The sequence below is a fragment of the Cricetulus griseus genome (assembly GCF_003668045.3).
Source record: "Cricetulus griseus strain 17A/GY chromosome 1 unlocalized genomic scaffold, alternate assembly CriGri-PICRH-1.0 chr1_0, whole genome shotgun sequence".
In the NCBI taxonomy this organism is placed as follows: domain Eukaryota; kingdom Metazoa; phylum Chordata; class Mammalia; order Rodentia; family Cricetidae; genus Cricetulus; species Cricetulus griseus.
Window position 1 is genome coordinate 145844296 of NW_023276806.1, and position 144179 is coordinate 145988474.

At 37.5% G+C, this 144179-nt stretch overlaps 2 pseudogenes; one reads left to right on the forward strand and one right to left on the reverse strand.

Annotated features, from left to right (window-relative positions):
- Positions 1-15815: 15815 nt before the first annotated feature.
- On the reverse strand, positions 15816-100588 carry LOC107979263 (annotated as a pseudogene).
- Positions 100589-112553: 11965 nt separating this feature from the next.
- On the forward strand, positions 112554-113212 carry LOC100771807 (annotated as a pseudogene).
- The last annotated feature ends 30967 nt before the right edge of the window (positions 113213-144179 follow it).

Below are 144179 nucleotides of genomic sequence, written 5' to 3' on the forward strand. Positions count from 1 at the left end.
TACCCACAGAGCCTGTTTGGCAAAGAAATATCCACTATCATTTATAATTACTATTTTTCTTTGTGTGTGTGTGTGTGTGTGTGTGTGTGTGTGTGTGTGTGTGTGTGTGTGTGTGTGTGTGTTTGCATTCATGTATATGTGTATGTACATGTGTGGGTGTATACTTCTGTGTGTGTACCAAAAGACAACCTTGGGTGTCATTCTTTAATTGCCTTCTGCCTTTTATTTGAAGCAGGATCTCTCACTGGCCTGGAGCTCACTGAGAATGTTTGGCTGCCTAACCAGCAAGGTCTAGGGATCCAGCTGTTTCTCCCTCCCAGGGTATCACCCCATCTGACAGTTTTCAATTTAAATATATGGATGTGTGTCCTCCTGAGCTCATTTGCTATTACTCATATGTCCACATCTTTAGGGCTGGCTACCTGGGATTGACTACTTTCAGTGGACATCTTTGGAAAAGACTGATTGTCACCCTCTCAGAAGTCATGGGTTGCATACAGCTCTTCATCTAGGGTTAGGAGCTTTGTGAAATTTCCCCTATCTGCACTGGCTTGTCAATTGGTGGTGTCAATGTGTAGGTCTTGTTTAGACAGCACTACTCGTGAAATATCATGGTTGCAACATCCCTGTTGTGTCTAGAAGATACTATGGAGAAGCAGGCATCTGGATCCTCTATCTCTTAGGGTCTTTCTACCCCTTTTTTGTGATGTTCTTTGAGCTTTATGTTCAAGGGTTACACTGTAGATATACCTTCTGGAGCTGGGCATCCCATGGTTACTTATTCTCTGCACGCTGACCGGTTATAGATCTCTGTAATAGTCCCTGTCTGCTGCACAGAGAGGCTCCTTTGACTAGGTTTGAGAGCTACTATCTATAGGCATAAGGATATATATTTAGAATCAGGAAGAAGTTAAATTGGTTAAGTAAAATGGCAGTGGACAATTCTCTTCTGGGGTCTATGACCTTTCCAGTGCAAAAATGGAGCAAAAATGTATTAGAGATAGCAAACAATGAACTAGAGCTGAATACATCCCTTGCCTTCGATGAAAACAATCAATTCCAAGAATACTGAGCAAGTTTATTGATTGATTATAAAGCACATTGCAAGGGAAATGATATTAGGAGAGATTAATTGTTGTCATACATGCTTCTAGAAATTGATGTCCTTGTCCCAGTGACTTGCTCCTTGTTTTCTTGGATTGTCTTTTCCTGTTTTCTGTGAAGACTGTATTTCCAACAATCGGATGAGATTTCAGGAAACAGCAAGGAAAAGACATAAAATACAACAAAGCAGAATGACCAGCCCTCATGGTAATAAAACATTTTGTGGGATGTGTTTATGATAAAACAATGGTTTTTGGAAATAGACTGTGCTCTTGATAAACTATGACTTCACCAGTGTTAATCAAGCCTCCTGCCTGTAAATGCGAGGCTGCACTGGGGTATTTTTAGAAACGTTTTCTCATACTTTTCATGCCTTTTTAGCATGTAGGTGCTAATTTTCCTAATAAGGTCACCGTTCAGTAAATGGCATGTGTTTTCAAATTCATATGGAGTACTTGCCTAGAAATAAAGACAATTTGTGTGCACTCAGATCCTCATTTTAACCTGCCTGTCTTGCTCATTACAGTATAGTAATGCAGAAGATATGATTCTGGCAGCACCACTTGTATTGATCTGTGTCTCTTTCTGTGCAGTTCAATGAAAGAATTAGGAGATGTTGGAATTAACATCTTCCCTGAGTTTCTCCTATACAGTGATCCTGGGAAGCAAGAGTTTACTGTGGCCTGTTTTTTTTTTTTTTTTTTTTTTTTTTTTTTTTTTTTTTTTTGTGTGTGTGTGTGTGCTGATATACAGCTTAGTTGCAAGATTTCTATAGGAAAGAGGTTCAATAAACCCTATTGACTAGAGCCTGGAGCCACACAATCGAATTGGGAAAAATTAAGAGCTGTGAGTACTGTAAGTGCTCTATCGCATCAGAGTGAGAAGGCAGTCCTTGTCACCCTGCTGTTTGTTGCACATAGTTCCAAAGGGAAGTCCTCTGCTTTGGATATCTGGCCACATAGGTTTCCTGCATTTTAACCTCAGCTGTGCCCTGATATAAGGACTTGTTTAGTTTGCTAATCCATGAGAGGAACTTGGTGATCACTTATTCAGAGTGTCTTGTCTAAGCAGGTTCTTCACTTGTAATTTTCCCACCACCCAGTGAGTCCTTTAATAAATATACTATGCCTTCTAGTGAAAAACAAACAAAGGCCAACCACAGAAAAAAGCGTCATTTCCAAATGAAGGGTACTAAGGCTTCAAAGAGAATTTCTAGGGAAGATAGTGAGTATTCTAGAGTGTTAATTGAAACAGCAAGAAGGGATAGTCCCAAGGAGTCCAAAATCCTAAGATGATGGCACAAATAAACAAAATAATGAACTTAAAGTTCCTTAAGTATGAAACCAAAGACAGAAAATTTAAGAAAGATAATCCTTGTCTACTACAAGAATTTGATAAATACCATTTATAAATTAATACAGCATTTATTTATCACAGATGAAAGAGCTGCCATCTGCTTTTAGTGCTTCATTTGTTTAAAATCTGACAAAAGCTTAAATACCCTTATTTTGGTATACAAGATTTCTTTGATATGAAATATTAATTTACTGAGTTATTCTCATTTAGTGCCCATTTTTAATAAGTATGATGAATGAATAGAAAATATACTTATTGTTAATTCATGAAATAAATATTTGTTGAGCATCTATTATAAATTTTATAGGGGTTGGGGTTTCAAGCATGAATGAGGCAAAAACTTGATTGTACAGAATTAACAGAAGATAAAAGATGCACATTTCCTCCACATCCATGGGAGTGGGTGGGTTCTAATACTCCCAGTAAATGTCTGGAACTGTGAGTAGTTCTCAAACATTTGTGGGTTGTCCATATATACCCTGCAGGATGATGGGGGTTGTCCTTCTGTATATATCATTCTCTTATTGTTTGATGAATAAAACACTGTTTGGCCAATAGAGGCAAGAAGATAGGTGGGACTAGGAGATGAGGAGAATTCTGGGAAAAGTAGATAAGAAGAGACACCATGTAGCTGAAGAAGGAGTAAGAGATACAGACCTTTCTCTGGTAAGACAAGACCACGAGGAAATACATAGATTAATAAAAATGGTTTAATAGTTAAGACAGAGCTAGCCAATAAGAAGTCCTAGCCATCAGCCAACAGATTTATAATTAATATAGTGTCTCTGTGTGTGTTCCTTTGGGGCTGAAGTGGTGGGATCTGGTGGGACAGGAAACTCAGTAATAGCAGGGTTCTTACATAGTACCAGATTTAGCATGTTTCTCTACATTTCGTGTCATGGAACTGCTTTTGCATCACTACTTTTGTGCTCTGCTACTACTACCAAGCAATGAGAGGGTTGTTTGAACACAATATTTGCTATACTGACACAGTTGATATGATGGCTAGTAAGTGACCAATCAGGGAAGATAGCATATAAACTATGAATGTTCTGGACAAAGCAGTGATTCTTATGGCAGATGAGATGGAACAGGACAGCATGTGATTTCGCCACATTGCTCAAAAAACAACAATTTATAATGTAATGAGTGTATTTGTTCCTGGAATGTTCCATTAATATCATGAGACATTAATCAACCATGGGCCAAGAAAATTACAGAAAGTAAACTTTCAAATAAGGGGAAGGCTACTTTGCATACAAATAAATGCAACATGTCAATGCACAGTACTATTTAGTTCCGTGGTTGTGGGACTCAAATTGATGAAAATGTTTGTCTCTATTCTCTTGACATGTATGCAAAGTGTACTATATATAATTGGCTAGATAATATTGAGACACATACCATTTCCTCATTCTAAAGACTAATTATACAACAGTAAATAAAGACACACAAATTGAAATTAATCAGTTGTGACCTAATGACAGCAAATGTTCAGTAGTAACGTGATGATCAACTAGATTCTGATAAATTATTGAGGTATTTCTGTATTATAGTCATGGTCATGCTAAAATAGCAAATAACACATTTGAACAGGTAACAAACCTTTGCAGCTGAGTAATTTTAGAGTCTTGAGCTGAAATCTCATCACGAGAGTTATTAGTAACTTCAGCTTATTTTTAATAAATGCTAGTATACCATTAAAATTGCTATACATAATATCATTACCTTAACCTAAGCTTTAAAGAAAATAATACTCCTTTTCCTAAGGCAAACTAGCATGAATGAAATTAAACCCAAATTAAATCAGGACACAGAGGTGACATTATAATAGGTCAGAATTTGAAGTGAGAGGATCTGGCTTCAAATCTCAGCTATGGAATGAGACAAGCCAAATTTGAAAGACTGAAAGCTGAAAACTTGCTTTCCATGATTATTACCATGAAATAAAAATGTCAGCTCCAGTCAGAAACCTGAATATTTAGGGAGGCAGAATTGTTACAAGTTCAAGACCAGCAAGGGATATATAGGTTGCATAGCAATACCCTATCAAAACAAAACAAACAAAATATATTGTAAACATTAATCATTTGAGATTCATTTTGATCTATTGCTATGATTGTGTGTGTGTGTGTGTGTGTGTGTGATACATGTGAAGAACAGAGATTAAAGTTAAAACAACATCTTCAATCTGCTCTCTACCTAATTTTTTGAGGCAGGGTTTCTCATTAAATATAAGTTATCTGATTGAACTATACTGGTTACCAGTTAGCTCCAGAAATAGGTCTGTCTTTCCCCACCCCAGAACTTGGCTGCAGACTCCTCCGAGCCTAGCTTTTCTGTGGGTTCTGACCTCAGGTTCTCGTCCTTGAGTAGCAACACTTTATTCACTGAACAATCTCCCCAATTCCCAGTGAAAAAGTGATGTTCTTGATAATGGTCATTTCTATAAAATACCCTCTGTCAGTTTGATGGTTAGGCTTATTGATGCTAGGAGAGACAAGTTGTAGATTACATCAATTGCATTAATTCTCTGTGGCTACGCTTAAGAATTTAGCACACACTGGTGTTTACACCTGAACAGTTATTTTCTGGAAATTTTGGAGGCAAGAAGTTGAGGTGATCAATGAGGAGGGCTGTTTCTTTCTCAAGGCTGTGGATGACTGAGTCGTCCAGGTTTCCTTCTAGCAGGCTGGTAAGTGAAGGCCTTCCCTCTGTCCTCACATATCTTAGTTTTGCCTCTATCTCTCTCAGAGTTTAAATTTATTCTTGTAAGAATACCATTCACAGTGGCTTAGGGCAGGCCAAAATTGCCTCACTTTAATTGCCAAGGCTGGAGAGATGGCTAAGTGGTCAAATGTCACTGAGGATCCAGGGAATTCATTACCCTTTTCTAGTCTCCACAGATACCTACATACTGGGTTGTATACACATCCATATAAACAAAAATAAATAAATCTTTAAGTAGTATTTTATAAACTCTTCAAAGAAACTATCTCCACATAGAGTGATACTCTTGAATACAGGGGATTGGGGCTTCAAGACAAGAATTTGATAGACAGAGTGGTAAGGACATAATGAAGCTTGTGACAGATCCTATGGAAGAGTCATCTAGTTGTCAGCAAATGGTCTTAGATAAGAGCTAGAAACTGTTTATGTTTTCAGTGAGCTAAGAGAAGAGCATACATTCAATGAAAAAATACAAACCAACAGGCAATGGCTGCCAGAGTGGGCTTGCTGGAGATGCTGAGTGTTAGTAGCAGTATCTTTCCTTCCTGCCATTGTGCAGGGGAGTTAACATGGAATCCTCGGACCTCTTGCAGGATGTTTGTTGAGGTAGAATCCCATCACAGACAGCTCAATTGCTGCATCATCTGGAAAAGAAAGCTTATATATTTGACAATGCATTGAAATTTCAGAATCACTTTCCAGAGAACCAGCCATCATTCCTTCCTGAACTTCAGAATTGGACAGTGAGGCACACAAGCCCTTTTAAGAGCTATGTGGTTCATCTTATATAAATGTGACTTTTAAAAACACCTAACATTTGCTTTTGTGAAACCATTATATCAATACCTAATGTTAAAGTTTCTCCCTTTTCAGTTCCTTTTTTTCCCCAACATTTTTTATTTGAATTAGAAACAGGATTGTTTTACATGACAATCCCAGTTCCCTTCTCCCACCTGTCCTCCCCTACCGCCCCCCCCTAACTAAAACCTTATCTGTCACATATCCTTTCTGCTCCCCCTGGATGGTGAGGCCTTCTATACGGTGTCATCAGAGTCTGTTGTATCCTTTAGGATAGGGCCTAGGCCCACCCCTGTGTGTCTTGGCTCACGGAGTATTCCTCTATATGGAATGGGCTCCCAAAGTCCACACCTATGCTAGGGATAAATACTGGACTTCTACAGGAGGTCCCATAGGTTTCTGAGGTTTCTTCACAGAAACCCATGTTCCTGGGGTCTGGATCAGTCCCATGCTGGTATTCCAGCTATGAGACTGGGGAGCAAAATATCCGTAGCCCTACTATACACCAATGACACATTGGTGGAGAAAGAAATCAGAGAAACATCACCCTTTACAATTGCCACAAACAACATAAAATACCTTGGGGTAACGCTAATCAAAAATGTGAAAGACCTGTACCATAAGAATTTTGTATCTCTTAAGAAAGAAATTAAAGAAGATACCAGGAAATGGAAAGATCTCCCATGCTCTTGGATAGGTAGAATAAATATAGTAAAAATGGCAATCTTGCTGAAAGCAATCTACAGATTCAATGCAATCCCCATCAAAATCCCAACACAATTCTTCCCAACCTTGAAAGAACAATTCTCAACTTTATATGGAAAAACAAAAGACACAGGATAGCCAAAACATCCCCGTACAATAAAGGAACTTCTGGAGGCATCACCATCCCTGACTTCAAGCTCTATTACAGAGCTATAGTCCTGAAAAGAGCTTGGTATTGGCACAAAAATAGACAGGTAGACCAATGGAATAGAATTGAAAAACTGATATTAACCCACACACCTATGAACACCTAATTTTTGACAAGCAATCCAAATTTATATGATGGAACAAAGAGAACATCTTCAACAAATGGTGTTGGCATAGCTGGTTGCAGACATGTAGAAGACTTTAGTTAGACCCAAGCCTTGCACAAAACTTAAGTCAAAATGGAACAAAGATCTCAACATAAATCCAGCCACACTGAAGTTATTAGAAGACAAAGTGGGAAATACCCTTGAATTAATTGGTACAGGAGACCGATTCCTGAACATTACACCAGTAGCACAGACACTGAGATCAACAATTGATAAATGGGATCTCCTGAAACTTAGGAGCTTCTGTAAGGCAAATGAGACAGTCAGCAAGACAAAATGGCAGCCCACAGACTGGGAAAAGATATTCACCAACCCCACATCTGACAGAGAGCTGATTTCCAAAATATACAAAGAACTCAAGAAGCTAGTCTCTAAAACACCAAACAACCCAATTAAAAAGTGGGGTACAGAACTAAATAGACAATTCTCAATTGAGTAATCTAAAATGGCTGAAAGCCACATAAGAAAGTGTTCAACATCCTTCACCATCAGGGAAATGCAAATCAAAACAACTCTGAGATACCATCTTACTCCTGTCAAAAGGGCCAAAATCAAAAATACCAATGACAGCTCATGTTGAGAGGATGTGGAGAAAGGGGAACACTTCTCCACTGCTGGTGGGAGTGCCAACTTGTACAGCCACTTTGGAAATCAGTATGGTGACTCCTCAAAAAAAATGGGAATCAGTCTACCACAAGATCCAGCAATTCCACTCTTAGGCACATACCCCCCAAAAGCACATTCATACAACAAGGACATCTGTTCAACGATGTTCATAGCAGCACTATTTGTAATAGGCAGAAACTGGAAGCAGCCTAGATGCCCCTCAACCGAAGAATGGATAGAGAAAATGTGATACATTTACACAATGGAGTACTATTCTGCTGAAAAAAACAATGGAATCTTGAAATTTGCAGGAAAATGGATGGATCTAGAAGAAACCATTCTGATCGAGGTAACCCAATCGCAAAAAGACAAATATGGTATGCTCACTCATATGTGGATTTTGGACATAGAGTAAGGATTACCAGCCTACAATCCACACTGCCAAAGAAGCTAATAAACCAGGAGGTCCCTAAGAGAAACATACATGGTCCCTTGGAGAAGGAGAGAGGTTCAATATCTGCTGAGCAAATTGGGAGCATGGGAAGAAGGGGCAGGGAGCTAGGAGAATGAGAAGGGGAGAAGAAGAGGGATGCCAAGGACATGAGGGATCAGTTCATTTTTGTTTTGTTTATTTTAAATTATGAAGGTTTGTAGGCTATAAATACTGAAAGAATCTCATAGTATTTTGTAAAGAAGTAGAATGCCTATGGTATTAGATGCTTGTAAGCCCCTTTGGAATTAATTGCCTAATATTTTCTAGAATAAATAAATTCTAGTGCCTTTCTAATTATAGAATTTAAGTGTATAAATATTATTGGGAAATTTGGTGTCCTTAGTACATTAATAAAAGAATTCAGAAAGAGACTCAAAAGAAAGTTTGAGATCATATTGGGGGGCAGCAGAATTTGAGAGAAATATAACAGTGCAGACAGGGTGCAATCTTGGCAGCTGCTAGGAGGAAGAAGGTGGAGAAGAAGAAAGAGCCACGCCTTTTGAATTAAGGTACAAGAAAGGTGGTGTGTGTGGTCAGGGAAGTCAGAAAAACAGGTGGATGAAAGAAAAACAGGAGGTTGGGGCTTCAAAGGACAAGAAATCTGAGATATCCAGGACTGCATACTGAGATAAGGAAAGATAATCAGACAGGGAGAGATGCTTAGATAGTGACAACATTCCTATGCTTTGGAGAAAAGACACAAGTCATAAACAAGCTGGTCAATGAATTCTCAGAACAAGTGATACAATTGGCCTCCATAGACTCTTGCATTATCTCTTACAGGCACTGAGCTCCAAGGATACTAACTCTCCTGGCTTCTAACCATTTGCATTAATTTTGATGACCTTTGTACTTGGTTTAAATGGAACCACATAGTGTGTGTGGCTATATTACATACTTTAATGTTATATTTGTGGCTTCCATGCTGTTTAATGAAGATTACTCATTTATATTGTTACATATACTCAACTAGATGAATAGATGACAGTCTCTTTTTTCACTGGACTGTAGAAAGCTATTTGCATTGTGTCTGGTTTGTGGCTATTATTATGAATTATTATTATTATGAATTATTTGATATTATCATTCTAGTTCACATCTTTGTTTGTTTGTTTTTGTTTTTGTTTTTTTTGTTTTGTTTTGTTTTTTCGAGACAGGGTTTCTCTGTGTAGCTTTGGAGCCTATCCTGGCACTCACTCTGTAGACCAGGCTGGCCTCAAACTCATAGAGATCTGCCTGCCTCTGCCTCCCAAGTGCTGGGATTAAAGGCGTGCACCACCAACGCCTGGCTAGTTCACATCTTTTAAGGAAAAAATGAGATAACTATACAGGAACAGAAATATGGAGACGTGTGTGTGTGTGTGTGTGTGTGTGTGTGTGTGTGTGTGTGTGTGTGTGATGTATGTATTCTGCTTTAGATAAACTCTGAAAAGTAGATTTCATCATGGTTGTCACAGTTTGGATATAAAGTATTTGTACAAATATTCATGTGTCAAAGACTCCATGATCATGAGATGGTACTGTTGAAAGGTGGTTGGGTGGGTAATGGGAGTGCTGATTTAACCAACATGTTAGACTATTAATGAATGTGCAGCTGAATGGGCTATTGGGAGGTGAGACTGGGGCAAATAGGAAAGAGGGAGTGTAAGGTAGAGGCAATGGCTACATCTTCCTCTACTCATAAAGCTGACAGGATTCAGTCTTGGGAACCAAACTCTAAACTACATAGCCACTTTCTTAGTTACTCTACTATTACTTAGGGGGATTAAACTTTTGCCCAAGTCTGAGAGTTAAACTACATTCATGCCATAGCACTCATCAAACTCATTGTGTCAGGCATTAGTCTGAATTCCTAGGATATACTGAAGGACCTCAGCCTAAGATGTTTTCTTTGCAGATACATGAGAATCTGAACTTATGACCCTAACAGGCAAGAAAATGAAGGACCCCAGCCCAGCCTAAGATGTTTTCTTTGCAGATACATGAGAACCTGAATTTATGACCTTAACAGGAAAGGGCCATTAGGGTTGAGGAATTCCACCCTGACAAATGGTTCCCTGAGATAGAGATGTAACTGCCCTGAATGCCCCATGAACCCAGAGATTGCTGTTGGCCACCTGGAATGAGGCAATCAGAACTGTTTCCCTCACCCACCCCAGCCCGAATCTGTTTGTAGTTTTTGCCTTTAAGAAGCTCCTGGACCCCAGCTCAGGGTCCAGCTCCTCTGCTCCTGCTTGAGTAACAAGTTGGGCCCCAGCACGCTGGTTGCTGAATAAAGCCTCTTGCGGTTTGCATCAAGTTCTTACCTCCACCTGGTGACTGGGGTTGCTGCATTCCTGAGTGGTCACCCTGGGGTCTCACCCATGGGGGTCTTTCAATATCAGTGAATAGAACCTTAAGGTTTTGTAATTCAGTAAAACAAGATTTATAACAAACAACAAACAAACAGATATTAAATTCCATAGTTCTTTTAGCATATGCAAATAAGAAGAGGCAAAACAAGTTAAGGAAGAGAATTCGTGCTGGTAATAAGATGGGGAATTTTAAACAAAAGAACAGGTAGGCTCCAAAGCCTGTTTTGGACTGTGATTATTCTTTTTTTAATAAAAGAAATACTGTCTGGAATTGATCATTTTCTTACTTTTTTTCATAGAAATAAAATCATCTTTAAAGATCAGGTCAAATTTTATGAAAATGTACACAGCCTTTAGTTAATAAGGTGTCTTTGCCAATCTTTCTTAATGGATAGTTTTCCCTGTCCCCAAGTAAACAACTTGGAGCTAGCTGGCTATTTAGTTTCCCATCTCTTTCTCCTAATTTGAAATCTGTACTCTTGTGTTGCATTTCCACATTTTAAGACAAGAGACTGTCACTGATATGCAGTCACAGGATAGGCACTCATTTTCTTCAGGCCAACTCTCTGCAGCCTTTGTTTGTTTTTGTCTAGGCATCATGGGTCATGAAAGGAAGGGAAGGCGTTAACCTGAAAACAGAAATTACCAATGGTAATGTGATAATAATTTTTTTTCCAGGTTAATTTGCTGTTAGCAGCATCTGAGCCACCAATTCAAGCCTTTGTGGCTGGGTCTTATAAGTATGCCCCTAAGCCCATGGAATGTTAGCAAAAGTGCAGAATTGTACTCCTAACAAGAAAGGAAAAGCGAGATAAGGCCTCACAAGAAAAAGAGGGCATCTTGAAAAGGCACAATGCTCTATGAAGCTGGCAAAACATTAGAAACCATCTAATTTCAGGCGTCAAAGGGACTGCCATTGATTTCTGGGCTCATTGTACGCACTCTCAAGGTCGTCTAAATGGAGTCGTATTTATTTGGCTCTTATATAAGCTATCTTTCTCAGAGGGACGATAATAGTATTTTCTAGTAAGAAAATGGGAGCCGGGTATAGATTGAAATAGTTAAGAGCTGCTTTGCTCCTCTTTAGATTCAAGAAAATGGAAAGGCATATAAACTTTTCACATTAAAAAAGAGGGAAAAGCAGAAGCCTAGGACCCCCAAATCACTGCACTGAACTCTCTGATCTTCACCCTACTGCTTGCTATATGCTATCTTAGTTGCTCTCTGATCTGTCTATTTTCAGCCTCCTCATCACTGATTCCACAAAACTGTTTCTGAGAAGGAAGAGACTATCATAACTGAGGTAAAAATAACTCTTTTGAAAGAGGTTTTGAAAACTGCCCAAAAATTAAACCCAGTTTCACATCAGAAGATTGTGTTTAGAAAATAAAATCTATCTTTAAACATGACTCAGTTCTGTTGTAGATGAAATTTCTTTCCTGAAATACCTTGGTGAAACCTCCTTAAAACAAGCCATTTTTTTTTGTTATAACTTCATAGCTAGTGAATAAGAAATGTAATAGCTTTCTGTTGCCACTGTGTGTTTTTTGTCATTTTATATTGTCTTTATTGGAGATGGAAGGATTTTACCAGTAGGGTTTCTATGATGGATTGCTTCAAATTTTTATTTTTAGAAAGATTTATTATTTTATGTATTTATTTATTTGTGTGCATATGTCTGTCTGTCTGTCTGTCTGTCATGGGTGTGTGCAGATGCCCAGTACAGTCAGAAGATGTTGGCTACTCTAGATCCAGAGTTATAGGTAGTTATGAACCCCGCAACTAGGGTGCTGGGATCTGAATGTAGGTCCTCTGTGGGAGCAGTAAGTTCTCTTCCTCCCTGAGCCTTCTCTCTAACCCCTCAACTTCTATACTAATGTAACAATATAATTCCATATGCAAGACTCTAAGATGTCAATACTACACCAACTAAACATGAAGTGGGTCTGAAGATAAGACAATAGATCTCATAGTAATTTGATGGTTTATTAGCTACATCAAGAAGACAATTAATTTTGTGATTATGAACAAATTGTGGGTAGTTTATTCAGAGCTGAAGGATATCTGGGTCATGTGCAATTTGGGGTTATTGAATATAAAGTGAATACAAATATGTAGGGTATATTCTAGTGACTGGATGGTTTTTATTTCTCTAGGATACATGTCTCCAATGTAACCATTAGGTGAGTATTAGGCAAACCTCAATTTCTGATTGACTGAAATAAGCAAAAATATAGGAAATATCATTCTGTTTACTGAATCAAAATGTCAATTCTAAGAGTTCTGAGATTGTGTGTGTGTGTGTGCGTGTGTGTGTGTGTGTGTGTGTGTGTGTGTGTGAATATGTGTGTATATGTGTATGTGTGTGTTCACATATTTCTCTGTGTATGCCTGTGAGGGGCTTGTTGGGGTTAAGTGGGTGGTTATATTTTTCTGGAATGACACAATTCTGGAATTTGCATTCCATCTTTGAAATATCTGAGCTCTTTTTCACACATTCTATAATTCCCCTGGATGGATGCCAAACAAATGTCATCAGGGTGAGACTGGTTAGATGTTACAGAAATGCATCTAAAAACAAACTCTTTCCATTCCCCAGGAATTTACAAGGCTCATAATTTGGGGTAGGCATTCCAGATACACATGTATGCTAGAACTCCTTCTAGAATATCAAGAGAAATACCTTAGTGGTAGCATCTTAGCTCTGGAAACTCAATAATTCCTGAGATACAAGAATATCTTGTGGAGTGACTGAAATACCTGTACAGAATTAGGAATGGTCAAAGTCCAATAATGACCAACTGAAAGACAAGCCACCTTACTTCTGAATGAGGAGATGTATACAACTCTTCCTGAATAGTATATCAATGGCAAAAAAGTATACACACACACACAAAAATAAAATAAAATCAGCAGCATCTAGATTCTGAATCAGTTAAAGATGTCTTGCTTCTTCCTCAAAGTTAAAACTCCATATGAAACTCCTTCATGGCAAGGGTGATTAAATGTGTGTTTTGCAGAGAAAACTTATGAAGAAAGAACAAGATCAAATGTACCTATAGCAGGTGCCTCTTTATTTTCCAGTTTCTGCCTTAACTAACTATGTATTAAAATCCATTTTTTCTAACTAATAAAGGGAGAAACAGGATATCAAGTCCTGTGTTTTCTTTGACAGGCCTAAGCAGTAGTGCAGCTGGACCATGAATGCAAGCATAAAACATACATAGTGCTCCAGTATTGAGGTACTTCCTGTAGAACTTGATTTGCACACCACTAGGTCTTATAGAAAGTTGTGGCAGAGATGTCATTGTCTTATTGTTTGTCATCTTTTACAACTAATATAATAATTTCAAAAAGGGTTAGAATGTAGCTTCCAAGGCTTACTGATCACTGCACACCATTTACTAACTTAAGGGACTCATGCCAAGCTCTTTCATATTATTAATCTGGACTGAAGCCTTCGGACTTTTAGTTTTCTAAAGTCTTTTTGAGTGGTTCTAATGTGTTATAAACATTCAGAAATAATAATTAGTAGACAATTTTAATGGTTGGGAAAGCAGAGATTTTAATTAGAAATGAATCATGGATCTAACTCTAAAACTTAAAGCTCAGAGAACATCTTTAGGGTTGAACACATCATTCTTAGGCTGAATAACAAGAGAATTCATTCTATAAAATTTAGAAGTGGTAGTTTAGTTTATATCAAAATTAAAAATTATCATTCTGGAAAACAGCTTGATAAGATACTAGCTTTGGTCTGGAAGAAAAGATTGGCACACCACCTATCTAACAAAAGGAATAGCATATATAATATATAAAGAATTATCAAAATCATTAAAATGAAAATAGATTAGTAATAGAATAGGAGATTAAGAGTAGACTGTGTGACAATGGAGACATATTTCATTGATGTGATATATAGAGTAAGCTCATGACAGGATGTTTGATAGCATTAGACTTTAGAGAAATAAAGTCACAGGAAGATCACTCCGTATGAAACTCTGTGTGTGTGAGAGAGAGGGGGGATAAAGAAGAAAGAAAGAAAGAAAGAAAGAAAGAAAGAAAGAAAGAAAGGAAGGAAGGAAGGGAGGGAGGAAGACGGGGAGGGAAGAAGGGAGGAGGGGAATGTCAGTTTCTGTAGGGGATGCAGAGAAACCGAACCACTTCTTTACCAATTGTTTTTGAGAATTTTACACATTATCCACTCTGAGAATGGGGAACACTAACACTCACATAATGATTACATTGCAGACATGTATCCTAAAGAACTATAACCATCCACTTACTAGAATATAGCCTACATATTTATGATTAATGGTCTCCTCCTATGTAATATCTCCAAAATGGAAACCACTCAGTTATACTTCAGATCTGAATAAACTCTCCATGATATCGTGAAATAATATGCAATGAGAAGACAAGAGCAATAAAAAAACACGCATGACTGAGAAATTTTTCCAACATGATGGTTGGAAAAATCCATTAGAAAAAGTTGCATTGTACATGGTTTCATTTTTATAGTGTTCTTGAAATGATATCTTTCAATTTTTGTTTGTTTTTTCCTCCATTTCTTTAAGAGAGTTTTTCATTTCCTCCTTAAGGACCTCAATCATCCTCATCAAGTTATTTTTTTATTAGAATGAAAATTAGTTTACATGTCAATCCCAGGTACCTCTCCCTCTCCTCCTCCCCTGCCCCCCCCCACCAACTAATACCCTACCTATCCCATACCCTTTCTACTCCCCAGGGAGGGTGAGGCTTTCCATAGGGGGTCTTCAAAGTCTGTCATAGTTTTTTCGATAGGGCCTAGGCCAACCCCTTTGTGTCTAGGCTAAGGGAGTATCCCTCCATATGGGATGGGCTCCTAAAGCCCATTCCTATGGTAACAATAAGTACTGATCCACTACAAGGGGTCCCCATAGATTTCCAAGGTAGTCTCACTGACACCCACATTCAGGGGGTCTGGATCAGTCCCATGCTGTCAGTCTCGGGGGGGGGGGGGGCGGGGGGAGGGTGTTCCCTTGGTCAGGTTAGCTGTTTCTGTGGGTTTCACCATCCTGACATGGACCCTTTGCTCATCAGTCGTCCTTCTCTACATCTGGATTTCAGTTCAGTTCAAGGTTTAGCTGTTATTTTTTTAAGATATTTTCTTCTATTTCATTTTTGTTGGGATGTTCAGGTCTTACTGTTGTAGCACCACTAGTGTCTAGTGGTGCCTTGTTGCTCTTTATATTGTTGAGTGTGTTCTTACCTTGTTGTCTATGCATCTTGTCCTCTAATTGGTGTAGGTGGAGCTTATGCTTCAGGGGTTCTCTCTCTCCAGTTGGTTAGTTGGGGGTGTGGCTCCCTTGACCACTCCTTCAGGCACAAGTAGAACAGGTCTTCCGGTGAACGCTCCTCCTCCAATGCTGCTCCCGGATTTGGCGATTTGCTGCTGGGACCTCCCTCTGACCCTGCTTCTGGTTCTGAGACTTGTGGCTCCCTTGATGCTGCTCTGGACTTGAAGCTCAGGCCTTCAGACGCTGCTTCCAGGCTGTGGTTCAGGCCTCTTACTCTTGAAATGATGAAGTGACAAAAATGATTAACTGTCAAGGGCGAAGTGGAGAATGGATTAGAGAAGGTAAGTAGGCAAGTTATGAAGAGGGAATATGTGGGTATTCACTCCCATTCATCATCTCACAAATAAAGCCACCAGGTGGTTGGTTATCCCCAAAATAACTGTACCACTATTGTACTAGTAGGCGTTTCTTGCTTGGTATGTTGGCTTTGTAGACACATTGGCTATATAGCTGGGTGAGACCATTGATGAGTTTTCTCCCCCTGAAGACTGTCTAGCACTTCTCTGTTCTATAAATGCTCTAACTAGCAGGAGGGTGATTTCTACCTCGGTTTTGTCTTGATTTCTCTCTGGCCTGTATTTATCTTCTCATGGTTCTGTGTCTTTTTCATGGATTAGAAACTCAGCCATAGCTTAGGTAGATCTTGTAAGAAGCTGCCATCAAATTGTCAGCCAGGGACCAGCAATGGTATGATGGTATGATATCCCAGCACTTGGAAAAGCTGATGCCAGCCTGAGCTATATAGCAAGGTCCTGTCTCAAAGCCTGTGGGAAGCAGTCCTGGGTTTTATCTTGACACAAATCTGCTTGCAGACTCTCGAAGTCACATCAACACAAGCTTGTTATGGATGGACAGACTCTGCTCTTCAATTTCTTTCTGTCAGCCCCAGTACCTTGCTTTATGGGCTTTTCCAACATGATCAGGTGCTTAACTAACACTAGCATGCACAAGGGGGTTCCCCACTGGACATATGTCATACTCTTTTCAAGTATAATTCTGGAGGTGGCTAGCCATCACCATTGCTGGATTCTAGTAATCACATCATTTCAGACTTGGAGAGGGATTGCACGGAGACTTGAATATCCCACGTCAGGGATGAGTGGGGTTCTTGGAGTGCTTGCACGTGTGCTTATGCTCTCACATATGTTTGTACACATCCCTTTCAGAGATGCTTTATTGAATTGACACTTAATTGGGCTTTGAAATGCTTAGGTTTTATTTAGTTGTGAATGTGTTTACTACTATTTAGATACTTGGCAGGGGTACAACATGATTTAAAGGATGATAAGATAAATTCTACATCTATAATAGATCTTAGAACTAAAGGTTACAGGAACATCTGTATCACAGGAAATAAGATGTATTCAAGGAGACTGAAAGACACTGGATCATGACTGCATCATCTGTTTTTGGGCAATATGCAAAATGTTTTAGTTTCTTAAGGACCTGGTTATATTGCTATGGTTATAAATTAGTTACATAAAGAAATTCATGTAATAGCCTAAAATACTGTACTTTGGAAGACACTTTTTCTAACAGAAGCTTATTTATATTAACAATTATCTTTTCAGAACACTTCTAAATTGCCCTGAAAATGGTAGAAATGTTCTCAAATAGGAATACTCCCTGAGCCAAGACACATGGGGGTGGGCCTAGGTCCTACCCCAAAGGAAATGAAAGACTCTGGTGACACCTTATGGAAGGCCTCACCATCCAGGGGGAGCAGAAAAGATATGTGACAGATAAGGTTTTAGTGGGGGGGGCAGGTAGGGGAGGACAGGTGGGAGAAGGGAAATGGGATTCTCATGTAAAACAATCCTGTTCCTAATTCAAATTTAAAAAGTTGGAAAAAAAAAAAAAGAAAAAGCATTTCACGTGTCATTTTTTCTGTTAATCTGTTCAAGTTCTGGGTAACCTACCGAGTATATTCAAATTAATCAGTAAAATGAATCCTAAATTTTTGTGAATATTTGTATAATTCATTCATTTTAAACTTTTAACATGAAATATTCACTTGTTGAAAAACTAAGCCCAAGTATTTTCACTTTTCTAATATATATGTGCTCCTAGACGGGCTAACCATTGTTTCTTATGGTGTCTCTTACTGAGACATGATATAAGGCTGTTAATTACATTCATCTTGCTGTGCCACAGAATGTCAGAGTTTATTTCTTCTACCAGACATAACATGGGCAGTGATACAAATTTGCATGACACCCTTGGACAGGGTCCATGTTAATCATTGTATTGTTCTGGGTTTTAGTGTTTGCTGTGCTAAAGTCAGCACTTATCTATTTCCCTTCCTTACTCCTCCCAGCTCTCCCTTTTTTCCTTCAATATTAATTGGGATTTCCTTAGTGGCATACATTATATTTTTCCAGATAATATTCCATGCATCGATGAGACTATTTTTATGCAATTGTTGAGTGAAGTGTTCTCTGGGTATCTGCTTGACCTAGGATCCAGTTTAACTTTGTCTGTGGTGGGAGGTGGCACCTACTAAGAATTTAACCTAGGGTTTCACATGCTCTACCACTGAGGCACTCTTGTTTTTTTGTTTGTTTATTAATGTTTGTTCTTTTATATTTTTGGAATACAGTCTTAGAAAGTTTACCAATGTGGCCTTGAACTTGCTCTGCAGACCAGGTAGGCTTCCCCCATCCTCTCTCCAAGGAGCCTAGATAATGGGTTTGTGTCACAAAGTCTGACTTTGCCTTCTGTTGAGCTTGATTTCCATGCCTAAATAATCTGCCTATTACTAAAAGTGGATGCTAAGGTACCCAACTACTAATGGATTGCAGTGTATATCTAACCTTTAGTGTACTATTTTGAGGCCAGGTGGTGAGTTCAAGACCAGCCTGGTCTACAAGAGCTAGTTCCAGTACAGCCTCCAAAGCCACAGAGAAACCCTGTCTCAAAAAAACAAAAACAAAACCAAGTATACTATTTTGAAATGGCATCAATTTAGCTCTGTAAATATAACAAAGCAGAAACTGAAAAAAAAATGAGAAAGAATAATACTACTAAAATAAGAACCCAAGGAAACCACATCAAGAAACCCCTAAGGTTGCCATCTGTTCTTTCTTTATGTTTGGTTATTAATGTCCCATTTTATGTCTTTATATTTTCTCTCTCTTGATACAATGATATGACCATTGTCTTATCCTTTCAGCTCTCATGTTAAATAGATAAAAACATTGCTGTATCAATGGTGAGCATAGTGAAATTGTTTACATGGTTATTCTTCTCAGTGAGTTTTCTACGTTCCCATGCCTTTACCTCACTCATCAACATGGGGTATTTTTTGTTTTGTTTTTCAGAGTTTTCTTTGGTATTTCTTTGAGGGTGGGTCTCTGTTTGGGGCTTTTGGAATGGCTTCAACTTTCATTTCCCAAGAATAGAGTTTTTGACTGATTTGATTGAATTGCATTTGATTGGTAGCCTTCCTGAAGCTGGATACTACTCCTCAAGGGCAGGTGAAATTTTCTGCTATTATCATTTGTATTATGCTTTTAGCCCTTTGGCTTTCTCAAGCACTTTCATACTGATAACATTCACTCTTTTGATGTTTCTCTTAAAAATATCAGTTTTTCCTACTCTGGAAAAAATTATTGTTTTTTAAATCTATGTGCATGCATGTGAGCCTGTGTGAATGCTGGTGCCTGAAGAGGCCAGAAGAGTATATAAAACACCCTGGAATTAGACTACAAGCAGTTTTAGACCACCATGTTGTGATCTTCTTCTTTTTTAAAAAAAATTTTCAAGATAGGTTTTTTGTTTTTTGTTTTTTTTTTTCATGTAGCCCTTACTGTCCTGGAACTCACTCTGTAGACCAGTCTGGCCTCAAACTCACAGAGATCCACCTGTCTCTGCCACCTGAGTTCTGGTATTAAAGGCATATACTGCCACCACCTAGCTGAAGATTATTTATTTATTTATGTTGGTTTTTTGAGATAGGTTTTCTCAGTGTATTCATAGCTATTCTAGAACTCGGAGATCCCCCTGCCTCTGCAACCAAAGTCCTGGGATTAAAGGCAAGTGCCCTGACCTTTAACCCCACCTTTAAAGGTTGTGGGGTTAAAGTTATCACCTCTGAGCCCTTCTTAACTCTGATTTCTCTTCTTCTGAAGTATTATTTTCAGACTCTCACCTTTAAGCTTGCGGATTCTTTTGTCTGGTCTGCTCTGTCTTTGGTGTTTTCCTATTGTGCTTCTAATGTCACTTAATATATTTTAAGGGCAAAAGATTGATAGAATCTGAAGAGAAATCAGACTCTTTGAACATATGAAGTGCTAAGATTTCTGTTTCATATATTTTAATCACATCAGCCTCTCTAGAAAGCTCCCATGATAACCATCTGAGTATTTTGTCTGGTTTACTTTTTCTTGAAGTTCATTGTTAGTCCCTTTCATAGCCACTTTCAATCCTTGGTCCATGAATTTATACTTGCCATTTTTTTGTGATCAGTTTCTACCACCTTCTGTTGCCTATTGGGGAGTATTTTTATATCTAACATATGAAATTGAAGAGTTAGGTACTTGTTACCTCCTCTCTAATTGTTTTGGCTTTGCCTTTTCTTGTAGATATTCAAGACCTACTTATGTTCTCTTTGCTGGTGGCAACTGTTGCTATCTTACTATGAGAGGGCACATGACAAAGACAGTTCATCCCCACAACCTTCCTCCACCTGGAGGAAGAGAAGCTTCAGAATCCCAGTCCGTGGTCACTGATCTGTGGACAAACAGTAGGATTCTTTCAAACACTGGGCCTCAGCATGGAAGGACTGGCTTTAGTCTCCAAGTATTGTCTTGAGTTCTTCTCCTCCTCTTGGAAAACAGTGACACTCTAATTTGTGCTTCCTGTTAGGAGCAATGGATATATTATATATATATAATATATATATATATGTATATATATATATATATATATCTGTGATCATAAATGCTGAGGCAACTGGAGCATGCAGTTTGGGCTGAGGTAGAGGTCTAAGGTTGGCCTGTTGTGATTTTATCCAAGTTATCCAACCTCATTGCACACAGCTACAGATATTGCTGGCAGAATAGTCCACCCTGTTGCTGGCTGACACCAAATGGTTTCAGAAGCCCTTTCTGCTAGTCTTATCCCAGGAATGGAGTCATAATGATCTTCTCAGTGATCTTGGCCTAATCATCCTGGAACAGTGTCCAACGCCATGTTGTAGGTTTACTTTCTAGTTAATGTCTCAGCAGAGAATTGGCTTTTCAGTACTATGTACTCAAGGTTGTGATAGAGATAGAAGGCAATTCTTTGGTTTTCAGGTCAAGGTCCAGAATCTCTATGCATTGGCATGGACCAGGTAGTCTAGACTATGGGGCATTTCCTGGTACTGAGTTTTATTAGCAACTAATTACAATTCTGTGGCTTAAACTTATTCCTCACTCACCAAGAATTAATCTTTTTACATAGCCTTGCTTGAACTTGAGGAGAGGATGCTACCCAAATTCTTCCTCCTGCCTTCCACTATATATCGTATCTTTTATTATTATGCTAAAAACCAGTTGTTATAATCTTTCAGTTGGCTATGTTAGTTCTGGTGAAAGCAGTTATTTGCATGACTGACTAACTATTCAATGTGTAGTTTCTGGGCAGAGTTGACCACTGCTGGGACTCACTCCCCATTATCTACTTTTGCCTTCCAAGGATCTCTCAGGGCCCTGGTAATATAGATCATCTCATAAGGGATAATAATAACAGTGGCACAATCAACTATTTGAATAGCTCTAATTTCTGTAACATCATTTTTATGAGGTCAGGAATCAACAGCTTCTGCTAACTTCACCCTCCTCCACAAAACTACGTTCTCCTTCCTGTGGGCTATTTGGAGACCTTTTCTCATGCCTCTGCTGACTCACTTCCCATATGGCCCTGCATCTGTTTGCTGCCTGATAGCTAACCAGGCAGCTGTCCAGGCTGCTATGCTCTGCATAGCTCCTTTCATCACACCCCATGATACCACTAGAACAAGACTACCTATGTGATCTACCATCTACTAAAAACAGATGTTTTAAATATTCAGGGTTAAAGTTTTTAGGATTTAACTTTTGTGAAAGGGATGCTTTAATGCAGTACTAAAAAATAAGGAACAAAATTTCTTAACCATCTTTGAGTTGGAAGGTTAATGATCCATTGATTAGCAGTATTCTGTTCTGCATTTTGTAGAGATCTCTGTGCCTTCTCCATTCCTGTGGTCTTCTCTGACCCCAGAAAACCAGCCAGCCACAACACCTGCCTCCTACACTAGTCTGGGGGATGCTCACATGGGTTTTTCTGTATTGTTCATAGCTTTCTGGTCTTCCCGGATTAAGAGGAGTTTGTGAATACAGTGGACTATAGGGAGAAACTTGATTAAGAAAATGGATTGAATTAAACTTGCTAATCAACTATTATTATTCTAAAAGAAGAAAAAAAAGAGAGTCAAGGATAGAGTAATTCTATGTGAGAAAGAGTTTACTGGCCATTACTAGAAAGTGAGCACTGGTCAGGGAATATAAAATTTCCCGGAAGAGGTAGAAAATGTGAGCAAATGTAATCTCAGGATGGAAGGCAGCTATGCTGATGTATTAAGCTACAACCAGAGGAGACACTATACTTTTGACTTCTGACCTCTCAAGCTATAAGCTAATATTTGCATTACTTGCAACATTAAATCTGTGGTCATTTGTTACAGAAGGAGTTGAAACCAGCACTACTATTCTCATTTCTATTCTCTTGTTTCACTGCTTCCCATATGAAGATTATTATGTTCAACTGAGAAGGACAGAAAAGGATAGAACAATGTTGGCATGTGGGACTAGTGCAGTCCTTCCTACCTCTTGTCTTTCTTACATCTTAGCAGCAAATTTTTCAGTTTTATTTCATCTCAACTCTGGAATATTTTACTGCTTGTTATTATTTATTTTAGCTCTTGTTTTTGTCATTTAGGTTTCTAAAGCTTAGTGGTTCACATGATTCCCCAGAGTGCCCTGGTGTTGTGCCTTCTCTTCTCTTTTTTCTTCAATAAAGTATAGACACTCAAATGACAAAGAAAATAGGACTTAAAAAAATAAAATGAAGCCGGGTGGTGGTGGCACACGCCTTTAATACCAGCACTCGGGAGGCAGAGGCAGGCGGATCTCTGTGAGTTCGAGACCAGCCTGATCTATAAGAGCTAGTTCCAGGACAGCCTCCAAAGCCACAGGGAAACCCTGTCTCGAAAAACCAAAAAATAAAATAAAATAAAATAAAATAAAAATAAAATGAGAATTGAAATCTGAAGGAGGTGAAGCCAAAACAGTGTGGGTATTTTGTAGTTGGAAATTATCCTGATAAACAGAGGGGTTATGAGGACAGGATAACACTGAAGGACCAGCACATAAGGTGCTCAAAGTGAAAGTTACTGGAACAGGCCATGTCAGTAAAGCAATGAAGGGAAATGAGATTGGATGTATCTGATAATTGCATCATAAAGAGGTATGGTTGTCCTGGTAGAGAATTTGGGTTGTTATTGTTAAGACTTTTGAATGAATATGTCTCGGAAGGATATTTAAGTGGAGAGGAACAATCATGAGGCTGGGAAGTAAACAGGTGACCAACATGGTAAATAGACTTATGTAGCAAGCCTATGTATGGTTGAAGAAATGAGTTGAGAGGCTAGTTTGCTAGAGGAGGGATAATAGGAGCAATGTATAATGCTGGTCCTTGGATAAGGAAGAATGAGACAAATTTGAAAGGTATCAAGAAAATAGAATAATAATATCATTAAGTATGAAATATTAAGAAAAAAAGACCTTTGCAATCTGGGACAGCAAGATTCCTGACTCAGTAATTGGAAGAGTGCAATGCATTAGAAACAGCAGTGGTTGTCTTCGGTTTGGGTTTTTTTAATGATTGCATAATTCAGTCAGAAATGGAAGGCATTGTTGTTTCCTCTTGTGTTCCTGTCGGACATCTGCCACTGGTTTTCAGGACCTGCTTCTTGAAGCTGATAAATGATCTCAGCCTTCTCTTGGCTTCTGTTATCCCAGCCTCCGCCAAGCAATCTGTGGTCATATGTAGACCTCTTCCATTAATTTCAGTCCACTTAAAGGGTTTGCTAGGAAATGAAGAGAATGAACATGAAAACCTCAAGGACTGTGGGAAATTATGTGGAGATGCTGTTTGATTGAGTATCAGCATGAGTGAAAGTTTAGGAAATGGCAGCAAAGCTCATGTAATAGAGAATGACACCAAGTAGCCCAAGAGAGGTCAATGTGACATTTAGGACAATTGGCGAAAAGGTTTCATTGACTGCTTCAATATTACAGCCTGACCACAACAGAGATGTGAGAAAGAAGCATGACATTGGATCAATGGAGATAGCACCTTTTGATCTCAATCTGCTGTTCATGCCCTGACCCAAGTGGTGCTATTGTTTCCACATAAAAGCTTTAGATCTGTAATTGGGTTTCTGTGTTGTTAAAGGTTTATCATTAGTGTTTATTGAGGATTTCTAGTGTTGTGCTAAGCATAGTGACAAAATTAAGAACACCACATGGGGGTTTCTGTCCTCACAGTGGATATATCTATTATGAAAGTAACATTCACCTGCACAAGAAACAATTAAAGCTACAGAGTCTAAATAAGAGCCATTGTCTATGTGAACAACAGTTATCTTGAACATAGGAATTCGGTCAATGCTAGTTAAATGCTATTTGGTTTCAAGATGACAATTTGAGAAAATGAGTATTCTTTTCTTCATAGAACTGCTACATAGTTCATAAAAATAATAGTCTGCATACAGAAATATCCCTTGGCGTTTCCTAAAAGTGAAGACAGTCTGCTGTTTGGCTAACCAGTCAAGCATCAGAAAAGGCCCAGCTACCAATTAATGATCATTATATCAATAGTAAGCAATTTTTGTATCCTTTAAGAATACTCAGCAATAAATAGGAGCATGTACTTAAATGTGATTTGGGGACCACTGAAAACCTACCTGTGTAAACAGCCCCTGGAATAATGACTTCCTAAAAGGGGAAATGGAAGATATTTTTACAGTCCAGGAAAGCCTATCTGGCATGTTAGTCTCTGCTCCACAGAGCAAATCCCTCGAATGCCTTAGAAAAGATTGATTTTTGATGTAAAGGTGCATTTAATCATAGCTTTGGAAGTTTGAAAAGTGTCTGTGAAGGTTTACCTCTCAGTGGATTGGAAATCTATTAGTGAATAGCCAAGAGGTCACTGGATAGCAGGCATAAGACTTTTCAAGGGTTCTGATGCAAGATTTGATGGGACATACCAGGGAACTACATTTCAAAAAGCATAGTACCAAAGCTTTTCCAACAGAAATGAGACCAACAGATACAACCTGGTTAGCTCATTGCTGCTACCCCAGTTCTCCACATTGTTGAATAATGGTAGGCAGTGTTGTTACTCTTTCAAGTGCTTCAGAAAAAGATAAAAGTTATATTGATAGTGATATTCAGTAATTCTGTATTCTTCTAAAACAGCAGCTCTCAACGTGTGGGTTGTAAGCCCTTTGGGCACTCAAAGAACCCTTTTACAGGAGTCTCCCGTGACCATCAGAAAACAGGTATGTACATTACAATTTATAACAGCAGTGCTGTTGTGATTTTCCATCTTTGGCTCTTTGAGCTCTTTTGGGGGCCCACCACCCAGCTCCCAAATAGATCACACATGGAGATTTATTATTACTTATAAACATCCAGCCATAGCTTGGCTTCTTTCTAACTTAAATTATCCCATCTACCTTTGCCTCTGGGATTTTTCCTTTTCTTACTTCCATGTATCTTACTTTCATTCTTACTCCTTGGCTACGTGGGTGGCTATGTGGGTGGCTGGGGCCCGATGTCCTGCTCTCCTTGTTCTGTCTTGCTCCTCCTCCTCTCCTCCAAGATTTTGCCTTCTATTTTATTTATTCTCTCTGCCTGCCAGCCCCACCTATTCTTTCTCCTGCCTCATGATTGGCTGTTGCACTCCCTGTTAGACCACCAGGTGTTTTAGACAGGCAAAGCAGCACAGATTCACAGAGTTAAACATAAAAATTGAAGCACATCTTTGCATTGCTAACAAAAGCTGTAGGAAAAAATGTAACACACTTTAAAATACTATTCCCCAACATATTAGCAAAATTACAGTTATGAGATAACAATGGCAATAATTTCATGGTTGGGGTCAGCACAGCAGGAGAAACTATATTAAAGGGTCACAGCATTAGGAAGATTGGGAGCCACTGCTCTAAAATCCATTTTTTGAAGTTCCTTACCTATGTGTCAGGAAATGTTTCAGTTTTTCTTTCCACACTATTTTCACCTGTTTCTATTCTCTCACTTGCTATAACCTGTAGTCTGGCTTTCTGTCTGAGGTTGTCTACCACCCAATCATTCATACTTATTGTTTGTAATCTTCTTTAGGAGAACAAGATCACTAGTCAGAAAGTATGTATTTTCACTGTCCTTGCAACTGTTGCTTTCTTTTGTTTTCCTCGCGTGTCGTGTGACTAAGTTCCAGCCTGTTCCATGTCCAGCTTGGTGGTTAGCTTTAAGGTTCCCCTTTGCTTTTCTTGTAGACTAGTCCTTGATGTGGTAATGGGAGGGGCATTTGAATTATTTGCATGGGGAAGGATGTCAGGCGGTGACAGAGTTCAGAAATGGGAAAGACTGGGGTTCTGGGCTACTTTGTGGAACACAAGTGCTACTGGCAGCTGCCCAGCTGTGGACTGTAAGATTAGGGAGTGATGTGTCTGTGTAAGTGCCTATAGTTGCAAATGCAGACTTGCCAACCTAATTAACACTGTTTAGATCTCCAAGCACATATCCCTGTACCCAAAGACTATCACTTGTTTCCCTTATGTTCTCTCCTCTCATTCTTTTCTTTTCTTTCTGTACACTATGTTTCTATGATCTCTATACTACAGAAAATCACATTCTGAACTCCCCTCTCTACTTATGATCTCTGCATATGAACCATTACACATCCAATTCTCCTCCAAGAGCAATACTTACAGACTAAGCTCCCTTTCCAAATTACCCTCTGCCAGGAAACTCACCAATACCAAATGCCAAGGAATAGTCAAATTAAATGAAATGAACCTTTCAGAGGAAGATAGCAGGCTGAAAAATACCCAATGTTGTGGTGAATAATCCCTGGTGTTGGATATCCTAACTTCTACCCTGTTTGAGATAGAAACACTGTTGTCTTTCTGCTGCCTAGGCCAGGTTAGCAGGCCTGAGAGCTTCCAGTATTCTCCTGTTACCGCCTCTAATCACCCTGTACCACAGCATCCCATCACTGTGAACCAATTCCCCCCATCACCCTGTATCACTGCCTTCCATCACCCTGTACCACAGCATCCCATCACCCTGTACCACTGTCTCCTATCACCCTGTATCACTGCCTCCCATTACCCTGTACCACTGCCTCCATCACCCTGTACCACTGTCTCCCATCACCCTGTACCACTGCCTCCTATCACCCTGTACTACTGCCTCCCATCACCCTGTACCACTGTCTCCTATCACCCTGTATCACTGCTTCCCATTACCCTGTACTACTGTCTCCCATCACCCTGTACCACTGCCTCCTATAACCCTGTACCACTGCCTCCCATCACCCTGTACCACTGCCTGCTGTCACCCTTATGTGAAGCTTTGATTATAGATGCTCATTTTACATATCTGGCCCTTACATGGGTCCCAGGAGGGTTAAAACAGGTCTTATGTTTATGTAGCAAGCTCTTTTACTTGCTGATCCATCTGTCCAGCTCTTATCACTACAACTCTATAACTGCATTCCTCTTTCCTGGGTTTTTCTACAGCCTTTATTTCCTACTTACGACATGGTCTGTTGTTTTACTGTAAAAATTGAAAAAGCATAATGAGATTGGCCATTTTCTAGTTCCCCTTCTTCACCTATACTTTTTTGTCTGCATGTCCTTCATTTCCTTTCCATTAGAGAGACATGTCCAATTTCAGTGCTGAAATCCACATGTGCCATCATAGTTTGTCCTGGTCCACACCTTTGAATAGTTATCCCTCTTTCATCTGAAGGCAAGTTGTCAATAATAATAAATCCATATCTTCCTGTTCTAAAAACATTGGTTGTTTCTCCCTTGACTGCTTTCTCACTACACCCTGAAGCCACCTTCTTTTAATTAGTGAACTTTGAGAGCCTCCATTTGCTGCTGCTTCCCTGTTTACTCTTTCTAAGGGAAAATGGTTTGTTTATTTAGTAATTTTCTTGTTTGTGTACTTTTTCATATGAGCATGAACCCAAGGTACTTGAACAGGTAGGCAAATACACCATACCACAGAACAATAGTCCTGGCCCTAGTTGTGATATTTAAAATTCTATTTTAAATTATATATAATTTCACCCCCAACTGTACATATGTCCCTGTGGTACCCTCTCAAATTTATAGTCTCTTTTTCTTTTTTGTTGTTTTCACACACACACACACACACACACACACACACACACACACACACACACACACGTATGAGTACACATGAGTATGTAAGTGCAGCCTACTGAGGTTATTTAGTGGGAATGTTTTAAGGACAGACCAGTTGGTATTAGAAAACCAGTAATGGGGATTGTAGCATGAATAATATAAACCCAGAGACAAATATTGGCGTTCAAGCTGAAGATCAGAGAAGAAAAGCAGCCAGCCAGTAGCTCTTACCTCTACAAGGCTGAAATGGAGATCCTGTTTTCCCTGTGACTAGAAACTGAATTTCATATGAAACCCTTTGCTTTTTCCTTATATACCTCACTAGTGCTGGGATTAAAGACATGAGCTCTGTTACTCTTTTAGACTGATTCATTCTCATGTAGCGCTGGGTAGTCTTGAACTCACAGAGATCCATCTGCCTCTGTCTCCTGAGTCCTGGGATAGACATGTGCACTACCACTGCCTAGTGTCTATGGCTATCTAGTGTGGCTAGCTTTGCATTCTGTTCCCCAGGCAAGCTTTAGTAAATCCTAAGCAATGTATCACACAGGCGCTCATCCCTGGGGAAGACTGTCACTCTCTCAGTAGTCATTACTTTCCTGTATCTCCCTATCTAGATATGAGACCCTGTGAGATTTCACCCATTCATCTTTGCCATATCATCTTATGATCCAGTTTTTCAGCTCTTGCTTAAGTAGCTGTGTCGTTGACATTTCTCAGGTATAGAGTCCCTGGCACAGCTAGAAGATACAATCTCACAGCAGACTTTGTCATCTTCTGGCTCTTACAGTTGCTTCTTACCCCTTTCCTGTGCTCTTCCCTGAGCCTTAGGTGTAGGGGTTGTGCGGTAGATGTACCATCTGGTGCTGGACACCTCATGCTCAGTTTTTCTGCATTTAGACTGGTTATAGCTTTCTGTAATGGTCTCTGCCTACTGCAAAGAGAAACTTTTTTGATGAAGGTGAGGACTACACTCACCTGTGGGGACAAGGATAAGTAAGTGTTTAGATTACAGTTGGGAGTTACATTGGTTTAGTAAAGGGGTGGTAGTAGGTTCTTACTCTTGAATAAAGCCACATAATGGGTTACCTGTCTGAACAGTGTCTCTGAAAATCACAAATGGTTTCTTAGTTACTGTTCTATTCCTGTGAAGAGATGACATCACTAAGGCAGCTTGTAGAAAAAAAAGCATTTAATTGAGGGACTTGCTCACAGTTTCAGAGGGTACATGATCATTGTGGTAGAAGCATAACGGCAGGTCAGTAGACATGGGGCTGGGGCTGTAGCTGAGAGCTTATGTCTTATCCACAAGCAAAGGGCAGAAAGAGAGTGAAACTGAGTGAGAAATAGTTCAGAAATCTCAAAGCCCACCCAAAGTGACACACCTCTTATGGGAGGGTCACACCTCCTAATCTTTCCTAAATAGTCTCCCAGCTAGGAATCAGGCATTAAAATATATGAGCTTATGGGGCCATCTTATCCAAGCCACCACAATGTCTTATTCATCAAATATTATGGTTCCTATAACCTGCATCTGACTTAGACATTCTATAGTTTTCTTCTGTGAGATATTTTTGGTACCATTTTCAAATTTTAATTATAATTTCTCAATTGATAGGCATGATACTTATTGCTGATAAAATTCTGAAATGTGGTGAAAGCTATATGTAAGTGAAATGAAAGGTTGACAGATAATCTAGATAGGATTGAGATAATTTATTTCACCTTCTCATGTAACCCTTTCTTAAATTCGCTTTCACAATGATTATCATTTTATATTAAAAATATGTTATTCTAGAAAGTATGCAGTAAATCAATTGATAATTTCACTTTAAAGTAGGTGATAGTGAATATTAAGTTTAACAATGCTATTATATAGTTATCAATTGCCCTTGTATATAAATACCAATATTGTATTTATCCACTCTGATATTTATTTTTATTTATATAAATATCTATATTTATATTGTATAATATTTTTCTTGATACGTTCCAATTATTATGTTTTTCTTCCACTATTTATTGCTTTGATATTTAATGGATCTTTTGTTAAATTACAAATTGTTATTATTGCTGCTATTTCTGATGCTTTTTTTAAGATTTTATTTATTTATTATGTATACAATCTTCTGCCTGCATGCAGGCAGAGGGCACCAGATCTCATTCAAGGCAGTTGTGAGCCACCATGTGGTTGCTGGGAATTGAACTCAGGACCCCTGGAAGAACAGTCAGTGCTCTTAACCGCTGAGCCATCTCTCCAGCCCCAATTTCTGATGTTTTAAAAATCATATTTACCTGTAGATATTTGTCACATTTTAATTGTAGCTTTTCTAGTTAATTTTAAAATTATATTCTTTCATTTATTTCTTTATTCATAACCTGAAACAATACTTAGTCTTATGTCTTGAGCTAAGAGTAGACTGGTATTTAAGGCCCAATATATACCTGTACAGAACTTGTGGTTTAGTGGGTAAGATAAAAAAGAAGACTACATCTGGATGAACTACAACCCAGAAATGGAGGGCTCCCCTATGATCTATGTCTTGAGGCTGGAAGACACAGACTTTTCATCCAGATCTTGATACAGGAAGATGTATCTTTAATCTGGGGTACCCCTATATAATGACAATGGAAGAAGGAAAGTTTCCATCTTCTTTGCCTGTTTGCCCTCGCACTGTCAGAACATGCATATGTATTCTTTCACTGGCATTGGAGCCTATCTCTTTGGGGTGCCAGCATGTACAGAAGACCAGCTCAGACACCCAGACTCATGAGACTGAGCAACTACTAGATTCTTGGACTTCCCATTCACAGCTAGCAATTGTTGGATGAGTTGTACTGAAGCCTGTAAGTCATTCCAATAACACACACACACACACACACACACACACACACACACACTTCATTCCATAAGTTCTATGACTCTGGAGAACCCTGACTAATACAGATGGATGTACCAAATTTTCCAGTAAAGCAGTAGGAAATCATGTGTGCTGTGAAAGAACACCATGCATCTCTGAACTACAATGCCAAGTGGAGAAAAGAATAGGAACCCTGATAAGAAATCGTTGCAGCAGACAATAAAGAGAGGAGTGAACACTAGATGTTTCTTACCATGCTTTCAACAGGGTTAAGCAAGATAGGCTTCTTCCCAGGGGCAGGAAGAAAGCATAAAGTTATTAACAAAATAATTGAGTGATGAAAATATCATTCTAGAAAATATTCTCACCCTAATATGGACAATTAGATGAGATACAAGTCAGGAGAAAAGAAGACTGTTTGGGTAGCCAGCTTAGTGCTATCAGTGGGAACGGAGAGTTGGGAGTGAGCCAGGAGGAAGAATTCCATCCAAATGAAGATTCTGACAGAGGTGAAATAGGAGTCTGGAGCTCAGGAGGTAGTCTGGCTAGAGATTAAGCTGTTGTCATATGCAGGTATAATATAAAGTAACTGGACCACGGGGATGGATGACACTTGGGGAGACTGTGGGTCTTTGGGAATAATTCCAGGAAGTAGCAATATTCAAAGGCTTAAGACAGTGACTCAATGAATGTGTAGCAATGGGGATAGTGGGATAGGTGGAGGTTCTTATAGTAAGAGATTGCCCAGAAAGTGAGGGAGAATGGAAAGTTGAAACACAAATTGTCTCCCAGCATTTTGACTAAGACAAAATATAAAAACAAACAAAAATCCTTAGTATTCCTTTACTTTGGATCTTTCTTATCCATATTTCATTTCGTTTTAAATTTCAAATAACATTTTCCTTAAAAATAAGAATGAGTGAAAATGATATGCTATAACTAGAGGAGGTAGATTGGTATTTAATCACTAAACATCAGAGGAATCTTGGCCAGAGGTATCTGGAGTGCACAGAAAGTCATCTTATCCAAGCTACCACAATGCCTTATTCACCATGTACGATATCTATTAATTTCAGAATCTAACTTAGCCAGTCTATGCTTCTCTTCGGTGAGGATTTTTTGGTCCATTTTTCAAAATTTAATTATAATTTCTCTGGGATGAGAAGCTGTGATCAGAATATATGGTATGAAAAAATATTTCAATAAATAATATTCTCCATGTTATGCTTTTATTTTATGCATTTTATATTTTTATTTTACTTGTTTTCATTTCCCTTATACATTTTATTTATTGTATGTTGACCACTTAGTTTTTTATAATTCAAATATTCTGGAACTTATAACTACTTCAAATAAAAATATAACCCTGATTCTATTAAGCAATCTGTCTACCTGTCTACCATATCTTAATTCTCCATGTTGAGTGAATGAAGATGGTAGTGAATACATCAAATTCATAGTGTGTAGGGCGCTGGAGAGATGGCTCAGATGTTAAGAGCACTGGCTGCTCTTCCAGAGGTCCTGAGTTCAATTCCCAGCAACCACATGGTACCTCACAGCCATCTATAATGAGATCTGATGTCCTCTTCTTGCATGCAGGCATACATGGAGGCACAATGTTGTATGCATAATAAATTAATTAATTAAAAAAGAGAAAGGAAAGAAAGGCTGAACAAGTCAGTAAGTAGAACCCCTCCATGGCCTCTGCTTCAGCTCCTACCTCCAGGATCCTGCCCTATTTGCATTCTTGCCTTGACCTCCCTCAGTGATGGACTGTTACCTGGAAGAATAAGCTGAAACAAACCTTTTCCTCCCCATGTTGTCCTGGTCATGGTGTTTCACAGCAATAGTAACCCTAACTAAGATGCCATATTTTAGATATTCTTGTTTTTTTTTTCTCTTGAACTCCCCAGTATTCTTTCATAGTACTTTCCTTCCTGATTTATTGTCCCTCATCTCATTTTGTCCACCTGTCACCTTGGATTCATTTTTGAAAAGTATTCTCAGGAAAGTGGACTCTTTTATGAGACTGTACCCAGATTTTTGCTTTTCATTTGACCAGCAAAGTGGCTGAATATGGAAATTGGTTGTGATCTTTCTTTTCTACCTCCAGGGATGTGGTTCCCTTGTGTTCTGGCATTTGGTATTTGAAAGGAGTGTCATGCCCTCTTGCATTTCTATATTTGTGTTTGATGCATTTGTTTTGCTTAAAACTCAGTGTTATCTGCCAGTAATATACTGGGGTATGCCTTTAGTTCATTTGTCTGCAAAATAAGTATTCTAGTTTTTTAACCAGATAATTGTCTAGAATTTTTCATGTGGTTCTTATTTAAATTTCCTTTGTGCTGATTTCTCTGGTAGAGTCTCTCTCACATGAACTGGATATTAGGTTTGCCGTTTTACTTGTTTTCACTGTCAGTGACTGTTTGACCTTTCCTTGTGGAGTTTCTGTTGTCTTCTCCGATTTGTCGTGTAAATTGCTAATTAAATTTTCTGCAATGTCAAGTCTGCTAATTGTTGATTTGGACTAAAGTATTTGTTTTGAAATCCAGTAACTGCTGCTGATCAAAAGTTTTGTTCTCTCTTTGTTTTCAGTTCCTGGTTCATAGAAGCTGTGTCTTTTTTCTTTATTCCTTTTTGTTTCTTAAGGAGAATTGCATACAGGTTTTCTTTTCTTATCTCGGAATAAATATAATGCTGTTATGCTTCTTGTCACTCTTTGAATTAGTGACTCTTTAAAATATGCAGCATATTCTTCATTGAGTCTTATTATCATAAATGGGTAGGGGCTTTGTCCCAAATGATTGCAATTCTCAGCTCACATCCTTTCTAGTGGATCCTATCAACAACTTTCCTGTACTTGGTCTGTCTCCTGTAGAACTTAATAGATCATCTCACTTGCCCATAAAATTACCATGTCCAAACTAGAATAAGAATCATCTTCATCCCCTTCTGAACTCCCACAGCAATTGTATTATCATTCTGCCAATCATCTTCCCTCATTCAGAGCATCTTTTGCTTCGCCTCTTTTTGATCCTTTGATGAAGGCATTCCCAGCTCCGCTGTGATTCCTGTGGCATTTGTGCAGTTCCTTCTCTTGTTGTACATTTACTGTTCTAATAATGACTCTCTGGGAATTGTTTTGTTTCAAAGCATACTGCATAATACTGTCAGAATATTTTCTTTAAAATTCTACTCGGTTAATGTATTTCTTTAGAGTTATGGTTATATTTCTTCTGCTTCTTCAATTAAGCACATACTCATCTCCATGTCATTTATACTGTCTCATTTTTACTTAATATGGAAACTATCTCTGTGTGTTTGTATGTACATGTTCATGTGTATGTGCATGTATTTATGGAAACATGAAGTTGATAGGTGTCTTCCATAGTACTTTCTGTTATTTTTTTTAACAAGATCTTTTTGGATAAGGATGTCACCAAATTGTCTGGCTTCTGAGCTCCACCCCCAGCCCTCAGCACAAGTCATAGCTTCCGTATGGGTGTTAGGGATAAGAACTCAAGTCCTTACATTATCGAACTTCAGGTTCACAACTTGTGCTCAAGTCTGGTGTGGCCACCTGCCCTCAATAAGCCAGTAAAAGGGCCAAATTGAAAGTTGAAAGAGAAAAAGAGTGACCTCTGCTTCAGCTCCTACCTCCAGGTAGGAATTATAGATTTTCAAACCCCTCAAGTTTTACCTTACAGGTCCTGAAGGGAGATCCAAGATTAAATAGAAGGCCAAGGATTTTCACATCTAAGCAGTCCTAGCCAAGTTGTGATCCTATTCACCATTGACCCAGCATTATCTGGGGTTTTATTCTCATCCTGTAGAATTCTGTGAAATCTCTTCCAGAGAGACAAATTTACTTTTTGGCTGGAGCCCATCTCCCAGTATGAGATTCCTGGGGAAGTTCCCATTTCTTTGGGGTCCATTGCTTCCATAGTCTGATAGAGGTTAAAAGAAACAGTGTCTCTTTAGAATATCTTCATTTCTGCCACCTGGTTAAACTTAATTTTGAGCAGCAAGCACTGACTGGCCTGTTCCTCAAGCTCTGCCCCCCACCTGTTTTTATAGTCTTCCATTCTTCAATGCATGTTATTGGTATCTAGAAATGATTAGTCCACAAGCATTAGGACTACCTGCTTATATCCCTCTAAAAGATTCTCTCTTTAGACTTATTTCTAATAATTCAAACATCTATATATAGATATAGTCAAAAACACTATTTTTTTTCTACTGAGACAAAATAATCATTACAAATTAAAGTGAACATAGTGCATCTCTCTGGTGCATAGGCAGCTCTAATATGCACAGCTCACACCACAACATATTAGTGTCTTAGCCAAAAGCAACAGTGTGACAGCAACATAGAATAAAAAGGAGTGAATTGTGTCCATGGAATTCAGGAGAGGCTTAATGGAGATGGGAATTTTAGGGCATGACACGAGTAAGACGTACATTTGAGTTCTTGTCCAGAGAAGAATAAAATATTATTCTGGATAACAAGGAAAAAAGTAAAAGTTTATAATATGTTTGGACAAAAGGAAATTCTCTGCCATGTTAATCTTACATGTATTCATAGTAAGGTGTAGTGCATGGACTGGAAGAGAGCACTTGGACAGTTGGAGTTTCACAGAAGAATGAATGAGGTATTTGGAAATATTATATGTGCACAATGGAAAAGAAGGTTGAGAAGCAAGAAAGAGACCATATTAGTATTTTGCAAGAAAAGCTTAGGAATGTAGAATTGGCTTTATGGGCAATTGAGAATCAGAGAATTAGATGTCAAAAATAAAAGTTAGAGCCCAAATTCTAAGTAAATGGAAACCATCCCAAGTAGAAAGTCAGGAGTGAAATAGACTGTTTTGTTTTGTTTGGTTTTGTTTTGTTTTTTATAAACAATGCTTCATGACATACCTCTTAGGCTCATCCAATATTACTGTGAGAATGTACAATTTGCTAAGTGTAGATTAAGCCAACTTTGAGATAGGTTGTACGAATGTCAGCCTTAATTCTGTTGGAGAAAAATTGGGTATGCTTTTTCCTTCATTACAATTTCAAAGGAAAGTTTCCTAAAGAGCATTCTATACTATAATGGATACTTTAAAAATGGAGGTGGGCAGATAGACTGGGCAGACAGCACATACTTTGAACATTTTCAAAAGAGAAAAATGACTGTATATCTCTGGCAATAGTTAAAACAAGGAGAAATTGTTATTGTTGAGGGAATGTTTGAGTATTTTCCATGGGCCAGTGAAAGTGAGGAACTGCAGAACCTCTCAGAGTTTTATGCATTTTGGGTTCGATGTCAGAGACTGCCTACAGATCCATTTCTGGATTATGTGAGCTGAGAAGTAACAACTGACCACTCATTATACAGATTCTATAGGTGCTTAAGGAACAGTAGGCAAGAGATCAGAAGTGATTGAGAAGCCATGGAAACACCAATAAGAAAAGGGTTCTGCTGCAAAAAGCCTTCAGATTCAATAAGCATTAACTTGAGACACTCTTGTTTAAATTCTACTCTGTTCTCCATTCTCTCTTGCCCTTCCTGGCTCCAGCTCTGGAAGGGTCTGTGCTTAAAGTTCTGGGAAGAGAAAGATAAGTTTAATTACTGTCCTTCCTTTACTATTAGTTCCTCTTCCCTTATCCCACCTTCCCCTACATCTGACAGAAGGAAGGGATTAAGTTCTGGTGTTGAAAAAAAAATTGGACTTGAAACTCCATTTGAAAAGCTGAGACTAACTTTGAGTCAAAGGAAACAATTTCTGAGAATGGTCTAAAGAGTCTTGATACTCTCTAAGATTTCATCTGGTAGAAAGGAAGCTACTTGTAAATGACATTGGGACACTAAAATAAGTGTGCTCTGCCATTACATCCCATGACTCATACTTACTCACTACAAAGTTACCTAAGAAAATTCTTGAACTTAGCTCTGTTTGAAAATATCTTAGACATTCTGAAAGGGTAATAATAGGAGGTGAGGCAGATTTGTACAGGGGCGCCTTCCCTGTCTTTATCTTCATGGTAGTAACTCACATACTAAGCCATTTCTGGTTCTTTTACTATGTCTACCCTCCTGTTGAAGCTCATCACTCATTCATTTTTCATAGGAACTTATAGGGCATTCTGATAGCTACTCTGTGTTGGCAACTTGTCTGCATCTGGAATTAACTAAAACACAAGTGGCTGGGCACATCTCTGAGAGAATTTTTTTTTTACCAGTTAAATCATTGAAGTTAGAAGACCAACTTGTAATCTTTTGAGGTGGGAAGATTCACCTTTAATCAAGATCTTTTGAAATAAGAGATCCATTTTTAATCTGGACCATACCTTCTTCTGACAGCCTGTATAAAGGACATGGAAGAAGGAAGCTTGTTCTCTCTTTGCCTGCTTGCTCTTGCTCTCACTTGGAAGTCCATTCTTTCACTGGTATTAAAGTGTTGGGTTTTTGAAGAACAGCTGAGACATCCAGTCTTTTGTTTTGTTTTGTTTTTTGAGATAGGGTTTCTCTGTGTAGCTTTGGAGGCTATCCTGTCAATCATTCTGTAGAAGATGCTGGCCTCAAACTGCCTGCCTCTGCCCCCCCCCCCCCCCGCACCAAAGGCTGAGATTAAAGGCATGCACCACCACCACCCAGAGAGACATCCAGTCTTATGAACTGAAGAACTACTAGATTTTTGGACATTTCACTGGTAGATAGCAATTGTTAGACTTGATGGACCACAAGCCACTCTAATAAATTCTGTATGTATGTATGTATGTATGTATGTATGTATGTATGTATGTGTGTCCCCATTATATATAATATGTCCCATATATATGCATATATATTCCCATTCTATTTCTATTCCTCTAGAGACTCTTAAATAATACAGAAACCTACCGTATTTCAGAAATTGTCCTAATTCTTAGAATACATGTAGAATTAAGATATGAAACTTCCTAGATATATGGGGTTTGTGTTTTAATTAGCAGAAATTAAAGATAACATATATAGCACCCAAGTGACTTTCTCCATATGTAGTTGGTAGAAGCCAACTACAGTGGAATAAGGAAGCCATTACAGGAGAGAAAAGAGGTCATATTATCTCCCCTGCATTGAGAAGGTAACATTTGAATAAAGTCTTGAAAGAAGTAATGATCCACATGGATATTTAAAGCCAGTTCTAAAGCCTTCATCTTGGATAGTATTTTTCACTTTAGAAAACAGCAAGCAATTCGGTATGACTGAACACAGTGAACTATAGAGACAAGCGGTGAGAAAGAAGGTCAGAAATGTAATAGCAGACAAATCATGTAGGGCCTTGAAGGTCATTGCTAGGCCTTTTACATTTATATTGAGTGAGGCAGGAAGCCACGAGGAGGTTGAAGCTGAGGCTGGCCATAATTCATTTTATGATATAAAACAATAATTCCTGTGATAATCTGTAGATTGTTTAATACTCATTTGTTTTTATTATAGTCTTTTTTTGCACTATAATTGCTTGTATATAAGTATCTGATTATAAATTGACAAAGGTCCAAGTCGAGGTCTAACTCAGCCCTGTGTCCTATATAGTAGATAAATAGTATCATGCATACAAGTGATAGTAATATTTATCAGAATATATTGTTTTATGTGTCTTTTAACAAGTAGTTGTGATATTAGCTGAGAGTTAAGGAACTATGCTATCAACAAATGTATTTGATTGTCTCTGATAAATTATTCTTTTATATCAGACATTATAAAATTGTATTTTACTTACTGTGTTTTAGTGCAATTTTCAATGAGGCCATCCTATTTAAGCTTGCTATGCTCTATAAGACAGCTTTAGAGCTGTCTAATCATAACTTGACCTGATATTTTAGAAATTTGTTTTTTTTCTTTATTGTCTGAGTTTGTAAATAACCTATATTTCCTAGGTATTGTTTTCACTTCAATTCCTAGTGTCTGAGATGCTGTTTGGTACACAGTAACTCAAGACATTAGCTGGATGAGAGCATAAAAAGAATGGAGAGTCTCCTACTAGTATCATCATGTTTTTATGGCTGTGAAGGACTGTCCACCCACTCTGAGTCACACAAGTTTATTTCTGAGTCTCGCAGCTACAGTCAGATATCTAAAGCAAATTATGACTTTTTCTATTACTATGAATAAAATGTAAATAAAAAGGAAGGAAGAAGAGGGGAAGAGTAAAGATGAATGCAATATGGAGTCAGAACTAGATTGATCACAGATAGTTTATTAAGAAAGTACTCATGCAATGGAGCCAGTGACCAGGTTTACACCGATGCCTGCTCTTTCGCTCAGCCAGGTGGGAGAGGGAAAAAGAGAGCCCAGTGTGTGCATTTCTGATAATTAAACCCTTGCTACTTCAGTGGTGTCTGTGCCAGCCCCAAGCAGGTGTGGTCAGCATTTCCCCCTTCATGAGAGTAAATGGGGAAGTGAAAGTAAAGATAAAAATTAAAAAAGGAATAATTAGATAAGAGAAGGAAGGAGAGGGGAGGGAGAGAGGAAGATGGATGGATGGATCAATGGATGGAAGGATGGATGGGTGGATAGGTGGATAGGCAGAAATAGATAGATAGATAGATAGATAGATAGATAGATAGATAGATAGATAGATAATAGACAGATTGATAGAGGAAACCAGGTGCAATTCTTTCCCCTGTATCCTCTTAAGGTCTCACCTTATTCTCTGTGCTGAGTTTTCTGTTTTCCTTTGTATCTCATCATCTTTAATGTTTAAGCATTTAGAAAAGTGTATTATGAACTAATACTTTCTGACTTGCTTGACATTGAGGGATTTAAAAAACTTCTTTTCCTGGGGGGATATTTTTTTCTGTAATAAAGAATAAAACTGTAGCTGCTTGTCAAGATACTGGCTACCTTACCTCATTTACATATTGGTCAGTAAGCGTGCAGAACAGAAGAGCACAGAATGTAATAATTTATGCAGCTGCTGATGAAAATCAACTCAGGTAAACTGGCTTTATTGTTGAATGTTTCTTGACCAGCACTTAATAGGCACTTGGCTTTGTCACACCGTCAGGCTATTGAATGCAAGGAGATGCAGATTCAGATAGATTTGTTATATCAACTGCAGTGTTTTAATCCAAACTGAACCATTCTCAGACAGGTAACTTTACAGATAGACCCAAATGGGGAGGCACTATTTCCAAAGAGACAAAGGACATATTTCTTAAAACAGAGTATTCATGGTCTTTGACCATTATAGGGTCCTATGTAAAGGTGAGATGTTGTGGCTATTAGTTTAATTGTAATGGAAAAGACAGAATTTCCGAAAACATAAAAGAACATATGAGTATTTGGGAGGCAGAAGCAGGTGAATCTCTGTGAGTCACAGGCCAGCCTGGTCTACAGAGTGAGTTCCAGGACAGCCAAGGCTACACAGAGAAGCCCTGTCTGAAACAAACAAACAAACAAACAAACAAACAAACAAAAAGACCAACAAAAATCAATGACATCTCACATGCTCTTACAAGGTGTCAAAAACATGTGAGATTTACCTAACATGGTAAATATAGCAACCACTGTGTCCAGGAGGTTTAGAAGCAATTTACTCAGGAGGCAAAGACAAAAGCAATGGGGAGGGAAGTTAATATAAATGCCTTTCCCTGGCAAATGCATAATTCTACCTGCATGGAATACATATACAGTCACAAAGCATGTCCCCTGTTACATCTACATTAAAAGTAGAGTGCGAAAATAAAAACATGAAAAAAATGTCCTCCTGCTCCTTTTTGAACTACTTTGTTAGTGTGAATCAAGTCTCTTTCAATGATAATAGGCAGTTGTAAGAATAGACTGAAGGACTCCTGTCACTTCCTGCTTCTGCTAGCAATTCTCCCAACTGCTTTGATTCCATTGACTTTTTTGTTTTGTATTGAGCAAATAGAAGGTTCTGACCCTATAAAGCACTGATCCTAGGACAGGAATCCCTGATTTGATGCCTGGGTCCAATGCCTGACTTAAAATAATTTGCTATGTTTCTGTACAGGTGTGTGTGTGTGTGTGTGTGTGTGTGTGTGTGTGTGTGTGTGTGTGTGTGTGTGTGTAATAATTTCCTTTAGAATTGCTGAGATAGCTAACTTGAAATTTTGTATTCCATCTTGACTCCCAGAGTATATACCATTTTATCTAATGAATATTGCCTTCATGATGTCATCTCTGTAGTTGCTTTAATTCAGAAAGTGCTAATGAAGAATTCATTGTTGGTAAGATGGCAGGAGGCAATCAGACAATGGAGATAAACTCTTTAACATTGTATTTTTAGATCACTTGACAAGAACATTGGGTGTTTTAGTTTGTCTGCTAAGAAGTGGAGATTCTTTTACAAAAAAACAATTTCACTCTTAGTGGTAAAAACCATCAGAAGTGATATACCACAAATGAAGCTAAGACAACCATAAGCTATTTAAAGAATATTCCTTCTTTTGTGACATTTAGATGTTTTGAAGACAAAGAATATTATTTTTGATTGAATTCATGAATTTCAGACTAGATTTTTTTTGGCTGTAGCTGCAAAAATGGAAGTCAAAAGCTTTGGGGGACACTTCCAATTTTAAAAAAAAACTAAACACAGACACATAACAGTTTTTACACAGTATATGGCTGGTAAAACAGCAAAGTAGGAAGCATTCTTTTGTATTTTGTCATTTTTTAAGGAATCTCCTCACTTGCCTTATTGCTTCCTTTTTTTCAAGATAATAGGAATTTCTCAGATTTGATTACAGATCATTTTCATAAATTATTAGAGGCCAATGGGTATTGTTTTCTTTCATCAAATCTTTGTTTTATATCTCTGTCCCACTAGGCCTCCTTTAGCAGAAAGTATTTGCTATGCCTATTCCTTTTATTCCAGTCTGGAGGCTGAAATGCTGCTGTGCCTGATTAATTCATTTTGTTTACTTTTTTTAACCCTATGCTTCATAGAGGACACATTCTTAATGGCTTAAATTTGTCTTTAATTGTTGATATTCATGGGAATACAATAGTCAGGATTTGGACACACTTTGATTTTCTTCTCACACATGAATTTCTTGTAGATGTACATTATACTACCATTTTTTATTTATTACACATTGTTATTTTGCTATATAGTTATAATCTTAGCATTTCATTTTTTTGATGTTTAACAAACATAATTCTGTTAAGCTTTCAGCTAGTGAGAACCTGTTTTCTTGCTTCTTTGCCAGTGACAAATCCATACTAGATGGTATTTTGTATGTGCTTGTGAAGAACACAGTGTACGGTTTTGATTCAATCACATGATGAAACCATAATAATTAGCATATTGATTATCTCAAAATCTGTTCTTTATAGTGAGTATATACATGTCTTAGGGCTTCTCTTATAATTAAAAAAGAAGTTTGAGAAAGACACTATGCGACAAAGGTCAAGTGGAAGGAATTTTTATAAGGGGAAAAGGATCATAAAAAGGGGAAAAGGGGGAGACTGGCCTCCAGGAGCAGTGGGAGAAAGGAAAGAGGGTGAGAGAGAGAGAGACAGAGAGATAGAGAGACAGAGAGACAGAGAGAAACACAGACAGAGAGGGAAAGAGGGAGAGAGGCAGAGAGAGGGAAAGAGAAGGAGAGAGAGGGAGAGAGAGGGATTGGAGATGTGCAGGGCCCTTTTAAAGGACATAGTGAATAGGCACAGGTGACATAGTGAATAGGCACAGGTGGTGATCTTAGTATCCTGTCACAACTTCAAAGGCAGGCCAGTAGAAATACCTAAATACTAACAGTTTCTATTGCTGTGAAGAGACACCATGACCACAGCAACTCTTATGAAGGAAAACATTTAATTGGTTGCTTACAGTTTCAGAGATTTGATCCATTATCATCATGGTGGGACATGGTGGCATGCAGGCAGACATGGTGCTGGAGAAGGAGCTGAGAATGGAGAAGCAACATCTTGATCTGCAGGTGACAGAAAGTGGTCTCAGACACTGGGCATGGCTTGAACATAAATGAGACCTCAAAACCTGCCTCCACAGTGACACACTTCCTCCAGGGGGGGCCGTAACTACTCCAACAAAGCCGCACCCCCTAATAGTGCCACTCCCCATGAGCTTGCAGCAATCACATTCAAACTACCATAATTCAAAACCCTGTTTTCTGACTACTATGAGTTCCACAAGCTATCTTTGTTATGTACTTTTACCCTCTTGTTCCATGAAATGGGCATGTTAGATTGTGCGACTAAGTTCTGGTATCCAAGCATTCTTATGACACATCTTATTCTCTTACTAAGCATTTATAGCAGCTGGTATTATCATTTAACATTGGTGGCATGCATGACTTGAGACTGAGCCTCTCCTCCCACGTTTTGCACAGCACTCCTGAGCTCTCATCATTTACACCTATCTGACATCTGTCATAGGGGCCTCTTGTCAGCATCTCCCCTACTTATAACTACATATTTTACATATGCTTCTGTCCTATCATTCTCACAGTTAAAACAGCCTTCTGCAATTTGACTGTGCAGCTTCAGGAGAGACACTCTGACTCAGATAGAAAGGAGTATAGTCACTGTGACAACTGGAATGTATGAAGATTATCATTAACACTTCAGGTATGAGACAAGCCACACTGGTCCAAAACTTTAGTCTTTCCTCTATTGTCTTCAGAGTTCTCAGTCCCTTATAAGGATTATGTCTGGAAAGTAACACCATTGCCCACGAACTCTTAGAGCTACAGAAGCACACTAATCCTATCACCAACCTCCTCGACATAGTCAATTCTCTTGTGTTCTAAACAAGGTTAACTACACTACTTTTATACTACGCGTTTAATGTGAGGCAAAGAAGTTTTCATTTCTAAAATGCTCATGCTATCTCCAAGTACATATCATATAGCTTGAGCATAAAAGTATCTCCATGCTGTTCCACAAATCTGCTGGTGGGTCCCTAAGTATGTTTCAAATTATGACTCTAAATCTTTTGATGATCATCTCTTCACCCTTAAATTAATTAACTACATTTAGCCTCACTCATTTATGATCTTGCTACTCAAGTCCTTGTGTTTTGACAAATGTGCTGGGCATTGTCCAACTCAAGACTATTATACTTGTTGTTTCATTTGCTTGAATCTTTCTCCTGAATATTCACTGTTTGGAGACATAAATACCATTTCTTCCTGAATTTTGCAGTCTGACAATTAATTAAAAAATGTAAAATGCTCCCCAGCTTCAATTCTCTTTCCCTTGCTTTGTTTTTCCACAGCAATAATCTTGTCTATATGATTAATAAGTCACTCACTTATGTGATGTGACTATTACCTGTTATTTGTTTCTCTCAACTAGATAGTGAGCACTAAATGGCAGGATTCTTTTTTTTTTTACCAATTTTGTTAGTACATATTAGTCCACAATAGATACCAAATGGATTAACAGACATACTCTTCTGTTTTCTTTGAACACCCAAAGATTCAAGCCCTCCCTTAGGCTTTGGGCCATTTGTTGTCTTTGCTAAAGTAGTGGTTTAATAGCCCTGGGGCTTCCACAAAGGGAAGAGACAGCAAACTTGCTTTTACAGCTAGAGGAAAATCCAATTTAAAAACCTACCGTATTCTATAATAGAATATACCTGGATAAAAGATTGTGAAAGGAATTTAAAAGCTTCCTGGTCAGCATACTTTCATCAGCTATTATATCTCTATGCTCTAGCTCTTCTCTTCAGCTCTGAAATTGTAAGATCCTTTTCTCTGGCTCCTCGGCCAAGGCAAAGAGTATCTAAACACTATTTCTTTGTAAGGGGAAGTGAACGAGTTAGAAACAACACTTTCAGTGGTTTTTATTTTTTTTTAATTTTTATTTTACCATTAAGTAGAAAAGAATGTGTGTGGCTAATGTTTTAATAACCAGCATTCTGCAATTACACATGTCGTCATGCATTTTGGGGCTATGTGTGTCCATGTATGATACATTTTTCATTAAGACTGCCAGGGCCTGGGAGAGACTGATTTGATTCTTTTTTAACTTGAGGAGATGCAAGCTATTCATAGAGACCGTCTTTAACTTCAGATTCAGGGCATAATATTTATGGCCTACTGCCCATTATTGAACATCATTTCCAATTACCCTAGAAAGGAATACTTTGGAAAATATTTTAAAGCCTCTTGGCTGTTTTTGTTGGTTTTGTTATGTTTTTATAAGTGTTGAAAAGACCCAAAAAATGGCTGCTTAAATGTGATCCGAATAGGCACAATTTAAAAGATCTCTCTTCCTCTTTTGTCAGTTTATATCTTGTTTCCTTAAGATGTCTAGAGACAAAGGGAACTTCATTCAGTGTGGATTTGCCCAGAGGAGGTGTTGACTTCCGGCAGTAGTGCTGAGTAGAAAATCACAGACTCTGTCAGCTGTTCAAATTTGTTGATTCCTTGGAAAAATTAGAAATGGAAAGCTGCATTTGTGGACAAGCACTTACACTTTTCTAAGTGTTGGATATTGAAAATGGAGGTGAGGAAGTCAATAAATAAAAACATAGCATAAACATATCTGAGGAAGGCTATTTGGTACAAAAAATGACATACTAATTTTCTCTCAGCATTTCATTTTAATTACCCTGGAATTTATGATCAAATAAATGAAATGTCAACGTATTTATTCCAGTAGTTTATGAAGTCTAAGAACAAACCTACTCCTCCTTCCCCCTCCCTTCCTTCCTCCTTTTCTTTATTTTTATCCTGGAAGCTAAAAAGAATATTGACTTTATTTCAAGATGTATCATCAAGTGGAGCAGCAGCATACTACTTGAGAAAAAATATCAGTGCTCTTCAATCCATTTCATCACATAACCCATTTTCATGAGAAGTTGGGTAAATTAGTACAAAGGCCTGCCTGAGAAGAATTTCCTCAGGTTTAGGTCAATTTGTAGTTGCATGAAGTATTTTTACAAGTGTCAATCAATTAGAAAAGATGTTGGGTTTACCCTCATAAACCTTGACATTGCTTTAGAAAACACTAGTAGAGTTGCATACCAAGTGCACTTTCCTACAAGTGTCTGTGGACACTGTAGAGTAGGGGATAGGGCACATGGGGAAGTTTTGAAGAGAGCTATTTTTCCCTAAAATTCATGAAAACATATGTTTCTTTGTTTTTCAGTCAGATATCCCTGACTAATATAGCAACTCTTTCCATGATTGTTTTCTGTAGGATCAGGTAGGAAATATTAAAAGTTCAGTTGGTTATACTTTCTAAAATGTCATTGTCCAACTCTATCACTACTATTCTATTTGGATGGGTTTTTCAAAGAAAAAAATCTTATATGTCATAGGTAATCGGTTCCTATAACAAGAGGCACATTAACAAAATAAAGCATATGGATATATTTAGTACAAGTTCTGCATGGCTTCTTGACCAAGTAGCCATGGGAAATTGTGAACCAGAGAAACAGGTAAGCTTAGGTAGGGAATTATGGTCTTATGATGGTCTTAGCAACTGTTGAAAGAGGTGATCAGGAAACCTTTCCTAGCTTTTATTGTATTGACTTCAGAATACCAAAGAAGCTGGCAATGAGCCTACCCTTCCTGGTTTGCCTTCTTAGGTGCCTAGGTGCCTCTTTTTGGAGTAGTGTGTATTGAACCCTGTGGTAGAATTTTATTTTAAGGTGTTTGACTTTTGTTTATGCGACATTTGTTTAACTCTGTGAAGCTGTGTTAGTGTGCCTGTCTAAAAACCTGGTGGTCCTAGTAAAGAGCTGAATCGCCAATAGAGAGGCAGGAACAAGGAAAGGCAGGGCTGGCAGACAGAGTATAAATAGAAGAAAAATATGCGTAAGAGTGGAGCAAGAGAACAAAAGAAGGAGGAGGACATCAGGGGCCAGATACCCAGCCATTCAGCTACAAAGCAACCCACAGAGTAAGATTTACAGAAGTAAGAACAAGAAAGCCCAGAGGCAAAAGATAGATGGGATAATATAAGTTAAGGAAAGTTGGCAAGAAACAAGTCAAGCTAAGGCTGGACATTTGTAACTAAAAATAAGCCTCTATGTGTAATTTATTTGGAAGCTGGGTAGCAGGATCCCCAAAAGGCCAAAAGAGTTAAAGAGTAAAAAAACAAAAACATTTTACATTACAAGAACCTTATAAGTTTCAGTAGAACTTTGTTATGGATGTTGAACCATTTTTTGCATATTATAAAAATCATTTTTTGTATAGGGACATGTAGGAAAGTTTGCACAGAGAAAAGGAAAAGGAAAAATACTATAATCAATTTATAATCACAAAAATAACTATTCACAAATGTACAAATCATTCTTAGTTTGTGAACATAGGACTAAGATGATTGACCATAGTTTTAAAATTATGATTGACAGGTGCCCAGACTAGTGATAGGTGCCTATATATGTTTAAACTGAGTCTGATAAGGATGTTTTATGTTTAGTTTAAAAGCATAAAATTCATTAAAATGTTTGATTGCTATTGTAAAATAGTTATGAGGGCAAGGTTGATAAATCGCCATGCTCTGAGTTCAAATGGATGATTCAGTCAATAGAAGAGCCACATATCAGAAGACTTAAGCAGATTATACACTCTAGTGTTGATATAAGTAGATACAGATGTGTGGATTCACGAATGGTTAATTGTACCTGAGAAGAATGGCTGTTGTAGGGATGGTCCACAGAGTTGATGAGATTGAACAGAATCTGACAGGATGGAATGTGAATGAATGATGGCTGTGCTCTAGATTGATTTGTCTGTAGTTACTGTTGCTAATACTCTGTTAAGGCAGTGCTCTTGGCTATAACGTGCCTTTTAATTTACCTACAATGAGTGGGTTCATACTCGTGGTGTGCATTTTAGAAATAAGCTGTTTTTTTTTTTTCTTCCTGAAGAAGACAAACCACACAAAGATTTCCAAATCAAATATTAACTCATTCTGACATGATGAGGACATAGTGATAACTAGATTTTTTCTGATTACATTCTAAGATAAAAACCAATAAACACATGACCCTAATATGTGAACACAAAGCATATAAGCTAGTCTGTAAATTAAAGCAGTAGCAACAATAACACAAACCAAATAAGGAGAGGACCTTTCTCTGGAAAATATTTTTACCCACAACTTACACAATTGGGACTGACAAGATGGCTCAGCAGGGAAATGAAGGTACTTTCTGCCAAGCCAGATGACTGTGCTTGATCCCTGGAAACCATATGGTCAGGCATGGGAAAGAACTGACTCTGGTAGGTTGTCTGCTGATGTCCACATCCAAGTAGTGTCATACAAGAACACATACCCATATACCACACTAAATAAATAAATAGATAAATAATAAATAAATAAAGTAATCCTAAAAGAAGATGGGCTGGAGAGATAACTCATTTATTAAAATCATACACAGTTCTCTCTGAGGACCAGAGTTTAGTTTCCAGTATCTACATCAAGCAGCCCATAGCCATCTGAAACTCCAGCTTCAGGAGATTTTGAGCCCTCTTCTGGCCTCTACAGGCACCTGCACTTATATGCATATACCGCCACACACAGATAAACACTTACATGTGATTAAAGATTTAAAAAATAACATCTTTAAAAAAGAATAAGTCAGCCGGGAGATAGTGGTGCATACCTTTAATCCCAGCACTTGTGAGTTTGAGGTCAGCTGGTCTATAGAGCAAATGCCAGGATAGGGTCCAAAGCTACACAGAGAAACCCTGTCTCAAAAAACAAAAAAACAAACAAGCAAAAAACACAAAAGAGAATAAGCCAACTCTGGGAATATAGCTATGTAGTGTCTTCTAGAAAAAGAAAAAGGCATGCTAGTGGAATTTATTTTCTGAACTATTTCAAAACCAATACTCATTATCTTCAGTGGTTCTGATTTTGTTCTAATTGCACTCGGATACTGTTGAAGGTTTCACACAGTACAGTGATATATGATTTATAAGTTGGAAATTCTGCTGCTGAATGGTAAAATGAAATGTGGCTGAGCATAAATGGAAGTCTATTGCAGGTGACTATTGATTCCTATTGTGAGTGGGTACACGCTGAACCAATTTTATGAATTGGGATAGTAACATTTCATTTTTTTTTCTGCTTTACAATCATCCTAAACATTTTCATGAACTTTACTGATGGAGAAACTTTCAAACACACAAATAAATATTCTTAATAACAAATGAGGCAATTTGTATATGTGGGCTATTAATATTTATGAAGAGATGGGCCTATATCTATCATAACTGAAACCTCGTGGAATTGGCTATTGAAATCTCTTTTTAAACTCCTAGTTAATGTCTGATTTTAATGTATTTGTTGTGAGCCTTTTTAAGAAAGACCTATTTTATTTTTATTTCTAATTATGTATAGTGTGTGTGTGTGTGTGTGTGTGTGTGTGTGTGTGTGTGTGTGTGTAGGCACATGAGCATGAATGCTGGTGCCTACAGAGGCCAAAGTTATCACACTGTCCTGGATCTGGAGTTACATACGGTTGTGAGGGGGCATGATATGGGTGTTTGGCATCACACTCAGGTGCTCTTGAAGAACAGGTAATCTTAACATCTCTCCAACTCTGGACAAACCATTTTATTATATGACTGTCTTCATTTCACTTAGTAATATCATATTTAAGATTACTGCAATACTTTATTATTGAAGAGCCACACAAGACTGAAAGAAAAAGGAACTGTGGGGTTACCATGTATTTCCTATTCTTGTAGTTCTTCACTTTCTGCCATTGTGGTTGAATAATGTATGCCAGCAAGTTGCATAAGGAAAGTTGGACATAGTATGCATCCTTGCTGCACCATGTTCCATTGTCCTTTTAAACTTGTTCAAAAATGATATTATGAATAATTTGGGAGCCACTTTAACATATCTTTATGGTACTGAAGCATGGGATTCCCCTGTGTTCTGTTTGTAGCGTTTCCAGTATTCTGTCAAGTCTAACATATATGCAACATAAAAATTGTTCTACAAAATTGTGTAACTTGTTTATTTTCACTTCACTTGTCTTAAATGTTGTATCTGCACCTAAAACTGATAATGCTAAGTAAACATGAATGGTACAATTCATCCTCATTTCTTAAATTTAAAAAATTTTAAAGAATGTTATTAATTGGTTAATACCAAGCACAATGTCAAAAGGGAAAAACTGGGACACAAAGGAAAAGCCTTATATTTTCATGTAGTAGGAATTTCCACATATTTTCAGGCATTAGACCCAGTCTGTCATTTTCATTTCATTCTTGGTCTTCCAATGAAGTATCTGGATCTGCCTTACACACATTGTACTGCAGTCAGCAAGCCTATATTCCTTGGGTCCCTTGGCAAATAGTTAATCAAACTTTAGCTGTAGTTCAGATTAAATCTCTTTTATTCCTTCCATATTTATTCTGAAAAATGTGCTTGATTTTCTATAAAGTCATAATAATTAGTACAGGGTTTGACTTTGTGCTTATTATTTACCAGTTACACTCTTCTAAAATCATTTAATTCAAGTGGCAATCAATAAATTACAGTTTTGCTTTATAGCCTAATTTATATTATGTATAATGTCCTAATATTGTCTAGGATAGATACTGAGTTTCCAGGTCATCAATTTATCACTTAAAGGTATATTTGAGTGCCTGCTATATGCCAGCAAATGTTCTTTATTTACACTTTTATCCCCATTATAATAATTGCATGACCAGAAAGAGGTAATAAATAAATATTTTGTAGGCTGGAAGCCAAATGAATAAAATAAACAGGAACATAAACATGTCAGAGTAAGGCCTAGTGAGTAGGGCTATGGGTGAAAGAATGAACCTAAAGGAGAGAAATGTATTTAGCCACGATGATTTTTATCAGTGGCCATTTGTCTTCTATCTCTGTGCCAAAGACTTCCCTTAGGCTTCTAGATGAGCTGTGAGTAGGCAGATGGAAGAGCAATGGTCGATTACTGGATGCCATTGTCTGGTGGTAATGGTCAGCCCCACTGTTCTTCATCTCCACTTGGCTGGAGATGGGCAAAGGGAAGATGATGGCAAGGTTCCTATGAAGTTAAATGCATGAGGAGGAAAATGGTTTTCATTTTCAAATGGCCGTAGGGAAGCCTGAAGCTTGACTTCTGATGCCAGACCACAACTGTAAGATATGTTGCAAAGCACAGAACTGTACAGTGAAAATCAGAGCATAGTACATAACCACAGGGAGGGAAAATTTCTAATATTTATTTCCCTTTTTGTTTCTGTTCTTCTTTCCAAAGGATATAACTATGGGTAAAAGAGTCAAAACTGAAGAGAGAATTGCTTTGAATCCAGACATTATTCTTGCAATGCCAAAGAATGTTCCCTTGACTTCAGAGGCAAAATTATGGTAGAAAGAAATAGTAGTGTCATAGCAGGATGGACAGTGAGCCCATTGTAACTCCCCAGAAAGAATGTGAAACCTGTCAGATGTAGGGTTAGAATGATCACCTGCACTCTAATGTTAGAGGAGTCCACGGATAGTTTCGAATGATGCTCTTATGTTAATAAAAGAGCAGAATTAGGGGGTGCAGTTTTAGAGTTGAGTCAGTGACCTCAGTGGAAATTTAGGGCAAAATAGTTCATGCAGAGGGAACAGTGAGCATATTAAGAGTAAGTGGCTGGGATGTAAAGAATGATGTGAGATTACAGCATACCACAATTATGGATATGGTCCACAAAGTAAATCACAAAGTGGCACATTCATTCTGGGGGACACTTTGACTTTATTACAGTGGGTGACTGATACCTGTTATCTCTTTAAGGAGTGCCACCCTGCCTGCCATTGTTGTGACCACGATGTCTCAGCCTTAACCCATGAGGTTCGGCCTGAGTGGGGGGTGTGTGGACCTGGAAACTCCTAGCAACCCAGCGGCAATAAAGATCAAACACAGGCATCTTGTCATCTTTAGAGAGCTCTCAGTTCGATGTTGTAGAACTAGAGTAATTTCTTTATTTGCCATCTTTTCTGCTGTTTCTTAACCATCCTTTCCATTTCTCTCCTTGTTCTCCTCTCTCCTCTAGTTGCTCACCCCTGACTCCTTTCCTCCCTAGTCACTCACACATCTCATACCTCTGCCCAGGTGCAGGTCTATTCAGATGCTTAGGCCCACAGAGATGCAAATAGGAGGCATATTACCCTGAGGCCATTGTAAACAACAGTAGCCTTACTGGCATTAACAATGCAATAGTGGGTCGGAACTTTCTGGTGTTCCATGTTTGTAGGAGCTGGAGGCTGGGCCCCAAAATATTCCATAACAGAATTATTTGGTCCCCCACATGCCATATAGACTCAAGAAGCAGAGAAATAATATGGCTCACAGTAGGATTTGAAAGTCAACACACCTTTTCTTAGACTGCTAAATATGGAGTTTCATGGACAAAGAAAAGACAAGTATCACTTTGAAGCTTGGGCAGTCCTGTGAACTCTGCTGCTGCCCTGAGAAATACTGTGGCAATATGATAAAATCAGAGGCTGATGGTCTGGGCTTTGAAATGTTCAGATTGAAGTGTTTGTGAAATGACATGGCCAAGAAGTTATCTTTGAATATGTCTATGACTTGTATTGGAGATTAAACCATGGACAAAACAAATCAAAGTATGGGGTGTTCATGTCAAAAAAAAAATCTGTCTCTGTCTCTGTCTCTTACACACACACACACACACACACACACACACACACACACACACACACACACACACACACGACACCAGAAAAATAATGTATTTGCATATATTTGCATATATTGTTAGACCCCCCGGGAAAACTCAGGCCTCTGGGATTACAGCCCAGGACTTGGTCATCCCAATCACCAGGCAGATTCAAAAACTTGCAGCAAACTGCATGAGGCTTTATTGTTGTTTATCGAGCTAACCCCATGTTAGCTCGGGTCTTTCACCCACCTGCCATGGTGGATGGCTAGCAAAGACAGCTCCAACCGGCTGCAGAGAGATCTTGTAGGGCAGCATAAGGGGAGTGTCTAGGGGTCCGTACAGGCTCAGAATTGGTGTGCCTCCAGGCTTGGAGGGCTTGCCCTGTGTTGATTGGCCAATTGGTTGTTATGGCCATCGGCCCTCTCAGGGTGGTTGCTATGCTCTGCGTGTCATTGCTGTGCACTTGTCTGTAAAGCACACCCAGAGCCATAAAGCATAGCGCCACCAGCTAACTTCTGATTGGTTCCTTGCCACGAGGCAGGCATCTGACCTCCTAGTGACCTAGGCAAGGTCATGGCAAGCACGTGTTACTGTCATGGCTGCTGAAAGGGGCAGCTGGTCCCTTTAATATTAGTTACAAGAGTAGATTCAGTAATTAAGTTGTATAATTCATTTTTTTCCCGATAATTCCACAAGAGACAGTAGTATCCTATATCATAGATGAGAAAAATCTGATGTAGGTCTAGATTAAAGGGTCTCTAGTGGGAGATCTGTTACTCCCTAAGTTATGCTTCTGTCATAACATTGTTATGACACATTTTTGTTAGAACATACTCAGATTATCAGTCTACGCATGCTGACAAAGATGTCTTACTCAGGGATTTTTATTCTCTGTGAAACTACCCAACATCCTAACAGTCTTGACTTGTATTTTAAGAGTAAGGCAATTATGAATGGCTTGTGTTTTTTAACATTAGGTTCATAATCTCTTCATAGAAGTTTTCTGGCTTTATAACTGGATAATTGTAACATTTCTTGATAATTCCCTCTCCCATGAAAACTGAGGTTCATTGAGATTTGATATTCCCAGCATGCACAATGGCATCTAATGTACTTTTGGAACATAGGTGATATTCACTACATGATTTAGTGAATGAACAAAAGTCTATGCCAAAATCCCTAAGGTAGTATAGCATTGCCTTTCTTTGGCATCATTCTTCCTCATTCAACAAATTCACAATATAGTCCTTTCTCATAGTTTCCTGTCATATACTATTGGATGACTAGAAGAAAACAGAGAGAAAATCTATTGTGAGAACTGTGGATATTCTCCTTTGCATTCTTCAAATAAATGTCTAATTAACACCATGAGCCTTTATCCCCTTTACATGAGAAAGGCCTGGCTCACAGTCTCACAGGATATTCTTAGTAAATATTTATTAAATGAACAAAACATTCTGATAAGATTATGTATTGATTTAAAGCTCTGAGATACACAAAAGCTGTAGGATGATAATAGGTTTTAAAAACACAGTTGCTCTCCTGAGGCAAATGCCAGCATTTATACTGTTCTTGGCTTTATAATGACAGTCTTAGCATTCGGATACTTCTGTATTTCTTTGACCCCTGTGAACCTTACTTCATAAGTGAAATTCTAGGGATACAACAAAGCAAAAGTCTGAATATAAGTTATTTAGGAAAGTCTCAGTGTGCTAGAACAATATGGAGCTCATAGAATTTTTTTGAACAAAGTGGGGGAAAAAAGGCTTTCAAAGCCCAGCACTTACTGCTGTGTGTTTGACCCACTGTTTGAGCCTGCAATTTCAGATGTTGTGCCGTGTCTAATAGAATATAACGCTGCTGAAAGAATGGTGTTCACTCCTTGAACCTTTCCTTTTGCTGGAAGAATAGAAAGTGTAATAGCAAATGAAATTTTAGACTGAGACTTCAGCTTCAAAGGACATAACACGTGGGCTGCTGCTTAGCAGGAGCCAAACAGACATTTCAATGGGAAAATGTGGAGTCAGAGGTCACATTGCCATAGCACGGATCTCAAGGAGGAATCAATACCAGGTGATCATTATAGGTGCCCTGAAGAGCACTGAGGTCAGAAAAATAATGTTTTGGGTCTCTGAGAAAATTGAGAATGGAAAAATTTCCCATCAAACAGGTAAATGTGCCTTTTCATTTTAGCCTCCAATACAAAGCACACTACTTAAATATTGCAAGAAATTAAAAGAGAAAGTACTGAACGGGGTATAGAGATGAAACCCTTTCCTATTAAGTAATACGGACTTGTGTTTTATAAAAACTATTCTAATTGGAGAAAAGTTTCATAATTGATGGGACTGATTTGAAGATGAGTATTAGAGAGGAAGTGGGAAGCATTAAGTACATCACATGATAGGGTTGGGCCTTTAGCTCAGCAGTAGACTATTTGCATAGCAAGCACAAGGTCCTGGGATTGATCCTCAGCTCCTGGGGGTTGGGAGTGGGGTACAAATAACAAAACAGTGTATCAGATGAAACTGGTGTTGACAACTGATTTGTGCTATTTACTGAGTTAGGAAAATGAACTGCTTTTAGTGAAAGCTAAGGATCTTGTGGCATATTATAGTAGAGGCAGTTGACTTGGTCACTACTGAATAACCAATGCTTAACAGAGACCTTCCTTAGAATTTGCTAAATATGTATAATTTTTGACTACAGGAAAGACTATATAGTACATGAAGAGTTCTGACAGGAGATATTTGGCTGAAGGCAGGTTAGAATTACCTGATCATCACAGTAATTTTCAAATAGCATCCATGGAGAGACATTAGAGTAATGGTAAATGTTTGAAGTACTCCAGTTTCTAGCAGACAACAAATGATTTTTTTTTCTATAGTGCTTGGAAGTGGTCAGAAACATTTTAGGCCTTCATACAATAGTATGTCTATTCTGCAGATGTTGCTGTTTACAAGAACAAGATGTCTTGGAGTTAGTATTTTGCATTGAAAAAGAGCAATCAGCAAAAAGAACAGGATAAAAATGTTAAGCCCTTGTTGATCTAGTTGGTCTAATCCCTCATATAAGCCACAAAGTCCCTGGTTCTAAAGAATTTGATTAAAACCTACATCCTTGCTTTCCTTTGTAGGTGAATAGTATTCTATACTGTATATTTGCCACATTTTTATTTTCCATTGTTGGTTGTGGGACAATTAAGTTGCTAGCTATCATAAATAGGGGAGCAATTAACATGATTGAGCAAGTATCTGTGAAATAGGATGTCAATTCCTTTGAGCATATGCCAAATTATAGCATAGCTTGATCTTACAGTAGACCTTGTTTTAGTTTTTTTGAGAATGGTAAAGTGGGTGGGGGAAGGTCCAAGTGCTAAAAGCAACTAAGAAATGCTGAAAAATAGTGTTCCCCAGGGAAGAAAACACCAAGTTGTTATCCAACATGAAATAATCAGCTCTAGAAGCATGCATAGAAATAGCAGTATATAGACAGAGCAGGTTGTGTTTATGTATTTAGAGATACATATGTGTATGTATAAACATGTATGTATGTAACAACAATTAGTGAAAAAAGAGGCCAAGCATTTGAAAGACACCAAGAAAGAGTGCATGGGAAGGTTTAGAGGGAGGAAGAGAAGGGGGGAATGTTATTATGTTATAATCTCAAAAATCTAAACCCAGTATTAAGAAAATTAATTAGGAACAGGCGTCTGTTAGCTAACTCTAAATAAGTCCCAAACAGAAACTAAAAAACAAACAAACAAACAAAAAAAAAACAAAAAACAAAAACCAACCGTACCATTTCATGTACCTTATTCCCTTGCCTTATTTGCTCTCAGAGAGATGAAAACCACATTTTAATTTTAAACAGAGCACTCTCCCACGAAAAAAGTGTTTTCTATCATGAATAGCCGCATACCTAACTTGTTATATATGCTCTTTGAATGAAATCTGTAAGCAGCAATTTTTAAGTGTGAGATAACGGTGAAGTGGTCTACCAGTAAAATCCTGACAAGTCCAGTTAAATAAATCTAGAATTAGTCTGACAAGCTGTTTTCAAAGATGGTGATGACAGCTACTTAAAGGGATGCATTTGGGTAATTTAAATTGCTTTCATATTGTGTATAGAAACCCCATTGTCCTTAACAACGAGCAGTACACTGACAGACTAACTGAGTATGCACCACTGAAGTAATCCCAGTCCCCAGTGAATGCTTTGATCAGTTGTATATAAAGTTTACATTTAAATTAAGTATTCATAAATGTATGGAGAGAGTTTTTAAATTATTTTGATTTCAACAGTTCCACCCTGTATTATTTGGTTTATTGATACTAGCCTTAAACTTGAATTAGCGACATTTTTTAACAATTAAAAATTAGGTAACAGAAACATTTTCCATTTAGGGAACTGTTTTCCTTGGCAAAGCTCAAAAAAATTTCTATCGGAAATTCAACAGCAGCATCACAAACTGCTACAGCAATATCACGAACTCTCACTTTTATCCTGAAAATATCTCACACCTCAGTGCCAGTTGAGCAGGTAGGTAGCATCAACCCATCTCTTTCATTCTCCTACCCCAGTCATTCAGTGGCCCAAATGATTCTACTAAATGAGTGGTTCCATATTTTGTTGCCCATCTTAAACTGGGTCCATTTGAACCAAACTACTGTATGTTTTGACTTTGCCATCTATGTTTCCTAGTACCACTTCTTCACTTTGCTGCTAGGATTACACTCATTGAAAATGTATTTCCTTCATTTCTGACACTCATTATTTAAGTATCCAATATTTTTGCTTTTTTTGCAAAGTCTTTTAACTCCAGTTAACTGCCACTCTTGACCACCAATATCCCTGTGCTTCATGTTTCTGTTTCCCATACTCAGCCACAAGTATTTCCACCACTGCTCCTAGGATAGAACTATCACTGAAGTTAGTATAATGATATTAAGCTTGGAAGATGTAGCATAGAGACAGAGAAGCATCATTCAGCCTGCAGAGAGCAGAGTCCTTCGGAGAAGGTGGCCTTGGAGTAGCTGGTAGCTGTTTGACAACTTTAAAAAGCTGTGGACATTGATCATTTTCCACTGAATCAGAACCTCTAAAATGGTTCTAGTTTGCCCAGCCTGGTACCTCTTTTGGCTCCAGTTGTTGTCTGAAATAAACCATTGTGCAGAAAATCAGAGAAGTCAGACAGTATGATTTTGAAGACACAATTTGAATCCAGTTTCATATAACAGCTATTTAGTTGGGTGCTCTAACCTTACTAGCTAGCTTTCATGGTACTGGAGGGTAGTTCACATGCTACAAGAGAAGAAAATTAATCACCAGTCTCACTTACCTTTGAACCTTGCAAGCAACAACACTACCTTGCTTGACAATATTATTCTCTTTCGAGCAATACTGGCATGAATGTTATGATAGTAGCCAACCAGTTCGTGATTGTCTCTAAGGCCTCATAATGAGGTCAAGAACTTGTGGCTAGATAGGTCCTAAGGGAGATCTCAATACTGTTATTCTATTAAATGGACATAATATTAAAATGACTCCTAATGACTTATTTATTGCTCAGTACATCTTTCAACCTTTGTCAGAAAAGTTTCTCCTTGAAGTAGGTGGCACTTAGCACAGAGACTCAACTGATCAATGGGAAGTAAGAAAGAAAATTTGGTGTTCTCAGCTTTAAAGGGGACATTTATATCATACAGCTCACCCCAGCTTAGGAATCTTAATAGAAGTGAATATAGAACGATTGCAAAGACAAAAGGTAGTAGGTAAAAAAAAAATAAGTGTTTTCTAGATACAGCAGGGCAGTTATACATATGAACATACAACAGTCATGAAAGTATATATGAGACCTGGGAAAATTCAAGCCAGACAAAATGCCAGCATGGATGGGGAGGCAGACACAAAATCCCACCACTAGCTGAGGAACTGTTGGCATTTTCCTAGTTGTTGAGAGAAGGGGAGTCAGTTTTCTTTAATGATGTGTAGGTTAGCCACTCACCAACCTACAGTGTAGGTCCCATTCCCAAGAGTAGTAGGGTAACAAAAATTAGACTAAATAAGGGGGGAGGGGAGAAGAAATCTGAAAGTTCGGTGGATTGGAGTTGGAAGATTGGATAATGGATATGTGAGGAGTTGGGGGAGAATACGAAATTTTCAAATAATTAATAAAAACATCAATTTACATAATGGAGCCTTTAGCCATTCTCCTCTGAACCCCATCCTTGTTATAGAACCACATAAGCTTGATAGCTCAACACTAATTCATTCTTCATGATATTCCATCTTAGTGTGTCTCTTTATTTACCAGCAAAGGTTACATGCTCTCTGCTTTTAATTCCTGAATGCTTTTGCTCATATTCATATTCAGGTGTAAATAAAGGGAAAGCAGCCTGCTCTGCAGTCACTCTCATAATACTTCTGACACCAAGTATAGTATGTGAAAAGGAGGGCAAGTGGGGATGCTACATTAGCAATTCTCTAATTCTCTGCTGACACCAATTGTGTTCTGTAATTTACCTCAACTATGACACTAACTGTCTGAAGTTTCCACAGAATCCACTTTAGAGGCTTGGTTCCAAAAGACTGAACCCTGCTTGAGTCTTTACAGGAAGATTGGGCCCTCTCATACTTGTGATAGACAGATAATCAGGGTTTATTTCGTGGGTTTGATAGTTTGCTAGAATGCAGGAACATACTTTGACAAGAACAGGATCCCAAAGAATGGAAATGTGACCATTAACAGAACGCTGAATTATTTTTAACAATCACCAGCTCTCCTTGTGGAAGACTACAACTACAATACACTTGTCTCCCTAACTAGATTATCATGAGCATCCAGGAAGTTAATGGCCAGAGTGATCTGTTGGTGTCTTAGAGTTTCTATTGCTGCAAAAAAATACTATGACCGTAAAGCAAGTTGGGGAAGTGCCCCGTCCCGCAGGCTCTGGTAATTCAAGGTGGATCCGCCTGAAAATAATGGGCGGAAAAGAAAGAGCAGGACCAAGCAGGTTTTCTTGTCAAGGCCAACTTTATTGAAACCAAGGGGATTTTTAAAGAGAAAGGAGGAAGCAGAGAAAAACGAGGTGGGGGGAGGAATGAATGTTAATTGCTCTCAGGCAGGTATCCGGAATCTCCTGTGTTAAGGAAGTGGGGGAAGGAATAGGTGTTAGTTGCTTCTCAGGCCAGGTCCCGGAACCTGAGGGGTGGGATGCTAGACTGGCTGGCGGCTAGCTAGGCATGGGGGGCCGCCAAGGCTGGCTTCTGACAGGGAAGAAAATGTTTATTTGGCTTATATTTTGGCATTACTATTCATCACTGAAGGAAGTCAAGACAGGAACTCACACAGGGCAAGAAACTGAACCTGCAGGCAGGAGCTGATGCAGATATCGTGGAAGGGTGCTGCTTACTGGCTTGCTACTCCTGCTTTCTCAGCCCGCCTTCTTATAGAACCCAAGACCACCAGCCCAGGGATGACACCACCTACAATGATCTGGGCCCTCTTGCATTGTTCACTAATTGAGAATGCCTTGTAGCTGGACTCATGGAGGCATGTCTTTAACTGTGGCTCCTTCCTGTCTGGTGACTCTAGCTTGTGTCAAGTTAACACACAAAACCAGCTAGTACAGTGGGCCTTCTTCCAAGTCATTTGGATGCAGGATACCTGAAGTGGGGTCCTGACTGGTGTATTTAAAAACTTACCAGATAATTCTCATTATCAGCTATGTTAGAGGAATAGCAGCATATTGTGGATGGAAATTAGAGTTTTATATTAGTGATTTTAAATGATGAAGTTAGTTGATAATGTGGAGAAAATCCTGAGGTAGACCTTCATTTGAGGTTGAAATGAGTGTTGGAAATCAACACCTGACACTTGGAGGAAAATGAAGAGCAAGAGGCCAAGGATGAGAGGGAATTGGTGTCAGATTTTACCTTTTCAGTTTCCACTCTGACATTATTGGTTTTTATCCTTCTAAAGATACTCTTTCCTAATAATTTCTAAATGATAACATAATAGATTTATTACTTAGTTTAGAGAAAATAATATAAATAATTTCATGAGACCGCCTGTGATTTCTATGTATTTTCAACTACAGTGATCTTGACTAATTAGTAGACAAAATCATTGAGGTTGCTGTGAGCTTCTTATAAACTGAAACTTGCATGTTATAGAAAACATTGGTGCTTACAGGATGTTATCAACATAGTAAAAAGTGGTCACTGGCTCTGATAATCCCTTGATAGCCTGAGACTCCTGAACATTTTATAAATTACGATAAGCATGCTAACATTGTAAAGAATTGGATGATTAACTTTTAAGCTCATTAGTTCTGCAAGTGGCTAATGTCCAGCTGCTAAAAATAGACCCACAGGGTTTCAGATGGCTTGATTAATCACCACATTAAACATTTTCCATTTCTTATTTTTTAATTATATTTTTATTATTTAAAACAAATTTTAAATTTAAATATATAGTGATCACATTCTTCCCCTACCTGTCTCACAATTCTCTCCCTATCCCTATCCACTCAACTTTAAGTTCTTTCTCAAAAAAAAAACCAAAAACCCAATACAACAACAAAACCCCTTAAAACCAAGAAAACAAAATACCCCCCCCAAAGAGCAATCATCAAACTGTAACCAAATAACAGTACATGTAACAAAACTGTGGAGTCGTTTACGCATTGGTCAATGACTCCTGAACATGAGGCCTGTCCTGGAGTGGTTAATATACCCAGTGTTATTCCACTGGAGAAAATTGGTTTTACCTTTCCTAGTAGGTATAAGTGACAGTTCAGTTGTTATCCTTTATCCTAGTGACTAGGTTTTCACTTACTCATTTATTATTTTTTTTAGATTGAGATAGAACCTATTCTGAGACTGCTTGAGTGACCAAGAATCAGAAATTAGATAACTCAGAGAACTAAGGTAAAATCAAATACTACCAGTCTAAAACAAACAAACACTAACAAATAAAAGACTCTTAACAACACAGTGTTATACTCATAGATTCGTGCCTTAATAAATCATCATCAGAGAACCATCCTCCTGCAGCAGATGGAAACACATACAGAGACCCACAGCCAGACATTACACAGAGAAAGAGACCTTGGATCACACAGCTCTACCTGCAGTGTCTACATTAACCCCTGCCCCAATCCTGCACAGAGCTCAGGAAACTTTGAGGAAGAAGAGGCAGAAGGAGTGGGGGAGACAGAGGGGACAAAGGACACCACGGGAAAAAGTCCCTCTAAATCAACAGAGCAAAGCTCATTGGAACTCACGGAGACTGAAGCAGAAATCACAGCATCTCCATGGGTCTGTACCAGGTCCTCTGTATACATATTACAGCTTTCAGTTAATTCTTCTATGAGATTCCTGAACATGTAAATGAGATAGCCTCTGATTCTCATGCCTTATCCTGGGACTCTTATTTTTTTCTATTGGCTTGTCTTGTCCAATTTTGATATGATGGTCTTGGTTTTATCTTATTATACTTTATTTTGTCATGTTTTGGTTGTTATCTCTTAGAAGCCTATTCTTTTCTAATAATAGACAGGAAGGGAGTGGATCCAGATTGGAGAGGAGGTAGGGGGTTATTAGGAAGAGTAAAAGGCAGGGTTGGGGGGCTGTATTCAGATTATATTGTATGAGAAATGAATCTATATTTAGTAAAATGGAAAAAGAACATAACAAAATAGAATATAATAAGACAAAACCAAAACCTTATCATATTGAAGTTGAACAAGAAAAACTAGCAGAAGGGAGAGTTCAAGAGAAAGCACAAGAATCAGAGACCAATTTGCTTGCACACTCAGGAATCCCAAAAAAACCACACTAAAGTGGAAGCCATAATAAAAGCACACAAAGATAATAAAATACAGAAATAATAAAAGCAAACCCCATACAGACTCTATACATGCTACCTCAATCTCTGTGAGTTCTTATGAATTTGGCTCATATTGACTTAGAAGGCCTTGTTCTTCTGGGGTCCTCCATCCCCTCTGGCTCTTATACTCTTTAGGTCTCTTTCTTGGGGTTTTCTGAGCTCTGAGGATTTGATGGTTACATCCCATTTAGGGGTGAGTGTTCCAAGGTCTATCACTCTGCATAATATCTTATCTTGCCATATATCTCTGTATTTTTTCTTATCTACTGCAGGAAGAAGCTTCTCTGATAGATAAATGAACAAGGCAGTGATCTATGAGTTTTGCAGAATATAATTAAGAATCATTTTATCACTACTTTTTTCCTTTTTTACACCAGTATATTTTGGTTTTACCCTAAGTCTCTGGGCTATCTGGTTTCAGGTTCTTGGTCACCCAAGCAACATTGGGTGTGGGTTTCATCTCTTGGAGTGGGCCTTAAGTCAAATCAATGCAGTTTTTAGTTGGTTACTCCTACATACTTTGTGTCACTATTCCCCTAGCATATCTTGCAGGCAGTGTACCACTGTAGGTAAAAGGTTTGTGGTTGGCTTGGTGTTTACATTTCTCTTTTGAGAGTGGGCAGAGTACTTTCCTATACCAAAGATTCTGGAACATATAGGGATGAAATAAATCTCTAAGTAGGCACCAGCTTGACATCTCTATTTTTAAAAAGTCGAGTAGGTATAGTCTTTAACAATGGAATCCTATTGTCAGTTTGTGGAAAGCAACCCACAGACTTGGTGACGGCAGGGGTTGTTTGGGCATTCCTGCATGGGGTCCTTTGTCCAATAATTCGATTGTGTGTTGTCCCAATCATGGTACTGGAAGCTTTGTTAGTGACAAGAGATGGCCCGTTGGGACTCTGTCTCCCCAAATAACCAGCAGTTTCACTTAGATCACTTTCATTTATGTTTCTATTTTAGGAAGTTTCTACTGTATTACATTTCCATACTACCCCTCAAATGCCCCTTAATTTTTGCTGCCTCTCCCTGTATTCCCTCCCACAATCCATTCTCCCTTATCAGCTTAATTCTCCAATTCAAGGATCCCCATCCATCTATAACTATCTACTCTATTTCCCTTTCCTAATGAGACTTACCTGTTCCTTTAGTCCTTTATAGGCACCCTCTGTGGTTCTATGGATTGTGGCTTAGTTATTACTGACTCTCAGGTAACAGTCACATATAATCCAATATGTACCATATTTGTCTTTCTGAGTCTGAGTCACTTCACTCAAAATGATTGTTTCTAGTTCCACCCATTTGCCTGCAACTTTCATGAGGTTATTATCCATTCTTCTGCGGAAGGATATGTAAATTTTTCCAGTTATTTCTGGTTATTAGAAATAGATCAGCAATGAATATGGTTGAGCAAGTGCCCTTGTGGTAGGATGAAACATCCTTTGAATTTATGCCTAAGAGTGTTATGGCTGGAACTTTAGGTAGTGGCTATATGATTTTGCACTCCCACCAGCAACTTATGATACTCCACATCCTCACCAACATGAGTTGTCATTTGTTTTGTTGATCTTAGCCATTTAGACTCATGTAAGACAAAATCTCAAAGTAGTTCTGATTTGTATTTTCTTCATGGCTAAGGTATTGAACATTTCTCAGCCATTTAACTTTCCTCTTTTGGGAATTCTGTTTCGATTTATACCACATTTTTAAAATGGGTAGTTTTCTTGACATCCAGGTTCTTGAATTCTTCATGTATTTTAGAAACTAGCCCTCTTTTGGATGTGGAGTTGGTAAAAATCTTTTGCCATTCTGTAGGCTGCTGCTTTGTTCAAAGGATATTGTTCTTTGCCATACAGAAGCTTCTTACTTTTATAAGGTCCCATTTGTTAGTGTTGGTCATGAGGTACCATTTGTTAATTGTTGGTCAGAGTTCCTGTACTAATTGCATTTTGTTCAGAAAGTCTTTTCCTGTGCCAATGAGTTTAAGCCTATTCACCACTTTCTCTTATATCAGGTTCAGTGTCTGGTTTTAGGTTGAGGACTTTGATCCACCAGGAGTTGAGTTTTTGCAGGGTGTTAAGGGTGGAACTATTTGGATTCTTCAGCATGTTGTCATTTGGTTTGACCAGCACCATTTGTTGAAGATACTGTGGTTTTGTTTGTTTGTTTGTTTGTTTTACCCAGTGTGTTTTGGGCTTTTTTGTTTTTTAAATCAAGCCTCAGGTGTCCATATGTGTATACTTGTGTGGATGTATACTTGTGGAAGTATACTTGTGTCTTCAGTTTGATTTCATTTGTCAACATGTCTGGTTTGATTTTTTTGCTAATACCATGCTATTTTTATTCCTATAGCTTTGTAGTACACTTGAAATCCTGAACTCTGCACCTCCAGCAGTTGTGTGTGTGTGTGTGTGTGTGTGTGTGTGTGTGTGTGTGTTGGTGTGTCAATTTTTAGCACCTCTTCTGAAAGTGTTTAGCAACTGTAGGAGTTTCCTAGTGGAATTTTTGTGGTCACTCATGTATAGCATCTTATCATCTACAAATGCAGAATCTTTGAATTCTTTTCTGATTTGTATCCCCTCGATCTCCTTCAGTTGTCTTATTGCTCTATCTAATACTTGAATTGCTATATTGAACAGATATGGAAAGAGTGTATAGTCTTGTCCTGTTGGTGTTGGCTATGAGTTTGCTGTAAACTGCCTTTATTGTGTTTAGGTATGTTCCTTGTATCCCTAATCTCTTCAGAATTTTACCATGAAAGTGTGTGTCAAAGGCCTTTTCTGCATGTAATGAAATGATCTTGGGGTTTTGGCTCTTAGTTTTTTTGCGTCATTTTTTGTTTGTTTGTTTGTTTTGTTTTGTTTTGTTTTTTTTCTGTTTGTTTTTTTGTTTTTTGCCATTCAGATTGTTAATATGGTGGATTGTATTTTTCGATTTACATATGTTGAACCATTACTGAATCTCTGGGATAAAGCCTACTTAATCATGGTGGATGATCTTTTTGATGTGATCTTAGATTGGATTTGAAAGTATTTTATTCAATATTTTTGCACCCGTGTTCGTAAGGGAAGTTTGTCTGTAATTCTCATTTTTTTTTTAATTTTTTTGCATCTTTAAAATGTGGATTAGTATTTTTCTCTGGTGTAATAAGGGACTTTAAGAGCCCATCCCAAGTGAGGGGATGCACTCTTGGCCTGTACACATAGGGGAGGGCCTAGGCCAAGCCCAGTATCATGTGGTGGACTTTGGTGAGCCACCATCAAGGGCCCTACCCTGCCTGGGGATTGGAGGGTGGATGGGGTGGGAGGTAGGTGGGGGGTTGGGGGGAGGGGATGGAGAGGGAGAAGGGATTGACATGTGAAGCAAGCTTGTTCCTAATTTGAACTAATAAAAAATAATAAAAAAAGGAAAAAATGAATTGGGCAATTTCCCTCTGTTTCTATTTTGTAGAATAATTTGAGGAGAATTGGCAATAGCTCTTATTTGAAAGGAGTGTTTTTCCTTTAATTTTTATTTATGTTTATCTGTTTCACCACCAAAATTGTTTATGAAATTGCCTGAATATAGCTCAGAAATGTTGACAGAAGCAAATGTATGCTTTCATATTTGTGGAACCTGTAATTGTGAGAAATTATTAAAATGATATTCATGGTATAAGGAATAGAAGAAACATTCTTCCAAAAGCTATAAAAGTTTCACTTCAGTAAGAGTTTGAAGGAATGAATAGCTTGAACTAAAGGCAGTTAAGTTGCACTTTTAGCAACAAAAGGTGGCAAAATGTATGTGTAATGACTTAGTCAAATCACAAATCTGAATCTAGGAGCATGCTAAACAAACTAGTGAAGGGATAAACAAATGTGTTTCAAGGAAATTGATATCACACCTGAGTTCACTTCCACTGACAGCTGCAATTTATCCACTTAAATTATTTTAAAATGAATTTTTGATAAAAGTGTTAATTGAAAAGTGTGATCCTTAACAAAGTCACACACAGTCCTTTATGACACTAAGATTATTGATTTGTGGTACACATTTACATACTAAGAAAACCTGTAAATTGCAAATGAAGACAGCCTTAATCCAAATCCTCCCAAAATTTATCCTATTTAGTATAGCTTTCAATCATATTGCCTGCATTTTCCAGAAATCAGTAATTTTTTTAAAAACTAAATAGTTAGTTAGGGAAATAGTGTTTGGCTTGGCCGTAAGGTTACTTTACAGCTAAAACTCGGGTTGAGGTAGTATAGTCTCTTTTTCTTAACACATGAATGTCGCCACCCCCATATAATTTAATTAAAATGGGAACAAATTTATTTTCCTGTTTTATTCCCCTGCCCCCAGGAATTTCTTCTTTTTATCCAACGAGATCAGAATTGTAACTATTTTGGATAAGTGAATACATCATGCAGGAATGAAAAGAAAGTTATTCAACATGAAAATGCTGCTGGATATTCTTTTATAACAGTCAATAAAAAGATTATAGCATTAATCAATAAAGACCTTGAATTATTCTTTTGATAATGAAAACATTTAACTGTGATTGAAGGTGTTTCCCAGGAACTTTGCTTTTGACATAGACCCCACTTGGCCCCTATAATGAGTTAAATAGTTGGTTTGAATTGATCTAGCATAAGGTTTTAAATGTTAAGTCATACTGGATTTTCGTAGAAATTTATGAAGCTTTAGAGTAGCAGAATAGAGAGAGAGAGAGAGAGAGAGAGAGAGAGAGAGAGAGAGAGAGAGAGAGAGAGAGAGAGAAATTGGAGTAGCAGTGCAGGAAAGCTGAAGAAGGGGAACTAGAGGTCAAAGATGTCTCAAATGAATTTAACAGTACTTTTATGTGTAGAACAGGCTTTTCATGCTTCTCTCTTCCCTTTAGCTTTTACATTTCATTATCTCTCAGCATTTAGCTTTTTCAACTAGTAAAATATAAAAGTAGCATACACATATTTGGCAAGTAGTTATGAGCAGTGACCTGCACGTAACAAGTTCGATTCTGTTTTTAGAATTCTTTCTGAATTTTAACTTTAGAAAAGGCAGTGGAGAGAATGACAAGGAATATTATTTGGAGCATTTCACCTGAAGACTGGCTGCATAGTCTGAGGTCTTATTCAAATTAAATGCATGTGAGGAAAGTAAAATATTCTCCGTTCAGCTGTTCGTCATCATTGTCATCATTACCAGCACTGTGACCAGCTGTTCTCCCTTACATGCCTTTGCTCCTCTCACTGTGACAAAATTACACAAGATTTGTCCTTCTGGATGCTCAACACACTTGTTTGTTGAGTCTTTGCATTGCTTACTTTTAGCTTCAACCTTACTTAAAGTTCTAGGGGTTTCATACTCAGAACCCATGTGCTACTGCCCACAGTCCAGGAGAACAAGAAACACAGCCTGAAACAAAATAGCAAACATACAAAAAATATTACAGGGTTTTTGTTTTCACAATTTTTATCTCAATTGTGCAGTTCTTGAGCGTGAACTTTGTGGATGACAATGTCATGTCCCAGCATGGAAATGTCAGATGCACCTGTCGGTGATGAATAGCCACTTCCTCCCCATTTTCTACACCTGATTCTTTGTCATTAATTGCCAAGTGTCTTTCTCCAGACAGAAGTAAGGAAGATCTTAGCAAATTGCTGAGATCAATTTTGTTTTTGTTTAGTTTTCCACAGTATTTGCTGGGCTATTGTCATATAAGCAATTTTATCCGCAAGTTTTCTTCTCTTATTAAATAAATGAGACAATCCTCTGAGTGAAAGACTTCTCTAACACTCAGTTCCAGGAACTGATTTTGAAAAAAAAAAAAAAAAACAAACCCTGGGAAGGTCATAATGAGAGTTGGGTCATGGACAATAAGAAAGAGAAGTGGAGTGAAGGTCTAACATCAGAGTAAGGAAGCAAATGTAGACACTTCACAAAACTTGAACAAGTTAAGTAGAAAGTTTCAAGGATGTTTCTCAGTAGTAGAGCACATGTGCTTGAGTGGCACATGTAAGACTCTGGGTTTAATCCCTGGAACTGCAGCATGGGAGGGAAATGAGAGGAGAGGAGAGCAGAATGGGACTGATGGAGCTGCTGATAAAGACAGAATTTTCATTACTGATCATCATCTCTGACACCATCCTGATCAATTTGGCAGAGCTTGTGCTTTTGCCCAGGAAGTACCACTAACATCAATCGGCTTATTTAGTAGTCATCTACTTATTGATCATAAATTGCTATAGGTGATGATTTTCTGAGTCTTTGCTGATGGGCTTTGTTTACAGTTTAAAACTGGATTAACATTATTTCCCCATTGAGTAGATGTTCAGGGTCAGAGTTTAAGACTCAGAATCCCTTAGGATGGCTGAGCACAAAGCTAATAACAGGCAATCATATAGTAGTGATTATCAGCTTGTGTAAATGGACCAATGGTTCAAATAAATGACAACTACTATGATGATTTGCCACTTAAGGATGCTGTAGAAATTGTTGATGAACTTAAAGCTGGAAGTATTTTAAAACTAGAGCCAAGGGGTTGATGCTTGTATTCTGCACTAGCTGGAGGACCTACTTCATTGACTGAAGCAACCGAATGACCTGGCTTTGTAGAAGCAAACTTGTAGAAGCAAACTTGTTTATACTGTGTTTTAAAAATGTCACTGGAGAGATAAAATATGAACCCCCTATCTAACAAGGGGGGAGGGATACCCATGAGTTCCACAAAGTTCCTAACTGCATAGTCTTTGACAATGCAGTCACTGCCACCAACCCCCAGATTTTGACTCTATCCAAGAAAAAAAAAAAAAAGAGAAGATTCATGCTCTCAGACACACCCCATCAAATAACAGGAAGGAAACAAGCAGAACACTCTGGTCCCTATATCTAGAACCAAAGCAGAAAGAGCATATATGGTCTGAGCTGTTTAAATGAGGACTACTAATTTCTCTTTGAGTTTTAAAGCAGTTTATGCTGAGAATTATAAGCTGGCATTTCTAAGTCATATTTTAAAAAAGGGAACTGTTTATTTTATAATATTTCCCTCTAAGTTCTCTGGGTCAGAATGGATTTCGTTTCCAAGTGAAAATTCTATGCTGGATGCTAACTTTGAAGGGAAAGAAGAATGGCTAGAAAATGTCATATGCCTTAAATGCATTTTTCTGTATCTTATCTCCCAATTGTCTCTTTATGGCATGGCTCTAGGAAGATTGGTTTCACAGTTGGAAAGTATCTGAAGACAGTTGTTTTAGTTTCATAACAGAAAGTAACCAAACCTAAGATCCCAAAAGACAAAAGTTCCACATACAACAGGATATGGATAATCTGGTTTGTTATACTTCATTGGGTTGAAATACATATATCTCTCCAAACTCTGACCTCTAATTTTTAATATATGAGCTGAATAACTGTAACACAATGGAGTTGTTAAGAGTGTAGACTTAGCAGTCACAGCTCAATTTCTTTAAATCCCAACTCTGGCTCAGTCATTGAATGGGCAAATTACATAATCTGAGTGTTATATCACAAGTGCCTACTCATTTCTTTTGAAAGAATGAGAATCAAATAAATTATCAATATTAAAGAAAAAACATGGGAATTTCTCTGGCTTGAGTACATCAAGTTCTTACCAAATGCTTTTCCATTACCCTGTCCCGCGCGTGCTGTATTTTCTCGCCAGCAAGAAATACACGCAGGACACTCGGATCCTTCTGCAGACAAGCTTTTAATGCATCTTGCCAGAGCGGAGACTGAGTGGAGACACTGAACCAAGAAAACCATCCCTTATAAAGGCTGACCAGCCGCCTGGGACGTGTTACCCTATGAATGGCTTCAGCTCCTTAGGCCAAATGAGCCACGGGATAGGCAGAGATCAAAGGAATGGAGATTACCCAGCGCCTGTGAAGTAATTTACATCTTGGTGTCTTTAGGCACCATTATTGTAATGGAGCAATGCAGGAAACGGCCCCCTACATTACCCTTTATTTATTACATGACCAAACAATTGTCATGCTAGAAATAAGTAAATTCTAATTCCAAATTGTCCAAATGTTGGTGGTAATTTAGAATGACTAGAAGTTGTATTGAAAAAAGTTGCTATCCCCAACATTGAAGGAATGGTAGAAATATTTTAAAGTACATTTATATGATCCAAACTCTGGCACATCCAATTCCCTGATTATTCATAAGAGTTGAGTAGTTCTTTCAAAAGTAAGTACTTGTCAGTTCCCCCAACAGCATGCAAAGAGAGAAATGTCAAAAATTCATTTGAAGCCTATTTTGGTGTTTAATCCTGCTGAGGCTGTGTCTCTACAATTTGACATTTGGTGGAAGCAATAAGTGGTGATGATATTGTCAAGGAATTGGACCAACTCCTAAAACATTCTAGTGACCCATTCTTTTCATATTTATTGGTGAAAGGATTTATTCAGAGTAGCTGTATGTATGTATGCATACATGTATGTATGCATGCATATATGTATATATGTATGTATGCATGTTTGTGTTCACACACATGTACACGTATGTTAAAAACTCTGATTTTGAATAATTCAGCATTGTTAAGGTTCAACTACTTCCTCATAGAACAGCTAGCTGTATACTTGCTGGGCTTCTATATTCATTATAGCTTCAAGTACAACCGGCTGCATTTTATCAGTGTGCACCATATCAAAGCAACCCAGAGCTCTTCTTTCTTAGATTTCATTTGAATATAGAGATGTTCATCTGAAAAGCATTATTTTTATTTGAATAAAGTGTTCTATTCTAAATCCTTAATTTTGTCTCCATTAGTTGAGACTCTGGTTACAAGTAAGGGAAACGGGCTTCAGCAAGGTTAGCAGGGGAAATGCACAAAAACGATAACAAACCATACTATACTAGAATCTTACCACCAAGTTCTAGAGGCTAACCAAGAGCAATAGCAAAATAACCTATGATGTCTGGGAGTTTATAGGGCCTCAATGGCCAACAAGTCACTGCTGCTGAAAACTATTTAATGACATACAGGCAGTGAATCTGGGGGAGAGGGGATGTGGAGGATGGAACTGGGAGGAATCTAGGGAAGGGAGGCTGTATTGTATGAGAGAAAAACAAAATAAAAAAAAGCACTGATACATTTATAGCTGCACTGTCTCTGTGTTAACTGTTAGAATTTTTCTCAATATGTTGTAGTGAATTGATATACATATATACTGGTAAGTTATAATGTAGCAGGTGGTAACCTTTAAGCTCACTGGATGAAATTCAAGATGAGTTTAGGAGGTAAATAATAGGGCACAGTGACTTTTAGGAGAGGTTGAGCATCCAAGAAGTATCTTATCTAATGTATTTATGACTTACAGAAATGCAGGAAAGGCCAACTTTTAGATCTTAAAGATCATTCACAGGTTTTGAAAACTTGTAAGGAAAGAAAAAACAAAGCAACAGTGATGACGGAACAAAGAACAGGACACAACCATTGTCTGTTGCATTGTCTGTCTGAGTATAGATTTATAAATTTGAGGACTTCATGTTTAAAGTGTCATTAATTTGTTTGGAAATCCATTTTCCTAAATCATGCAAAGACTCCCGTTGTCTCCTCTAATCAAGTCCCCATGTAATAGGGACTGGCAGTCAGCCTGAAGCTCCAGCCAGTCAGACTCCCGAGGGGCTTCGTAGGGCCATATGTTGCTAATCTCCATTCTACCCAATTTCCTGAAATTTATTCCCTTTTCCCACCTCTCACTTTAAGTAAATGATTTTATGTAGCTGTGCATGAAGAGGTAAGCCTCACCTGACATCACCAGTGAGGTGTTCAGTATACATTCCCAATGTTATCAATTGGTACATCCTGAGACATCTCTCCATCTAATATTTTATTCTTCAGGGTTTTTCTCCTTTGCCTGACAATAGGCACACACTCTTCTATAATACATTCCTGTTCGTTTCCTTAGGTTTAGCTCCATGTTTTTCCTTCCTACGCCATCAGGTTTCTTTACACTAATAGCCATGTTTGTTCTCCCCAACTCCTCACTCATCTGTCTTAAAAGTCTTTACATTTTGATTTCTATACCCATGATTTTAATTTGTCTTTGCTGGCTGAATATTTCAAAACATATACACTGAGTAATTTTTCCCCACGCTGTGACAAAATACTTGTCAAAAAAGCATTTGAGGAGAGACATACTTTGGCCAGCCCGTGAGGGTGGGAAGGCATGCAGCAATGTAGTTAGGAAGCCTACTGAGATGGAGCCTCAGGCTTTCTTGTGCATTCTCCCATTTTAATTTGGTTGGGGCTCTGAGCCTCCATTTAGGGTACATCTTGTCACCTCCACAGACCTTGTTAGTCAAGTTGAAAATGAAGACTAACCTTATCACATCTACTATTATGACTTTCCTGTGCTCGGGACATCTGCAAAGTGCACACATTACCTATATTGTTTTAAAAATATGTAGTTTTGCTGTTTTGTTCATTCAGTGATAATATATTGCACAGTGAAGTTCAATAAGAAGTTAGACTTTCTTCCTAAATTGTAATATTCTGCTAATTTAATAAGCGATTATAAGCACAAGTTGCTGAAAACAAAGATAATGGAAGTAATAAATATTGGTACTTAGCAGGATTATGCTAATTAAATTGAAAGAGGATTAAAATGTTTTCAGTTGGTCCCTCATATGCCCTTGAACCTGCAAGTGTTCTTTCCAAATTCCTTTTGAATCTCACCTTAGCTCCTGTCCCTACCATCCTCTTGATAAATTTTAAATGAATGGCTATTAAAACTTAAGAACAGCCTATTTCTCTTGAGAGAACTGTTTTTACTGCCTACCCTGAAATTTAGCAAAATGTTAGGTGACTCCCTTGCTAAATATTTAAAAGCATTTGCTCTCCTTCCCCAATACAAGCCTTTGCATGATGCACTAGCTGATTCTCTGTCTTAAAATTTAATGGGGTTTACGGTAGCTAAAAATGGCAGTCAGTAGCAGGTTTATTGCAGACCCTAGGTACCTCAGTGTTGAAAAACAAGGTGGAAGAGAATAAACCTTTGCAGAAGAGTCCAAGGAGGGAGATGGAGACCAAAGGAAAGGAACAATCCATTGAGCCTCAGAGAAGATTGTGCAGGGGCCACAGAGAAAAACGCTTCACTAGTGAAGAACAGTCACATGAGAGGGAGATATACACAAGACCATTGTGACTTTATTAATATTCTGAACAGTGTTTTCCTAATTGGAGTTCAGTTGGAGTCCTGAAATTCTAAATCGCAGATGAACCATGAGTTTACACACTTTAGTAGCTAGTCCATGAGGAGCAAAAAGGTTGAGTTGGGAGAAGCATAGAAGAAAACAAGAAAGGAGATACCATAATAGAGGGAGACATTTTTGGTTTACAGAGAAATCGGCACTAGGGAAATGTCTGGAGATCTACAAAGATGACACAAACTAACAATCTAAGCAACAGAGAGAGGCTACCTTAAATGCCCTCCCCTGATAATGAGATTGATGACGGACTTATATGCCATCGTAGTGCCTTCATCCAGCAGCTGGTGGAAGTAGAAGCAGACACCCACAACTAATCACAACTGAACTGGAATCCAGTTGCAGAGAACGATTGATGGGCAAAGGGGTCCAGACCAGGCTGGTGAAACCTACAGAAACAGCTGACCTGAACAACAGGGAGCTCTTGGTCCCCAGACTGATAGCTGGGATACCAGCATGGGACTGATCCAGACCCCAGGAACATGGGTTTCAGTGAGGAGACCTCAGAAATCTAAGGGACCTCCTGTAGTAGTTCAGTTCTTATCCCTAGCATAGGTGTGGACTTTGGGAGCCCAATCCACCAGAGTGATACTCCCTGAGCCAAGACACACGGGGGTGGGGCTAGGCCCTATCCCAAAGGAGATGATAGACTTTGAGGATCGCCTATGGAAGGCCTCACCCTCCTTGGGGAGCAGAAAGGATATGTGATAGGTAGGGTTTTAGTTCCCAGGGAGGGTGGGGGTGGAGGGGAAGGTGGTAGGGGAGGAGGGAGTGAGAGGGAACTGGGATTGACATGTAAAACAATCTTGTTTCTAATTCAAATAAAAAAAATTAAAAAAGAGAAAGATTTAAATGAATTTAGTGACACAGGTTTGCTCTTTGGAAATGTTTCATAATTTTGGAGTCAGAATTAACCAGGAAACATAGCATAACCACTGTATGCCTTTTATCACAATATGTATGCCTCTTATCACAATTGTACCCATTTGGATTCAAAACAGGACTATTTTATTTATAAACCTATAAATAAGATTGTCAATCTCCTATCCTGAGGGTGAGTATGGTAGACTCCTTAGTAATGTTGAATAATAGTAATGTAGATAGATATTTTTGTCCAAATCCTAAAACTCTTATGACAAGAAGAAAAGGGTGGAGCATTGTAAACCCCCTCTTCCTATTCATTTTTTTCTGTTTTTTTCCCCTTGATCACAGCTCTAGTTATTATCTCCTTGGCAAGAAAACGCTATGAGTATTCATCTTTCCAAGTTAGAGTGAGAAGAAAGGCTATAAATACAGAGGAAGCTCATGTCACTTCTGTTTGTTTTTTTGTTATTAGATTAATTTATTCTTTGACAGTTTATAATACATGCATATAATTTATATATTTATCTACAAACACATTCATATTTCTGCTATACTTACCCCCTTGTTCCCTTTCCACACTAACCCCTTCTCATCCTTGTACCAAGTCCCTATCCTACAATTAAGTCTCTTTGGTTATTTTTATTCATTTTCTTTGTGACTCACTGGATTTAACAACACCTGCTGGCTGGGATATGAGTGTTGAGCTATCCACAAGTCAGGAGCAACTCACCAATGGCTAATCCACTGAAGACAGCTATTTGGTCTTCCAAAGAAGCTTTCAATTGCCAATAGCTCCCATGGAGAGGTAAGGTTGAGTCCCATGAGCCCCAACCACATACAATCAAATGGTCCTGGGCTCAGTTTCCTACCTTCCCTGTTTAAGGTTACCACACCTGCTGTGAGATTCATGAGCATCATGGCTAGGCAATATTATATCCACAAGATAGTTTCATGGTCTTGTCTTCTCATCATTGGATTGCTACATTCTCTTTGTCTCCTCTTCCATGATGTTACCTCAGCCTTGGAGGGAACGATGTGTATGTTTTTACATAAGGAATGCATGTGATAGTATATAATATCACACATGTTTTGATAAATATTTATAGTATTGCTTTTTTCCCTTATGAAAGTCGTCTATAGCCTGGGATGGCTTTGAATTCACAGTGTAGTCTGAAGACTCAGATACTCCTTCTTCAGCCACTACCTGCATAGTTTTGTTTTGACTTTGACATTGAACTTGTATATATATATTGTTCCTTTATTTTTAAGCCTTTCAAAGACTGTGGATTCTCTTAGGTTTCCTGAAGTGGCTTCCCTTCCTGTTACTTAGGGGCAGATCATGGTGAATTTGCTCTTCCCTTTCTTTACCATTTGTCTTCATTAGAAGCAAGAATTTTACATTGCATCAGAGCTTGCCTGCTTTAGATTTAGAAATAATTCAAACACTCCTGACTTCTAAAAAAATACAATAGAAGAGGTTTTATCTTTCTAATCTGCTAAATTCTTGAGTTTAATTTTGTTTTAATCAATTAGGTAAGATTAGGATAACATTTAAGCCACAAACCTATCCTTTCTATGCTAAGATTAATATGCAGGTGTGTGACACATGAGCTTTTCTGGGATCTGCTATATTGGAAAATTCTGTGTACTCCTGACAGGACACAGGACCCTTTGTTCTCAGTATAGAGTTTCTACAAGTTTCTTTCTTCTTTTTCTCAACAGGAATAAAAGAGGTCACCAAAATTTTTATAATAAGTTGGTTCAATTTAATAGACTAATGGTGTTTACAACTTAACTTCTATACTTGTATTAATCAAAAAGCTCTTATTAAATTCCACAAGGAGACAATATACGTATTAATATTTATATGAAACATGAACTTAATAAACATGATTTCAGCTTCCCTGCAACCAAGCAATCCTTCTACTAATGTAAATAAATGGCAAGCATTCCTGCAAGTTTTAAAAGGAAAAGCCATTAGAATTATCCTTGCTAGAAAAATTGCCAAGCCAATTCTTCAAAGTATTTCCCCTTTACAGATCTTAAGTTTGAGATTGTATTCTCAGCTAAAACCAATGCTGTTTGGTTTTAAAATAAAAGACAATGGTCTTCTAAAATTTAGAGAATTATTTTTTGGAGGGAGAGGGAGGAAGTATATTAATATAGCAGAAATTGGCAATCTATGGAGATACATAACGAATGGATGTTGCATGTTTATTTTAACACTATGCACAAAATATTTTGGCTCTTTGAAATATAAATCATGGGAAACAGAGTGAAAACCATCACAATGAGCTGCTGGAGGAAGCTCTAACCCAAGGGGACATTCAAAAGGGCACATGCATAGAGCTATAACAAGAAGATTCATCCCTTTCAACATATAAGCATGTTTGCCCCAGGGCAAAGCAATAGGATTACACAATTGGTCTCTTTCTTCATAAACAGAGGTCTTGTTGTTTCACCTCTAGAGAAAATTTCTAGGTCATATTTTCAGTGTGTTTGAAATGAGAAAGCAATGTGTCAAATGCAGCAATCTAAGCAAGAAATTTTTTGGTTTTTTGGTATGAGTTTGTACATTTTAAGTTTGGTATGATGCTTGGATATCCCAGATGGCCCCTGTATGATACATACATACATACATACATACATACATACATACATACATACATACATACATACATACATTGATAAGAATGCAAAAAACTGTAACAAATATTTACATTAGGAATGCAAGATTCATCTTTTTATTGGTATTTCAGGATTGTTTAGGCTATTGTGTGTATACTAATCAAATCATAGACTTTAAAAAGCTTTTCTCTCATGGAAATCTCTTTCTGTTTTATTCTCCACTCAGGTAAAAGATCATGTATCATTAAGCAAGTACTAAGGGCTTGTCCAAAGCAGCTAAATGCAAGGTATGAGTCCTAAACAATGCAGTTTTGCTTGGCACAGGGGATAAGACAAAAGAGCCCAAATATATTGGCACATATGCAAGAGAGTTTATGCAAATTTCACAAGTTCCATCTATTTTAAGTGCTTTATTGTGTGATATAAATGTAAGACCATATGTTACAAAGCCAAAATCAGGACTCATGTTCCAACAATTTGTTTTATTCCATTATTGGGAATGAGAAGCCATCTGGGAGAGGTGGTTTTCATGATAGGGTGATGGAATTTGCAGGATTTTTTTATTGGTTTTTAGGAAAACAAATAGATACTTGAAATTAGATATCTCCTCTAGAACCTAATCTACAAAGTTATTTGGAAACTCAAATGTAACAAACACTGATGAAATCTGGAACACTCCTTATTCAGTCTTTTATATTCAAAGACAATTATAAAAGATTTTATTTTTATTCTCTTATGTTAGCAAAAGTTTAATAGGTATTAAAAGTTAGTGAACTGATGTTGAAAGTAATTCAATATGATTTTATGGCCATGTTGAATCTGTTTTCTTTTAAATATTAGACTTTTGGTTATCAATTGAGGGATTAGAAGACATTTCAGGTTAAGGGAATTAAATGCTTCAGAAAACAAAAGCCAAGAAAGCCGGCATATTGGTAGGATTGTGAGAGGATGGTAGTCTTTCAGACAAAATAGCATGTTATGGGCTAGAAAGGCATGCCAAATTTTCAGTGGGACAAGATCAGGATCATGTAAGACTTGAGAAGCCAGACAGTTGAGGAAAGATGCACTACTCTGGATATATACATTTTTCTGCTGTTGTAAGTCACCAAGCACAACACAAAATGCATATGATAATTTTATATTCCTACTTAGTTTTTATTAATGATGAATGGGCATACTTAGTCACCACTGGACTTTGAAGCTAATATACAATTTGAGTTTCATTCTTTCTGGCCACTTAACACATGGAAAAAGTTTTTGACACATTTCCTTTCTCCTTGATTTTCTTCTCCCTGTTTTTGTTTCTTTCTGTGGGACTGTTTCTTTCTATACTCAAAAAAATATATGTACACTCATAAAATACTCAGTTAAACTTGACTAAATGTAAGGAAATGAATCATTTGCACTTATACTATTTCATTTTTCCTACATTGTTGCACACTTTAAAATAGCTCTTAACATCTGAGAATATTTTTGAATAATAAAATAAAAATTATTAGGAGATGAGGAAGTAAATCAATGTATATTTAGTGGGATATAGCAGATGAGCATTGCCTGCCATGTACACATTCATTGCCTTTTAACTAACCACAGAAAGGAAGGAATATCTCCATTTTTCAAAAGAGCTATTAAAATATAAGGTAGTAAAACAGTTTTTCCAAGAGCACACCATAGGCAAATGTCAGAGACTGGATTTGAATTCAGCTTTGAGAAGTTCAAAAGTCCTATTTATTTCTCTTTAATAAGTCTTTACTAAAAGACTTATTAAAATGTTTAACTATGGACACATGTCTCTGTGTATGAATATGCACAGGTGAGTACCAGTGTCTGAGAGACCAGAGACATTGAATCCTCCTGGAATCAGAGTTACAAGTTGGATTCCTCTGAAATCATAGTTACAGGTAGTTGTGAGCTGCCTGGGAACCAAACTGAAAGAGTTATATATGTTCCTAACCACTGAGAAATCTCTTCAGCCCCTCTTTTAATTCAGATAAAATATTGCTACCACAAGTCCAATGGCTTAGAAAATTTAATTTGCTTTCACTTTTTCGATAACAACATGTTTGATGTCGTTCAATGAAAAACATGGGGGATGTTGTTGTTGTTTTATTTTGACCTTTAGTTATGACTATGAAGCCATCATTTGTCAATTTTTAATAAGGAAAATAGACTTTTAGGGTCTTTATCAGTTCTTAAGAAGCCTTAAGATGTATCAGGCAATGTGAATTTCATAATTACCCTCTGGTGTTTTATATGAGTGAGTGGATTTAAAAGAACTTTGAGTTTCCTGATAGTAAAACATAGAGGTGATAAGAACAGATATTGTATTTAATCACATCTTATATGCAGATGACTTGATGAAGATTTGACTTTTACACACACAGTACAATAGTCAGTGAAGAAACTCCTGTCGTCTGTGTAAACATGGATGGAACAGTAGATCATTATGTAAATTGAAGATAGCAAGAGAAAGACAGTGCTGAGTGATCCCACTCATGGGAAACAGGAAGACACATCCCATCAAAAATGTCAGTAGTATGGTAGTACTCAGAAGGTGGAGAGAGTAAGCATTCAGAGTGCAGCAAAATCCTAATCTGTGAATATTGAGTCTCAGCCACACAGGAGTTAGAAGTTGGGCTGTGTTATTGAATAGAGCGATGACTATACATGATGATAAAGTACTATGAATTCCCGAAAAGCTAGAAGAAAAGATTTAAAATACTCTCACTCTGAGTAAATAACAAATGTTTGAAAAGAGAAATATTCTTATCCTAATTTCAGCAGTGTGCATGGTGTACATGTATTAAAATCTGCCAAAGTAGGTATCCTGTAAGAACAATTTCTATGGAACGCTTAAAAAATAAAATGAAGTAAGAACAGTGGTTTTTATGAATATGTCTTCTTTTCTCTATGCATCACAGCTGTCTACATTCTTAATGGTTCTGTTATCAAAATAGCAGGAGACATAATCACATTATGTTTAATCACATTCTCATCTTACAACCCAGAGCCCATCTCATTTCCCTGTTAGTTCGCACTGTCTGTGGATCAGCCACTCCTAACTGCATGCTTTATTAGGACAAATAGTTAAGCTCTTCACGGATTATTCTTGTTGTGTGAGCCCATTTTCATTCTTGATTCACTCACTTTAAAAAATTGCTTTCATTGCTTTTGTTACAGCCATGATATCAGGTAGCATTGTTCAGCCTTTCCTATTCAGGAGCCCTGCTCAAAACAGAGAGTAGTGAAGTCTGAAGGCCGCATAACCCTGTGAGGTTAGCTCTCTCAGCATCCCTGCTGCAGAGTGCCTCATGGGTAGGAAAGTGGTGATGCATCATTGAGAGTACAGAGTTCAAGCATTCAGTCTCTAAGTTTATAACCAACATAGTGTTCATGTTCTGAGCTGCATTTTCACTGTGATTAAAAATAGGTTATGACCCTGGACTCTCACCCTCTCTGTCTCTCTGAGTCTGTCTGTCTGCTTCTCTCTCTCTCTCTCTCTCTCTCTCTCTCTCTCTCTCTCTCTCTGTGTGTGTGTGTGTGTGTGTGTGTGTGTGTGTGTGTGTGTGTGTGTGTGTGTGTGTATGTGTGTGTGGTCATGTATATGTGTGAGTGCATGCAGAGACCAGAGGTGAAGGTTGGATATCTTTATTAATTGTGCCTCACCTTATTTTTAAAGGAATATCTTTTATTTTCTATGACAATTTCAAACATGTAAACAATGTATCTTGATCATATTCTCCCCTACTTCCTCCCTCTTACTCCCCACAGGAGCCTCAGCTACCTCCCTATTTCCTTTATATCTCTATCCTAGTTTTTTGGTATGGATAGAAGTAGCCCACTGAGTTCAATCAGTGATGTCTGTTGGAATGTTGCCTGATCTTGTTGATTCAATCTTGTGTAGGTTTGGTACAGGTAACCATAGCCACAGGGAGTCCTTGAGTGGAATGACCTTGTAATGTCAAGAAGACTATAGATAACGGCATTATTTATTGTCTTCCAGCTCTCATATTCTTTTCACTCCTTCTTCCTAGATTTCTGTGAGTGTTGTATGGCCTTGGATGTGAGGTTTGGTGTAGATATCCCATTTAGGGTTGAGCACTAAGCCATTATTTTGAGCACACTGATCAGTTTTGAGTTTCTGAATTGATTGTTAACTGATGCACAGAGAAACTTCTCTAACCAAATTTGACAGTAACACTAGCCTATGTGTATAAGCATAAATATTTAGAAGGAAATTTAATAACATGACTTGTAGGTTCTCCTCTAGGGCCTATTGACCTCAATTAATCCAAAAGTGGTTAGTTATCAAAGAACCCTCATGACAGTATTCAAACAGTGGGTATATCTTGTCTGGAGCAAAAGTATTTTCACATACAGGGTATACCACTGGATAGTATCATTGGTGGCCTTCCTCCTCAAGAGGCCTACATGGCACTTCCTAGCCTTGTTAAATTTAGCCAGCAGGGAGCAAGTTTTCAGGTCATTTCTGACTCTATTTCTCTTGTCTGCAATCAAAATGTGGTGTGTTAGGCAGCAGGGTCTTGTTGTCTCATTCTGATGGAAACCCAAGAGCAAAGGCAATAGGTTGTTTTTTGTTTTTGTTTGTTTGTTTGTTTTTGTTTTTGTTTTTTGAGGCATGGGAGTCTCTTAAGACTTCCTGGTTCATAACTTGTAGTGAGATAATCCCATGCACAGGCAATGAGTTTTTCAAATAACCCCTATGTTCTTGGGAAAGTATTGTCCTCTCCATGCAAAATAAATGCACTCAAACTCCTTCCTTAGTCTTCATTTTATCAAGCAATGTAACCTGTATCCTAGCAGTACTGTTGCCTGTTACTCCCCTTGGCTCCTTTGAATAGTTTTCTGACCTTGTCTCATACCACCTGATGTTCAATGCTGACCTGTGATCTAGGACACCACAGAGAAGATGATCTATAGTACAAGCTTCAGGGACAGCTAGAAAAGGGCCTTTGACATCATACACCTCTGCTGGAATCTATTTTAAGTGACTAAAGTCTTTGAGTTATTAAGCAAAGTCCTGTAATATACAATTCTGCTGGCATAGTTAGCATGGGATAAAACCCATACAAACTAACAGCTGTGTAGCCTTGTAGCTTAACAAGAAGTTTCTAATTTCTCATATTACTTAATATAGAAGTGCTCAATTATTATTTGCATTTTGTAGATGATACCATTAACAATTGCAAATAAAACATGGAAGAAACAGGATAAAAAAATAAATGATCCATTTTCAAAAATGTTTACTAATATATCAGTCCATCTTCAAATATGTATTCACATCAGATACAACAAAACTCAGGATGCATATAACATGTTTAAAAGTCATATAGCTTTGAGGTAGAGAAAAATATGTGTTGGTGAAATATTTCTTTTATAATCAAAAGAAAATTGGGAAACGAAAAGGAAAGAAAATGGGAGGGAGGGGAAGAAAAAAGAAGGGAAATGGGGAAAAAGGGAAGGGAGTGAGAGAAATAGGAACAATGAAAAGCTGAGTTTGTTCAATTGTCAACGAAGGAAACAGAGCCAATGAAACTAGATTTTCAAATCACAGTGACAGAAATCTAGTGAAGTTAAGGGAGGTGAAAGACAAGACCAGAAAATGCATGGTTCCTAGAGTAACTCACATAACAACAAACATTGCAAAGGAAAAGATGTTCCCAGAATAAAGGAAGAGAGATGTCCTGATCCCATAATGGGTCAAAATCTTTAAGCATAGTTGAAAACAATCTTGGACCAGACAAGGAAGGCATTCTGAACAGAGGTTACATGGAAGCTATAGAAAAATACAACTACTGATTTATACATAGAATAGGTATTGTGCCTCAGTTGGAGCAGGAAGTAGGGATAAAGTTGATAAAGGTGCTTCTCAGCTATAGCCAACACTAAGATAAACAAGTGGCCTTTAATTAACAGAATTCATTGTTCCATAACAATGTGTTATTAGGCTCAAGAATTATATTTAGTAGGAATCAATACCGAGTTTTACATGTTCTCCACCAATAGAAAGACAGCATTTATTTAATAAAGATTATTAAATATGTTCATACTTTCACTATTCAAATATTTGAACACTTACATTTTTTGAAATTACAATATAATTAAACCATCTCCTTTTCTTTCCTTCACCCACCTCTCCCATTTCTCTTCTTGCTCTCTCTTCACTTCATGGCCTCTTTTTGTTATTGATACCTGTGCATAAATGCATAAATAACAAATACATCCTATACAGTCAAATATATTTCAATATATTCAGTAACATAAAGATAATTTCTCTCACTAACATCCGATAGTTTTCTGAAAGTTCTGTAAAATGTAATGAGAACAGAAAGGGAGAAGGAAGTGAGGTCACATTATTATTGAAAATAAAATGCTTGTATTCTTCAAAAACAGTAGCAACCACCTGCAAAGTTACTGTGACTATGTGGAGTTCAATGGCTCAAATGAACACCAATGAAGCCTTAAATGTGAACAGTAAAACCCCCGTGAGAAAATACTGAGGAAAATAATGGTGACTGTCAGTAAAGAATCCTTTTATAAACATGGCACATTACTAAATGCATCATAAAATAAAGACATTAACAGGTTAATTAAATATAACTATGCTGAGTCCAAGTTAAGTACAGGCCAGTCCATCACATATAGACATGCTCATATTTAGTGCTTCTTATTTTTTTTATATTCTGTAAACTAAGTTTCACCATAGACTTAATTTTCTTTTGTAGAATTTCATGTAAATATAATCATATATGCCCTCTTTTGGTGTCTGGTCTGTTCATCAAGCACTGTGTTTTGTTTGATTGTTTGCTTTATGAAACACCTCTCAATCTATTCAGCAATGCTACTTCTATGTGTTGTGTATATCAGAATCCAAAGTATGGTTTGATGTCTGGCTTATGCATCACAATTGATGGACTTCTAAGGTATCGACCAATGACCCTCATCCCTATAAAAGAAGCAAAACACAGTGCTTGAGTGTAGGAAGAGCTTCTGTTTGTGATAAGGATGAACCCTGCAGTTCTATTGCATCCCGTGACAAAAGAAAGTTAACCCAGGGATGCCAATTAAAATATGTGAGCCCTTTTGCAAAAAGAGTACTTTTAAATAGCTGGTCCACACAAGAAAAAGCAGAGATTTAAAACACTCAGGGCATTTACTTACCATTGTTGTCTTCAAAACTGCAGTGGGACTATGCTCTGAACTACAGCTACTGATAAGAGTTGAGGACAACATCAAGTGAATATTAGGAAGGGAAACTGCTGTCCTGTAATAAAGTTCCAAGAAGCTGAGTTTTGCCAATCATCTGAATAAACTGTGAAGGCTATCCCACAGAGCCTTGAGAAAAGAACCTGTTCAGGCCATGACCTTGGTCCTTGCCTTGGGAGGCTACATGCAGAATCCAGTGAGCTGGCAGGACTGTGGGGGTGAAGACTATTAACGTCCAAATGAGGGCTGTTTTAAGTAGCTGAGGGTGTGCCAGTGTATTACGCATCAATAGAAAACAAACATTCCCCACTCACCTTCATTGCACATATGGGGTGCACTGTTTGAGCAAATTATGAACAAAGCTCATACTTAATATGGACATCTTTGTGCACATTTGTTTGGGGTAGATGTATAGAAATAGTAGTGCTTATTACTCTGTAGGCATATAGTTTTAATAAAACCTGCTGATCAGTTTCAAAAGTGCTTATGTTTTTTGTTTCCCCATCTGCAGTGTAGTGGAGCTCCAGTTGTCCTATATTTTGGCAATGCTTTATGCTCTCAGTCTTTGTGGCAGACTGTGTGTGTGTGTGTGTGTGTGTGTGTGTGTGTGTGTGTGTGTGTGTGTGTGTGTGTTGTGTGTGTGTGATATAGGGTCATTATGGAATTGTAGAAAAGATAAAATTTCACCTGCACCCACGTAGAATCTCCAGCTAGGTCAGAGACTCAGGTGAATACAAAACAGATGAACAGAAGTAAAACTTTTTGAGAAAATATGTCAAAATTTACAGAATTTTATATGTCCCTGGGTACCCCGTAGGAAAATGATGACCTGAAGGGGCAGGTAGAGTTGGATGCTTGTGTGCATGTGAAATTGGAGAAAGAAGTATACTGTAAAAGTGTGACATGGGAAGGGGGCTTGGACTTAAGCAGGTAATCATGGGCAGGGCAGCAGGAAGATAAAAGGGTAGTTGGTCCAACTTGTCTTGTATAGACATCCCTCCATTTCAGTTCTTCATCATGGATGGTAAGAATGATTTTCTGATACTGTGAGGATATCTTTCCCCCCAGAGTTTCTTCACATGCTTCAGTAAGAGAAGGTAAGGTCACAATGCCCTTCCCACATCTATGTTATAAGTGCTTTAAACTTAATATAATTATTATTGTAAATGAATGACACATAGGGTTTGCAGTTTCTTCCTTTTTCAAAATAACCACTAAAGCCATTATTTTCTTCATCATTTTTATGTGTTCACTGAACATATATGTGCCTGATACAGTTGTAATTCAGTTATATGATATTAAATATTAAATATTATATTATTGGAATATAATATAGAGTGCCTTGTAAAATATATTACATATTTTCATATATTTAACTGTTCTTTGCTAAATCTTTCTTCCCAAAATCAGATTTAAGGATTTTAACCATCAATCTAGGTTTGCTTTTTGTTGTTGTTGTTGTTTTAAGGGAGTATTTCAGTGTATTCTGCCTTTAGAAATCTTTTTTTATGAGATTGGGAAGCTGTTTTCATGAAGAAAGTTTTTTAGATTTGTACACATTAGGTAGTGAAGCATGAACTAACAAAGGTATAAAAACCAATTTATTAAGGGGTGCAATGAAAAGGACAAACTCACAGATAAAGAGTAAGACTGAAGCTGCTGATCCCATGCCACCTCTCTGCTGCTTGGGTCTCCCACCACACCAAGCATGAGCCAGAGCAAGAGAGAGCAAGCATTCTTCCTCCTCCAGCTTTTCAGTTCTCACATAGAACCAGGCCATACCCTAGGGCTGGTATCCCAAAAGCTATTGGCAGAAAGAATTCCCACAATGTAGTTTGGGTGAAATTCATTATCTTCTCTCAGGTACCAACCATAGTTGGGATTCTAAGATTTCCATCAGTGTTTCCCATCTCAATGCATTCACCTTCTGTGACCTTTGGATCAGCGAATATGATGTGCTTTCGTCCTCTTTCTAAGTTATGTAGATAGCATGCTTGACTGGAAAGTAGAGAAATTGTCTCCTGCCACGAACCGATCCCTAAATGTTTTAAAAGCAAAGAATTTTCTCAGGGTCAGGGAGTTGAAGTAGGTGTAGAGATGCTTGGTGTGAGTGTGTCCTCAGGGGGAACCAAGGACTACACTGGCCTTCAAGACCTTACGCTCTTAGCTGCTCCCTACATTTTAGACAAGGAATAGGAAACCCCAAAGACACACACTCTTAGAATAAATGCTGATTTGGAATTCAGACTCAAAATATTGTTTTTCAAAGGCAAATACTAAATTCTGTCTTAAAATGCTAACTCACTCAGGCAAATGATCACATAGTATCTACTGGTGCCAAGATTCTTATCCTTAGAGGTTGCAGGTGCAATAATCTTCATTCATAGAGGATGGGAAGATACCAGTCACCACTATAGGCTGAACATTTTTATTATAAAGGTCTGAAATGAAAAAAAGTTAAATAAATATTTGGAGTGTGTGTGTGTGTGTGTGTGTGTGTGTGTGTGTGTGTGTGTGTGTGTGTGTAACAAATTTGTAAATTTGATTTTGATCTCATACTGATTGTTTTATGCACATAAAATTCTTTTCAAAAAGATTAAATAAAAATATGAAACACTTCTTGTCTTAAAACATTTTAAGCAGGGGATACTTAACTTGGAGCATACATTTTTCTATTAATTTAACGTATTTCATTATTTTGAGAATTTCATATATCAGTATTATATTTACACCATTTCAACTTCTCTTCCTGCACTTCTTCCTGTGGCCACTGCCCAATGCCTCTCAAATTAGTGACTTTTTTGATTATCATTCATATATATATTCCTGAATATGAGTATGAATATTCTGCCTGTGTTTAGGGCTGACAGATAATAGTTTTTCCATGGTTGTATAGCAAAGTCAAAATATTGCTAGTGTATGATCTGATTAAGAGCATTTAGTATTTTGATTTGTAATAAAATAATTTTAAAGGAGTTCATTAGCTTTTGTGACAAGCTCAATCTCTGGATAGTGCTTTTGGTTTTGAAATATAATCAAAGATGCATTTACATGCATCTCTTTTTAGTTCATTTCAGGACCATGCTGATGCCACACTTAAAAAATCTTTGAATATGGTTTTGTTTACTTGTTTCTTTTTCAGACCAAAATGTGTTGAGTTCATGTGCAAGGCATTCTTAAAACTTAATGGATTCATACAATGTTTACACATTTCTTATTTTGGTTACATATTTCTTAAAATATATAGATTTTATTAAAACTTATATGGCATAAGAATATAAGAAAAATATCTCCTATAACTTTTTAAAAGTTCAGTGAGATATAGGATCACACATAGCCTTATTAACATTAATTACATTTGTAAACACAAATACGCTTTCCTCATGTAAAACAAATTTAGAGGATTTCAAATTGATGCAGTTTGATGAGTGTCTTTGGCACAATGTGAGTATTTAGGTCATACTAAGGTGGGTACTCCCTCTGAAGAGCAAATTACTTTGAATTCCAAAGGAAATGTTTTAGAGAAGAACTTGTGAGGCAGAAAAATTTTTTTGTTTAGAAGCAGTGCCTTGGAATGAGCTTCCTAGAAGCCTGGCAGTGGTGGTGGACACCTTTAATCCCAGCACTAGGGATGCAGAGGTAAGTGTATCTCCATGATTTGGGGGCAGCTTGATCTATAGAGTGCATTGCAGGACAGCCAAAGCTACAACACAGAGAAATCCTGTCTCAGACAAACAAACAAACCAAACCAAACCAAACAAGCAAACAGATGAACAAAGATAAAGAATGAGCTACTTAGAAACAAAATTGTAAGAGTGAGTTTATTATGTTTATGAAATTAACAAAGAAAATCTATACTTTCAAATCATTATTGTCATTACTTCTTTGTAATCTGATATTCTACTGATGTTATTTAATGAATGGTGTTAAAATGCATATTAGATTATTAGATGGCCAGATATGAAATTGTTTTTAAATGACATTTAAACTTTTGGTCCAGTTTGTTTTCCTTGGCTTTACATCAATCATCATTCTGTTTTATCATGGGTTTCCTATGTCTTCAGCACTGACAAGTCTAAAACATGTCAGTATTCTGCAATTACTTTGGGTATTTTCAGATCCCCAAAACTCATCATTTCTCCTGTTGTCAATTGGAGGTAATGTTCATTCTATATTAGTTTTATCTTCACAGTGTCAGTGTAGTGCAAAGAAGAGCTTTAAAGTCAGACTCAGACAAAATTTCTATTTAGACAATCCTTGATGACTCCTTTTCCAGGGGTAATTATAACTATAGCTAACTTAGAGTCATATTGGAGGCCATGTTAAATGACATGTGCATGAGGGTATTTGCAAAGCTCTGAGTGAGATTTCTGAAACATGGCAATGTAAAATGAATGCATTCATATCTTTCATCATTCTTCATGTCTTTTTTCTTCCCTTGCCTTAAACTCACAGTCCTTGCTATGATAAATTGTGTTGTCAGTAACATCTATTAGACTAAATGCTTTGTAGTATGTTTTTCTTAAACTCTTCAGAACATGTTTCACATTCTCTATAAGCAGAAGACCCTCCATGATCTGGGAGTAGATCGTGTTCCATGAAACTAATTCATACTCATGTGTGAAAACAAATAGATAAAATTCCCCAAAATGTCTTTGTTTTGTTGTTGATCATAATTTTGTGATATTTAAAAACTTTTCCAGTTGATTTTATTTAGTAAATATTTCCTACTTATTTTAATGTCAATTTTTTTCAGTTTCTTTTACTGTCACTTTCTATGATGTAGCAGTGAATTTTATTCAATGCATTTTTATTGATAATTTACTTGATAAAGTTATTTTAATGCTAAGATTTTTTCAGGGAACATTTGCTGAGGGTAAAATGATGTCTATTTAGGAAATATCTGTGTAAGTAATAAAGTATTTTAGGAGGAAAAAATGCCAGACACTGGTTTAGGTTTTCTTGCTGTCAAGTGGAACTGTGTGTATGAGAGAAATCCTCATTCACATTTATGATTCATTTGGTGTGAGTTCCTGAGCTCACCTAAAAACCAAAAAATCTGAACAAAGAAAAATAAAGGAATGTACTCTTGTATATTTCTTTTAAAATGGGCTCACAGAGACTGAAATGGCAAGCATGGGATCTTCATGGATCTATACCAGGTCCTCTGTGTATATGTTATGCAAATACAACAAAGCATTTATTTTCATTTGTCTAATGGCCAATGAAGGTGGAAATTCTGCTATGTGTTTAATGGCCATCTCTTGAGAACTCTCTCCTCATTTCATTAACAAATTTATTGCTTGTGTTGTTTGATTGTTGTTTAGTTTTTATTCCTTTGCATATTGTAGATGCTAGTGCTCTGTCAGATATATACTTACCCAATAGTTTTCTTCCATTCTGTATGCTGTCTCTTTGCCTGATTATTTGTTTGTGATAATATATCTCTAGATGGTTCAACAGCATGATTTTATATCATGCTAGTGCTTAGAAATTATGGATTTTTTTCTTTCACAAAGAACAAATACAGAAAATCAGTATCTATGATGATAATGATTTTTCATAGTGACTACATTGGATAGCCAGTGAAAGATATGAGAATTTTTCAAGCAGTATGAACCAGTTTGGTTTAAATATAAAGTTTCAAGTAGGTCAGTATTTATCCCTACCATATGAATGGACTTTGGAAGCCCAATCCACATAGAGGGATGCTCTCTCATCCTAGACATACAGGGGAGGGCCTAGGCCCTGCTCCAAACGATATGACAGATTTTGAAGATTTCCCATGGAAGGCATCACCCTCCCTGGGGAGCAGAAAGGGGATGGGATAGGGGGTTAGTAGGGGTCAGGGGAGGAGGGGTGGGAGAGAGCACTGGGATTGACATATAAAACAAGCTTTTTTCTAATCTTTATATATAAAAATAAACAGGTGAACCCAAAAAATGTCTCAACATTTAATATAATGTAGAAAGTCAATGTTCTCTTGCAAGAATCTCCCTTTCAATATATTTATTGCTTTATAGACAGACTATAAGCTATATATGTACACACATACATATGTATATATATATATATGTGTATACACACATATATAAATCTTTCCCATAAACTGATAAAATAAAAAGAAAATTAATTGAAATTTTCTCTCAATACATCAAATATTGTATAAAGCATAGCACAGAATTATATGCCATAAATATAAATATGTCTTTTAGTTATGATATAAACTGTGCATGTTTTTATATATGAAAATAACCTTCCCTCATTAAATGCTTAATTTTCTACATTCCTTGATTTACATTTAATTTTGTGATTTCTCATCTATAAAATATTATTCTTAATATACACATATTCATTTCAATATTTGTCATGCATTAACAGGGAAGTCAATAATGGGCAGCTTCACAATGTTAATTTTTTAACATTATATTGGTAAAATGGAAGTGAGACAAAAGATGTGGTAGCGAAACCTGTTCTGGAGATAGTAATATCACTTAATTAGTATTCCATATGTCATTAATAACTGAAAGAATAGTAGTTAAGCAGAGAAAGAGTAGCAGGTTAAGACCCATTGGTGTGTGTGTGTGTGTGTGTGTGTGTGTGTGTGTGTGTGTGTGTGTGTGTGTGTGTGTTCCATAAGAATGCAAAGTTCAATAGCCATTCCCATGCTTCAACACCTTCATAGGACATAAAAATACCCGGTGAGAGACTACAAGTGTCTGCCTTTCTTTTAGTAGAATGAGAAAATTTTGAGAATTCTAGGAATCGAGAACTATTCACATTACCCTTGAAGTTTACTTGAAGCTTAGTTCTAATCATGCCCCAGGGAAAACCCTTCACAAAGAAAAGCTCTGTAATCCCACTCCCATCTACTCTCTTGAGTTGAGAGATTGAGAATTGGAATTGTGTAAGCCAGATGGCTGAATGTAACAACCCTCCCCCACTTTATACTGCGCCAAAATCTGGATAAAGACTTCCTATGCTGGGATCAATGTATGGCCACCCAATAGGATACTTGTTGGCAGCTCACCATGGTAAGATATAGCATTCTACAGAACCAAAGGTCCAGTGCTGAAAGCTGAGTCTACATGAGGGATTTTAGAACTGCTCCAGCAGCTTGGGACTGTGCAAGTATGATACTGGGGCACACCATAGCATCAGCTTAGGTGGAGAAGGGACTACCCAAACTTTGGTCAGTGCAGGATGGCATAAGACCTAGTTTGCAATAGAATTTAATGCTAGGCTAGAAAAGCACAGCAAATGGAATACCCTGTTGGCCTTGGGCCTGCCTTTACAGAGAGGCTCTGAAAGAGATTGTCAATGTAATCCTAAGGGAAGGTACATGACCCTATTGAACATCCATTCTAAGAAGCATCACCTGTTCTTGGACACAGTGGTCTTTAGCTAAGTCACATCACCAGTAGGCAAAAAAAGAGAATTGTTGGCCTTGTAGGATTATGGGATCATTGTGTGACACATGTCATTGGTTGCCAGAGGTGTGACATGTGCAGCTGGAACTGGTCTGTTCATGGCCATTTTGTCCTGATTCAGTCTTAATCTCAAAGCAGTTAACAACAAACTAGTAACTGTCAGGAAGGCATCTAGGACTTCTCCAGCCCCAGGAAGAGGATTATAGGTACAGACAACTGTAGAGTACTATTTACAGCAATCTCCCATAGCACCGTTTGTGGTGATATCCAGTAATGGACTGGGAGACATGAATTTAGTATCAAAGAACCTAAGCAGCCCATTTAGAATTGCTGCAGAGATGGGTACAGCCAAAGTTAGATCAGCAAGACCTGAATAAATGCATTGTCCTTTAATGTCCATGCAATGCTACTTGGCAACAGCATGTACTTACAGAAAACCATGACCTCACCTAATAGTCAAAGTAAGGTGCCCAAAATAATAATTAGCAGGGTGTTGTGTTCCTTTCAGGGAGTTTGAAACCACTGTTTAAAAGAGCATTCAAGGAAGAAAACAGGCCAGTGAAATGAAGTCAAACTAAAAAACCCTCTGCAATCCATTAAAATGAAGACACGCTCTGCATAACAGGAAGAAATCATTGCAAGAAGCTAATTTCCAAAACACATAAGAAAATGAAACACCCCTGGAGCAAAGACAAGCTGGTTTTTAAAACAGACAGAAAACCAAAATAGGGATTTCTTAAAAGGCAACATATAAATGCATAGCAGGTACATAAAACATGTTCAACATCGCTAGTCCTCTGGGACATGCAAATCAAAAACACAACTTGGTATCCCCTCACTCCAGTGAGAAGGACTATTATCAAAAAGACAAAGGATACACACTGGCAGAGATGTACACTGGTGCCGGGAATGTAAATCAGTAGAGCCATTGTGGACAAGAGAATGAAGGAGTGTCTGAAAGTTAAAAATAGAACTATAAAACTTATTATTGGGTATAGATCAAAAGGGAATGAAACCATATTCTTATACTTATCACAGCAATGTTTGCAACAGACAAGAAATGGAAACAAACTCTGTGTCTGTTAGCTGATGAAAAGTAAAGATATTTTGTGTCCATGTGCACAATGGCACTGTCTGCCATCCAAAGGAATGAAATGCTATCGCTTGCAACAATGTAGATGGAAGTGAAGATCATATGTTAAGTGAAACAAACCAGGTAACAGAAAGCCAAGTATGCCATGGTCTCCCTCAGATAGAGATTCCAAATCTATGTCACAGAGATTGAGATTTGAATGCTAGTTACCAAGAGCCTTGTTCTACAAGGGATGTTGGAAAAACAATGGCAAGTATTAGATGGGAGAAAGGACATTTCCAAGGCTAGAAGAAAGGTTTCTAAAAGAACATGTAACAATAATAATATGAAGAGGCAGATATGTTTAGCCTAACTTAGATATTACATAAACTATGCCTATCATTGTACAGTTTTTTAATCCTTTTTAAAAGGCAGTTCAAAAATACATAAAAAACCCAGCAGGTGTGATACATGTGGATATGCTGAAGAATTGCAGGTAAATCACATTGGCATGAAATGAATATGCTAAAAACTGGAGGCATGTTTGTGATTAAAAAATCTTTCAACTTTATTTCCAGTCTCAAGCAGTTTAGGGGCTGTGAATATTCCCTGCAAATCGTTACCCACTTAGTCTCCAGATTATCTCATTCATAGCACATGTCTGGCCAGGAGGGAGACATTCTAATTGTGGCCTTTGCAAGATTGTAAAGCAATTGGTACTCTCCTCTGTGAACTTATTACCGGGTGTTTCTATGCAGGACTGGCAGAAAATTGGGCCATGCATGATTTCCTTTGGAATTAGTCAGCCAGATGAGAACTTACCACAATGGAAAAGACTTTGCAGCAGTTGCCAAGGATGTTTGGACAAGCCAGATTTCCACAGCTTCCCACAGGGGAATCCTCACACATTTGTCACTTCTGAAATCAATCAGTATCCTTGTAGTTCTGCTAACTTTACCAACAGAAGATCTATTGTCTGCAGAGATACTGGGACCTGGCAAAGGAGGGCGAGCAGAAGCATACCTTAGGCAGGTTTGTTAAAGCTTCATGAGCTCCCCTGAACTAAGAAACTTCTACTGATGTTGTATCTCAGTAGCTTGGACTGTATGCAAAGATAGTCTCAGAATTAAGCATCCCTATATGCTTAGCAGAGTCATAGGTGCTGAACACAGAGAGATTAATGTCATCATTACTCAAAAAATACAACAGAAGGGAAAGCCTGGCCTGTTACACCTTCAACTGTGTCAAACAAGGCACCAAAATAAAACAACATCGAAACATTTGGCACACTCTTTAGCCTTGTCAGTGTTCTTTCATGTGTATTAGCTCATTTGACTGGAATATTCCTCAAATGACTCAAGATAATGCAATGCATTGTTAGCACAACACTGGAAACCATAAAATACAGATCCCATCCACAGTTCAGTCTGCATGTTATTAGCATAGAAGTCACATTAGGTAGCAGATAAAGTGGGATAAATGAGATGATGAACAATCCAGGGCACTTTGAAGTCTCTGTACACACCAACCAAGGATTATATTGTGCTTGCATTGTGCCCTTCCTGTAGGTGAGGCTCAATACTGTGCTGGAGCTTGTCTGAGACGTCTGTGCAGAGTCCCAGATAGACATGAAGAAGAAAAATCAGAATCAAAACAAAATGGACCTCTTTAGATGGAGGGGTGCAGGGGACTGAACTATTCTTGTTTGGGCTTCAAAGGCAAAGGTGACCTTTGACGCCTGCAGGAATGTAGGGCATCTTAGTTATGTAAGCATTTCTTTGAAATACAGCAATTATTTCTGGTCAGATAACACTGTGGGGGGGAGTGTTTATAAATCTGATGTATATGGGACAAATAACACCAGTTCAGATCTGGGAAACTGAATGATGGCTGATTTTTTATTAGAAACTGTAGGTAGGAGCTGGCAGTTTTGACATGATTGTAAAGCTATGGACGTAAGTAGAAAAAGAGGGGATGGAATGAGAATTATCTGAGAGACAAGAATTTTATTTTCAGAGCCATAGCAGTTGGGTCTCAATTTCCCATGAAAATATTAAATGTGTGAGTTTGCATATGCACACACGTCACAAATGAGGGGGGAAAATGCTTACTATAGAGCAAACCCAGGGAATTTGGCTGCAATTGTGAGTAGCAGTATTGAAGCTGCTCTAATTTTAAATTTCCTCTCGCAGCTGCAGCTTCCTGCTCTAATCTCTATGAATACAACACATCAATTTAAATAAAAATAGTTATCTGCATCACGCTTCCCTTTCCCAGCTGCAGACCCCCATTAGAGGTATAGAAATAAGCTATTGAAAATTAAAATAGTAACGTTCCTTTCCCCAGTTCCTAGACTCCATCCAGTTTAACCTAATATTAACTAAATGCAACTAGTTTTATATTTAACAAATGAATAAATCTAATTCTTCACTTGAATTCTGTGAACTGAATAGGAAAGACTTTTTCAAAGAGGTCTTTATGTCGTCTGACTTTCGTCCTAAAGTTGATTATTTAGTTAGCGTCTTTTATAGTAGTTCCAAAAAGTAGTACAGGCTGTCTTTCTTATCTTTGATATCATTTCTTCTCCCTGTTTCTCCTATTTATTTCTAGAAAATGCCTTTTACCCACCATGTTTTATAAGCAATGCAGAGAAACAGGGGTTACCTGAAGTTTCTCCTTTGTTCTCCCAAAGTGACACAAACCTGTCTTCCTATCACATATTTGAATGTGAGCAAAGTCCCTGCTTGGCTCTAGCATTATGTGCCTACCACTGATCACATAGTAGGCACTTAATGAAAATAAAGACACGGGGGTATTACTAACATTTTACCTTGTCTCTTCTAGGACCTAGTATAGGACCTTGCACCTAGTAGATACTTAACAAAGGTATGCTTTAAAGAATTACTATTGTGTTACAGTAACTTTTCCTTCTCTCCTTTGGGGACAAGAGGAAGACTTCCTGCAGACAAACAAAATGATTCCATTAATTAACCCTTTCGTCATGAGAATAAAGTTGACTAATGGCAGGCACCTATACATGTCAAACTCATCTTAGTCCAATCCTCGACCAGGTGTTCTATCTCATCTCCCATCAGACCTCCCCTCCCCCACACTGCCAGAGTCCAGTGTATAACTGCAGATTTTGTAACTGTATTATTGGTCTCTGTTTGCATATTTCTTCTCCTGTCAGAAAATCTCCTTCATCCTCATTTTGCTTCCTCAGCCTGAAGTTTTGAGAGACACCTATGTCTCAGAATACCCTTTCCAATACACCTGGGTTGACATTGAGTGAGCACAAATGCATGGGCAGACATGTGTCATGTATATGCATGTATGTGTGTGTATAGCTCAGAGGTCACCCTCACATCATTATTCAAAGATGCCTCCCATGTTACTTTGATAAAGAGTCTCTCATTGACCTAGAACTCACCTAGTAAGCTAGATTGGTTGGCCTGAAAGATTGGTCTGTCTCTGCCTCCCCAGCTCTGGGCTTCTAAGCTTATGCCACCACAACCAACTTCTTCTCACATGTGTCCTGGAGAACAAACTCAATCCCTCCTGAAGGCTTTGCTGCCTAACTGAAACACCTCTGTACCCTGAGCCTGGAATTCTCAATTTGGAACACAAAGTCTTTAGGGATCAAACTGCTGGTTTTCATTCTATCAAAGGTCTCACTCAAAGGCCTTTGACTATGATGTTCCTCATACTTTAAAAACCCTACCTTTTCCTGAATATTTCCTTGTTTGCAATCTCCTCTTTTAAGCTAGCAAATACTTAATTCTTCCTGCAAAATATTTGGTACACAAATGAAAGACTAGTGCTGTGCAGCTGACTACAGCAAGGCACATCATCAAGGTATATGCATGTCTGATTTGGGTGAGATCTGTGCATGATTATTATATAATCATCAGCATATGTTTCAGAAGCAATCCAGTATCAGAATATGAATCATGGACTATGTAGATGATATACTAATCTTGTTGCCATCATTAATCTGTACCAGTTAAGATCCAGATCTTCTTGACCCTAATTCCTCCTATTAATTAAACCCCACAACAAGGACATTAAGGTATTAAAAAAAGGAAACGTTGTTTAGCCCACTAGAGTTGAAAGCACATGAATTTAATCTCCCCATCAATAAATAATCACTGTGAGGTTATACTATTCACCTGGACAAATTGTATAAACTTGATACTTATTTTTTAAATTAAGCTCCATAGCTATTTCAATTAAGGCAGCTGTAGAAAGACATGATGGAAAGAAAAGTGGGAATAAGTGGCTTGAATGTTTGATCAAGAAAATGGTGACTGGGAAACTGGATATCCAATCCTGTGTTGTAAGGGAGGTCTGTTTGAGAAGTCAGACCACAGGAGCTGGTTTTCTTTATACACTGCCACTAGTATACTGGTGGATCCACCTGGTGTCCAGACATATGAAAGGTGAAAAGCTCCTTAGGAAGCCTGCATTGCTGATACTTGAAACATTAGGAAAAGAAGTTAAAATGTTACTCAGAGGTTGCCTATGAGTCAGTGAGGGGATATAAAAACGATGAATAATGCCTGCTTATTGTATTTGTGAGTTAAGCTAACTGAAGTCAGGAATAATTAGTAATGCCTTTAAGAAGGCTTTGGATATCATAAACTCTATCTCCTACAGATCTAAGTAAATGATACTATTACATCTTCACAACAACCACTTATTCAGCTGCTACTGTGTTTCAGTTTTTCTACATTTTCTCCCTAGACTTTCTGAACTCTTACTATTTTCACTTCAAAGATGAAGAAATTAAAACTAGAATTCAAACCCGGGATATTGCATCCCAAATAAGAGAAAGTTTCCTTGCTAATAAAAAGGTATCATTTTACTTATTGTTCCTAGCAGTGGTCTAATTTGGTCATTGCATTGCTCTTCATTTTTGTAGAGCAAAAAATTGAAGCTCCAAAGAGTTTAGTAACTAGCATGGGGGCCACACCCGCAGTCAGTGAGAAAATTGGACTTTGGGATGTAGCCTGTTTTGGTTCAATCTGTCATCTATTGCTGACTAGTTGAGCTTTGGTGTGGTCACAGATGCATGCTCCCCTGATTGGTGGTGGGAATGCAAAGCATCACTTCACTTTCATGTCATTAAAAGAGTTCCTTTCAAATGGATAATTAGCATACTGAAAAATCACACCTGCATATGGTAGCTATTTCTTTATTATGCTTGTGGGCTGTGACAGGCTTTCTCTTTGTCACCTAGGCTGAGCTAGAACTCACTATGTAGCACAGGCTGTCTGCGCACTTGTGATGCCCTGGTCTTAGTGTGCTGAGCGCTGGCATCATTGCAGTGGTACATTACCACACTGACTAGTTATTCCTTAAGAACAAATTCACTCAAACAGGGTTATCTTCTCAGTTAGCTCTGCACAGTGTATTTCTACTTTATGCTTTTGAAATAAATTGGTGCCAAGAATTACTGGGTCAGACTTCTTAAATCATGAATTAATTAATTGATTGATTGATTGCTTATGGCATAATCTAGCTTTGCCACACAAATAATTTCTCTTCTTCCCATTTGGAGAAGTTTCTAGCCAAGGAAATGTGTGTGAATTCTTTAATTCTTCCCTTCTTTAGCTTCCTTGTCTTGAGAAGTGGAAGTTCTGGAAAGCCCTAGCTATGAAAATAAAATTGAGTATATTTGTGGTTCTTGAACCCACATTGGTACAAAGTCTCTTTTGATACTTCAAACCCTGCCATTTCAGATGTTTATATAAAAAAGGGTGAACACTTTGTATGGCCTACCAGGTTAACAAGGTGCTTCAAAGTGTTCATTTCAAAAACTCCACTGAATGTCTGGACATGAGAAGGGGAGCCCTGACCTGACCTGACGTTGGAGACTTTGCAGAGTATTGTATTGGGGGATTAAAGTATGTTGTTAGCATCATTGAGAGGTTTGTGTTTGTGTATTTTTTCCTTTTGTATGAAAGAGAAGGGAAAGGATAAATGAATAAGTAGAGTTACTAAATCTCAAGTGAACCAAGGATAAGGAATAATAATGACAGCCAATCTAAAGTTTTATCCTTTTGGTGTTGACCTGAAATGTTCAGTCACATAGAAAGAGATCTTACCTAAGTATAGGTATAGTTGAAAAGGCAGTATTATTTGACTTCTGGAAAGAGACTCTCTACTACTACAGGGATCTGTATAACTGACAGATATAGGAGGTGGACACTTCTGATATAGGAACTGAACATATGGGTAAAAGCAATAGATCAAGTGCTGGGTGGGAAATATGCTTTTCTGCTATTGCAAACGGTAACACATTAAAAGAAGGAAAAGGTTTGTAAGAATCAGAGGTGGATGACTCCAAGGAACAGCACCTTCCAGGCACAACAATGCTAATGATCCCACAGAGACTGTGACAGACAGCATGCACAAGACCTGCACATGTTCAAACCAGACAAAACTGTAACACTGAAGAGAAATGGATGCAGAGTCCTACTCCTAATCAATAAGCTATTTGCAATTACTCTCTGCTAGGAAAAGGAAAGTCTGTGTTCTCCAGTGAAGAGTCATTGGGTATATCAGACATGCTCATTGTAGGCTCCATGACCAGGACTAGTGGGCTACCAAGACATGCACACTCTCTCTCTTTCTCTTTTTTCTTTATCTTTTATTTTGGTTTCTCATATTGGAATTTTATGTATTTGTTTGTTTTGATCCTTGTTTTATGAATTTTTAAGAGGTAGAACAGAAGTTGTAGAGGTGAGAAGGATCTGGAAGGAGTTAAGGTAGGTGAAAGGTTTAAATACATTATATGAAAACATCATTTTACATAAAAAAGAAGAAATATGGCATGAAATTAGGGAAATGAATGTACTAAATATACATTGACACAGTTTGCTGAATATTCAGAACATAGTCACTAGAAAATTTTTGTATTATTTCTTGATAGCCTTACAATTAAGCTTCAGTAACTATTACAAGATGAAGGAAGCCTAGGATTTACTGCATAATCGTTTGATGCCAGTGATCAGTAATATTGTATTGTGTGCTAAAAATTTTGGTTAGAAGGTAGCTTTGTTTTTTTACAAATCCACTTTTATTTATTTACTTTTCATTAGTTCAAACCTGGGGCGGGGTACAGCATCATACAGATTTTGTGTTCACTGGCCTTTGCAGGAAGGTTGCTTTGGGTAATTTAGCCAAACAGTGGCATTATTTCCTTGGGCCCAAGTTACTCTTCCCTAGATCACACTGGTTTTGTTTGGTTTGCCTCTGGTTGTCACTGTGTTGTTGTTTGGCTTTATACACATAAGCACATCTCTTGCCCAAGTAGAATTCAGTTTCATCTCAGGCATAAACACCTTAACTGTTAAGAAGAGCTGTGTGCTCTCTCTGGTTCTGGAGAGCTCACTTATAGCCAGCAAAAATGGCCTTGCACCACAGCCTTCCAGACATATTTGCCTTTTAGAAGTCCTGTTCCCACCAGGCCTCCACAGGCACCAAAATGGTGGAAATAGCTAGAAGGTAGATTTTTATGATGTTCTATTGTCAATAGCAATGACTAGGAAGACAGAAAAAAAATGAATGTAATAGGCAGGATTGGGCTAGTTTTACAACTATGTACAGATATTTCAGCTCACCAAGCTCTAAAGATTAAAAGTATTCATGTATCTATAATACTTCTGTAATTTTTAATTTTAAATACTTAAGATAATAAATTTAATGTAACAATGAGATCAAGAGTAGATAAGTGTGGGAAGAATACAAAGGGAACAGGCTAATTAGAAGAGTAGACCACCAGAGCAAAGAAAAGTTAAAAGAGTGCAACAAATATAGGACTGGGGGAAGGAAGGAAAGGGAGACAACAGATGGTGCGGCCTGCAAAATATGGACAGTACTTGGGGATGGGGAGAGGAATTTCAAATCATGTAGAAATTGATAGTAGAGTCTTCCAGTAATGGAACTGAGAGAGTCAATGAAATTGAAAGGAGTAGGAGGAGAGAATCAAATTTAGTACACCTTGATTCACATCTGAAGTCGAAGATTTAAACAAAAAGGAGAAATTGAACAGAAACTGGAGGGATAGTGTGTACTGTCAACTCCTCTGGGGAAGAACACAGGGTGCTTTCTCCTTTGAATTTTTGGTTTATTTCTTCATTTAATATATACATACAACTTATTATATTCAATGAATAGAAGTGTTTGAGAAGTAGAAAGAATAGAATTACTTAAAAGTAGTGGCATTGTGTAAGCGATGGATACAATTGGGAATTGCATTAGAGATGCTTATAGCACATGTTTCTTAATTTCTGCGCAACAGCAGTTCCTGTAAATATTCTTAGGAAGGTAAATCTAATTCATGCCTGAAATTGGAATGCTTATAAATGAGGGCCATGTCTTATATAGTCTCATCTGTTGCACTGCTGCACTTTAGTGTGATTCACACTCAGTTTTAGAGTTTTTTTAACAAATGTATTTTCAAATCTTAAGTTACTATCATCTTTAAGTGCTTTCATGTTATTCACATTCAAATGTCTATTTTATGCCTAAATTGACATTTTCCAAGATGAATGCTAGAGATTATCATTGTATCTGAATATGTAACTTCCTGTCCTATTGTACTAACAGTGGACTTCACAAAGGCATCGCCTAGCTTTCTGGCTGAGATCTCTTGGTAGTTCAGAAATTTAATGTGTACATTGAGGACAAAACACAGAAAAGTAATTTTCATTCTTTTAAAATCTATGGACTTAAAGGTTTGAGGACAAAATGTGAAGACTACTTTACATCAACTTGACCACTTAACACTGCTATGTGAGTTCTCATAGCATGCTGGCATGCCTTCTACCATGATGGTCATGAACTACTCACCCTCTGAACTTTAAGCTCTGATAGGTGCTTGGATAAGTTGATTTAGTTGTGATATCCTATCCCAGCAATATAAGGTAACCAAGTTAAGGTAGAATGAGGGTTAGAGGGCTTTCTAGGATTTAGTTTACTGGGGTATTAGTCTGTCACAAGAACTCATTTCTTAGTAGCATATATTAGAGGTTGATATTCAGTGTATAAATTATTTGGTATAAAATATTAGCCTAGCATACCATTTTTAGACTGTTTGAATAGGTATGGCACCCATGGATTCAGGTATGTGAATGCTTGGCCTAGAAGTACTGGCACTATTAGGAGGTTGTGGCCTTGTTAGAAGTATGTCACTGTAGGGGCTGGTTTAAGGTCTCATATACACTCAAGGTATAACCAGTGCGATAGACAGTTAACTTCCCATTGCCTGCAGATCAAGATGTAGAACTCTCAGGTCCTTCTCCAGCACCATGCCTACCTGCATGCTACCATGCTTCCTGCCATGATGACAATGGACTAAACTCTGAAACTGTAAGCTAGTCTCTATTAAATATTTTCCTTTATAAAAGTTGCCATGGTCATGCTGTGTCTTCACAGCAATTGGAACCCTAACTAAGACACAAAACACAGTTTCCATAATATAAAAGTATAATAGAATATAAATTTATAGGTGTTATATTCTGTATGAAACAAAATAGCATGATAATTTTATTTGGAAGTTTACTGTTAAAATATGTAGATACACACTTAATTTTCTATTCCTTTCCAAGATCTCTTAATCATTTCTTCTCCTTTGAAAGAAATTTAAGTCTGTTGACAATATATAAGACAATACTATCCATCTCTATCCTCCTTCTTAGTACCTTCTTGACTAGTTTCAATAACATACAACTTGGGTAGTTTTATTTGTATCACTTCAAACATCTTGAACACCTGAACACTTCATTGACCTTTTTGCTCAACACACCACTCAAAGAATGCTCTCAAACTCCTGTGACTCCATCCACTCTTTTCATTGATCCCATAGTTTTCTTCCTTGGTGTACACCTTCTACGTGGTCAGTCCTACTCTTTCATGTTTAATTTGTAACATTATCCTATAGTCGACAGTAAATATTCTTTGTATCATCTTCACCGATGCTATGGATAGCACTACAGGCAGCACTTCTCACTCTTTGGGTTATTAAAGACCATTTTAATTTGTCCTCCCATCTTTTCTCTCATTACCTATCATGCTCTCAGAAAATATAGTCTATGATACCTGATGGGCAAGAGCCCAGTTTTACTATGCTTTATTTTCTTTTTTTGTTAATTTATGGTATCTTTTATATTTTGAAATTATAGTTACATCATTTCTCTCACTTTCCTTTCCTCCTTCAAATACCTCCCTACACCCTCCTTCTCTCTCAAATTAATAAGCTCTTTTTTAAAAAATGATTTATGTATATGCCCATGTTTTCTTAATATACTGTCATGGCTTGGAAAAGCTTGCACTAACTTCTTTGCAGAGTTCAATAAGAGCCTCTTCACCTGATGATATGCACACTTTACCGAAACTATCTTGAACTTTCTTGCCTCTGTCTGATCCTTTGCTTGCTTATGGTCTCTCACCTTTACAGTCATACTTTCACTTTCAATTATTTTTTTTAGGCATAGAAAAAGCAGCTGTCTCAAAAGATGGAGAGCAGAATTCAAGTGCATTAAAAACTATTGAACTTTAATTATTTCTCAGAGAGATGTTACTCTGACTAAGACAAACGTTATTAGTAGTGTGATGAGGCTGAAGCAGCTGCCTTCATAGAGTGCAAGCTGTGTTTAAGAAGGAAAATGGGAACCAGAGTGGACAGATGAAGGCCAGTGTGAGAGCAACTGTGAATATCAGCAAAGTAAGATGTTCCCAGAATGAGGAGGTTAATAATAAAACTGATCCTTATTGATATTTATAGCATAAGACTGTCCTTGGTGCCATTATACAAGATCTAGCTTCTTTGCAAACTCATATTTTTGTTCATAGCTCTTCATTCTTCTTCCTTTTTTGTTTATATTTTTCTTCCACATTAAAATTGATATGTATTAAGTGAGGAGCAATATCAGGACTGGCAATCTCTCCTTAAATCAGATATATGCTTGTTTTGAGATTAAGGTTTAATCTTATCAGAGAAAATGTTTTGGCTACAATCTCAAATAAACTCAGATCATAGTGGCTTAATAATACAGAGGTTATCTTGCTCACAAATATAAATGGACCTTAGGGAGGAGAATGGATAACTTTGTGGAAGAATAAATATGTGTACTGTATAGAAGAAATTACAGTGCAGCCCATCATCTGGGAACCAATACTTACCAAATCTTTACTTTCTCTAGCACAGAACTCAGTTACCTAGACATTTCTCTTTTTTTCTATGTTTCACATGTTCCACAATTCCAGCCTGTCAAATGATGCCACCCATGTTCAGTATGATTCTTTCCATGTCAAAATTAAATCCCTCTGGAAATGTCTTCATAAACATGCCCATGCCCAGAGATGTGTCTCCTAGGTGATTCTAAATCTAGTCACATTGACACTGGCAGTGGATTATTACCATGTGAAGGCTAGATGAAACACACACACACACACACACACACACACACACACACACACACACACACACTGCCACAGAAGTTTCAATATCAAGCTCAATTCCATATTAATTCACAATAAAATGCTGTGGTGAAATCTGTAATAGAAAACTTTAATGATCTCATTCAGGAAGCTGAAATGTTTAATGCACCTGTTTCCTTGTTGATACTTCTCTGTGGCTTTGTTAGTTTCTCAATAAATTTTTACTTTCTTGTTTTTCTTAGATGGTCTCAAGCTGTCGGGCAATTATGTCCACCCCTTGATATGCTCATTTTTATATGAAGAGAGAATATATAACAGTGAATTTATTTATTTATTTTTGTTGATGTTGTTGTTTTGAGACAGGGTTTCTCTTTATTGTTTTGGAGGCTGTTCTGGAACTGACTCTGTAGACCAGGCTGGCCCCAAACTCACAGAGATCCACCTGCCTCTGCCTCCCAAGTGCTGGGATTAAAGTTGCGAGCCACCAACGCTTGGCTCAGAGTAAATTTGTATGCTTATTTATTCACCTAAGAAATGTATAATGAACATCTTCTGAAAACAGAATCTCTGGGAGTAGAGATGATAGAGGGACAGAAATATGAGCCTTTGAGAATTCTTTCTCTACCTGACAGAGAAAGTACCAGTGTATGTAGTACCTCTAACACCACAAAGATGTTGAAAAGTTCCAAGAGGAAGGTGAAGACAGAAAGAAGGAGTTTAACGCTGGGGGACACAGGGAAGTCTTGATGGATTGGGTACAACAGGCATTAGATAGGACTTCCACAGGTGGAAAGAAATTGATCTAGAAAGAGAAGCTAGTTGCAAGCAGGGTAGATGGCTCAGTTGGTAAAGAGTTTGTTGCCCTCGGGAAATGGAGACAAGAAAAATCCCAAGACTTGCTGGACTGCCAGTCTAGAAGAATCAGAAAGCTCCAGAATTGGTGAGAGATACTGCCTCAAAATCAAGGTGGAGAGCAAGTGAAGATATTCAGTGTTGACCTCAGGCCTCCACATGTGTGTTTACATATATACACTTGAACACACACACACACACACACACACACACACACACACACACACACACACACACACACACGAGAGAGAGAGAGAGAGAGAGAGAGAGAGAGAGAGAGAGAGAGAGAGAGAGAGATGATATAGTACAGGAAGGCATATTTGAGGGTAGCAGTCAGGACTGCATCTCTAGTGGGAGAGGAGAATGCAGAGGACATTGGTCTAAGGAATGTTTTCATTGAGCCTAGGCTGTTTAGTGTGCTGAATACATGCTTAGGAAGGTGTATCTAAGAAAGGAAGAGCCAACTACTAAGCTTTCTAGTAGAGAAAGGTATGACCTAGATTGATTGACAAGGATGCTGATGTGGAGTATTCTCCAGACATCAGTCAAATGTGGCTGGTTATAGTATGAGGAATGAAAGGCTCAGAATCCTATTAGGATTCATGACATCGGGCTGGAGACTTGGTCTAATGGCAAAGCTCAAAGAGCATGAACTCTCGGTATAAGGACAGCCAAGCTTGCACACACCCAGAGCTCTTTGAAAAATAAGATCTTCCTTGTCCCACAACCTGAGGTTCTGGCTTCTGTTTGTTTTCCTTCTGCATGTGCAAGTCCTGTAATTACCTAGACATTTCTAACTCCAAAGTTGTCTAGGAAATGAATTCTGGCCATGTGACTAAGAGGAAGGAAAATAGAGTTATTGAATAAATAGCTAACCTGTACTACAGTGGGTACAACTGATGCATCTAGCTAGAGGCAGCAAAGAAGTCAAATCTATTGCCTTCTACTCACCCACAAATCTACACACATGTATGCATGCCATGTGTGTGTGAATTTTAAAGAGAAAAATTCTGACAGACTATTCTTTAAAAGCATTGTAATGTCTAATCATATGCTATTTTAAAGTCTCCATGTGACACCAATAGGCCATGCTTCAGTAAACTTACTTGATAGTTTGACAGCAGTGACTATGATATTACATATATATTTGTTTTACTCACTGTTTCTTTAAAAAGGAAAGAAAAAATTAAATCACACTTGCCTAGGGTTTCAAAAGTAAAGTGATTTGTGGGTGGAAGTGATTTATGTATCATATAAATAATGCTTTTTTGAGGCAACTGGAGGCAGCATGAAAAAGCAGTGCAGCCACAGTCATTCTATCAAGTTATTACAGAAATCCTTATTATCAATGCATGCATTGCTAGAAAATTGAATATATACAACAGATTTGCTTGATAGTCACATAATTTAGGCTGCAATTTTTACATCAATAAAAATTACTTGGAGAAAAATTAATTTCCAAGTATAAAAAACAGTTTGGGCTAAGTCTAATAAATAATGAGCTATCCAATCAACTCATTTCTGTCTATGATATGGTTGTATCTAGCTCATCCTCCATTCTCACATCCTCAGTATTGCTGAACCTCAGCTCTGGGCATTTAATAAAGTCCACTTGGGAAGATTCAGCATCCAATTATAGAGCTAGTGAAATATAGATCACAAAGTCATTCTTCTAGAGTAAAAACAGTTAGAAATAATATGTAAGTTATTTTCTTAAAATATAGTCCCAATATTCATTCTGTTGCAAGTATTCCCAGACACATCCTACAAACTCAAATACAATATTAGAGAATTTTTTCTCTGTTACAGATCACAAGGATTCAGGCCTATGTTGCTGGTCTGGGTCAATGTCTTGTGTGTCTAGATCTAAGAGGCACTCTCTTTCATGTTGAAGGACTTTTCCTTCTTCTACTGTTTGCAGTTTTCTCAGCATTCAATATGTGAACCTGAAGTTAAATTGTATCCCAAGTAGAACAGTAATTGCATTTGATGCCTGGAGTGGTGAACGTCAATTAGTTACAAGTGTTCAAAAGGCTCCTGACTGGCAGGTTACATTATTCTTGTATGAGGATTTTAAATTGCTTAGAAGGCATTTTTAATCATGTCAACAGGTGGCAAAACTTTTGAGTGACTTCACCGCTTGTCTTTGTCATCATTCCATTAAAACCCTAGTTTATCTACATCATCTAACAAAGAGTGGTACTAGCATCTCCTGTGTGAAATTTCGACTTCTAACTTTTTCATTTTTATTTTTCACTCAAAGTAGTATTGTAATCAATGGAGAGGGAAAGACTTCAATCATTGCAAGGACAAGTTTCTATCTAAGTGACAAACAGCAGCATCTAAAATTTTCGTGGGTGTAAAATTACCTGGGAATTCTGTGAAAATACACATTATGATTTAGTGTGTTGATAATCACCTTGGACTCTACATTTCTTGTTAGTTCTCAGGTAATTCTTACATCATAGTTATGCAAACCAAATTTGAATGTCCAGGAATAATACCTCAGTAGTCTGCAAAGCCAAGTCTTATCCACTCCTTTTAGGCCTAGGATAAAGTAAAGTTTGTTATTTACATGTATGCTTAAATCATTTTGAACATTTTTTTGGATCAACTGACATTGCGTCACCATTGCCAAACCCTAACTCTTCAAATTGAACAGATTGCAGTAAAAAGTTAGCAGTCTTAGTAACTTGACACACAGATCCTCACTCCTATGTTCCTACACACTATTGTGGAGTAAATAGGGGTAAATAAGAAAGTTGACTCAAAAATGTTGCTGAACTGTAAAAAGATAGACCTATCTAAGCATCTCTGGGATTTGATATAAGTACTTGACAATGCTCATTTTTGTTTTGTAAATAAATATTGGATCAATAGAAAGTTCAATGTTTTCAGTTGACATATTGCACAAGTTTAACTGTCAGATATTCTTAGATGAAACTAAGAATTATTATTTCAATAATTATTATTTCAATAATTCATATATGCTAATGTATAAATATGCCAATCTTCCTGCTCAAAGTATATATTCTCTTATATACATGAAATGAACATCGAAGTACCATTAAATCCCCAATCATCTGCATGGGTTTCTTAAAAGACTATCATTATGAGAAATGATGTATATTCTAATATAAGAAATAATACGAGAAAGAAATTACAAAATGGAAGATAAAATGAATACCTCAGATATTTACTCATTAATAGGTGGAAGAAGGTAGATGATGGGACCATAAGAAACTTGACACAATGAATTGCTGTGTCTAGCATAAACTATACTTTGATGTACTAAATGCATGAAGGAGTAGTAGGAAAACAAGCAGTTATAAGTCTTCTTCAAAAATGTTGAATCTTTTTTAATAAAAGGAACTAATTTGTATTATATTAGATAAAAGTACGACAAGATATATTATATAAGTATTGGATAAGGTATAATCATGTATTGAATGCATCTGTGTTCCAAGGCAAGAAGATGCTATGTTCATGGGGACAGCAGTAAACATAAATGAAAATGTACCAACCTCAAAGCTAGCATTTTAATGAGTGACTATGTATAGTGAGAAAATTTTGAAACAGAATTACATTGCATTATAAAGTATGGTATAGTATGAGAAGAGTCATAAAAAAAAGACAAAGGGTTGTAGGAATATGGTCCACACATAAGGTCTGGTTGAGAAGACCTTGAATAAAATCTGAAGAAGTCAAGGGAATGAGCCCTATGTTAGTCCAAGAGGGAAGGCCCAAAGTGGGTGGAAGCATTCCTGAAGAGTTGATGAAAGGAAATATGTTTGCACCAGAGTGAGATAAAGGAAAAATACTAGAAGATGAAGTAGGGGTAGGCATGAAAACATGGTAAGTATGACTGAAGGGCAAAGAAAAGTGAATCAGGGGAATGGCTGCAGAGAGTGTTTTGTAGGTAATATGTGAATGTATAAGATAAAATCTTATGGGAATGAATGTGATATATAAAGCTTAGTCTTTAACTTTGAATAAGTAAAATACCCAATTTTTAATTTTTTGAGTAGAGCCAAGGCTAGCCTTATCATATAATAACCTAGTTGGATACTATACTGTAGGTACCAACTGAAGTGGATTGACTATGGGAAATGACAATCATTGAAAAACTATTTTTAAAAATAACCTGCTAAGAAGAAATCATGCCTTGCATGATGAGAAGATCAGTGGAGATTGTGAAAGGGGATGGGAATTTGATGGAGGAAGTGCTTTTGTGTATGTGTTTGTCTTACTGGATGATAAATAAAATATTGTTTGGCGAAAGAGGCAGCAAGTTAGGCAGGACTAGGAGTCAAGGAGGATTCTGGGAAATGTAGTAAGAAGTGGTGATCCAGGCAGGAAGTGACATAGAAGGGAGACTAATATTTAAGCAAGGACAAACAGGAAGTGGTCCCTTTTCCCTGCTCAGAGCCATCATGTGATCCCGGGGATAAGGACGCCAACAGAAGGCATCCGATAAGATAAGTCTTATAAAATATATAGATTTATGATAAATAAGACTGAGCTAACAGATGAGAATCCTAGTCATTGGCCAAGCAGCATTTGTAAATTATATAAGTGTCTGTATTATTTTGTCCATCCACACGGCAGGCAGAACTCGGGCGGCTGGCATAAAGCCCACACATGGCTGTGGGGCTCGGGTGGCTGTTGGCAGAAAGATTTATCATAACAAGAATTCATTTAAAATTTAAAGGTAGAGATGACCAGATCTGGTTGTGTGTTAAGGATGAAACATAAAAATAAAGAAAAGTCAGTCAGCAAATGAGATGCCAGTATGTCCTTGGAAGGGACAAGGAGAATCATAGACTGACCAGTTTTGAATGTGAAGCATAAGGAACTGAACGGTAGGAATGCTCAAGTTATTTATCGACTATTTAAGGCATTGTGTCATGTAGGCAACTGGAACTATAGATTTGGCATTCCAGTCACACGTTCTGCAAGTAGCTGTAAATTTGATGCCATCAACTTATTCACAGGTATTTCAAGGCATGGAATTTATCAAACTCTTCTAGATATGAACGAAAAGACCTGGGTGCTAAATCTTGATGCTTCAAAACTGTTCAGAATACTAAAAATGATATGTAGAAATGTGATGTATTGTTGCTATCATTATCACTAATGAATAAAGTTAAAAAGGATGGATATATTTCTCTCTTTAAGGTATGGACTTTAATCTTCATAAAAATAGAAATAATACCTTACAGACTTTAAGGAAAGCAAAGATTAGGAAAATACACAATATTGTTAGTGGTTCAGGTGTGAAGAACTGAAGAAGGGAGGGGAGTTATATGTGGAGAAACAGAGCTATTAATTCACAGTATACATTTTAATTGATTTTAGATTATTAGGGTAGCACATATTTGCAAAATGTATTAAATATTAATAATGTATGTTAGTAAATTTACACCTATGAATAAAAACAAGCACTGTCAGAATTCTAGAAACTTCTTCAGTGTCCTCCATATCATTGTTTTTATAATCATCCATTCCAGAGATAACTCATCTACCCTGACTTATAATACACATTTCCTTCTTATTCTCGGAAGTGTCACTATGCATGCAAGAATTGCTAAAATACAGTTATTTTCCAACTTTTTCAACTTAGGGGCATCATCACAATAGGCTGAATCTCTATGCTTCCTACAAGAAAAGCTTATATGCTTCAAGCCTAACCCAAATGTGGTGATACTGACAAGAAGGATGTTAAGGGATATTTACATTTTAAAAGTGAAGCTGTGGTGAATTATTACTCTTATAAGAAGCCAGGGATACCGTTAGATGTCTTTCTGCAATGAGAAGATATTACGCGAGCACTATAGCAAAATTCTGAGATAAGTGTCCAGATAAAAGGTTTCTCTTTGCTTAGATTCAGAGGCTTCAGTCCATGCATGTAGGCCCTGTTAATCTTGGCCCTTAGTGAAGTAGCACTTCTTGATAGGAATATGTGAAAAGGCAAAATGCTCACCTCATGTGTGTTCAATCTTAAAGAAGATTCTAGGAATATCCTTTCAAGAGTGTGCCCTCAGTGATCTCAAGTGTCCTAGGCTCTGTCTCTTAGAGATTCTATCATTTCCCAATCTTGGGGAACCAAGCCTTTAATAAAGGAACTTTTGCCTTGATTTGGTTTTAGAGTGCTGGGAATCAAAGCCAATGCTTTGTACTTTCATGACTAGACATCTACCACTGGGCTACATCCCAATCTCCAAGAGAGACATTTTGAAGACAGTGTGACACCTGAATTATGGCTGATATCAAGGGAAGTTGTCAGCTTGTCATCTGGAAGAAAGCGCTCACCAGGAGCTCTGCCTCCAGATGCTCCTGCCTCTAGACAAGTGAGAAATAAATATCTGTTGCTTATAAAATGTGGTCCTTTGCTACTAGAGCTTCGACTGATGAAGGCTGCCGTGCTAAGCACTGTTTTAACAGTGTAATGTACACTGTTTTAACAAGTGTCTCAAAAATACCTGCAAGACTAAGAACCAGGATTTAATGCCCTCAGTATGACTTACTGGTTTATTTCAAAGGAAATCTTTATTCAAAAAAAGATAAAAATTCTAAATAACACCATGGTTTGCTTGAGGAAATTTATTTAAAAACATGATATCTCAAGACTTAATTCATGATCTTTTATTTGCCAGATTTATTGATCTAGAAGTGTGATATGACAGACTACATAATCCCAGTTAGTTCCCAGGTAGAAAAGCCTCACTCTAAACCACTACTGCTCTATTTATCTCATTGTCACACATATCTTGTGAATTGTGGACAAAAAAATTTTTTGGTGGCATATTTTCTTTATGGCGGGCCTGCAAATCACTAGAGACAAGACTGGCCTCAAAGTGACAGATAATGTGCCTGTCTCTGACTACGCCTCAGTGTTGAGTTTAAAGGCATATGCCTATCTTTTGTAGTTGGAGACCATTACAGACCTTTAGTCAAAATGCAGAACAGAGGTGCCTGCCAGCAACATGTTCAAGGGTTTCTGTGTGCAACAGCTCCAGCTGTCCTGGACCTATCTCTGTAGACCAGGCTAGCCCAGGGTGGCCTCGAACTCACAGAGATCTGCCTGCCTCTGCCTCCTGAGTCCTGGGATTAAAGGTAATTCAGAGATGTGTAGGGCCAGCCAGCCTGAGCTTGCTCACCTTCAGGGTCTATGCAGCAACCAAAGAGGACTCACCTCACAAAAATTACATGAAGGTTGAAGAGCTTTCACTCTATTCAGCTCCTGAGGGTCAGTCTAAATATGTGGAGGAGCCAAGGACTCAATTTGAAGAAAACATTTCCCAACTCTGACATCAGTGTGAGCCATATACAAGAAATATACTCCCAAACTAAACCCCGGGGTTTAGTAGAGCACTTTGTCCAGTGGGGATTAGACGACTATGACTATTTCCAAAATGTGCCTCCTGGATTTTCCCCAAGACTTGGTGTTATTGGTTTTGTTGGTTTTATTTCACTCATTTTTGCTAGAGGTTCAAAAATATAGAAGCTGGTGTATCCTCCTTTTTTCATGGGATTAGGTGATTCTATCTATTACCCACAACAAGCCATTGCCTTTGCCCAGGACAGTGGGGAGAAGTTATATGACTGGGGATTATGAAGGTACATAGTTGTAGAAGATTTATGGAAGGAACATTTTCAGAAGCCAGGAAATATGAAGAAATCAACTGGAAATAAGTAGAAAACTCCATGCTCTGCCCATTTTAATCAGTTATACGTAAACATTGGAAACTCCAGATGGTAAATAAGTATTTCTACAGACAAATGGCACAGAGTCAGTATTGGATATAGTAAACTGACTTTCTTCAGGAAAAACAATAATAAGCCTCTTTGCTATCATCTTTGGTGATGCCATATTCCAGACCAACTATTCTACAACCTTTCATTTGGAAATAATGTATAAGCCTTAGGACTCCTCATCCTTATATGACTATTTGTGTACATAATTAAAATCCAGATTCAAACAGAAAAAATGCAGAAAAGAGCCAACCACAAGATGACCAGCCACAGTTGATGACTGACACACTCCAGCACCTAAGGCTCAGGGTTACATCAAAGGGAGTAAGATCTACATTTACCAGGGTCTGTGCCACATGAGGTGGGTTTGGGAGTTCCTGGTAGGAAGTAGGACTGTACTTGATTATGTTTAATTATTGCTAATACATAATGTCTTTTTGCTATTATGACTTACATTTGATTACTTATCAAAATGACCATTTTCTTTGGTGATTATTCAGATTTCTTTCAGAAATTATAAATGTCTATTTGTTTTTTCTCCATTTTTTAAAATTTAAATTAGAAACAAGATTGTTTTACATGTCAACCCCAGTTCCCTCTCCCTCCCCTCCTCCTCTAACCCCCACTAACACCCTACCTATCCCATAACATTTCTGCTCCCCTGGGAGCGTGAGATCTTCCATGGGGGCATTTTCAGAGTCTGTCATAGCCTTTGAGATAGGGCCTAGGCCCTCCCCCATGTGTCTAGGCTGAGGGAGTATCCCTCTATGTGAAATAGGCTCCCAAAGTCCATTCCTATGCTAGGGATAAGTACTGGTTTACTACAAGAGGCCACACAGATTTCCAAGGCCTCCTCACTAACACCCACATTCTTGGGTTCTGGATCAGTTCCATGCTGGTTTCTCAGTGATCAGTCTGGGGGACAAGAGCTCCCACTTGTTCAAGTCAGCTGTTTCTATGGGTTTCACCAGACTGATCTTGACCCCTTTGCTCATCACTCATCCTTCTCTGCAACTGGATTCCAGTTCAGTTTAGTGTTTAGCTGTGGGAGTCGGCTTCTACTTCCATCAGCTGCTGGATGAAGGCTCTAGGATGGTATATAAGTTAGTCATCAATTTTATTATCAGGGGAGGGCATTTTAGGTAGCCTCTTCACTGTTGCTTAGATGGTTAGTTGGTGTCATTCTTGTAGATCTCTGGACATTTCCCTAGTGCCTGATTTCATCTATTTGTTTTTTTTAAAGGCATTTTTCTTGTTAAGTTTTGAAGTCACTTATACTCAAAAACTGATTAACTTTTTTCTGCTATATTTTTCACCTCTTTCTGCTGCTGTGCTTGGGCATTAATTCTGTTTTTTTTTATAGGCAGAAACTTACATTACTTATACTTACATGTTATCTTTGAATCTGTATTCACTTTCTTTGGGGATTTCATTTCTTGCTTTAATCATAAGAAACTTCTGATTATAGTTGGTAAAGAAAATTTTCTTAAGTAGGTTTTAATACTTAAATTTAGCTATTTATTTCAATTTATTTGTTGAGAGATTATATGTAAAAAACAAAGCTGCAATTTGTGTTGGCTATTACCCACATATCCAAAACCAACTCACTAAATGCCTGAGATTGCCCATCTCTGAAACTGCACTTGGGTATGACTTAAAATGTGATTATTTTGTTTTCTCTCAATGTAAATTAACATGACTATGATCTCCACTCTATCTGTATGTTACATTTAAATATAGGGAAGAATTCCCTACTAATATAATGAATAAGAAACAGATCTGAGGTTGACCAGTTGTCCCTCAAGATATTTATCTTCTACTTTTGATAGCTTCCCTGTGGGGAAAGGGTCAACTTGGTTTGTCTTCATTGTTACTGTAAGTTGGGATGGAACATAAATGAGCCTTCTCACAGTTAGAGCTTTTCAAATGGGATTGATGATTGGAAGAAGCAATAATTGAAGCCCTTCATCATCTGGCTGAAGGAAGTGGCTAAGTAAAGTGTGCTGACAAAAGGAAAATACTCACTATGCCTTTGGCTAATACTTGGAGCCTTCAAGGTTCCCTGAAGCTACACATCTCCATATTTCCTGAATATATATATATATATATATATTATATATATATATATATTGCATAAGAGTTCACCAGAATAGAAGTGTTTTTCTTTAACTTCTGAGTAGTCCTCAACCCATAGAGCAAATCATTTGTTTCATTTAATTAGATTTGAATGGCCAAATTTGCATAGATTCTCATCAGGTTTAATGTCTTTACTTGCTGTACTCTTAACAGCATCAAATGATGTCCTAAGAAATCCAATCTAAGCCTAGAAGAAGAACAGGGATAATTTGGAAAGTTCCCAAAATGGCTATAAAAGTTAAAACAACTAACTGGACTTACCCACCAGGGCTTTGTTATTCTGAACAAAAATGAAAGTGTTACCCACTTTAAAGAGAAAATAATGATTAGTCCATAAAACTGTACATAAAGTTGCAGTAAAATTTGAGTTATACCTCATTCATGCAGATCCTGAAGTAAAAAGTCCAAGTAAATAAATAACATAAATGTGTATGATATTTCAAATCATTTAACAAAACAGATTGGTAGATGAATAAAGGGTTCTCTAACCTATTCACAAAACAATTTTCCAGTACAAATAGACAAATGTATATTGTAAAGAATTTTGGAATTACATTTAAGTACATGCATTAGAATTCAAATGCTTATTTTCCTAATTCTTTGAATAATTATCATTATTAGTATTCAGAACACTAATTAATTCTTACACCACTGATAGACTAGCTTACTGACATGCTCATTAATATTTCTTGGTTAAAACCCAACAAGTGTGAACCTTGAATAATCAAATCATTAAACTAGGTGATTGTCTTGGAGAAATTATAATGCATTGATAGAAATTCCAGTAGAGGGAAAATGAACACTAAGTCTATATCTTCCAGGAGAATTTTTTTAGAACCCCTTTGTTTTTAGGATGATTCTCAAGAGAGGTTTAACTTTTAAATTCTGAGATTCTTGAAACCAAGAAACTGTGTATTGAGCATAGAGTTAATTGCCCCTTTGGCTCCTTTCTCTGCTCTCTGGTTGCAAACACATTCTGAGCTGTTTGCATGACATACTTGGCTTGCAGTTCCTGGAACAAATACAGAGGAATTTGTAATGACTGAGCATAATCTCACATGTTTTGCATGAATTTCCTTATTTGAGGAAATCATTTAGTACAATGTGTCTACTTGTGATAATTTTCATTATAAATCAATGCAATACATGTACAATGCATTTTCACCCATTGAGAAACATGTGCACCAGAATGTTGGTTAAAAGTGGAAATTATTTTATATTAAAAAGTTTTGTTTTGTTTTTTTACAAGAAGTTGAAAATTTTATCATATGGTAGTTTACTCAAATATTTAACAAGAATTGTTATACTAAGTTCACTGGATGCTAAAGTAAAGAAAAAAATCTAAGAATGAAATTAAATGTTATAATGTGTGTTCATTGATATTGCTGGAGTTTAAGAAAAAAAAAAAAACCTACTTCTGTTAAACTTAACATGTGCTAAGGACTTGACTGAGTAGAAGTATTCCAAATAATGATGTCCCAAAGTATGGTACTTCATTACACTCTGTGCTTCCAATTGATGGAGGATGGGAGGATTGCCGATGTAAGAGAATGCTGTCTTAGTTTTGTCTACCTGTTTCGTCATAACTCTTCTAAAGGCAGATAGATCATGGGAATTGCATTTCTCCCTCTGTAGGTGGGCCATGGGATCTAGAACTGCCCCCTAAAATAAGCCTTAAAATATAGAAGGATTTATGTTTTTCCCATAAGTTACAAGAGAAGACAGGAGCTGTGCTCCAATTGTGCAGTGCTACAGAGAATCAGAAAAAAATCTGAACAATCATGCCTTGCTAGGCTTCCCCATCATCTGTAGACCAATTGTAATACCCTAAAGTTATACACTTCTCTTACCAGATTTTGGAGAAAAGTATTACTTCCTCTAGGTGTTAGGGTCTTCATTTCTGAAGATTCCCATATTATATAAAAAAAATATTTGCATAAATTTGTTATGTATTTCCTCTTTTAATCTGTCCTTTGCTATAGATTTGCCCACCCTGAATCTTATGACTATTAGAAGGAAATGTACAAAATTTCACCCCTATATCCTAGACAAATTAGAGAGACCAGGGTAAGATAATATCCATCAAAACAATAAAGTGAACTCATCCAGTTGAAGGTTGATTATGATATAGGAGTTGATGAATGCATTCCATGCTGGATGTAGAAGACAACTGAGGAAGATAGTCATCTGTGGACAGGCTAAAGTAGTCATCCATTTTATAGATGCCCCTTTACAAAATCACTTGTTCAGTAAAAGTTGCACCCTTTTATCCTTGTAATAAAGTCAGCTATCTGATCCCTAGAGAAACACCTCATATCAGAGATTTTCCAAATGAAACTATTCTAGGAGGGAAAGAGAGTAAATGAGCCGTGTGATTCTTTTCTTACTTTTTATTTATTTATTTATTAGCTTTTTAGCCATATTGTTTCTCCAGCTCTCTTCTGAGTCTGTTACCACCTTTCATAGCTCTTGGACTTTGAAAACATGATCTGTTATGTCTGGAAGGTACCCCTCCCCCTTCTTGTCCATTGACAATATCTCACAAATGTGCCATCCAAACAGCTTAAACTAATTTCATCAGTGTTGCACTAATTTTGTTGGTGGGACCTTCCTCAAAGTTTCCAGGATGTTGAACATTTTTCTCACTTTCCTAAAAGTGCTTTATGTCTCTCATTGCCCTTTTCAGACTGTAGGTCATAATTTGTCTAGTCTAGATAGTGTGCCACCTAAAAATAAAGGCTGCCTTTGACTCCACTGTACCTACCATGTACAGTGATGCTAACAGATGTCTTTGCTTGAGTTGATAGATAAAATCATTTTCATTACTATAACCTCCTAAAAATAGCAGAGAGAGAAACAACTGAGGGACTCTGAGCAAGAATTTGGAGATAATGAGAAATATTTAGGAATAGTGGTTCTCAGAAGATACATGGAAACAAGATTGCGACAATTGTCACAGGAAACAGCAGGCAGATTCCAGGTGGTACAAATTCATCTAGATCTTTAGGAAAATCAAAAGCCCAAGGGCCTGCTTCTTTTGTATTGTTCTATTTGTTTATTTGTTGTTGTTTTAATCTGTTCTTAGCAATGCTCTAGTAAAAGTCCCATAGATTAAAATTGCCATTAATTAAAATTATACCCCCTCCAAAATAATCATCAGCACACTCAAGTAAACCTTAATAAGTTTTATTATTTCTCTCTCACACTCTTTTTATACTATAAGAATCCAATTAATAATCTAAACTTAAGTAATAAGCTTCAATATTTTTTGCAAATAATTCTGAAACAAATTCTATATAAATTTTTGAGGAGAATATTCATTTTATTAACTATTAATTTGAAAGCCTGTATTTTATGACCAGTGAATTTTGTCCTAAGTTAGTTCTATGTTATATCTAAATGTGAACACAGAAGAGTGATATAAAGTTATATAGTAGGTCAACATGAAATCTGTCACCTGAGAACTCTAATTTCAAGGGATATGAATATATTTATGGCATTTTCTATAAGAAAAACTTTCTCTAGTGTATCTTACTTTACCTTCTTTCCTTACTTATTATATTTTATTTTCACAGGTAATATTTTTTAAAGTTTATAAATTAAGTGATATGGTTTAGGTTATAGCTACGAAGTGAAAAATGATAGGCTTAAAAATTCTGCCTGCACATCACATATCCTTTGAACAACCCCATACTTTGTTTGCTTCATTCTTTACCAATGAACAAATTGATGAATTCATCATTCAGGAGTATAGCTTACCACTGGAAACATAGCTATATTAGAACTCCTGCAAGAACTTTGTGTGGTAGGTAAAAACTTAAGAAGGTATCTCTTACTTTCCACAGTGCTTTGACCAATTACCTAGGAAGCAACTTAAGAGGTAGAATTTATTCTGGCTCATGCCTGAGGATACAGTTCATTGTAAGGTGAAAGTATGGAGACAGGGGAGACTTATGGTTATGGTGGCAGGAACATGGCACTGCATGCTCTCATTGTAGCAAGTCAGGAAGCACAGAGAATAGGAAAGTGAGATTCAGCTCACTATTTTCACTCAAGCCCAAGCTCATTGAAGGATGCCACGTACATTTATGGTAGTTCCTTTTTATGTCATCTTATCAGAAAATCCTTTATAAACAAACTCAGGTATTTATGCTAATCTAGGTGACTCTAACTCTAGTGAACTTGTCAGTGACTATTATTACCTATTGTAAGCTATATCAGTAGGCAATATTGCAAGAAGAAAATGTCCTGAAAGAATTTGTTATAGGTTGAATTTTGGACAAATGAGTGTTACCTAACGTTGAAGAGATTACTTTCATGCGGGAGAAGACAGTTCTCTCTCTCTCTCTCCTCTCTCTCTCTCTCTCTCTCTCTCTCTCTCTCTTCTCTCTCCCTCTCTCTCCTCTCTCTCTCTCTCTCTCTCTCTCTCTCTCTCTCTCTCTCTCTCTCTCTGTGTGTGTGTGTGTGAGTTATTTCTTCACAATACTGAAATGGCAGGTGTGCATTGTCCATTTGTTAGAGGGGATGTAATAGCAAATAACATTTAGGTTGCAGACCCTGAAGCTAAGATGACTTCCATTTCAAGTTCGGCTTGCCACCCACCAACATCTTGACCATAGGAAAATTACATAATAGCTTTAAACTAGTTTACTGTTTATAACTAGTAAATATGGGTTGAAAATTAGATCTAAAATTTTCTTTGAAGAGTAAGTGCAGTGATCATGCATACAGCATATGTTCTGTTTTCCTGACTAGATTGCCTGTTCTTTGAAGGTTGAGATGTGATGGTTTTACTTCCATATCTCAGCACTTAGAAATCCATAAATAAAATAATCAAATACAAGATAAAAGAAACTTAGCAAACAAGGCTAGGGAAGGGAATGTGTGTTTGTAACTGATTTTAGGAACAGCTTCACAGGAGTCCAGCTTGTACAGTATCCTCCAGGAAAATTTATGGAACACCTAAAGCTAAAAGTGTGTGGTCAATTAGGGTAAGTACCATTTTAAGTAGGAGTTCACTGTTCTGGTGTCCCATCACTCATCTGTCCCCTCCAGTGACACTGGTGGTACTCTCCTCTTTCATGAGCAGTTGTAACCCAGACACTAGCAGCACCTCCCTAGTGCATGCCTGTATATAGCAAGCTGTAGGTGTTCTCCTTATATAGATACATCTCACAACTAACTAGTGCTGCTGCTGTTACAATATGAGCCAAATGTGGCATGTTTAGATGGGAAGGTCTGATCCGTTCTTGCTATTCCAGACTAAAGTTTCTAATTAGACTCAGAGAAGGTGACAACGCTGTGGGTGTGTGAAATTGCCTCCTTGCAGCTGGGTTTGTCTCCTTTTTACTTGGCTGCCAGAAAAGGGTGAGCTTTGATTTGTCAGTGCCACATGGCAGATAAAGCATCATGCTTCCTGTTAGAAGCTGGACACTTGGTGTATGCTCATGTGCTCCTTTCCCTGATAGCAGAAATGTCTTAGGAAGTTTTTTCAATCACAGCCAGAATGGTTTTTCTATTACTTGATACCATCAATCATAAATACCAGTTCACAGCCTTCCATTACATTCTACAACATGAAGAAGGGAGGGAGGGTAGGAAGATAGTTGTGGTTAGGAGATATCTTTTTCTTACCTACATGAAAAGGGATGGAGACTTGGAATAAAATGGGAGCCATAGATTGGAGCGAGATGGAGGTGTTGAAATATGTAAACAATTGTAAATTCTGTGAATCAGTGCTAGCTCCACAAAAGCAAACTAAATAATCAGTTCAGAGATTTGCCCTCAACCCTCAGTAACTTGAGGTATTGCATTTCATTTGTACATTCTGTGCACTTCCTTCTTGTAACAATCCCAACATTGTTTCTTGTTAAATTTGTGTTGTTCTTTCTTGTGTTGAACCTGAAGAATGACAGGAACCCTGTCTCAATACATAGGTTGGGGAGTTACCAACATAGGAACAGTAATGTTAAAGGTTCTATAATTTGTCATGGACTAAGTATTTTTGCCCCAGTGTTATCCAAATTCACATGTTAAATAAAGCCCTACCCACCAACCAGATGCTATTTGGAGATAGAACCTTTGGGAAATGTTTAGGTGGTGAGAGTGGAGCCTCATGGAGGAAGCTTTAACTAGTCCTCCATCTCTTCCATACCCATTGCCCTTTTCTTTTGTCTCTTTACCCAGTAAGTGAAAGAATGGTAACCATGTCCAATCTAAGAAAATGTCCTGAAAGAATTTGTTATAGGTTGAATTTTGGACAAATGAGTGTTACCTAACGTTGAAGAGATTACATTCATGCGGGAGAAGACAGTTCTCTCTCTCTCTCTCTCTCTCTCTCTCTCTCTCTCTCTCTCTCTCTCTCTCTCTCTCTGTGTGTGTGTGTGTATTGAAGACTCTAACAAAAGAGTCTTCAATAAATGCTGCTGCTGTTTTGATACTTTGTCCAGAAATAGAATAAATTTGTGATGTTTGATCTACCAAACTTTTCTGTAGTTACCTAAATTTAACCACATTTTATGTAAAATTCTCAGGGTGATAGAAGCCATTCCTGAAATCTGCTGGCTTTTAGGAGGCAGAATGAGAGAGGAGAGGTAGAGGAGAACTTATTTATTTTGAAAGAAACTAAATACTCTAATTAAAATTTACTTTTGTGTTTATTATTATGGATCTTGTTAATTATCTTCCAATAGCATATCCATGGAATTTGGAAAATGAAACATATTTTGCAACAGATAATATGGCCTCTGCCAATGACTATTTTACAGTGCTTCTTTCCTTTTATAGGAATTGTTAATACTTTGGCTTTCTCACCAAAACATCCCAAAGTTTCAATTGTAAGTATTGAACTATATTCTGGAAGAACTATATTTTCTTTTGAGGTAAATTTGGCCAGTTGGTGGCTTTTTTCAATGTAGAACTGTCAGAGTATCTTAAGCCTTGGGTTGACTATCATAGCTTTGCCTCCCAAAGTTTAATGTTTTCCTTTCTGAAATATCCTACTCACGTTTATTCAGGCAGCATAAATACACTTCAAATTGTTTATACCAGAAATAGAGAAGGAGGGCAGCAGGAGTGTTCTGCTGCCATTCCAGTCACATTTGAACCAAGACTATCTTCAGCAATCCTGACCTTTAGAACATCCATCATTTCCACAACCATGCTCAAAACAAACTTGCCACCAAATGTCCTATGGATACAGCTGGAAAAACTGATGCAGGGAATAATGAAGTCCATATCAAAATGCTAACAAAGCATGGCAAAAGAGTAGGGGCAAAAATTGACTGGCAGAGGTCTCCAAAGAGCAATAATTTCTGCCTTGATATGCAGCAGGTGCACATTTTGGACAGGAATGAAGTCATCTTCTGGTGCCAGTGAAGGGCCTGGTCCCCACACTGCTAAAAAGGAGTCCTGTCCTCCCTTTGCTCCTGGGACTATTGCTTAACCCAAGAGTACAGGCTGCTGTTGTAACAGATACAGCCTGCATTATTTGGAAGATTTTAATTATCATAGGCATACTGTGGGGCTTGAGGAAGAGATGATTGGCTTCTAATGCTGTAAATTTAATTTTCCTCCTGAACACCTGCTAAAGGACTAACTAAATCAGTTGTCAGTGTGAAATGCATCACACTGGAAGTTCATGCTGTATTTATTCTCATGGAGACATCCACCTTAGGAAGTCTACCTTGGTCTGCAGAGCCAGAAATGTATTTCTTGAAGTCTATACAGCATTGAGATTCTGCAGACCAAAGAAATTATTCAGTATTTGTAGGTTGCACATAATAATCACAGTACTGATAAAAGGTAGAATGTCCTGATTTTTAAATGCTACATTTCATTTATCTCCCATTTAATTATCTTAGTTGTGAAATTACCAAGTTCGATTATCACACTTCTACCCAAAGAAGCCCAATCACATCCTCATTGACAGACTTCACTGATGGGGCTGGTAATTAGTAGGTAGAAGAACCAACCGTCCCTCCTACTGCAAACAGTAGTACAGGGTTACAGAAGCCAGTGTTTGGAGAGAAATTTCAGAACAATGTCCCCTTCTTAAAAGAAAATGCACTTTGTGCTTTATGAGCTTTGGATAGTTGTGCAACTATCCAAAACTTAGAGAAATGAGTTATTTCAAAGTATAATTAGTATTTTCATTTAGTTGTGCAAATCTCTTGGAGTACAGATAAAGGCAGAAGCCAATTCCAGATTTCTGGAGTCCTCTGCAGCAGAATTAAACATGGAAAGAAAATGTATTTTAAATGTATAGTGAGAAATATTGCACTCTGTAAAACTGAAAAAAAAAATCCAAAGGTAATATATGGAAATTCAATTTAGTATGTCCTCCAGAGGTCAGCTTACCTGCTTTCTTTGGGATACTTGGGACAATAATGTGCTATGTTTGGAGATAAAACAAAGAAATACATTTCCAAATCATGGGTAGTTCTTAATGTAATAATTTGGAGACTATAGCCAATTTCTTGTGTATCTCTTTGGGGAGACCTACCAAATGCTATTTGTTGAAACAAATATGTTGTACCCCCACAGTATCTTTTCAATTATAACCTAATTGTTGAAACAAATATGTTGTACCCCCACAGTATCTTTTCAATTATAACCTAATTGCATAACTCAGAAAAAAGTGCACCTCTTATGACCCATACTACTTGCTTAAAAACAAAAGCTTTCAAATTCCAAATATCAAAACCAAGTGAAATCAAAGGTAACAGAAGGAAAAGATTAGACATGGTTTATTTTTGAATGGTAGAACATTAAATGGGCAATATTTCTGAATCTAGGGAGAGAACAATAACTCTAGCAGATCTACCTACTATGATGATGCCTTGTGTTCACATCTGTCCTTGTATCAGGCAAGTTCTATATGATATAGACCATATTCCATTGAAACTTATCTTCAGTATTATCCAGGAGAGTGTTTTACATTTGATTATTCCTAATTCTAAAAATACTATGGCATAGAAAAGTGTATATGGATCTAAGAACAAAGCATGAAAAGAGAGAAACATGGAGAGATTGGGTTATATATGTGTAGTAGGAATAATAAAAACCCAGAGACAGATATTGGGGTTCAAGCTGAAGACCAGAAAAGCAAAGCAGCCAAGCCAGTAGAGAGCTCTTAATAATATGAAGGCTGGGGAGATCCTGCCCCAACATGGCTGGCATGAGCTCTGTTTCTCTTTTATACTGATTCACTTTCAATTCCTGTGTGGCCTTGAACTCACGAAGATTCATTTGCCTCTGTCTCCTGAGTCCTGGTATTAAAGGTGTGTACCGTCACTGCCTGGCCTCTATGGCTGTGGCTAGCTTTGCATTCTGATCTTCTGGCAAGCTTTGTTAGATAATAAATAATATATCACAGCATATATATTATAATTGTGTTTCCTGGGTAACTCAAATGAGTAACCATTGTTTCCCCAAAAGCACCATACTATAGTAAGTTTACTTGTTTTCTGTTAGTTGAATAATAAGAGGGAGCTCCCGGGAAATGCTTTGAGAATTTTGTAGTAAGTGTCAAACATTGCCCTCTCATGTTAGCTAAGGTTTATGCTAAGACTGGCAATAAACTTACCAACAAGAAAAATGAATCACTGAGAAACTCAAAATTAATAACCAATAAAAATTAGTGATTTGAGGAATATATATGACAGAGGGAGTTGGCCAAGGATTCTTGTCAGTATTGCAAGATCTGTTGATGTCCATGTTACTAATAAGAGTTTAAAACTCCTAGAAGGCTATGAAGCTGTTAGTATAGGAAACTACTATCATCACAAAGAGGATAAGAAATAATATATTCTGGAGTCAACTATGAGTGAACATATCCCAGAAACAAAGATTCAGGTTGCTTCAAATTCCACGATTCAATGAGGCAGTAGTTTCATGAAGTGCTTATAATAACAGAACACAGAAACTCAATAATCAAGACACTCTTAATTACATTGGTGGAAACATCATGTAGGTGGGTCATAGCAAAACAGCAGAAGCCTCCATCGTAGACTCAGATGTCTGCTGACATTCTTAGTCTTTAGATTGGTGGATACTAGCTGTTTGCTATGTTAACACATTCTAAATGTTTCATCTGCTAGTCACAGGGTGTTAAATCAGACACAGAGGGAAAGAAGGGATGGCTATTAAGGATGATAAAATGTCCAAGATAAATCATGATAAAGCTCTGGACCTGAATCATTCCAGAGTCTCCAAATTACTCAAATTTTGATCAGTGAACGAGCCTTGTAGAAGGTTCCATATATGGTGGTGCTTCAGGGACTTTAGATGTTTTGCTGCAAAAGGACAGAGGGCAATAAGGGTCTTACACAGAGATAAGCACAGAGAAGGCAGGAAAGCTAAACCCACAGCTTACTTTGTCAATGAGATGAGGTTGTAGCTGCTCTTCCTAGATGCCAGGAATGATGTAGTTTTAACAGCTGGAGAACCTTTGCTGTCTAATGAGACAGGCTCTACCCATATCTCCCAGAATTTTTGTTTTTCCTAATCTCAGTCCCTTTTCCCTTACATTTTGAGTATTACTTCTAGGCCATAAAACTTATTCTTATGAAAGATGCCATTTGTACCTTACAGTAGCCTAAGCAACTTCTATGTTATCTTAGGGCCAGGCATTCTCCCTAGACCCTCATCTTGAGCACGTTTCTAAGTCCACAAGAGCCTATCTTATGGATGAAGCCATATGTACTTTGCAAAGAGTATAGATGTAAACATTTCTTAAATTGTTGTCTACTTGGAACTGAGTTAATTGTTATCTGATTTTTCCTTTTCCAAAAATTGTGCTGTGCTTAAGTATGGCTAAAGAAAAGTTATCTGGGCCAGACTTTAGGCGTTCTGGTATAGTGACTGTTACAGTAAATTGGATTGAGCTGAGTTTCATTCTTACCTTGCCCTGATTGGTTTTTGTCTACTTGCTGTAAAGCCTGCAGGGGAAATCACCGCACAAAAGCAGGGCTAAGACAGGGAAGAAGCACTAATCACATAAGTGCCTTGCTATAAAAAGTTGGAATTATTTAAAATGCTCATGCAGAGGAAGACATAGAAAATTATTTGTATAGGATCAAATGATGTCAACACTGAAATAAGATCAAGATGTATGTTCTCAAGTAGACAAAGAAAAAGCTGCAAGTGCTAAGAACATTTATAGTAAAAAAGAAACAGACACGCATACACACATATATATATATATATGCATACACATAAATACCCATACACAAACACATACACACATAAACACCTATATACACACATACATAAACACCATACACACAAATACATACCACACCCACCCACATACATACATACATACATACATATATACATACATACATAGACACACAACACAAATGCACACATATACACACACACAGGCACACTTTACTATAAATGGCCATTTGATGCAATTGGGGCTTTGTTTTTATTATTTTCTGCCTAACTCCTTGGTTTCTGAATCAGAATGCATAAACAATTTCAACATTTATTTGTTATTTTAACTTTTATTATTTTCTTTTTCATTGCTCTTGTCTGTTAGTTTCCTTTTCTTCTTATTTCTGAAGCCACTAAACTGTATCTTTCTAGAGAAAATAGAAAATAGCTGGACTCCTTTCAACTTTCTTGAGTCTTTTAAAGGAAATTGGAAAATGGATTTTGAAGTTGTTTATTCACGAACAACAAAAAAACCCACTCTTTGCTGAAATGACAGCTCTGGTTAATTGCAGACATCCACTCTCCTGTTGTGGGCAGAATACAGGCACACAAGCTCCTCACAGAAGCAGCTCTAAGAATGTCCTGTTTTTATTAATTATTTTTATTATGCAAATGTATAGGATTTGCGTGGCCATTTAATATAAGCCTACCCTTAGTGGTCACCTACTAGAATGTATTTATGCCAGTAGCACATATTTTTCATCAGTGCTCATTTCTCCTTTCTTCTTTTTGTTTACCTCTTTGAAGTCTCTGGTAGTATAAATCTAAATGATTACCACTAGTTTTCATCACAAATGTGAAATGAAATTACGATCTCTGAAAATGTTGTTTTCTAAGCTTTCAGTATCCCATAAACCCTGATATTTCTTCAGTCTTGTCCTGGGAAGCATCCTTTCATTTAGTCATTGCCTTACAACCCCCAACACCCCTCCCTGTCATTTCTGTTGCAAAGCCTACTACAGAGGGGTGGATATAAGACTCGGGCTTTAATTTCCCATTCTGAGTATCCTCCGGCCATGTCCCAAAGAAGCTGTGAGCCTTTAGCATCCCATTTTTAAAGCAAACATTTATCATAAATAAGTCTGGCAGATGGCCATAACACCTGGGACAATTAAGCCCCGGGGATGGATGAGTAGTTTCTAAGGCAGGCAAATTTTTTTCCATCTGCTCAAATGGCACTTGTGGATTAGGCAACCTGGTGTTGGCTGCTTGGGATGTGTGCATCACTCAAGCTTACTCTTCTGCAACCCTGCATACTTTTTGGCTGTCTATCTAAAAATTAGAGACAACATTCTAAGTCTGCTTAACTTCTGTACATGGATAACTTGGCCCCACTGAGTTTATCATTAAAAAACAAGTTCCAATAGTTTTATGAAATTCCACTCACATCTTCACTGCACAGCTTATTATGATTTGTTCTCTTGCAGAATATTCCAAAACCAGAATTAAATGCAAAAGGACAAATTAGCCCATTTAAAAGATACTGGTGCACTGTGAAACAGATTGTAGCAAACAACATTCTAAGTTAATTCCCCCTCCAAATGCCCCCACTGCCTCCCCCCACACATGTAGAGCCCAATAATTAATTTTGCATGATGGAATGGTACCAAATCAATAAGAGAAGGAATTGGAACCTGGACTATTATTTTGAAGATTGGTTTCTCGTGAGAAAACCATGGGAAATCTCTCCTGAATTGGGCAGAATTTTGGTCGGTTTGTTTGTTTCTGTGTTTGAATTACAGTAAGTCAGCTAGTTCTGGGATGCCCCCAATCCCTCCAAACTTTAGTCACATTGCCATGTGAAGTCCTGCCAAGCTTTCAAAAATGAGCCTGGCCTGCTATTCCAATTGGTCGCTGTCCCGCCTCCACGGCAGATGGTGTTCGCTTGTGCAGGGGACACAGCCGAAACTGCTCAGTGGAAGTGTCATTCCACTGCTCAGGTTTTGGATGTCCTCTCTCTAAAGAACTCATATGCATAAAAAAGTAACCATTTTTGCATCACTGTAGGTTATCACCTTCATTCCATCCAGAACTCTTAGGACCTCCCTGCCCCCACACCTATTCCATCCCACCCTCACCCCCACCCCATCCCTCCCCCTGCACAGTACTTCTGGGCCACATCTCTACTCTTTGTAAATGTCTCACAGTTGGGTACATGTTGTTTTATTGTTTTACATATAATCCCTCAATGTGTATTTTTAGTCTTTAAGTGATTTTCTGGCTTAAATGTCACATAACTCCTACTGTAGACTATTCAAAATGCCATGCCAGGGTACCCGCACCCCACTCCTGCTTTCTGAAAGTTGCGATAGCATGAAGAACAGACTATAGCTTCTGGGTTGAGACCAACCACATATATGCTCACTTTGTCCTTGCTTCTCACTGTATCTTTGGACATTTATTTGACCTCTGCTATCTGTAAGAGGGAAATGGTCTTCTCATTGTTTGGAGAACTGAATGAAACTGGATCCCTGTTTCTCATACTATTGTTCACAATTGTGTTCATCTCATTGCAAATTCCTAACAGCCTCGTGCTTGCAGCACTAGAGTTCTCATTGATATCTGTATTGTTCCACCATGGCTTTCAACTAAATCTATAAATATTCCTGTAGTTTATATTCTAAGTTTCATTGTATTTTCTCCATTTTCTTCAAAGCTATAAATTTTCCTCTCAGTTTTTGCAAACACAGTTTTAAATTGGCTAAGTTCCATAGATGTTGTTTGATTATTGGGATAGCCAAACCCTTTGAGAGGTGACTAGTTAGGATGTGATGCTGGAAGCAACCTGACTGGGTTTATTTGCCATCTTAACTGTTTAATAGCTGTGTAACTTTTACTAAATGACTTGATATCTCCTATTGCAGCCTCACCATTTCTAATAAGAATGTGTTACAGTGGTTGTTAAAATAATCATGAGATAATAATGCAAATAAAGACATCTAGCCTGCAGAAAAATATTTGTTGTTATTCACAAATATTTCTTTTGACCAAGGAACTCCTACCATGGGATCTTCTTCATGACGACCAAAATGAAGCTTCTTCATTTGAGCTCTTCATTAGCTTTAAATCAGTTCCCACCAAGATCTTAAAGTCTGTTTGATTTTCCTCATTCGGGCTACAAAGTATTCATTTACTGTTTTTCCTATCCTTTCAGACATCAGCCTGATTTCTCTAATGAATTCTCAGTATTGGCAAACCATCCTGTGTATCCACACATCTTCATTTTGATTTGATGTGTCTTTACCTTCAGTGCTTCTAAGTTAGGCATATTCTTTGCTGTTAAATTGGTTCCCGTTTTATTTTGTTGGTGTTCTAGTCAGGAATCCTACTGAAAAATCCTTTTCAAAAAAAATCATCCTTTTTAAGGGCTTCTAACCTTATCATTCTTATATTCCCTCTGTCTTTAGAACAATTATGTTCTGTTTTCCTGTTTTGAGGTCATTACTCCATGAGTCTGCTTCATTCTTTCCGCTCCAGCCACACTGTTTTCCTGCCATCCTGAAGCATGCCAGGCGTCCATCTATTTCAGGGCTGCTGCACCTGCTTTGCGGATGAACTGAAAATGATGCTTCAGTATAGACACAAGTATTGTTTGTGCTCTCCCATCATTTGGGTCCCTGTTCAAATATCACCACTTCAGAGAATCACTGTCACTTTCTTATGGCTTCATTTTTCTATGTTCTCCTGACATACATAGATTTACTTATTTTCTCTTGGTCTCACTTTTTATAGGGAAGAACAATTATCTGTTTTGTTCTCTTATCTTTATCCCAGTTCCTAGTGCAATGCCATTTACATAATGAAGTCTCAATAAATATTTCTAGAATAGATTAATAAATACGTTCTAACCAAACATTTTACCACTGCAAATAAACCTAAACATTTACAGGAGTTATATCCTAGATTTTTTAATATATTTTGTGGTATAAAATAACACATACACCCTATAAAAATATTCCAAATTCTTAACTATTGTCTAAATGAATCTCTGTAAGTAATCTCTGAGCCTTCATCCCCTTACTTGTTAAATAAGTGTAGCAATGCAAATTGTGAAGGCTAACATGAAGTGAAAACTGTGTACCAGGTTGTTGGATCAAACACCCATCTACATGCTACTGTGAAGGTATCTCTAAGACATCATATATCAGATTAATCTCTGAACTTGGGGTGATCCTCATAACAGTCTACAGAATAACTTAAGAGGGAAGACTTGGGTTTCCTGCAAGAGGTTATTCTCCCTCAAATCTGCAACACAGAGCTTCTGTCCCAGTCACCAGATCTCAGAAAGTACTGCAACATCAAATCTTCCCTAAATTTCTAGGCTACTCACCCAACCCACAGATTCTGGTCTTTACAACCGCCAGAATCATGTGTGTCAATTTCTGGAAGCCACTCTCTTTCCTACTCTCTTTCTATCTCATCTCTCAACCCTTTGGCGTTTCCCCCTCTCTCCTTCACTCTATTTTCCTTTCTCTAGTTTTCTTCTCCTGTTTCATCCTAATTTCTTTCTACCTATCTATTTCTGTCTCTGCCTCCATACATGTTATATCATGTAATTAAACGCTCTTGCCTCATTGAAGTCAGGATCACACATATATATTCTCACTGAACAATAGGAGTTATAATTAGTTATAATTACATGGTAAGTAAATTCTTTAGACAGTTTAATAGCATGTTATCAATAAGAACGCAGTGAGTAAATGAAAAAATAAATACCCACAATGGATGTCTTTGGATACACATTATTCCAAATGATGATGCTCATGTGACTTGCACAGCACAAATCATTAGTGAATGTTGTTTGATGCAGGATACACAGGACATTGCATTTCTTGTAAAGGTCTAAGAAAGTTGTATACACATTCTAAACAAAACATTTAAAACACAAACTAGTATTTCTTTTATCTTCTCAAAAATATTATTTGTGAGTGAAAGGAAGCAGGATGCCAGAATCTCCCATGTTTGGAAACCTCTTTTTGCCGCATCTGGAAATCTTTTCTTAGGGTACCATGGATGCTTGCTCGCTGAGAGTACCAGTGGCCATTAGGAGGAAAATCACACTAGATAGATGTTAAACATCCAAGTCCAGATGGAAATGGAATGACAGAAATACTTGAGCATCTGGAAATTAAGCCCCCAATTCTTAACAATTTATAAATTCAGATGGTGTTCTTTTGAGAATGTGTTATGTTCCAAAGAACTGAAAAGATTGAAGCAGTCAATGCTGAATTGTGGCAAGTCAGCATGTGCTATAAGGTATACAACATACAGATTTGCAGACTTCTCAAATAAACCCTACTTAGAGTCTGCTTAAAGAGACAACATGTCATTAAGAGAGAGACCCAAATAACAAACAACCACAGGCAAAAGAGTGGCTATGTATGTAAGCTTCTGTGCTTCAGAGACGTTGGGGAACATGAGGACATAGGAACAAGATGCTCAGACAAGCTTGGATTGTCCTGGATTCCAAGGTATAGTCCTTTTAAAGAAATTTTATTTTTTATCTTTATTGACACTTTTTCTTTGGTAGAAATATATTAAAATTCTGCAACAATTCTAGCTATCTTCTACCCTTAACTTAGAGCCAATTTCTTTCTGTGTTTCCAACACCCTGAGTTGGTAGTAGGGTCTGAGTAATAAGAATGAATAATGAGAAGGATTTTTGTTAATTAGAATTGACGTCTGTCTAGAGTAGGAAAAATAAAACATTCAACTACTTCAACCTACACACAGGAATAACTAAATTTTTAAAGCATTTAAAATACTTATTTAAAATTTATTTCAACACATTTATTTGTGCTTGTTTATTTCAACAGCTGCTAAAGTAAGTCTTCTAGTTCTGTGGGAATTTTAGCTACAAACTAGGGTGGATGTCTAGAATTCATTTCTTTTTTCAGTGTTTGAGAAGAAGCCAACTTGGATCAGCCTCAAGATGGGCTCAAGCTGTCACATCAGTTCCTTTTATTCATTTAATTTTTATAAAAGTTATATAGATTGAGGCATCAGTGCATAGGAGGTATCTGAGGAAAATAAAGAACAAAATCCACCCAAATCCAACCCACTTGATGTTGTGTTCCACAGAATCATGGGTTCCTTCTATGACAACTTATTTTGTCTATAACCAAGTAGAATGACACATGGGGACACAGATTGAACCCTCTTTTTGGAGAAAGGGAGATATCTTGTTCCTAGGGCAATGAGGTTGAAAAAAGCAAGCACTTCAAGTCCACAGGAATGATTTGAAGCTTATGCCTTTTAAAATGCTTGCACATGTATTAAGTGCACAAAATACTAAGTTTCATTGTGATAGCTTTGCACATGCTATTCATGTTCTTACCACACCATCATCTTCTCTAATACACCTTTCTTCTTCCCCGCCTCCACATTCCACTAAACCTATGACCCCAACCCACATAGGAAGGATAATCTGCCATTCTGGTCTTTGCGAAAGTAACTTATTTCACTTAACATACAGATCTCTAGTTACATCCACTTTCCTGAAAATTATATCATCTTTCTTTTTCCTTCGTGGCTGAATAAAATAGCACTGTGTGTATCTACCACATTAAATAAAACAGAATCTGCTTGTTTATTGATGGGCACCTAGGCTGATTCTAGAGCTTGTGTTCCCCAAGTTGAAGTCTTCCTATGGTTATCTACCATGGTGTCTTTGGCATCATCAGTTCTCTTTTGAGATGAGTGACTCTATAGTTTATGGAATGTCAGACAAGAGCACACAGAGCCAGGAAGAGTATTTTAGGGAGAGCCCAAAGAACCATCCTTAGGCAGGTGACCTTTGAAGAATCCAACCTCAGAATGCTTGTCCAGCTTTAGCATTACATTTTTGCCCAAGCAAAATGGAACTTACTACAAATGACTTTTCTCTGTACCTGCAGGGGGCCTAAAGTGCCTTCACATGGCTAAAACCATTAATAATTTTTGAGACAGGTAATAGCATGTGTACATTGAAAAAGAGAAAGAAATCAATGACAGTAGCAGAGTAACAAATGAAGTGTAAAGCAAAATTGGAGGAAAATTCTCCATCCTTGCCTCCCTTTAACTTTACTTCTCCAAGTTACATCATTCCGTAGTTAGCTGACTCTTGTACCTTTTAACAAATTCTTGTCATCGAAGGTTTTTTTTTTTTTTTTTTAGTTTTTTAAATGTCAAGTTGGATTTTAAGGGAAAAAAATGCACACCCTTACTCATTTTTCATTTGTTTACCTTTATTTTTGTGAAATGTCAGCTGTACAGATGATTGCTGTGCTTTCAAATATTTCCCCTCTTAGAAATAATATATGTATACGTACATATATATGTGTATATAATAAATATATGCATATATTTAATTTGTCACATTAGTGATAGTTAAAATGTAAAAAAAATAGCTTTGTGGATTGTTTTATGTTTTGAAATGACATCTGTAACTTCAGAATGCTGTCACTGAAAGGCCAGCTTATCTGGCACTGCTTCAGATTGGCAGCAAACATGGGTTTTATGATCCAAATCTGCTAGTGAAACCTTACAGCAACAGAGGTCATTACCAATAAGGCTATGAGAAATTGTCAGAGATTTAAGAAACCCTGAAGTCTGTATCATAAATCCACTCATGCAATTCTAGAAGCTTCAGCTCCAGGTAAGATAGCTCAGTGACATTTTGAAAGGGCCATCCTTACTTCATTCTGTCAGAAATCAGCAGAAAAGATCTCTGCAGTCCTCTTGTGTGCCTCTTTCTACAGAGTAAACAAAGGTTAAACTCTGTTATATGCTTAATTAATCTGGTTCTACAGTTCATTGTTGGCTAGGAAAAGGAAAAGACTTGACAAACATCTCTAACTATTACTAGCTTTTAATTGTTGTTACAATTACATTACATTATCGTCATATGTCCAACATAACAGAACAAAGGGAAGTATTTGAGAATAGCTCGAATCATGTTATATGAGCTTATAAGGTCTCTTTTCCAACTCCACAAAACCTTTCTTAGACTCAGGGAAGGTAGAATTAGGCAGTGGCTTGCCTTCCTTACTATTGTATTTATGAAGGAAATGGTAATTTTTTCAAGTTACAAATTTTAAGTCCAATCATACAAGCTTAAGTAAACAACAAAGTTCTTAAACTCATTCCCAACCAATATGAAGGTCATATCTATGTAAAAGTTTTTAATTAAAAACCTTTAAACATCTTTTGTTGTTTTAAGCCAGGCCCTATAATACTGCCACATACATAATATAATTCAACTTATTAGGATAAGAAGAAAACAACATTGTTTTAGTAAGGTGTCTACAAAGAAGAAGACCCTACAGGAAGAATACTGTAGATAAATAGGTAGGTAAGGAAGTCTTTGTTAAGGGAATTGACTGGTGACTATAGAGTCTGAGAAGGCCCAAGGTACATCATTGGTGGCAAACTAGAGAACCAAGGAAGCTAATGATAAAATTCAGTCTAATCTGGGAGTCTGTGAACTTGGCTTGCTAATGCAAGGCACAGAGGTAAAGTCAGGCCAGAGAGCCTGGAGATCTGATGTTCTAAGTCAGGAGGAAATTAGTGTGCCAGTTCAAGAAGGCTGAGAAAATGCACTTCTCTCTGCTCTTTGTTCTCTCTGGGACCTAATTGATAGTGTCCATCAGTGTTAGTTGAGGATGGGCCTGCCTAAGTCAGTGTAGTGCTGATTTAAATGCAGTCTCTTTGGGAAGCAATACACAGACATAGCCAGAAATAATCCTTCCTCAGATTTGGATATCCCCTAGAATCAGTGGTGATGATTAATTTTGTTACCTTGACAGAATATAGGTGTCAACTTGACAGTCAAAAGATAGGCCTCTGGGCACATCTATTGTAGAGAGAATATGGAATAGGTTGATTGAAGTAAAAAGGAGGTGTAATGATAAAGCAGCAAAAAGGATACCTTTGGTGGCCAATGAGAGTCCCTAAGGGATCACAACACATGCAACACATCCATGCAAGAGGCTTGTCAGGGTAAAAGGAGAGAGTGAAAGGGCATCTAGGAACGAGGGCATGTGAGAGACAGACATGCAGACCAGGAGACAGAGAGAAGGAACAAGACAATGAGAATGATCTGGGCCTTTAAGGATGTCCACATAGCTCTGCAACTTTACACAGCCTAGTGCACTGCATATGGTGGCAGCAATGTCAGGTGATGACATTACCTATAGCAGGTACAGCTGCTGCAGGTTGGAGGGGGTTGCCAGATTTACAACAGGAAGGTTTAAGACAATAAGTCTTTACTCAATCCACCTGAGTCTTGCCGCCACGTGGGTGCCCAAAATAACACACAGAGTCTTACATTAGTTTACAATGCTGCTGGCCAATTGACTAGGATTTCTTATATGCTAGCTCAGTTTTAATTATCATGAATCTATATATTATTTAAGACTTATCTTATCAAGGACACCTTCCACTGGCTTCCTCTTCCCAGGATCACATGGTGGGCAGAGAGCAGAGAGCAGGAGGAAGAGCAAGAGCAAGAGCAAAAAGAGTGACTTCCTGTTTGTACTTGCTTATATACAAGTCTGCCTGCTATGTCACTTCCTGCCTGTATCATAAGACTTCCTTTTACTATATTTCCCAGAATCCTCCTTGACTCCTAGTCTTGCCTAACTTGCTTCTTCATTGGCCAACAGTACTTTATTCAAAAACCAATAAGAATACACAGAAGGACTTGCCCCATCAGGAAGGCTTTTCAGTAACTGTGATCAGCACCATTCCATGAGATGGGGCCCTTCCTTTATAAAATGAGAAAGCAAGCTGAACGCCAGCATTTGTCTTTCTCTGCTTCCTGACTTTGGGTTCTGTGTTATCAACCACGTCATGTTCCCCCATTGCCACGATGCACTGTGTCCCCTTGAATTGTAATTCAGAAGCAATGCTTCTTTCCTTTAGTCACCTTTGTCAGAATAGTAACCTATAGGGCAGTGAAATTGGGATCCAGAGATAACCATCATGCTTTTCATCAAATTTCTAAGAAGTGACCTGTATACATTTTTTATAGCTACATACATTTTGTTTATCTATTTAACACCTACTTTGTGATGAGCATGAAAGTCCTTGTGCCCACAGGTCTCCAGGGAAACCAGGAATGTTAAGCATTCAGGATTGTCTTTTCAATGGAAAATATGTAAAAATCTATTTTTCTGCCCAAGAGGCTAAGAGTTGGAGGTTATTAATAGCCCAGTGATCTGCATTATCTGTTGGGCAGGGCCATATCAAGCTCCTCTAACCAGGATAAGAGGTGGCTAGTAATCTAATTGACCCTTACATTACCTGTACAGCCAGGAGCTCTCTCAAGCTCCCACAAACCATGACCAGAGATACCTAATAATCTAAATGACCTACATAGTCAGAGGCTCCCAAGGCTCCCATAATCAGGACCAAGGGGGCTAATAACCAAAATGACCTCTAACTCTATGACTAAGACCAGGCCATATCCTTCCTTGGGTCCTTAAGCTAATCCAGATATACTCTCACCAGAACAGTATTTCTTAGAAGAAATGATATGTACCATGATTTGAATTCCCATGTTGTTACACTTCCTTGTGGACTGGGGATTTTATTACACCAGGAAAAATTTTTTTCTAAATTATACTGTGTTTAAATTTGTTGGGAATAAACCACCTTGCATCAGGCTCCACAGAATTTGATCCAGGTTTATGAAATCAGTATGAGCCGAGTTTTCACTCTCACCAGTTTTCATTTAGTTTCCCTGCCTGCGATGACACCTACAGGGACCCCTCACTACTAACTGAAAATATACTGTTGCTAGCAGTGTGAAAAGATCAGAGAATATGGTATTCATAGGTCCACTTTTGAGGCTTTTAAAACAAGTTGCCCATAAAAGGAGCCATAGGAAGTGTTTATTTATTTTACATGTGTACATGTATGTGCGATGGTCCCAGTGTGGAGGTCAGAGGTTTAACTGGTAGGAGTTGACTGTTCCCTCCACCATGTGGGTCCCAGGGCTTGTGCTCATGTCATCAGCTTGATGGCATGTACTTCATCTTGATGACCCATAGAAAGCTTTTAACCAAAATTCTTCAAAATTTCAGGAGAGCTGTTACATATATATTTTATAGGAGGGTTGCTTTAAATGATATCCGAACTCTGACTAGGAGAATCGGAGGAACTGGATCAGAATCTTGGCTCTCATAACTTCTTTCTGATCAGTGGGGTGAGCAAATGAATGATTAAAGATTGATACTCTCATAGTTCATAAATCACAGGCATAATGAGACCTTTCAGTAGGTTGTTGTTGTTAAGATTTATTTATACAATATTCTGCCTAAATGTATGCCTGCCTGACAGAAGAGGGCACCAGATCTCATTACAGATGGTTGTGAGCCATTATGTGGTTGCTGGGAATTGAACTCAGGACTTCCTGAAGAGCAGCCAGTGCTCTCAAGCTCTGAGCCATCTCTCTAGCCCCCAATTGAGGGTTATTATATGGATCACATGGATTGATATCTAATGTCTGAGAGTGACTTGCCCAGAGCCAACTTTATAAATAGGAACTGTTTTAACAGAATCAACAGCTAAAGAAAGCAGCTCATTATATCCGCTAAACAGTTCTAATTGTAACTGCTTTCTGAAAGCTCCTTCCTGAACATTCTGACTACGGTACTCAAGACACTCACTGGAGCGGGTAAGCTTGATTCCTTCTTCCACTCGAGCACCCTTAAGAGTTCGGACAACATCTATTTCTCTTCACTTTTTCCCAATCAAGACTCTGCAATGAAGTTTTGTTGTTCCTTCTTTCTTTTTCCCTATGTGTAATGAATATGTTAGACCCTTCAGAAACCATTTACATAAGAGTGGGAATCAATATGGGATGGAATATTCTGTACCTAATTTATATCTGTTTAGCAACAGAAAACTGGGAAATGATTTCTGCAAGTCTGGCTTACAAAGAAAACCATAATAAAATTCCACCAAAGCTGTAGTCTCCTAGACCAAGTGTAGCATGATTAACTGAGTTGTATTTTAAATACAAAGTTTTCCTCCTATTTACTACCATAAATAAAACAATTTAGGTTACATAGTACAGTGTTTCACATGCCTGGTGGACTCTTGTGCATTTTATCTCCTTAATATTGACTGATAATCCTTGAAATTATTAGTTTTAACTGTATCTTACATCTGTTTACTGTGATATAAGAGGAAGCCAAGAAGAAAATCTGTTCATTCATAAGGTAAAAAATATATTACGTGAGAAAAAGTATACTTCCATGAGCAAAATAATAGCATCCCAGCATGGATTAATATTTTTCTGAATTTCTCTAATAGCATAATAGAAGTCAATGGAATTCTCATATTGCTCCAATATTTACATAGTAGTAATATGTTGTGTGACAAAAATCATACTTCACAGATGTATGGAGTCATAAAGGAAGGAACATATTAGTGGCAGTGTTTCAGTAATGGTGAATAGTTCTTTCTGCTTCTACAGACAATCTCAACATATGATAGCTCTTTACAGAGTAGATGTGATACAAATGTTCAGTGCCACTCTATTAAATTAAAAACCTGTGGGCTAACTTGTCCTTTATAAGCAGCTTTTACTCTTTTTTTTTTTTTTTTTTTTTTTTTTTTTTTTGAGACAAGGTTTCTCTGTGGCTTTGGAGGCTGTCCTGGAACTAGCTCTTGTAGACCAGGTGGTCTCGAAATCACAGAAATCCACCTTCCTCTACCTCCTGAGTGCTAGGATTAAAGGTGAGTGCCACAACCGCCCAGAAGCTTTTACTCTTGTATGCTTTTGTAACACTATAGTTTGGTTATGTGGGATGTATTGGTTCATTGACACATGGAGATATTTCAAATAGATGTGTCTTATTATATAATATAAAAGAATCACATTCATTGATATCATCCCAAATTTCACTAGAAATGTTCTAAATACTGGAAAGCTGTCAAATTCACAGAAGATAATACAAATTTTCCCAAAATTCGAATTTTCTTATGAAAGCTTGAATTTTTACCACTGGCAATAAATACTGTCAGTTGTTTACATCACAGTGACAAGTTCATTTTATTTATTTTCAAGAAAATGTCTGGTGAATATGCCTTAACATTATAAAACTCATTCTGACATTTCTCAAACAGTCTAGGAACCTCAGGAGTCTACAGACCACACTTTGAGAACTATCTCTGCCTTCAAAGGAAATGAGAGAGTGCTTTTTCTGTCCTGAACATGAATGAACCTAGGGACATAAATCCCAGTTGCCCTGAATACTATGTTCTAATGTAGAAGAAGCTATGTGGAATTTGGTCATATATGAAGAGAAAGTAGTGAACTACTCATTTCTCATCTATGAAATGGAGTACACAAGACTTACTTCATAGAACTACTCTGAAGGTGAAATGTAAGAATTCACATGTCTTCTCAAAATGTTAAGTCCAGTAATAAACATTTATATCATTGTGATTGTACTCACAATCATATGAATGATAAAGGCATTTGATGATTATTTCTCTAGTAAAATTAAAGTTTTGAGCTCTGGAAACTCCCATCCTGGAGTCTGCAGGCAGGTCGACTCCGCCCCTGAGGACCAAGCAACCCAGAGACTACTGACATCTCTGTGCTAGCCCTGCTCCCACCTACCAGGAGAGTGAGTGCCTCAGACCTGCCTGCACCCACCTTGAGACCCATCAGAGTATCAGACCCTCTTCAACACATGGGAAGAGAACCTTGGACCATACACAGCAGGAAAGGAAGAGACACCACATGCACCCACTGGAAGAAGAGATGGGAAGACAACAATATAAGAACACACCCAACAGCAGAAAAACCAATATGACACCACCATAATCTAGAGACTACTCCATCAAGACCTGAATGTCCCAACACAGAGGAAGCAGAAGGGAGCAACCTTAAAAACAACTTCATGCAGATAATCGAGAACCCAAGAGAAGAAGTGAGAAAATCCTTCAGAGAAATGGAAGAAAAGACAAACCAAAAGATTACAGAAATCAACAAATCTTTTAAGGAAAGCCAAGAAAATACAATCAAACAGATGAAGGAAACAATTCAGACAGTTCAAGACCTGAAAACTGAAATAGAGACAATACAGAAAACACAAACTGAGGGAAGGCTGGAAGTAGAAAAGCTGAGTAAACAATCAGGAACCACAGATGCAAACATAACCAACAGAATACAAGAGATGGATGACAGAATCTAAGACGCTGAAGATAAACTAGAGGAAATAAATTCATCAAGCAAAGAAAATCTTAAGTCCAACAAATCCTTAACACAAAATATCCAAGAAATATGGGACACCATGAAGAGACCAAACCTAAGGATAATAGGTATAGAAGAAGGTTAAGAAATCCAACTCAAAGGTGCAGAAAACATATTCAACAAAATCATAGAAGAAAACGTTCCCAACCTAAAGAAAGACATTCCAATGAAAGTACAAGAAGCCTACAGAACACCAAATAGAGTGGACCACAAAAGAAGGTCCCCTTGTCACATAATAATTAAAACACAAAACATACAGAATAAAGAAAGAATATTAAGAGCAGCAAAGGAAAAAGGCCAAGTAACATATAAAGGCAAACCTATCAGAGTTACACCGACTTCTCCATGGAAACTCTGAAAGCCAGAAGGACCTGGATAGATATTCTACCAACTCTAAGAGACCTTAGATGCCAGCCCAGACTACTATACCCAGAAAAGCTTTCAATCACTATAAATGGAGAAAACAAGATATTACACAACAAAACCAGATTTAAACAATGTGTAGCCATTAATCCAGCCCTACAGAAAGTACTGGAAGGAAAATTCCAACCTAAGGAAGTTAACTACACTCACAAAAACATAGGCAATAGACAATCCCATTTTACCAAAACCTAAAAGAAAAAGCAGGGTAAATCCACATACAATACCACTACCAATAACAAATCAAAAACAAACAAGAATAAGCACTCAGTGGTCCTTAATTTCCTTCAAAATTAATGGTCTTAACTCTCCTATAGAAAGACACAGGCTAAGAGAATGGATATGAAGACAGAATCCATCCTCTGTTGCATACAAGTAACACACCTCAAATTCAAAGACAGACATTACTTCAGAGTAAAGTGTTTGGATAAGATATTCCAATCAAATGGATCCAAGAAACAAGCTGGGGTAGCTATCCTAATATCTAACAAATTAGACTTTAGACTAAAATCAATCAAAAGAGATGGAGAAGGTCATTTCATATTCATCACAGGAAAAATCCATCAATTCTAATCATCTATGCCCCAAATACAAAGGCACCAACGTTCGTAAAAGAATCATCATTAAAACTCAAGTCACAAGTGAGACCTCACACAGTTATAGTGGGAGACTTCAATACTCCACTCTCACCACTGGACAGAATCACGAGACAGAAACTTAACAAAAAGACAAAGAAATAACAGAAGTTATGACCCAATTTGGATTAACAGACATCTATAGAACATTCCACCCAAACACAAAAGAATATACCTTCTTTTCACCACCACACAGAAACTTCTCTAAAACCAACCATATCCTGGGCAACATAAAAAACTCAATGGGTACAAAAAATTGGAATAAACCCCTGTGTCTTATCAGACCACCATGCTTTCAAGTTAGAAATAAAAAACAAATCAAAGTGCAAAAAACCTGCCAACAACTCATGGAAATTGAACAACACACAATTGCAACATTCCTGGGTCAAGGAAGAAATAAAGAAAGAAATAAAAGACTTCCTAGAATTCAATGAAAATGAAGACACAACATACCCAAACTTATGGGACACTTCGAAAGCAGTACTAAGAGGAAAGTTCATAGCTCTAAGTGCTGACATGAAGACACTAGAGAATAGTCACACTAGAGAGTTGACATCAGAACTGAAAGCTCTAGAACAAATGGAAGCAAATTCACTCTGGATGAGTAAATGCCAGGAAATAATCAAAATGAGGACAGAAATCAATGAAGTTGAAACAGACAATAATTCAAAGAATCAGTGTAACAAAGAGTTGGTTATTTGAGAAAATCAACAAGATAGACAAACCTTTATCGAAACTAACCAAAAAGGCAGAGAGAGAACATGCAAATTAACAAAATCAGAAATGAAAAGGGGGACATAATAATGGACACTGAGGAAATCCAGAGAATCTTCAGGTCATACTTTGAAAACCTGTACTCCCCAAAATCGAAAATTTAAAGGAAATGGACAATTTTCTGGACAGATATCACTTGCCACAATTGACTCAAGAATAGATAAGCAACTTAAACAGAACTATAACTCCTAAGGAAACAGAAGCAGTCATCAAAAGTCTCTGAACCAAAAAAGCCCAGGACCAGATGGCTTCAGTGTAGAATTCTACCAGAAATTCAAAGAAGAGCTAATACCAATACTCCTCAAATTGTTCCACACAATAGAAGCAGAAGGCTCATTGCCAAACTCTTTTTATGAGGCTACCATTACCTTGGTACCCAAGCCACACAAAGACACAACTAAGAAAGAGAACTGCAGACCAATACCCATCATGAACATTGCTACAAAAATACTCAATAAAATACTGGCAAACGGAATCCAAGAACATATCAGAAAAATCATCCACTATGATCAAGTAGGCTTCATCCCTGGGATGCAGGGCTGGTTCAACATATGTAAATCCATCAATGTAATCCACCATATAAACAAACTAGAAAACAAAAAACACATGATCATCTCACTAAATGCAAAAAAAAGCCTTTGACATAATCCAACACCCCTTCATGATAAAGGTCCTGGGGAGATCAGGGATAACAGGAACATACCTGCACATAATAAAATCAATATACAGTAAACCAACAGCCAACATCAAACTAAATGCAGAGAAACTCAATGCAATTCCTCTAAAATCAGAAACAAGACAAGGCTCTATATCTCTTTAATATTGTACTTGAAGTTCTAGCTAGAGCAATAAGACAACAAAAGGAGATGAAGGAGATACAAATTGGGAAGGAAAAAGTCAAGCTTTCACTGTTTGCAGATGATATGATAGTTTACATAAGTGACCTGAAAAACTCTACCGGGGAGCTACTACAACTGATAAACACATTCAGCAAAGTGGCAGGATAAAAGATTACTTCAAAAAAATTAGTAGCCCTACTATATACAGATAAGAGGGCTGAGAAAGAAATCAGAGAAACATCACCATTTACAATAGCCACAAACAATATAAAATATCTTGGGGTAACATTAACCAAACAAGTGAAAGACCTGTATAGCAAGAACTTTGAGTCTTTAAAGAAAGAAATTAAAGAAGATGCCAGAAAATGGAAAGATCTCCCATGCTCTTGGATAGGTAGGATCTTGCCAAAAGCAATCTACAGATTCAATGCAATCCCCATCAAAATCCCAGCACAATTCTTCACAGATGTTGAAGGAATACTTTTCAACTTTATATGGAAAAACAAAAGACCCAGGATAGTTTTGGTTGTGAGCCTAGCCTTTAACAGCTGAGCCATCAGAACTGTGCTGTTTTCTGGGATTTTGTTTTTTACTTTTTTGTTGTTGTTTGTTTGTTTTTTTGTTTTTGTTTTTTTTGTTTTGTTTTGTTTTTTTTTAATGGAGTGTGCTGGATGTCTCTACAGTTTTGTTCAAATGACTGCAGAACCTGGAAAAG